This window comes from Pleurodeles waltl, chromosome 6 (assembly GCF_031143425.1).
Source record: "Pleurodeles waltl isolate 20211129_DDA chromosome 6, aPleWal1.hap1.20221129, whole genome shotgun sequence".
NCBI classification, from domain to species: domain Eukaryota; kingdom Metazoa; phylum Chordata; class Amphibia; order Caudata; family Salamandridae; genus Pleurodeles; species Pleurodeles waltl.
This window is the reverse complement of record NC_090445.1, coordinates 883,004,965-883,149,143: the sequence shown is the minus strand read 5'-3', so window position 1 is coordinate 883,149,143 and position 144,179 is coordinate 883,004,965. Positions and strand designations below refer to the sequence as shown.

General features: G+C 44.9%; 1 protein-coding gene across 1 annotated transcript; it reads right to left on the bottom strand.

The window, feature by feature from the left end:
- Window positions 1–53,859: 53,859 nt before the first annotated feature.
- Window positions 53,860–133,670, bottom strand: LOC138300374 (spondin-2-like). The gene is made up of 5 exons (XM_069239668.1): window positions 133,302–133,670; window positions 82,745–82,959; window positions 82,154–82,643; window positions 70,203–70,835; window positions 53,860–54,217 (listed from the first exon to the last, which is right to left on the bottom strand). Exons 1-5 carry the CDS (start codon window positions 133,516–133,518, stop codon window positions 54,165–54,167), a joined length of 1,608 nt encoding a protein of 535 aa, XP_069095769.1. The 5' UTR covers window positions 133,519–133,670; the 3' UTR covers window positions 53,860–54,164.
- Window positions 133,671–144,179: the final 10,509 nt, after the last annotated feature.

Below are 144,179 nucleotides of genomic sequence, written 5' to 3'. Positions count from 1 at the left end.
GGATGGCGGTGGCGATGTCTGGAGCAGAGGAGGCGTTCATCCAGGTCTCTGTGATGAAGGCGACGTCCGGTGCTGTGGAGTCCAGGAGGTCCCAGAGTTCAACGGCGTGTTTGTGGACGGAGCGAGCGTTGACTAGGATGCACTTGAGGTGGTTGCAATCGCGTGGGCTTGTGGTCGTGGTAGTTGCGTGGTGGAAGATGCGTTTGCAGGAGTTGCAGGCGAAGGGTCCATGGGTGCGTTTGGGGTGAGCTTGGAAGCAGGTGTTGGAGCGTCCTGGGTTGAGGGTGTGGAGGGTGGTGGGGTCGTAGCGGATCAGCGGGGCTTGGGAGAGCTGGGGACCAGGGGTCGTGGCGCTGGGCATGGGCCAGGCGCAGACGGGCGCAGACGGGCTTGCCTTTGGCGCCCCCCCGGCGCGGTCGCGCAGCGGCCGCCATATGAGGTGGGGGGGGAGGGGTCAGCTGGGGGCGAATGGGAGCTGGGGGGCGGGGGCGTGCAGGAGGTCGTGGCGGGAAAGCGCGAGGGAGGGGGGGACAGGTAGAGTGAGAAGAGCTGGGGGAGGGGGGTTTAAGGGTGGAGGGGGGTGAGTGTTAGGAGGTTTAGGAGATTAGGGAGAAAGATAGGAGTAGGGTTGTGAAGATAGGGGAGGGGGGGTTGTAGAGGTGGGTGAGGGTGAGAGGTAGAGTGAGAGGATAGGAAGATAGGTAATAGAGGGGGTGGCGGGAGGGGGGGAGAGATAGAGAAATAGATAGAGAAAATAGATAGATAGAGAAATCGATAGATAGAGAAATAGATAGAGAGATAGGAAGATAGGAGGAGGTGGAGAGTGAGGGAGTTAGATAGTGGGATAGAGAGATAGGTAGATAGGAGGAGTGAGGGAGGTAGATAGTGAACGGGTTAGATAGGGGAGATAGAGAGGGGGATGCGAGTGAGGGAGGGGGATGAGGCAGGAGCAGGAGGGCAGGCGCGGGGAGAAGAAGACGGAGGAGGCAGAAGAGCCGAAGGCAGAAGATAGAAGACAGAAGACCAGAAGACCGGAAGAACAGAAGAACAGAAGAACAGAAGAACGGAAGAACAGAAGACCGGAAGAACAGAAGAAAGGAAGACTGGAAGAAAAGAAGAAAGGAAGACCGGAAGAACACAGAAGAACACAGAAGAACACAGAAGAAGATACAGAAAACGAAGAACAGAGGGCAGAAGACCACAGAAGAAGATGAGGAAGAAGAGAGGCGACAGGAGAGGCTGAGAAGCACACAGAAGAAGAGAGAAGACGGGGAGAAGAAGAGTACAGAAGAAGATTACAGACGAGGAGCGAGGAGGAAGAACAGAGAAGAAGAAAAGAAGAAAAGAAGCAGGAGCAGGAGAGAGGGTGAGTAGCGCGGGGCAGAGCGAGGGGCTGGGAGGTGGGGGGTACTTACTGTGAGGTGGGTCTCAGGAATTCAGGAACCTGGAGGAGCTGGAGGAGCTGCAGCGGCAGGGGGAGCGACCTACCCTTGGGTCAAGGGTCGCTCAATGTACATAGACAGTCTTGTACATTCTCTCACTTAATTATTCTGTTTGATGTTATTATATTAGCCTAGATGGACTGAAAGTTCTTCATCCATATTCAATCCTCTCGGCTGAAGGGTCCTGTATTTGATAATTAATTTCGATTCCAGCCTGCACAATTCTTGTTCTCTATTGCCCCCTCTTATATTCACCGGAATACTGTCCTATACACAAAATTTTAACAAACTAGTATTTTTACCATGGTACCTTGCACAATGTCTCGCAACCGGATATTGTCTTTCCTCATTCTTCACAGCTCTAAAATGTTCCATTCACCGTTTTTTTGCCTCGTGAATTGTACTGCCTACTTATCACATGGGCAGAACAATGCGTATACCACAAATTCCGTGTTACAAGTAAGATGTTTCCTTATTACAAAAGGTTTATTTTCCGTAGATAATGTTATTTCTCTGCAACTGGTACTGAACTTACGCGCTTTACACATGCCGCAGGTGAAGAAACCTTGTATAGATCATTGTAAATTTTTAGTTGGAGACTGCATTAAATTTGTACATAACTTGTCTTTCAGTGAGGGGCTTCTGAAAGTAATTTGTGCTTTTTCCTCACCAAAATTCTGATATTCTCATCAGCTGTTCAAATATTCCAATATTTGTTTAAACTCCGTCTCACTTCCCATGATTGGTTATGAAAATTAGTGATGAATCTAACAGATAATTAAGTGTCAGAGTCCTGCCTCCTCTGTGAAATCAATGCTTCATCCCTATTAATGGACAAAACTTTTCTACAAGCATTTCCAATGACCTTTTCAGAATAACCTCTTTCTAGAAACCTCCTTCTCGTTGTCTCCATTTCCTGACAGAAATCCGTCTCATCACTACAGTTCCTTCTTGCCCTGAGTAGCTCACCAAATGGTATGCTCTCGATACGTTTTTTAGGATGGCAACTTCTGGCGTGCAATAGACTATTGCCTGCTTTTTTTTGCGAAACAATACACTGACAAGATTTGCACCTCTTACTTCCAATTTCAGGTCTAGAAATTCTAACTGAGTGGTATGAATATGGGCTGTAAATCTTAGATTCAATTGATTATCATCTAATTCCTTGATAAATGCCTCAGCTTGCACCTCACTTCCATTCCAAATACAGAATATATAATCAATGAACCGTACCCAAAGGACAACATGTTCGTCAAATTGACGGCTATTATACACCACCTGTTCCTCCCACCAGCCTAGATACAAACCCACATAGCTGGGAGCGAAACAGGTACCCATGGCTGTCCCTTGGGTCTGTCTGTAAATCTTTTCATCAAAAATAAAAAATTGTTGGTTAAACAGGTGTCCATCATACTGAGTAGCATTTCAGTATGTTGAAGATAAGATAATGATCTAGCCCTTAAAAAATATCGACTGGCATGAACCCCAACCCTGTGTGGAATTGAGTTATAAATACTCTCAACATCCAAACTGACTAATAGATATTGTTTTCCCCATGTTATACCATCAATCCTATTTAGGAAATCACTCATATCTCTAATATAAGATGGTAAAGATTGTACAAATGGCCGCAAGAAGTGGTCTACATATCTACAAGTATTTTCTAGGGCGCTGTCTCTAGACAAAACAATTGGTCTCCCAGGTGGATTAATAGGGTCCTTATGTGATTTAGGCAGTAAATAAAGAACTGGTAATTTCGGAAAATCACATTTCAGGAAAGAGTATTCCTCATTCGGAATTTAATGTCATCTCCTTCCAAGTGCTCAATTTCTCTAAATAATTCATATGAGCTTGCGCATAATTTTGTCTGCTTGTCACCTCATTTTGGTTACTGTTATTTAACTGTCTTAAACCCTCCTTTAAGTACTTATCTAGGGGCCAGATCACCACATTACCACCTTTATCAGATTGTTTAATAACAATATTCTGCATACACTTTAACTCATTAATAGCTTGGATTTGCCCCTTCTTCAAATTCTTGTGACCAACTACCTTCTTTTTATCAATTCTCTGAAGTTCCTGTATCACACATTTCTCAAAAGTATCTATAGACCCTTGTGCTACCTGGGGAAAAAAATTCGATTTAGGCCTAAAACTAGTAATCATTCCACATCTCAAATCAGTTCTGAGGCCTTCGCTCTCAAGATTTCCTACAGGATCATCTGCCCAACCTGCGTCACCCTCCAACTGACCCATTGTCTGTAAAACATCCAAATCACTTATTGATAAATTAGATGGAACCAAATTAGAATTACCCAATTTTCTAGGTGACTTTGTGGCAACCCAAAATCTCAGTTTCAATTTTCATATAAAATGAAACAAATCAATTCTAGTCTGTGTGTAATCAAAAAAGGCTGTTGGACAAAACGAAAGGCCTAAAGACAATACTTCCTTTTGATTTTTGGTCTAAATAATATCTGATAAATTGACTACTGTCAATTTGTTGCCTGACTGGAAGCATTCTGTCCCCTTGTGTGGATTCCCATATAACTCTTGATCTCTCCTTGCTTTCTTCCATCTCTTTTACTTTTGCTGCCTCCTCTTTCTCCTCTTCCTCGACCTCTGTAACCTTGCGCTCCTCGACGTCTTTGAATATTCATTCTTCCTTGTGCCATAAGGTTGAACTCCTTTAAAATATTGGATTTTACTGATGCCACATCCGATTGATTGGACATATCACTTTCACCTGTGTCACTTCCACTAGCTTTTTGTTGTGTTTCCATTTCACTGGTTGATGCCTGCCCAGCTTGAAGCATTATAGTCTGTTGTCTGATCGTAGATTGATTGACTTCTTGTATCACGCTACTATTCCTCAAATGGTCAAATGGTTACCCAATGGTCAGAATTAGATCCATCTCATAGTCTACTTCATCTCTTTGAAATTTACATTGTTTCTTGGCCATTATTTCCTCTTCCAATTTATTTAAACGTTCATTTAATCTTGTTGTTTCTCTCTCAAATTCTTCCATAGTACATTTCTCCTTTAATATTTCAATGTTTCTATCTATTTGTGCTGCCAATTTCTGTACTTCTTTCCGAGCAAATTAATTAATTAATATCTTTAACATTCCCATTGAGCAATTGTGATTATTTGACATCCATTCCTCAATCATATCAGGATCAGGGTTGACCGTATTGGGTATAATAAAGATCCTTAACCCTCTTGGGATTCGGTTGCACTCAACATACTTTTGCAATGTGGTGGCCTCCCACCATCTAGCTTGTTCCCGTTTTGAGATTTTCCACAGAGTATCCCAGAGTTGTTTTGTTGCGTGTCCTTCCTTGTGCCCATTACCAACCTCAGAAAGTGTTTGTTACTTGAACCCACAAAAAGTTCTCTCTTGAAGCTGCCATTTGGGTATATTTAATTTTGTAATCTTTGACTAATGTCAGTCACACGCTAAAGCTACGACTTCCAAGTACATAAATGAGTAAAGAAGTCTTGTCCCCGCTTGCCGCACCACCTCTTTTCAAACCGGAGAGATCACACTCTATAGAAGTGGTGTGCTAATATGGATTAGAAATGTTTGCATGTTTAGTGGTTAGTACATATTCAGGTTGTTGAATGAGTCCATTCTAAAATGGCCGACATGTGTAGATGAGAAATTTGTGATTGTGTCCTTTTTCTATTGTTATGTTTATGGTTGTGAACGGATGTCCTTATGAAGTGGGGATGGACATCCAAAACACTTTGTTTGATTATACCCATGAACAAGGAGCATGAGCTCGGCTACTGCAGCCTCCCAGAGTGTTTTAAAGACCATCTAAAGCGCTTACAGTCTTACTTATGGCAAAAGTGTGGCACGCCTTATGCCATCTTGATTAAATCAAATGAGTAAAACATACAACATTTAGGGCCAGATGTATGATTCTGGCCCATTGCGATTCGGTAATTGTGATTTTTAAGAAATCGCAATTACCGACTCGCAAAGGGCCATGTATCACATTTGCGATTCGGTAATTGCGATTTCTTAAAAATCGCAAATGCAATTACCGAATCGCAAATTGCGATACTGGCCCCATTCGCAGCTATGGGCCTGTTGGCCCATAGCTGCAAATTTTTTGCATTTCCTAAATTGCGATTTCTGAATCAGAAATCGCAATTTGGGAAATGCAAAAGGGCAGGGTGCTGGGGGCCTAAGGCCCCCTCTCTTGCACCCCAAAACTTTTTTTTTTACAATGTAAAGTACACACATGCCAAAAGGACATGTGTGCTTTACATATTAAATTGAAAAATGCAGTTTTACTGCATTTTTAAATTTTGCACCAGGTTACCACCTGGTTGCAGACAATGGTATTTTGCAAGTGCAAAATACCATTCTGCGAAAAATAGCAATTTGTGATTTTTTGCAGAATAGCCTTGCGACCTGGATTTTGCGAATCGCAATTTGCGATTCGCAAAATCCAGGTCGCAACGCAGAAAATCTCAATTTTTGCGATTTTCATTTTGTGGTCTGCGAATGCCTTTGATGCATTGCAGACCACGATTTTGCACTCGCAAACGGCTGATTTCGCCGTTTGCGAATGCAAAATCATTTGATACATCTGGCCCTTAATTTAGAAAGGAACAAAATGAGGGGTTTAATTTTGTCATAGAAATTATGGTTAGTGCTGCAGAAAGAAAACCTAGGAGATGCTTTAAGTGAGTTCTCAAATATCCACCTCTTCTATTTCATTAAAACATTCTGACATGTAGAGTAAAACATGCACTTTCAACACCAGCATCAAAATTTCAGTTAACTCCCTGGTGATCAGCAGTTTACTACAGTGTCCTAATGAGCAACTAGAGTTCTACAATTCAGATTTATGCCAAAAGTTGGCCATCTTGATGCGATCAAACTGGAAAACTGAAAACATTTTCTACTGAGAATACAGCAGTAAATGAGAAGATTAGGGAGATTAATAACAAATAAATCTCCTAAGAAGGCCACCAGAGAAAAAGGAGCCCAAATGACAGAAGTGTGCACACCACCTAATTTGTTATGGTGTTTTGCAGCTTTATATCGTGCAGAAGGATTTGGAGTGCTTTACATGAGTATCAGTTACATTACACAAGGACATATTCCTTTTGGGCTTTAGGCATGGGCAGATTAAGTGACATGCCCAGAATCACATGATGTCGAGCTTACGCCAAAACTTGAATCTGGTTCTACAGTTGCATAGTTGCAGCTCTGGCCATAACATGTAATCAAGTGATCAACTGGATAAGAACACAATATAGCAAATAATTTAAAAGCGCTTTTTCGCTATTTTAGAACTCAGAAAATATGTCCTCATTTTAGTTTTTTAGAGCACAACCCATAGTTTCTATGGGAACAAGACCCTCTCATTTTTATAATTTCTGAAGGAAATGCTCTGGGTAATACCGTTTTGATTACATCAAGATGACATCAGGTGTGCCACACTTTTGTAATAAATATAGAAAGTTATCAATCTAGTTGATCATTATGATACTGTGGGGAGGCAGATGTCAGGGACACAAACTAGGATAATCAAGGGCAGCAAGGAGTGTGCAGAGGCAACAAGTTGACCATGCTGTGTGGGAGGGGCAGTGGCAGCACAACAGACCATGGAAGGCAGGGGAAAGAGGGGCAGGGGCAATAAACTGACCTTACAGGGCATGCATCAGGGGTTGCCTCAGCACAATACATCAAACAGGGCAAGCAAGATGACAGTGCAGCACAACGGACCATGGAAAGCGATCAGGAGGGGACAGGGCCATGCACATGAACAACAGAGAGCAGAGGGGAAGGGGAAAGGATCAGCATGCGGACCATGCCGGATAGATAGTAGGGGCAGTTACCGCATAACGGACCATGAAGAGCAGGAGGGAGGGGGCAGGGGCAGTGGTATGACAACAGACCAGACAAGTCAGGACGGAGGGGATAGGGGCCTGCAAATGGAAAATGGAGGGCAGAGGGGAAGGAAGCAAGGGCTGGAGCAGCAAGCTGACCATGGTGGGCAGGTGCGATGGGCACTGGAAGCACAGCCCACCATGGGGGTTCAACAGTGAGACTATAATGGCATACACACAGACAACTGTGGGAAGATTGGAAAGGGTCAGAGGCAGCAATCTGACCACATAGGGCAGATGGAAGGGATTGAGGCAGCACAGAAGGCCATGAATGGCAAGTGGGAGGGTTAGTGGCAGAACAGCTGCCATGATGGGCAAGAGGGAGGGGGCAGGGGCATGCACCAAAGACCATGGAGGACAGAAGGGATGGGTAGGGGCTGGACACAGGCAAGAGAGGGCAGGGAAAGGGACTTCACAAAATACCATGTGATGTAGGCAGGAGGAGCAGTTGCAGCACAACAGACCATGGAGGACAGAAAGGAGTTGCAGCAAAATGGACCAAGGAAGACAGGAGGGAGGGGATGGGGTATGGAACTCAGACAGGCAGGGTGGAGGTGGCAGGGAGAGGTAGCAGTCATCTGACCATGTTAGGCAGGGGGAGGGGCAGCTGCAGCTTAACAAAACACTCAGAGTAGATTGGAGGGGCAGTGGTGGGTCCATGGAACACGGTGAGCAAGAAGGAGGGAGTGGGGCTAGCACACAGATGTTGGAGGGGGGGAAGGAGGGTAGGGGCAGCAAGCTAAGCACAGAGGCTAAGCAGGAGAGCAATGATGGGGCACAGAATTGGACAACAAAGGGTAGGAGGAATGGGCAGAGACATCAAGCTAAATGGAGGGTAGTGGAAGCACATTGGACCATGCAGGGCAGGAGGGAGGGGGCCAGTGCATCCACTCGGACAACCGAAGGTAGGGAGGAGGTGGATGAGGCAGAAAGCTACTTGTTCAGGGCAGGAAGGAAGGGCATGGTAGAACAACGGCCACACAGGGCTGTACTGAGGGAGCAGGGACATGGACTTGGACAATGGATGGCAATGAGAAGGGGTCAGGAGCAGCATGCTTAGGTGGGAGTAGCACAATGCCAGGCCAAGCCCTGCGCCCAATTCCCCCACCCCCACACCGTGCATTACGATGGGCATTTTACTTAACATAAAAAAAAACTAGGAATTCATTAACAAAACCAAAGGTTACAGGGACGTTATAGTTAGGTTCAGATTTCACATGCACAGAACCATAGAAATTCAGCTGTATTAGTTAGATTTATTTTATATAACTATAACTCATGCCCTAGGGTAACTATAACTCCCGCCCTCACCATGCACTGCTAGACAATCCCAAATATTAAATTACTCATGACATCTTCTATGACATCATTGATAATATCACTGTGACATTTGTAGTATAATTAATTATTGATGAGATAACTGTGCAAGCTGAGGGCATGAGTTATAGTTACCTTGGGTGACAAGTTATAGTCACTTGAAATAACTCTAACTATGACAGCTGAATTTGCATGGTTTTGTGCATATAAAATCTGAACATAAGTGTAGCATCTCTGTAACCTTTGTTTTTGAATATATATATGTGTGCGTATATATATATATATATATAAATATATATATATATGTGTGTATATACGTAAATATATATACATATCTGTATATATATATATATATATATATATATATATATACATATATATATAAACACAAACACTCAAACATTTATACTTACCTTAAAAAGTCTTACCATACATGTCAATGGTATGTGTGGGAAAAGATCATAAATGTGTAAATGTGTATGCATAGTAAATGTATGCATGGTAAACACTGCGTGGTAAAGGCACTGTGTGTTAATTCCTGCGTTGTAAAGGCTGGTTCCCTCGGTTGTTAGTAATAACTTTACCTGCGAGCATTTTGTGCATCTGTTTAGTTTGTTTGCATATTTTTAGTTTCAGTTGTATTAGGGATGATTCTAGTGTTAGGGCCTCATTACAAGTTTGGCGGTGTGTGGACCGCCATGGCAGCCTTGGCGGTCCGACAGCTGTCTGGCTGGCGGTTGGACCACCATATTATGAGTCATGTGGGCCTATGGAGCAAAGACCGCAGCGGTCCTGTCGGCACTGTCTGGCAGCACAGACCGCCACGGTGACGAGGCAACATAAACAGGGCGGCGGAGCCTGTGTTTCTGCTGGACATATTATGAGGTTGCATACCGCCAATGTGACCATGGCAGTCCAACTACCACCTATCAGCAGGCGGGAATGGGGAGGATAAAGGGAGACACTCTCCTGCGGGCAACCTTACATGTCCGGTGCCATCATGGACCCCATCGCACATGTCCTGCTGCTGCTGCTGGTCATTGAAGGAGCCCAAAATCCATGCTGCTGTGGATGCAACTGACCCTAAGTACACACACCTACCTGTGCCATTAACCTTAACAGCAAATTGTCGCGCTGTCAGCCAGATTATATGGAGGTCACGCTACAGGCACCAAGTACACTTGTCATTGTGTCCTGTGTCAGAATGATACACAAAGAAGGACACATTCACAGCCACTAAATGCCCCCTTTGGGCAGGTCACTCACTGCACGGTAACAACACAAAACACACGTCTGCCCATCTCAGGCACAGGGGCAGAGAAGTGTACACAACAATGTGTCACACAACACCAACACCACAGCAACATCACATCTACAAATACACCTCACACACTCACATTGCACACATGCCATGGACTGTATCACATTCAACACACATATGTATGGATGTGTCATAGAACACAAACACCACTCCCATTCAATAGTCCTATAATGGATACCCACATCACCCACATTGTAACACAATAGACGAACAATGGGATGCACAATAGACAAAGGGGCAAATAAATAAAGTTCACGATGCAAAAAATACCTGCACATTAGGGATGGCGGCATGAGGAGCACTCAGGGACGGAGGCTGCACTGGGATACATATCGCTTTGCACATGCACCTTAAACAACATTTGCACAGGAACTAGGCCTTCAGGCATATCAGGGACAAACAATACTAGACACAACTGACATGCCAATATGCACAATGTGAAAGTGCAAGTCAACAAAGCAAAAACAACTGCAGCTGCTTAGGACATACATCCACACGAAGGAGCTGCAAGGTACACAGAGCTAAATGGACACATGCACAGTCAAATGCAAAAAAAGGTAGCACAACTGAACACACTCTATATCTGCACAAGCAAAACTCAAGCTGAAACACATTAGATTAATCCATAATCCATATCAAGGGGACAAGTTTAACACCATACATGCTCACATTGGACAACACAAGATGAAATACTTACCATACCAAACAAAACACAATGCAATGACACCACAGTTGCATTAAAACCCACATGTCCATTCAGTCCACATATACCTTTGTCTTGGGGGACACCAGCCCACAAAGTCAGATACTGCAAACAACAGCAAATGGGTCAGCAAGCAGGCAGAAACACAAGTTACTCACGAACAACATAATGATAGAAAATGATTTGCAGGGCAAATATGTACCAACAAAAAAAACAGTTTTGTGTTTATTTATAACCAAACTTGAAAGTCCAAGACCATTGGCCCGTCCATATAGAATTGTCCAGGCATATCGTTGTGCTGTCACTTGACTCCTAACTGCCAAGGAACCTCCACAGGAAGGGGCATCAAGTGGGCAGACAGGCACCTCAGGGATCATCCTTGGGGGGGGATCGGATTTGGAGTGTGTGGGTTTGGGTTTGGGAGTGGTGGACTACTTCTTCTTGGGGGGTTTAGGATCTTGCAGGAGGGGCAGGTGTGACAGGGGAAGACTTGGTGGTAGAAGGGATGGGTTGGGAGGTGGCTGGGGCCTCTCAGGTTTAGGATGGGAGTGGAGGGAAGAGGGGGAAGGTCAAGGTCAAACAAAAACACTTTCTTGGAAACATGGAAACTCTCAGAAGAAAGGGTGGAGGGTTGGAGATCAAGGGAGTGGTTGTCTGCTATGTCGTTTTGGATGTCTTATGTGTGTGGTGTGTGAGGTTGGCCTATGTGTGGGTGGTGTCTGTTGCGTGTGTGAATGTGGATGTTTGCTTGTCTTAGGGGGATGGAAGGTGGAGGTGCTGGGTGATGTGGGAGTGGTGGATGTGTGTGTGTCTGTTGGGTTGGTCTCTGTGGGTATGCTTGTAGTGTTGGATATCTATGTGTCTGTTGGGGTGGTATCTGCAGGTATGCTGGATGTGGTGGATGTATGTGTGTCTGTTGGGGTGGTGTTTGCGGGGCTGCTGAATGTGGTGGGTGTCTGTGTGTCTGTTGGGGTGGTGTCTGCGGGTATGGAGGGTGTGGTGGGTGTGTCACTGACTGTTGTGTTGGTGTCTGTGGGTATACTTGATGTGGTATGTGGGAGGGTGGTGGTGTTGGGGGTGCTTAGGGAAGTGGTGGCTGAAGTTATGTGTGTGGGTGTCCGTTGAGTGCTTGTGTGCTGGTGTGTTTTGTGGTGTTTGTGTGTGCTGCTCTTGTATCTTGAGGTGAGTGCGTGCTGATCAGCCTGTGTGCTTGGGATAGGTAGGGGAATGGGAGTTTTGGATTGGGGAGAGGGAGGTGGAGGGAGGTGGAGGGAGGACGGAAGGTGGAGGGTGACTGGCTGCCAACAGTGTGGAAGTCAAAGCCTGAAAAGATCTCTGTAGGCCAGACATTGCACTATGAATGCCTTCCAGCAATGCATTTGTTTGCTGCAGTTAGGTGGACAACCGCGGGATGGCATTCACAATGGCTGTCTTACCCACAGAGAGACTCCTCAGGAGGTCAATAGCCTCCTCACTGAGGGCAGCAGGGGTAACAGGGGTGGGGCACAGGTGCCTGTGACAAAGGAGACGCCCACCCTCTTGGGTGAGCGGGCACGACCAACTAGGTGGGGAGCAATAGGAAGGGTGGTGATAGAACTGGGGGTGGTGGACAAAGATTGCACATGGGTACGTCCCGATGGGTCTGCCACCACTAGGGAGTGGCTACTGGAAGAAGAATCCAATGATGATGAGGAAGAAGATCCAGTCTCCCCATGACACTCCACTCACCCTATTGGCCACTGGGTCCCTCTGTGTAAGTGGTGTTTTGACCTGCAGTCCCGTGGACAGATCTTTCCCACTTGACTGTGCCCAGTCTCATTCACTTCCCTGGGCTGATGCTGCAAAGACAAAGAGAAATAGGTCCATCAGATGTCCATGATCACACTTGAACCACAGTTGCGATTAGCAAACATTACCATGATGTCAAGTAGGTCCCAGCAAAAAACTCCACCTAGGTGTCCCATACATGTACCATACCATATGCATGCATGCAATCTGAACTGTCAACAGTTGCCCACAGGAAAATCAGGATCTCACACAACTACAATTGCATGGCTGAAGTTGTGCAATTACAGTAACCATTTAACAAGTAGGAGAACTCATCACCTTCAATGCTTTGCCTCATGGAGAATACATCACTTACCTGTCATCATAGAACAGTAGGCCAATGCCAACTCCATTCCCACAGATCCCACACAAGGTCATGCACACATCTATTTGTCACTTACACAGTAACACAAAAATAACTGATGCTCTCAGAGCTTTCCATGTTGATGACAACAGTACAACAGCCTGGATGAGGTGACAGAAATACTCATGTCACACTGGAAATAGTTCCACAATGCACACTTCATTTCACCATGTGATATTTGTCCCAATGGAGTCATGGAGGTAGTGCTAATGTTGCTCAGATATGCCACACATTTGGCATGGAAATGTACACTGTAGACAAAATGTGCAAAATGTCAGGGAGGTATGTCTCTAAAATCTACAACACAATGAAACAGTAAGTCCAAGGGAAATCACCACTAATGTCTGGCACCCCTTACAATAACATACTCTGAGTTCATCAGTAAACATCATTAGTCCCTTGGATTTTGGAGAGGCCAAGAGATTTGCAAGTACTTATTGAAGGCCCTCAACATGTTGCCCAATTGGAAGCTACACCATTGTCTCCATTTTGGCCATGCAAACCCAGATGTTTGTGGATGAATGTTTGTACCGAAATACATGTGTTTCCAACATAACTGGAAGTCACTCCATGATGCACGCCAACAGTCAGCTTAGCAAACCTTCCCCATCTGATATATGCAAAGCACTTTGATACATGATTCTACATCAATGGCATGGAAATGCACATTGTGTGTAAAAATCTATGGGCCTTCCCGCCATGTCTCTTATTGCTACTGCAGTTTTACCTGCCAAATGACATGCTATGACGGGTGAGGCTATGTGTCAGCCAAGAAACAATGGTGATACACTGCTGTCCTGTTCCACACAAAGGTTTGCATGAACATATATGTGAGGGAATACAGAAACTATCCCCTCCACTCAGGTAAACCATGCAGGAAACAGCATTTTACAAATGTTTTTCTAAGGAGAGAGGGTGCATGCTGACAAGCACAAAGAATGTTGGCAACAATGATGGCACATAAATCATATCAATGGACAGTCCCCCCTTTACAAGGGAAAGTAGTGATCTATAGCTGCACCCCCCCCCCCCACAATGTATGCATTGTCACATGTACAATGGCCATCTTCACATTACAGACAGTAGTGAGGCACCAGCACCCATCATACGCTTAAGTGACAGAGGGCAATATACTCATTTTACCAGACACATGGCTGAGGACAGTGACCAATCGCTACATTTCTTTTGGCCTGTAACACTGAGGAGTAGTGGTCTGTTGAATAGGTATTACACTCACTACAACAGCAACAAACATTACTTGATTGATCACTGTACACAGCCATATGTTGTCCCTTCAGAGCAAATTGTTTGTGGATTGAACACAGTTGTGTCCTAGGCCCCTGGGCCAATAGGCAAGGCACATCAGTATGCAACAAATTACATGTCTTCAAAAACAATCACTCATCTATTGTGTTACATGTGGTTCATCACTTATCGTCAGGGGGAGCTGTTAGAACCTAACACTTGAAAAAACATAAATTGAAAAGTTCTAGCTTGGTGTTTCTGACATGTATGTGACTCAACCATTTGTGACAAAAATTGAGATGTAATCTCTTGATTTGTCTTTTTCACGCATGCAGGTCAACATCCATCAGAAAAAGGAGCTATGGAGAGCCATCGCAAGAAGGTGCGGACCCTTGGGGTCCACAGCCAGCATACAGAACCTACATGACACTCCATTCCCATCACTTCTATGAATGACAGTACATCAGGTGTCGATCCGCAATTTGGCATTTGGTGTGTGTGTCAACCTGAAGGAGACAGTGAGTCCTTCCACAAAACAGTTCAGCAAGGCCTGATGTGGTTTGAAAGATCTGTGGCACTATGTACATTGATCACATGATTTTCAAATCACTCATTCAAGATGCATACAAACTTCATACTGTCATGCACAAACTTGTTCTCCAACATTTACAACAATCATGAGGAAAGAGATGGCATGGGATGGCAGTAATGTCTCCTTACCTAGTTATGTGAATCCAACACAAGGATGATCTAGGACCCCAAAAACCTCACAAAACACAATGTGACTGAACTTAACACTTGGTACTGGCCACCAATACCTGCACATCCTACATCCCATTGATGCCACACAAACTGCAACGACAGGCACACAAGAAGTTGAAATGTCACACAGGGGCACATTGTGGCCTGTGAAGAGGAAAAGAATGGTGGAGTACATAAACAATTGTGCCCATGAGGTACTTACCTGCTCCTCTGGTGTGCCACAGAGCTGTTTATACAGGGGTAGGACCTCATTAACTAGCCGCTCCAGCTCCTCTGGAGAGAAGGCAGGAGCCCTATCACCTGCTGGATGTGGCATGATTGCTCCCAGAGGCGGTACACAGCAGCTCAGGTTGTGGAGGTACTGCTGGCAGCAGTGTCAGGAGTCAAGTGAATGAATCTGCAGAACATGGCGGTCATGTCCGCCACATACGTGGTCCTTACTGCCGACCGACACTGCCATCGGCCTGTGACAGCCACTGTTACGGTAGCAACCACCTACAGCCACGATGACCTCTGCCAGCGGTCACAGGCGTTTCCTAATGTCCAGTGGAGTAAGCCAGGCATTCACCATTTAGGGGGCCTGAAATGCTGTATTGGGCTTTGTAAAAACATGTTTTTTACCCTACAAACATCCTTATCTTGTCTTGTCATGTAGGTCCTACGGCTCAGCCACTATTGTAGTATGTTGCAGGGCACAGATTGCATTTAACCACGGGTCACAGTCCACCACCACTGATGGCCATTTTGGTGGTCAGTATATACTGTCACATTTTGAGGGGCAATTGTGTTGCACATCTTTGAGTTTGGTCTAAATCCATGTTGTGGACAGGTGTTGAAAACCATGAAGGTCACATTTGACCCTTGTGTAGTTGTGATGTCTACTGTGTGTCATATCTATACAGTCAGAAATGCTTTGTCACATTATATCATTGACATGCATCATGTTGCTGTTGACACACTGACTAATGCTAGAAATCATGCCTTGTTATACATAGGTACCCTAGGAGAGAGAGGATTCAACAACCTCCTGTCTACCATCCACTACCAGACCATAAGACCATGAGGCAAAGGCACATCATCATGGACTACCACCTGGATAGGCAAACACTAGTGGACTTATATTGTCAGTTGGAGCCAGATCCGATTTCAGCTATTAGTTATTCAACCAGCATAACACCTCTTGTAGAAGTCATGTCAGTATTGCACTTACTAGCCACAGGAACCTTCCAACATACAGTGGCCCTATCTGCTGGTATGTCCCAACCTATGTTGGTCTGGTGTTGAAGGATGTCCTCTCAGCAATGCTGAAACACCTTGACAGCTATATCCAGTTTCCCCGATGTGGAATTTAGCCCATGTGAAGGCTGACTTTTATGGTTTTGCCCGCCTCCCATATGTGGTGGGGGCCATTGATGGCACAATTGTTGGCTTGGTGCCACAGCAGGCCAATCAACAAGTTTTTCGTAACAGAAAGAACTTCCATTCCATCAACGTGCAAGTTGTCTGTTTGGCGGATCTCTACATTTTACATGTGTGTGCCCGTTATCCAGGTTCAGTCAATGATTACTTCATAATGCAGGACAGCACCATACCCCAGCTGATGTCACAAGGGTACCCAGAGAGGGCCTGGCTGGTTGGTAAGTCACATCTGTCATGACTGTGTGTGTGTGTAATGTCAGGTGCTACAATCATTAAGTCAGTGACTCATTCACTGTTGGACATACGTCCCATTCCTTAACAGGAGACTCTGCATATCCAAACCAGCCACTAAGGAATCCAACTACGCCAGGGGAAGTCTGCTTCAATAAGGCCCATGGAGGAACACAGCAGGTAGTGGAGCGGGCTTTTGGGCCCCTGAAGGCCAGATTTAGGTGTCTGGACAGGACTGTCCTCCTCTATTCCCCGGAAAAGTGTCACATTACTATGGCATGCTGCATGCTCCACAACATCGCCCTGCTGAGGAATATCCTGTACATCTAACAGGAGTGGGAGCCTGCAGTGCCACCGGTGAGACTCCTAAAATGCCAAGTGAGGATGACATTGGTGAAGAGGAAGCAGCTGACGTACGGGAAGATTTCAACAACAGCTACTTTTTAGGAGTGTAAGTATGCCATGTGGTATCATGACTGTGACTGTACATTGAACTGTAGTTGTGAGAATGTGTGGAGTTGAGCGTTTTAGAAAAAAACTAGGGAGCTTATAAGTTTGTGTCATACCACCAGATGATTGGTCATTGGATAATGATGGGCCTGTAATCAGGGACTGTTGTAGTGCCATCTGTCTGTATCTTTGATTATGTGATGTTGGATTACTTTGGTGTGGTTTGTGATAAGGCTTATGCTGCGGAAATCAACCTCTTCAATGTTTATCTTCAGGACAGTGTCTGACAAGTCCCTTCCTTCCTTGGCCTGTTGGGGCTGGTCTTTGGAATATGTATTTTGACTCAGTATGTGTCACACATTTGTGTTTCAAGAACTCCAGACATAGAGGCAGCCTATGTGCTGTACACTGGAATAAAATGTTTGGTGTGGCCAGACATTAGTACAAATGTGTTTGTGTGTGATGGTTGTAATTCTGAGAAGGGCATTGTGTACCTGTAACATATCCCTGCTTGCACAAGTAGCTTGTGCCTTCATCAAATGGTTGACATGGTCTCACATCTCTACATAGCAAAATGTGGAAATTAAGCAAGCACACAATGAGTTTGTGATGGGTGAATTACAATGCTGATTTAGGAAATAACATTTGGACAGAAAGGAACAAATAAGTAAAGTGAAGGTGTCAGTCATGGTGAATGAAATCATTGGAGTAGATGCTACACCATTGGGAGTCCAAAGTCTAGAGTACTCCTCCCATTGGAACTGGTAGGTGGTTGAGGATCAACCAACAAACTAAATATGTGAAAAACAAGGGAGGTTATTTAGGAAGAGGTCACTTGCTGGCAGTGGTGGGTGTCTGGCCAGCTCTACCTCCTGGATCCTTTGCTGGACATCCCCAATTGCGTGAGTGGGGGGAATCTGCTGCTACAGAGGCAGGGGGCGTCTGGGTTGGGTTCTTCCTCTGGCACAGCCTCCCTTCCAGTGACTGGCACCCATGTTGATGTGCCTGGAGTTGATAAGCCAAAGGAAGGGAAAGATTGGTTTTGAAAAGCCCTACTCAGGACTGTGTGTATGCCCCTCATCACCCATGTTAGGGAGGCCCTGTTGGAATTGTGGGCCTCCATCTGTTCTTGCATGTCTCTTTGCATGTCACTCTGTAGCTGCTTGATTTCCCAGAGTTTGGTGAAGACCTGGCTCATCATACCTTGAGACTCCTGATAGTCCCCCAAGACGTGGCTGATGGTATCCTGACCAGGAGAAGCCCCAGTTGCCTCACCCTGTTGACCCACAGCATCCCTCCCACCAACCATACCCCCACCGCCCTGTGCCCTTGCCACAGGGTGCCCTCTCCCACTGGGTCCTGAAACCTCATTGGCCAAAGTGTTGTGCTACAACCCAGGATCCAGGGCTGGGGGGGGCACAAGATGGTAGATACTGTGCTTGATACAAAGGTTGGGGAGCAAATGGCTGAATGTGATGTTGAGGCAACCAGGCTGTGAGGTGTTGATGTGGCCACAGTGAAACTCACTGTTGGTGTCTGACCAGATTGCCCAGATGGGTCAGAACCGTTGTCCACGTCCAGACATCCAGGAGTCTCTTCTTCACTGAGGGCTTCATCCAGGGGGCTAATGGCAGTCTCTTCTGTGGCCTCTGTCTGCCCAGTGGCAGTTCTACCTGTGGATGTGAAAGATACAATGTGACTAGTTGTATTGTGACATCTACTTCCAAAGGTTTAGTGTTATATTAAGCAGAGACCTTGTACAAAGTTAAGTCACAGTTAGTCCTATTGTGGAAAGTATCATGGCATTAGTTGTACTGACATGACATTTGTGGAGCATTCCTGGACTTTTTGACTCTAGCAGCTGCTGAAATGTGCAGATTATTGGCCCTTGGGAGGATGCCCTGAGAATACCATCTTGCCACCAGCGCAGGAAAACAGTGGCTATGCAAGATATGTCTTTGGCCATTTTGAGGCCTAGTAGATTGTGATGCAGGCAGACCCAGGAGTTTGTTGTATATGTGACTGGAGTCATCATGTGGTCAGTGCAGTGTGAATGTGTCTGCTGCCAATACCATTCTGGTTATGCATCTTGAGGCCTTTGGGATACCTCTTTTGCACACTGGGTAAGCTGTCCTTCCGGTCCTCAATAGTTTCATCTTGGGTTAGCAGGTCAAGATGGAGCTAGGTAGCCAGACACATCTCAGAGTTGAGCATGATCTGTGTCTTGGTCACTCCCAGGCAAGTAAACTTCCATTGAGAGTTAGCATGCAAAGGTATTTGACAAGTGACCACTGGTCTGGTGTTCAGAGTTATACAAACAGTGCCTCCTGCGAGATGCAGTCATGTCACACTCTATACTATACACACTTGACAAATGTTATCCTCCAAGGTGAGTGAACTTCATTTGAGAGTTCACAAATAGATGGATTTAGGCAAATGAACACTGGTTTTGTTGTTGGAGTTACAGAAACAGGGGCTTTTGGGCTTTGCATTCCGGTCACTCCCTCTACTTCCCACCACTATGCGAATGGTACCCTCCCAGATTAGTCAACTTCAATTGAGAGTTAACGGACATGGACATTTGGGAATGTGAACACTGGGCTTGTGTTTGGAGTTAGAGAAACAGAGCCTCCTACCTTTAGCAGTCATGTCACTTACTCTACATCATACACATGATAAATGTCATCCCCCCAGGTGAGTACACTTTATTTGTGACTTAACAAACAAGGGTATTTGGAGAAGAGATCAATAGACTGGTGGTTGGAGTGATAGTAACAGAGACTCCTGGGAGTTGCAGTCATGTCAGTCCCTGTACTCCACACAGCATACACTCCACACCCCCAGGTGAGTATACTTCATGTGGGAGTTACACAACAGGGGTTTTTTGAAAAGAGGAAAATGGACTGGTGAGTGAAGCAACAGTGACGGAGCTTCCTGGCCTTAGAAGTCATGTCACTTCCTCTACTACACATACTGTACAAATGATATCCTCCTAGCTGAGTAAACTAACATTGAGAGTTGCCAAGCAGGGGTTTCTCGATGAATGAACACTGCTCTGCTGTTTGTAGTCAAATAAACTGTGCCTCCTGTGAGATCCAGTCAGGTTATTCCATTTATTTCACCCACTTGACCAATGTCCTCCCCCCAGGTGAGTAAACTTCATTTGGGAGTTGACACTCAGGAGTTTTTGGACAAGGGAACAATGGGCTAGTGTTTGGAGTTATAGGAACAGTGCCTGGTTGGAGTTGAAGTAATGTCAGTCCTTGTACTACACACACTATACAAAGGTCATCTTCCCAGGTGAGTACACTGCAATTGATAATTGTGAAACTGATTTATTGGGGCATGTAACCACTGTGCTGGTGGTTGGAGTTAGAGGAAGTGTGCCCCCTGTGAGTTTCAATAAGGTCCCGCTCTCTACTACACACACTTGGCCAGTGTTCTCCCCCAGTGTCGCCTGAGACACCACATGGTTTGTCGCTTTAAGATCTTTTGTTAACTTAATTTAAAAGAGGGCTTAAAGCCAGTCCATTATCTACCACTGGTTGGCTTCATCAACACTCTCATTTCCTTGCTTCTCATTGGTTAGCGAGTGCCTTTTCTCTTCTGTATTTGTCACTTCAATGGGGCATGGGCCAGCTATTGATTGTTGTCTTTATTAGTGTCTTCCTGCTGCTCGCATTCAGATTGAGGCACTTGGATACTGTAGCCATGACCTATTTAATATTTAAAAGCATGATCTTTCTTTTCAATGTGCAATTTTAGCTTTTTATTAAAATAGTCCGTGCTGCTGCATGTTTTTCTCAGCTTACTCAGATGCGTTGTTTTTGGTGGGTGCTGGTACAAGCTACTGCATTAAGTGCACCTTGCGACAATAACAGCATGCCTATATATCTGTTTAAAAGGGATCTATGAAACAGACCCCCTTGAAACTGACATATGTTACTTTGGGATTTCAACGCTACTTAGAAATTGTACCTTCAACATACTAAAAATGTCACTCAACATTTTTTTGAAATATTGCACTCCTGTGCTCTCCTGTTTGTGATGCACCAGCCAACTTAAAGTTCACACTGTGAACTCAGGATTACTAATGACGATCGGTGGGGCCTTCTTTTGACACTTCACAACCACTTTTTTCTGATTTCTGATCAATATGTATTTTAATTTCCAGAATATATCCCATGAAATCAAAATGATTGGTGCAACATTAACACTCCTCGTCTTAGTCAATAAGCTTGTACTGCTCAAGACAGTTAGATTCCATTACAACCTTCAGCCCTTGGAAAGAGTTGATCTCATGCCTTGGGTGGAAGGACAATCAAGGGTGCTGCTTTTCATTGAGAAATGTATTTCAACTCAAGTTAGGTGGAGTAATTCTCTCTTTTGAAATAGACCTTGTCACAACAAAGATGACATAGACCTATTAATCAAAGACAGAGGGGGTTGTAATTTTTCTCAGAATTCATAGTGGTTGGGTTTTGATTGGCCATTGAATTAGAACTTTTCCTGATGTTGTTTTTCTCATCTAAGTGCAATATCTTGGGGTAGCTGACAGAGCTAGTAGTGAAAAATCTCTTTGTAGGCAGTGGTGTAAGACAGGGCTGTGTCTGAAAGATATCTAATGATTTGTGCTGTAGAGTTTCTTGTAGAGTGAATTGTCCTTATTGAGCCTGAAGATAATAACAGTGATAGCTAATGCATCAACTGAAAATTCTAGGTAATAAAAAGGGACATAAGTCTGAGAAGTCTTAATTGGAAGAAAATATAGATCAATTAGTGTTGTATTTAACAGTTGATGAATTAATAAAATAATGATGTGTTTGTGGGACGACTGTTAGAGTAGGAGTGTTTTGACGTGACAGAAAGAAGCTAATAGAGAGCATTCTGTTATATTTTGATATACTTTTAAACAGGAGATATTCATTAACTCTTAAAGTTTGACAGACAGGAATCAAGGTGGTGAAACTGATATGGTAAACCTGATAAGGCGATGAAGAGGAGGATATTATAAGTAGAGAGTTTAAAGTTGGCCAGGAATTGACAATGAGGGTGAACAGAGAGCTGAGGTTATGGTTAAGAAGAAATAGTTAACTAGGTAATATTGCAACTCCACAGATAACTAGTGCAGGAGGGATGGAAAAGTGCTCAGGTGACCAGTTGAGATATATTAAAAAGAAAATGTGTGACTCAATTAAGGGTTTATCTGTCTCCCTCTACATGGAACAAAGATGGGATTACAGCATTGCTTGTTTTACTGTACTGACTGTGTATGATGAGACTTAAAGTGCAAGCAGAGAGGGCCAGCTATTATTAGCTGTAGTGTGGAAATTTCTCTTGGCAGCCAAAAAAAAGACTTAGGGCCTGATTACGAGTTTGGTGGTCGGAAAATCTGAGCTCCAGACCTGTGGTGAGGAGACCACCATGGACCTGGTAGTCTCCCCACCTGCCTTATCACTAGTTTTCCACTGAGCTGACCTCAGGAAACCAGAGTTTCCACCAGTCAGCCCAGTGGAAAACATGCGGCGGCATTGTGCTTGGCTCCACATGGAGCTGAGTACAATACCGTTGCACGGGGGCAATCAGCACCCTTGGAATGCGCACTGTCTGCTCTTGACAATGTCATGGGCAGTACAGAGGCCTCCCTGTGGCCCCCACCATTTGTTCTTCACCAGCCTTTTCATGGCAGTTGAACCGCCATGAACTGGCTGGCGGGGAACATGGTTGTAATCAGCAGGGGGGCGCTGGCTTCAGAGCCGCCCTGGATGATCACAACCAAGACTGCCATAGCCTGTCGGGATCAGACATCATGGCAGAGAGGGTGGTCCCCTGGCCAGGGTCATAATGTAGCGTCGGACCACCACAGCTGCTGCGGTCCGACCACCGCAAGTCCGGCAGTCTTTAGACTGGCCTCGTAATCAGGCCCTTAGTGTCATGGTTAGTTTGAAAGCCAGACTGGTATGTTTCCAAGTTAACTTGTGATTAAAGAATTACTGTGGCTCCCGGTTAACAGAGTTTGAGTACTATTGACAGAACTAGGCAGTTTGACTTGACTTGACAAATGGAACTGTAACTGCTGGACAGACACTTATTCTGACTTGTTGGAGAGGTGAAAGCATGGCACATTTGGGCAGGTGGGGAACAGTTGAGACTCATTAGTGAAGATCTGGTGATTCTGCTACACATTGGAATAACAATGAAGTATAGCCTTGGGACAGGTATAACTGGCAAGAATGATGGTCTAGGTTTATTCAGATGTGGTGGAGATGGGTCCAGGGATGGACTCAAAGCTTAACTTGGCTGAGACTGGCAGGTGGCACTGGACAAGAGCCCACGATTGTTGGCACCACCTGCTGTTTAAGTAGCTCAGTTCAACCTATAGTAGTGAAATTTGACTTGGAAGGATGATGCTGTTTTTGCTTTGGAAAAGGATGTATCAGACATTAATTTCAACATTTCACATTCTTTTCAACAGCAACGCAGAGTTTGAAACCAGAGATATTTGTAACTCCACACAACAACATTTGGTGTTGCTTAAACAAGGCTGTTGGAGTACTTGATTTACCAACAAAAGAGGTTATTTTTGGTACAGGGAAAAAAATCTCACCAGACTTTGCAAACTTAACTGACTACCTCCCCCAGCATTATGATCCTTATTTAGAGTGACCCATTCATTCTGAGTGGCCCATGACTGAGAGTTACTGGGCCCACAGGAATTACAAGCTTTGGATTTCCCCACCGAGATTTCAACTGTTCCAAGCAAGGATGGTTAGCAACTGAAATGTCTAAGCAAATAACCAAAGGAAAACAGTAGTGGATTAGCATGGAAACGTCGAGTCCTGCACGGTCTTACCCCCAAATTTGTAATCAGTCTCATTCCTTCCACCTGAAATTACTGGAATCTCATGTGATATCATTCCATGCTGGGATAGACATTTTAAGGGGACATGTGTGTTCTAATAGTTGTAGCAATTTTGCTACAAGATTCTATTAGAAAGTAGTTTGCCACCTTTTCCTTTCCAATGGATAAAGAGTGGGCACATATTCTATTTATAGATGAAGGTTAAACTCTGGCAGAACTACTACTTTCATCTCTTCCCCCAACATTTACTATTGAGAGAATAGAACTGGATAGCTGGTGGAGGTGATGTTGAATCACAGAGGACCTATTTCATGAAATATTCTTTAGAAATAAGACCTATTTGTTTCCTTGCACTGATAGGCCATCTGTTCAATTTCCTAGTATACCAAATTAACAATTTCTATGATCAGAGCACAACTACATACACTTCTTAAAGAACAATTTAGGCATTTTCTTTCTTTTTAACATCTTGTCCCCGCAGGCCTTGGTTCTCCCTTTAATTGCTGGGAAGGACGGTCGAAAACAAGTACTGATATTATTGTTATTGACAGTATAACTTTTACTTCTGATACCTGTCTCTTTCAGTTCTACTTTGGCCCTCATTGTGAGTGTGGTGGTCTTAAGACCACCACACTTGCATTGGCGGTCTTACCGCCACAGTCCCAGAAGTAAAGACTGCTGCATTACAAGTTCGGCAGTTGAGCTGAAGCCAAAATGCCACAATGCCATCAGTTCCGCCGGTGCGTACAGACTGGCGCAGTTGGCGGTGAGCTCCTCCTGGCTTGGTGGTTTGCCTGAGGCAGCAAACCACCAAGCTTTTCACGGCAGTCACCCCGGCAAGAAAACCCTGGCAGTAACGCACTCGATGACAGGAATCCCCATTCCCGTCTCCGGCACACGCATCCCCACATGGCCACAAACTTGCAAACACCCCCCAACCTGTCCACACACTTGCAAACCCCCCCACCCATTCACACACTTGCAGACACACACACCCACACTTTCAGACACAACCCCCCAACTGCAAGCATATATCCAGACACCACCTGTCTACACACTTGCAAACTACCCACCCATCCACACACTTGCAGACACACACACCCACACTTTCAGACACCCCCAACCGCACGCAGAAATTCAGACACCCCCACCCAACTGCACGCATACATACTGACACCCGTCACTCGCTCGCACCCAGACACGCACCCCCACCCACCAAACACAGACACACACCCCCACTCATCAATACACCTTCATACACACACCCTCACTCATCAACACACCTTCATACACGCACTCCCACTCATCAACACACTCCCTGACATAGTATTTCACAAGTGGGCGGCTTAAGAGGGAAAATGGCACTCACTGCCATGCAAATGTTGTGCTATATTACACTATGTAATTCGTTGCCCGATGGTGCACTTAACAGAGAACGCACCCAAACCCCTGACATCAACAATCACTGATTGTTGAAAAGCAATAGTACAAATTAAGGCACACATCCTAGAATATCCAGCAATGTATTGTAATCTTCATAGTTTTATTTCCATGTTCATTTTCAGAGCAAACTCCATACAAACAGCCAAACACGCAAGCATCCCAATACACACACCTACTCACTCGCACCTCAACACCTTCCTTCCCCTTTGCTTCCATTCAGACACACACACCCTCCACTCACACATACATACACTCACACACTCATGCACACCCATACCGCTACACACACACACAACACACATGCACACAACATCCCATACCCCTACCCCCCTTTCAGACGGTCCACCTACTGTCTGGGTGAGGTAGTCATCTGGGAGGGGATGGGTGTTGGCGTTTCCACTGCCAGTGCCACACCGCCATGCAGGAACCGAGGTGCCCTATTACATCTTGTAATACAGCAGGCAGAGTCCTTTTGGAATGGTGGTGCTGGTGGTGGAAACGCCTCTCACCCTCCGTCGCTCAGGCCGATGATGTTGGATTTCCACCCTTGAATGGGCAGAAATCCTGTGGTGAGTCCTGATACAGCGGTCTTCAGGCCGCCAACCCTGGTGGTCTTTTTGCACCTGCGATGACGGCGGTCTTTCCAGAAGACCACCAAAGTTGTAATGAGGGCCTTAGTTTGACAAACGCTAATTTATTTAAGGTTGGAATCTTTGTTACCTTTAAGAGATTGCATTTGCTTGCCCACTTGGGTTTCTGGCACATTTTGAATATTGTCTTGTGCCCATCTACACACCATTCCTAGATGATTTCATTTTACAGACCTATTCTTAATGCAGACATTGATTGGTTGTACTCCAATTAAATAAAATGTAAAAAAAAACAAGACATTTTGTGGGTTATTTACTAATGGCTGCAAGCGTGCTCCCGCCCGTAGTAGCCTCAATTGTGGGCTTTTATAATGGGATGTAAATTGACACAATGCTTCCGGTTTGTGTGCACCACAAGACCGCTCCCCACCCTATCCAACACCTTTGTAAACAATCCCCCTATAGGCCACCTTACTTTGCAATAACGGAAGAAAACAACCTAAAAAAATTGAAAAGGTTGCAACCAGATGTGCAACAGCCTTTGGGTTCAAGGGGCTTCAACCATACCCCCTGTCAGGTGCTGTGGACAGGGTTGGGGCTGGCAGCTGCATAACCCAGACATGTCATTGGCCATCCTAAATCTCTAGCATTCACAGTGCAGAAAACAAGCCTCTACTCTGTTGTTTTTTTTCTTTCTTTTAACAGTGTTTCTTGTGAGCCCTTTCATGGCTTAAGCCCACTTCTCTGCATGACAATGGTAATGAGATGGACTCGAAGATAGGTGGAGGGTGTAAAGTTAAGCAGACCTCAGACCATCCAGGGTATCCTGCAAAGTCCACAAAAAAGCACAGAAAGGGAATAGCTCCATCCACAATGGGCACTGCTTACTTTGCACAGACAGAAGGGTTGGGGACAGGTGAATTTAAAGTGGAGAGATGATATCTGTATATAGAGTTGCATAAACAATTTGGACACTGAGCTTGTATTTGAATATGAGTTTGTGGAATAATCTCAGGTATGCTTTTTATTGACCAATTCTGCCTCCGTTGGCTTTCATAATCATTGGAACTAATTTATGTACAATTAATGCTAGTATTAACTGTATTAACTGTTTAAATCTTTTATTTCAAGCAGGAATAAATACAAGTCCTTGTTGAGATTCTGCATTTTCTTTTAACAGTCTTTTCTTAGAAATATCATCCACTTTACTAACAGATTGGTCAGGTGGCACTCCTATGGAACAGTACATCGGGGAGGGAAAAAGTGGATGTCAGAGACAAAGTAAGAAGCTGGGGGAGTGAGAGAAAGGTCATGAGTGTATGCGAAGCAGAAAAGAGGGAACGAAGAAGGAGAGAGATGGGTGTATGTTACAGTTGGGCAAGCCAACAAATTAACAGCGATGGCCGAGCCACAGCTGAGTCAAGAGTCTGGCGCAAATGATAGGGCCAGTAGAAGAGATGAGCCCTTAAAAATATTTGCTGTGTTAATTTTATAGAAAACATCACATAAAATATGATAAAGTCTCTTTAAAATAAAATAAAAATTAAAAAAGTGTATTTCTTTAACATGTGGAAGCCTTGGCATTATGGGGCACATTATAGCACTGCACTGGAAGTACTTGTTAAAAGTGATAGTTTTGTACAACTGGTAGTCTGAACTATTGTATTTGAAAGTGCTTTGAGATGCAAAAAATGAAGAAAAAAGAGTTTAAAGTGAAATAAAATATCTACTAAGATAAAATGATTCAAGCAGGTAAGCTGCAATTTATTCAGGGTTTCTCAAATCAGCCAGTAAAGGGTGTCTATTTTCCCTTCCTTATGTTTAGCGTTTCCTTTTACCTCTTAGTGTATTTTTCTGCTGTTTCTAAAAATAGTGCGAACTCCACCCAAAGGTATTGTAGTCTGTTACATTACACAATGTTGCAGGCATTGTTTATGTTCACGGAGAAATTAAGGGGCTCATTCCTAGATTGGCGGGCGGCGGCGGCGGCCCGCCAAGCGGGAACCGCCAGAAGACCGTACCGCGGTCAAAAGACTGCGGCGGTCATTCTGAATTTCCCGCTGGGCTGGCGGGCGACCGCCAGAAGGCCGCCCGCCCAGCGGGAAACCCCCTTCCACGAGGATGCCGGCTCCGAATGGAGCCAGCGGAGTGGAAGGGGTGCGACAGGTGCAGTTGCACCCGTCGCGATTTTCAGTGTCTGCCACGCAGACACCGAAAATCTATGTGGGGCCCTGTTAGGGGGCCCCTGCAGTGCCCATGCCTGTGGCATGGGCACTGCAGGGGCCCCCAGGGGCCCCACGACACCCGTTCCCGCCAGCCAGGTTCTGGCGGTGAAAACCAGAACCAGGCTGGCGGGAAGGGGGTCGGAATCCCCATGGCGGCGCTGCTTGCAGCGCCGCCGTGGAGGATTCCCTGGGGCAGCGCGAAGCCGGCGGGAAACCGCCGGCTTCCCTTTTCTGACCGCGGCTTTACCGCCGCGGTCAGAATGCCCCCGGAAGCACCGCCAGCCTGTTGCCGGTGCTTCCTCCGTCACCTACCCTGGCGGTCATAGACCGCCAGGGTAGGAATGACCCCCTAAGTGATTTACTCAGAATCACAGGATGTTGAACCAATGCTGAGACTCAAATCTGGTTCCCTAGTTCCACATTCAGAACCAAGGATTGCACACCTTACTACCAGCCAGAAGGTAGTGGTAGCGAGGCCCTGATAGGTACCATGATTCTCCACAGCATAACAGTGCCAGGGAGGAAAACAGCTCTCAAATGCGCCTCGTCCTTCTGACTCCCTCTTTGCCTGTAACAAGTGTTGCTGGCTAACTGTCACTTCGGATTGTTTCATTGAAGCACGCTAGATTACTTCACTGCACTGAGTGGCCTTCATTGAATTTAACAGCACCTCTTTTAAATGGATGATTTTATTAACCCCTCGGGTGCCCTGGACGAGGTGGTTACACCCGCTGCTGTGGCTCTTGGTACCAGGGACAACCTCATCCAGGGATAGGCCCTCGGGGGAAGCTCTAGCGCTCCCCCCAAGGGCCTCGCATCACCCTCCCATGGGCAGGGATGGAAGGGGAAATGCTTCCCCTTCCACCACTGGCCCCCCATACGCCTAAGTGACGTCTGATGACATCAGTGCACAATCGCACGCTGACCTCATCAGAGGCCAATCCCACTGCACTTGAAGCTCAGCTTCCAGCGTGAACTGGAAGAGAAATTCAAAAGTATTTTTCTTCCGATCACAGGCTGGGGGCGGGAGAGGCATCAAAGGAAAGGAAAGGCTTTTCCTTTCCTTTGATGTCTCTCTGGGCATTTCTGGAGCCCGATCGTGAAGTGATCGGGCTGCAAAAATGCCCACTAGACACCAGGGATTTGTGTTTTGGTTTGTTTTATGCCTAAGAGGAGCGGCCCCTTTGGCGAGGTCAGCTCCCCGGGGGGCATTTTTTAAAGGCCTTTTCTGCCCCCTGTGGGGGTAGTTTTGCCTATTGTAACTAGGCCGATCTGCCCCCATGGGGCCTGGGGGGGATCATTTTTTTGTTTTCTTTTATTGTTTACACGTGGGAGCCACCCCTTAGGCAAGGGTCGCTCACCTGGGGGTGCAAGTTGTATTTTGGCCATTTCTGCACTCCTTGGGGGCAGATTGGCCTATTTTCATTGGGCCAATCTGCCCCCAAGGGGGGGGCAGAAACCACTAGACACTAGGGATTTTTTTCTGTCACGTCAATGTCATGCAACGGGATCGATCCCTTAGGCAAGGGTCGCTCCCCTGGGGGGCAAATTTATTTTAGGCCATTAAACCACAAGGCACTAAGGATTTTTTTTTTCACAAAGGTCGCTCCCCTGGGGGCAATTTTATTTTAGGCTATTTCTGCCCCCCATTGGGGGCTGATCAGCCTATTTTTCATAGGCCAATCTGCTCCCTAGGGATGCAGAAACCATTAGACACCAGGGATATTTTTTCTTTGTGCCAAGTTCACGTAAGGGGAGCGACCCCATAGGCAAGGGTTGCTTCCCTGAGAGCAATTTTATTTTAGGCCATTTCTGCCCCCTCCTTGGGGGCTGATCAGCCTATTTTTCATATGCCAATCTGCTCCCAAGGAGGGCAGAAACCATTAGGCACCAGGGATCTTTTTTAAATATTTTTTTACCGATGGGAGCGACCCCTTAGGTAAGGGTCACCCCCTTGGGAGCATATACATTTTAGACCATATCTGCCCCCCTTGGGGGCAGATTGGCCTATTTATATTAGGCTGATCTGCCCTGTGGGGGTGGGGGGTAAAAACCTCTTAGGTACCAGGGATTTGTGTGTGTGTTTTGTTTGGGAAGGCAGCCCCTTGGGCAATGGTCGCTCCCCATGGGGGCACATTACTGTTGCCCATTTCTGCCCCCAAAGTCTATTTTTGTAAGGCCCATCTGCCCCCCAAGGGGGGCAGAAAGCCAAGCAGAGACTAGGGAAGAATTTCTTTCAAAAAATAGGGTGGGGGTATGGCCATACCCCCACCGCAAATACATGGAGACAAGTTGTTCTTTCCACTAGGGGGCAAATGGGACAATTACGCCCAATCCACTTCCCGGGGGACAGAAAGCCTACTAAATGCCAGGGAATAAAAAAAAAATTGTGGGGTGGTGGCTACCAACCAGAATGAGCATGGTTATGCCCCCACCCCAACTGTAGGGGGTTACAGTCTTTCAGCTCTTGACCTACACACTAAAACATCTTATCCCACAGCAAGCAAGAGGACGTTTGATTATTTGGGTTTTGGTTATACATTTAGGCCACAAGAGCTTGTCTAACTCTCAAAATTGTCCCACTTGGAATGGTGAGGGCTGCAGTTTTTGGAATTTGGGACGCTGTGATGTAGAAAAAATCTTCGAGACCTAGACACATCTGAAAATTAAACATCTGGGTGAGTCCAGGGTGGTGTGATTCACATGCACTGCAGACCATTTTCGTACCCACAATGCCCTGCAAACCTCCAAGTTTGCTTGAAATCACACATTTCACCCACATTTTTGTGATGGAACCTTCCGGAATCTGCAGGACTCCACAAAATTCCTACCACCCAGCATTGTTGCATGTATACCGATAAAAATTCTGCCCCACTTGTCAGCCTAAAAACGTTTTTTTCCAAACTGCCCTTTTGGACCCACTTTAGTTCCCACTCAATTTTCACAAGTTTTTGGCTCTTCCCTGTCACAGGCACTTGGTCCACCTACACAAGTGAGGTATCATTTTTATCAGGAGACTGAGGGGAATGTTGGGTGGTAGGAAATTTGTGCCGGTGCAGTGATACCACTCAGAAATGTGGAAAAAATTTGATTGTTTTAGCTAAATTTGAGGTTTGGTGAGGATTCTGGGTAAAAACACTGGGGGAGCTACAAAAGTCACACCTCCCTGGACTCCCTCGGGTGTCTATTTTTCAGAAATGTCTGGGTTTGGTAGGCTTCCCTAGATGGCTGCTGAGCCCAGGTCCAAAAACCCAGGTGCCCCCCTCCCCAAAAACAGATAGTTTTGTATTTGCTAATTTTGGTGTGTCCATGTAGTGTATTGGGGCATTTCCTGTTGTGGGCACCAGGCCTACCCACACAAGTGAGGTACCATTTTTATTGGGAGACCTGGGGGAACGTTAGGTAGAAGGAAGTTTGTATCCCCCCTCAGATTCCAGAACTTTGCAGCACCGAAATGTGAGGAAAAAGTGCTTTTTGCCAAATGTTGAGGTTTGCTAAGGATTCTGGGTGACAGAACCTAGTGAGAGCTCCACAAGTTACCCCATCCTGGATTCCCCTAGGTGTCTATTTTTCAGAAATGCCCAGGTTTGCAAGGTTTTTCTAGGTGTCGGATGAGCTAGAGGCCAAAATCCACAGATAGGCACTTTGCAAAAAACAGGTCAGTTTTCTTTGGGAAAATGTGATGTGTCCATGTTGTGTTTTGGGGCATTTCCTGTCGCGGGCACTAGGCCTACCCACACAACTGAGGTATCATTTGTATTGGGAGCCTTGGGGGAATGCTGGGTGGAAGGAAGTTTGTGGCTCCCCTCAGATTCCAGAACTTTGCAGCACCTAAATGTGAGGAAAAAGTATTTATTTTTTTGCCAAGTTCTGAGGTGTGCTAAGAATTCTGGGTAACAGAACCTGGTGACAGCACCACAAGTTACCCCATCCTGGGTTCCCCTAGGTGTCTAGTTTTCAGAAATGCCCAGGTTTGATAGGTTTTCCTGGTGCTGGATGAGCTAGGGGCCAAAATCCACAGCTAGGCACTTTGCGAAAAAAAGGTCAGTTTTCTTTGGTTAAATGTGATGTGTCCACGTTGTGATTTGGGGCATTCCCTGTTGCGGGCACTAGCCCTACCCACACAAGTGAGGTACCATTTTATTAGGAGACGTTGTGATTTGGGGCATTCCCTGTTGCGGGCACTAGCCCTACCCACACAAGTGAGGTACCATTTTATTAGGAGACTTGGGGGAATGCTGGGTGGAAGGAAATGTGTGGCTCCTCCCAGATTCCAGAACTTTCTATCACTGAAATGTGAGGGAAAAGTGTTGTTTTTGCTGAATTGTGAGGTTTGCAAAGGATTCTGGGTAACAGAATCTTGTGAGAGCCCCACAAGTCACCCCATCCTGGATTCCACTAGGTGTCTAGTTTTCAAAAATGCACAAGTTTGCTAGGTTTCCCTAGGTGCCGGCTCAGCTAGAGGCCAAAAATCCACAGCTAGCACTTTCCAAAAAACATGTCAGATTTCACATAAACATTGATGTGTCTATGTTGCTTTTCCTGTCACGGGCACTAGGTCTACCCACACAAGTGAGGTACCATATTTATCGGGAAACTTGGAGGAATACAGAATAGAACAACAAGTGTTATTGCCCCTTGTCTTTCTCTACATTTTTTTCTTCCAAATGTAAGACAGTTGTAAAAAGGACATCTATTTGAAAAATGCCCTGTAATTCACATGCTTGTATGGGGACCACGCAATTCAGAGATATGCAAATAGCCACTGCTTCTCAACACCTCATCTTGTGCCCACTTTGGAAAAACAAAGGTTTCCTTGATACCCATTTTTCACTCTTTATATTTCACCAAATTTATTGCTGTATACCCAGTATACAATGAAAACCCTTTGCAAGATGCAGCTCTTTTATTTGCTCTGGATTCCTAGGGTTTTTGATGAACCTAAAAGCCCTATATATCCCCGCAACCAGAAGAGTCCAGCAGACGTAGCAGTATATTGCTTTTGAAAATCTGATATGCTGGAAAAAGTTAAAGAGTAAAACGTGGAGAAAAATGGCTGTTTTTTTCACCTCAATTTCAATATTTTTTTATTTTAGCTGTTATTTTCTGTAGGAAAACCTTGTAGGATCTCCACAAAGGCCCCTTGCTCAATTCAGAATTTTGTCTACGTTTCAGAAATGTTTAGCTGTCCAGGATCTAGCATTGTTTTCACATCCATCTCTGTCACTAACTGTATGGAGGATAAAAGCACAAAATAATAGTAAAAATGGGGTATGTCCCAGTAAAATGCCAAAATTGTGTTGAAAATGTGGTTTTCTGATTTAAGTCTGCCTGTTCCTGAAAGCTGGGAAGATGGTGATTTTAGCACCACAAACTCCCTGTTGATGCCATTTTCAGGGAAATTAATCCACAAGCCTTCTTCTGCAGCCCTTTTTTCCCATTTTTATTTTTTAAACAAACCTTTTGCTGTATTTTAGCTAATTTCTTGGTGTCCTCCAGGGGAAACTACAAACTCTGAGTACCTCTAGAATCCGTAGGATGTTGGGAAAAAGGACACAAATTTGGCGTGGGTAGCTTATGTGGACAATAAGTTATGAGGGCCTGTAGTGCTTTCCTCTTAGCTAGTTTCTAAAGCACTAACATAACACAACAGAAATGCACTTCTGAGGTCAAAGAAGACTTTTATTGTTGTTAATTCTTCCCCAACCACAATATTTATGAATGACAAATTAGTAGCTTTCAAGTCCGCGTTAATCAAACAAAATATATCAGTTTGCAATATACACAGCAGGTTATATTTATAAGATATTGAATGCAAAGCAAAACAAATACTTCACCGTGTGGGAAACTATCTACAGCTTCATCTTTCTAAGGTCTGCAAGCTGATGACCCCTGTCAGCCGCGAGAAAGAGATTCATCTACCCACACGGGATTGCTGGCAGCTGGCGCCAAGCTCCAGCACGAGGTCCGGCAGATTCGAATCTGACCCTCTGCAGCCTGTTACATTCGTTACATTGGTGTGCCCCCTCCTCTCAGACCTGGGAAACTGAGCAAGCCTTTTGGAGACTGGCCAGGTCTCCAAGACTACTCCTGTTCCCAAGCTCAAGCGAAGAAAACAACACCCATGTGCTCTCTCTTATCATGTCTAGTCTACTGTGAGAAAAACATCTTGGTTCTCTGGTGCAAAAACACAGCTTGGAAAAATACAGCTTGGATTCTCAACTGCAATGTCTAACTCCACGTTAAAGGCAATGGGCAGCTAACCTAAATATCAAATGCAATGTCATGTTAAAGGCAATAGGCAGCTAACCTAAATATCAAATGCAATGTCTAGTGTCATGTCAAAGCCAATAGGCAGCTGAGCTGAATACAAAATGCAATATATAATATCATGTCAAAGCCCATAGGCAGAATATCTAATAGCATGTCAAAGTCAATAGGCAGCTAAATTGAATACATCATGTCAAAGCCAATAGGAATGCAATGTCAAAGCCAATAGGCGGCTAGACTGGATACAGCATGTCAAAGCCAATAGGCAGAATACAGAATGTAATGGCTAATGCAATGTCAAAGCCCATAGGCGGCTAAACTGAATACAGAAAGTAATGGCTAATGCCATGTCAAAGCCAATAGGCAGAATACAGAATGTAATGACTAATGCAATGTCAAAGCCCATAGGCGGCTAAACTGAATACAGAAAGTAATGGCTAATGCCATGTCAAAGCCCATAGGCGGCTCAACTGAACAAAACATACCATGTGCTACTGGTGAACATTGAGCAACTAATATGCGCAGTGGTGAAACACAAAGTCATTGGTCAAAACAAAATGTAACAAATGGCAGTACAGAGCCTAAGCGCGAACTGTCCCAAAAAGCCAAAAAAAGGCCTGGCAGCGAAGGGGTTTTTTGACTCAAGAGCAAAGTCACCTGTTTTGTGCCTATAAACCGTTGCTGTTATAGATTGAATAACATTATTGTCTACTAAACAATATACAATTGACATAATTGATACAAAACACTCTGAACTGATTTATTTCAAGGTACTCTCAAATGGTATGCTTATGGAAAAGGAGGCACTGAGAAGAAATTAATTGCCTTCGATAAAATAGTTTGGTCAAGCTACGAAGTGGGGATTGAAACCAGTTTTTCTCATTACATATTGTGTAATAATGACACTGCATGACTGTTGGACTTTTTTGCTTATGCAGGGTCATCCCCAATCTTTTTGCCTCCTACCTCCTATTTACTCTGACCTGTTGCTGTTGGCTTTTGAACTCAGGGCACTTTACCAATGCTAACCAATGCTAAAGTGCATATGCTCTCTGTGTAAATGTGTATGTAATTGGAGTATCCATGATTGGCATATTTGGTTTACTAGTAAGTCCTTAGTAAAGTGCACTAGAGGTGCCAGGGCCTGTAAATCAAATGCTATTAGTGGGCCTGCAGCACTGGTTGTGCCATCCACATAAGGAGCTCTGTAATCATGTCTTAGACCTGCCATTGCAGTGTCTGCGTTTGCAGTTTTAACTGTAAATTCAACTTGGCATGTGTACCCACTTGCCAGGCCTAAACCTTCCCTTTTCTTACATGTAAGGCACCCCTAAGGTAGGCCCTAGGTAGCCCCAAGGGCAGGGTGCAGTGTATGGTTAAGGTGGGATACATAGTAATGTGTTTTATATGTCCTGACAGCGAAATATTGCTAAATTCGTTTTTCACTGTTGCAAGGCATGTCCCTCTCATGGGTTAACATGGGGGCTACCTCTAAATCTGATTAAAGTGTAGATTCCCTTTGGGAGCGGATGGGCATGTGGAGTTTGGGGTCTCTGAGCTCACAATTTAAAAATACATCTTTTCGTAAAGTTGATTTTAAGATTGTGTGTTTGAAAATGCCACTTTTAGAAAGTGAGCATTTTCTTGCTTATACCGTTTCTGTGACTCTGCCTGTTTGTGGATTCCCTGTCTGGGCCAGTTTGACAGTTGGGCTGGTTGCACCTCACACTAGACAGTGACACAAAGGGAGCAGGGGTGTATTGTGCATTTCCTGATGAGCCATCTGTGCGAGAAGGGAGTGGAGGAGTGGTCATTTACACCTGAAAGGGCTGTGCCTGTCCTCACACAATGCCATCTCCAACCCCCTTGTGAGTGTCTGGGGCCTGGCCTGGGCAAGGCAGGATTTCACATTCAAAAGAGACTTTACTTTGAAGTAGGCCTACTTCAAAGGAGAAATTGGGTATAAGAAGGGCACCCAAAACCACAGACTTTAGATCACTTCTGGACATCAAGAGGAACCTTGTCCTGGAGAAGAGCTGAAGAGCTGAGGAGAAGTGCTGCCCTGCCTGTGACTGTGCTTTGTGGAGCTATCCTGCAGTTGCTGCTTCTGCCAGAGTAACAGGGCAAAGACTCGACTTTGTGTGCCTTCCATCTTGTGAAGAAATCTCCAAGGGCTTGATTTAGAGCTTGCCTCCTGTTGTTTGAAGTCTCAGGGACAGCAAAGACTTCTCTCTGCCAGCACCTGGAGTCTCTGGAGATACTCCTACTCTGCCCTGTGGTGCCAATCCAGTTCCTGGGACACTGAAAGGAGAAGCTGGCAGCATAAAGACAAGGAAATCCACGCACAGAGCGCTGTGCGGGGAAAAGGTTGTTGCAACTCTGATCTGCAGCTGAAGAAACAACGCGCCGCCGGCTCTGCAGATGAGAAATGACACTTGCAAGAAATGCGACCGAAGAATCGATGCACGGAGCAGGAGAAACGACGCACAGCATCGCTGACGGAGGCTGGGAGATCACAACCCGCGCTATGGCTTTCAGATCATCGTGTGGCTGGATTTCCAACTCAAGTACCGCTGTGTGTGGAAAAACAACGCAAGGCCTGCCCAGACCCGAGAGTGCTGACCGGATCGACGCATCGCTCTCCTGCGGAGAGAAGACACGATTCGCCCGACCCGGCGAAAGGAGAAACGCCGCACGGTCCCGCTCGTGAGTGGAATCAACACCTCGCAAGCCCTTTTTGATGCACACTCGCCCGTGCAGGGTTATTTGTGACGAGCACCAGGTACATTTTCACGCTATCAGCGCTAGTGTGTGTTTAAAACTACTTAAAGACTCTTTTTGCATTTTTATTGATAACTTGACTTGTGTATTGTGGATTTTTGTCGTTTTGGTCTTGTTTTGTTTAGATAAATATTTCCTATTTTTCTAAACTGGTGCTGTGTCGTTTTGTAGTGTTTTCATTAAGTTACTGTGTGTGTTGGTACAAATACTTTACACCTAGCACTCTGAAGTTAAGCCTACTGCTCTGCCAAGTTACCAAGGGGGTAAGCAGAGGTTTGCTGAGGGTGATTCTCTTCTACCCTGACTAGAATGAGGGTCCTTGCTTGAACAGGGGGTTACCGGACTGTCAACCAAAGACCCCATTTCTAACAATGACTATCACATTTTTTCTTTGTTCTTTGATAACAATTTTATTATTGACCTAAGAGGCAAGACAGTTGGCTTGTGCCCCCTTTATAATGTCTTTATTGTTGTTATAGCTGGGGCAATATTTGGGTATAGTAAACCACATAAAGAAAAGGATTTTTTACAGTGTGCGTCAAAGTGCTTTTAAACGTGATGATAATAGAAAAGGAGTAACAGTGAAGAAGAACAGTTTTCAGGGTTACACAGCTTGGTCAAGCTGGGAAACCAGACCCTGTTGGTCAGGGCATCACAACTAGTTTTGCCTTGAGGCCCACAAAAACTTCTGACAATCCTGGATTATTACTTCCACAATTAATGATGCAGAAGTACTGTTTTTTTCTTCCTGGTAGCTGTTTAGCAGTGCAACAACAAAAAACAATGTTTCTGGCAGTTAAGAAATGACTCTCTTAATCACACCTCAAGTACATGTTAACATTCACATCAGACCTGAAAGTCCTGCAAAACAGGAAATCTAATTTCTTCACTGATGCATCAGCAGAGTGGACATGGGCCGAAGCACTGAAAAACTCTGGAAGACCTATGCACTAATCCCATTACAGGCCAAGATTGTGATCGTAATGAAGGACAAAACTGCAGTCACTTGGAGACCATCTTCTATTCTGCACAAGCTGAGAGGGTTCCTGCAGCAGTGGTCGCACTCCGTGAATCCTTGAGCTTGACTGGTCCCAGTAATTCAGGAGACAGCTCATTGGAAATTGGTGCTGACACAGACATGCCAGGAAACCTCTCTGCAGATGAGACTACATGCTGTAGCTGAGTGCTTGTTCTAAACAATATCAAACCATTGCCTGCTCCTTATTACTCTAGCCTGTGGTATGTGTCCCATGAGCGTTCCCACATGGGAACTGACGGAAACAGAACTGCAAGATGCAGTTTTTCGGGGGATTGTGAGTCAAAGTGGACTATTATAGAAAATTTAGGAGAAATCAAGGAGTTTGCCGATAAACTAATATGTGTGAAGCGTTATCATTTGTCACTAATTTTTTATGAAACTAGAATTAGAAACAGAAATGGCACATTATACTAGCTAAACCTGTTTAGTGTGTAATAAAATACAACATTTACCAATTGTTCTGCTAAAATTCCTTGAATGACAGGCATAATCTTCCATTAAAATTTGTTAGAGGCCCACTGTGTGCATTATCTGAGGTGTTGGCCACAAAATTACTGCTATGCATATTACTACTACAATAAATATAACGAGGAGAGGATGTGGCTTTAGGGCCAGAGCTGCAATTTAGGAACTGGGGAATCAGGTTCAAGTCTTGGCATTGGTAAACATCCTGTCATTCTTGGCAAATCACTTAGGGATTGATTTAGATATCAGCGGACGGGTTGTTCCAATGGGATTTCAACTTCAGTGGAGGGAGGTGGACCGATATCTGTCACTGTGACGGATCACACCCCTAATCTCCCCATTCCTCAAAACAAACAAAAAAGAATGTGACCTTGTCTAATGTAACTGGTGATCATATAAAACGCACTTCATTACTTTCAGGTCGAGTTTGCGCTATAAAGAACTGAGCTTTTTGCCCTTCATTATGTACATGTACAACTCAGGGCAGCCGAAGTTTGATCCTTCCCTGCCGCTTATTCTGCTGGCCCTGCCTATGTCTCTTCGCAGCCCATTCTGTGAAATGCGTGAATTTAGGTTGTTGGTGGGTGTTCAAGACAGTGCACGATTCATCGCTCTAGAGATGAGGCTGCAAGTGGTGCGTGTTTTTCGCAATGCTTCTCAGTGGGTCATAAAGGTATTACACTCATCCAATTCTTGGCCTCTCTGCTGAGCGCACAGAGCAATAGTAGTATATTTGTCAATAATAATTACCAGTAATGTATATGTGTGTGTAAGAGAGGGGATGGGGGAGTGGAGGGGACAAAAGAAAGAATGGAGAAGGAGAAAGTGAAAAGGGCAAAAGGTGAAGTGTGAGACATGCAGATAGAGATAGACGTCAGAAGTAGATATGGCAAGAAAATACACCTTTTGTATATGACTGGCACTGTGCCCCACGCGGTTCCCATATGTGTATGTACTCACAGCACCCGCCCCTATCCAGGGGGCGTGTAAATGTAGCAGGGGTCAGTAGCAGACATTGCTGTTCCAAACATGCGCGTTAATTGTTCTGTCGTTTCAAGCATTTTCCCATTTCTAAGGCTGGCTGCTATGCTCCAAAGTGAGATTCATAATTTTCGCCTCTCACCACTATGTAAACGGCCAGCACTTGTTCCTTTATTTTAGTGTGTCCATTAAAAAATAAGCTTTGGATTGGAAATATGTTGTGACTTCACAGAAATAAAAAAACGAAGGCCCATATTTATACTTTTTTAGCGCCGCATTTGGGCGGCAATTGTATTTTGTAAGCTTGCGCCGATTTTTGCGTCAAAAAATGACGCAAATGCGGCGCAAAAAAAGTATAAATATGGGCCGAAAAGTCTAAAGAACAAAAACAGCAGAGGTCGGATGAGGGTTTTCAATCGGGGAAGAAGAGTTGCTAGGTCTGCTGTGTTGCCTCCACCTCCTTATGTTATAGTAGAAAAAATTCGTATGGGCGCAGCTAATTAAAACTAGAACATCAGAATGGACGTACACCTCAGATGAACACTCACCTGGACTCGGGGTCGGATACTGGATGGGGTGGAGGCTGCTGACGGCATGAGCGCGAAGCATACTGGGGCAAAGGCCCAGAAGATCTCCACAGCCTTGCGCGCGCTTCTATCCAATTAGGACACTGAGTTCAGGCACCCAGGCTCGGATTGGGACCAAACACAGGCCCGGGCACACCCAAAAAAGTGCCCCCCATTCACGATTCGCATTCTTTTGCAAACATTTGTTGGTCAGTGTCACAAGGTTAACTGGGAGATATATAGGGTAAATAAATATCCTGCCAATAAACTTTTGATCAGGTAATGAACGTTCATCTATCTAACTGAGCTATCTCCTGGGCCTACTGTCAGATAGTTTTATAGCTGATAAGGGTGCAGCATGATAGACCTCAAAATAGTATTATTTTAAAAAGGCCATTGCCCTTGAGCTACTGATCTTAGAGGGATGAAAAAGATAAATGGGGTCTCTACAATGGTTGTGGCCAAAGAAATGTAGCTATCAAACTTTTGTAAGAGACCTGTTAACGTAAGTGTGGGCTTGGCCATAGAGTGCTCAGATCCTGTGCTTTCAGGGCATGTCACCTATCAGTATTTAAATGTTTCTGCTGTTAGTGAGTCTGAATAAACCATAGGAGGAGCACATAAACCAAATCGGGCTATTTGACTTTACCAGTGCTTGTAACCCATGTTTTTTTCAATATATTATAAGTGGGTATTCTTCTTTTCACATCTCTTTCTGCTGCAGTCTCCATCTGTGTTAGTTGCTCACATTATTTTCTTGTCATATCTCCTTCTGACGTCTATCTCTATCTGCATGCCTCACGCTTCTGCCCTGTTCACTTTCTCCTGTGCACTTTCTTTTGTCCCCTCCACACCACAAACAGTAATAAAGTCTGCCAACCCTGCATTAGGCGAAAGATACTGTTACTCTGCATGAAAGAAGCATCTAATAACCAAAGTGAGATAAGTGCACCATTATTTTATTCAAATTTAAAATATATTTTTAACATACGTCCAAACAATCAACAAAGTTAAAGTACATATACCTTGAAATAAATGTACCCCCATTATATATCCACTGCAGATGTATCTGCTGAAAAACGTTGGAGAGAGCAGGCACAGGTTCCCAGTCTGCCTCGGAATGCCCTGGCTGGCTCTGAGCAGCATCAGCATGGGCTGCAGGGCGGGCTGGGAGTCTTTGCCTGCCTGCTGAGGAGACAGAAGATCGGCGGTGTGGTGCGCAGGTACGTTTAAAAAAAAAAATTATGTCATTGTTATTACCCCCCGGCGCACTGCCTCGCCCCTTGTAACCTCTGCGAGCCGGGACTGCTTATCTGCATTCAAAGTCAAACCTGCATCAATGAGTAAAATTCATACTTGTGGGAGAGCTCTATTGTGCTTCTTCTGTGTAGCTCCGAAAACTAATATGTAATGGCTATAATTGAAGGCATTTACAACAGCCTGTATGATACCTTGAATGACGCCTTGGAAAAGTTCTGCAGCTGATGATACACCAAAAAACCTAAGGGCCTGATTTAGAGTTTGGCAGAGGGGTTACTCTGTCACAAATGTGACAGATGTCCTGTCCGCCACATTACAAGTTCCATAGGATATAATGGAATTGTAATATGGTAGACAGGATATCCGTCACATTTGTGACAGAGTAACTCCCTCTGTCAAACTCTAAATCAGGCCCTAAGAGCCTCATTACGAGGCAGGCAGGCCGACCGTCAGCCCACCAGCCCCCTGGAGAAGAGACAGTCGCAGTGATGGCGGTATCCCCCAGCCCCATTACAAGGCTTCCACTGAGCTGACCGCCGAAAACCTCTGAAATCAAAGATTTTCCCCAGTTAGACCAGTGGAAACCATGTGGCGACATTGGCCTCGGCTTCTGATGGAGCCAAGGCCAATGCCGTTGCACAGAGGGTGCCCACAGCACCCTCTGAATGCGCATTGTCTACCGTAGCAGACAGTATGCATTCTGAGGGTGTTGGGCACGGGGGCACCTGCACTGCCCACAACATGGTCGTGGACAGTGTAGGGCCCCCCCTGTGGCTCCTGCACTGTGTTTTCACCAGCCTTTTCATGCTGAGGTCCCCGTCATGAAAAGCTGGCATAAACTAGACTCCTGATCATCACAGCAGCACTGAGTGCCGTAGTGGCTGACCATGACTCTGACCACTGTCAGCCAGTTGGGATCCATGTTCCTGGTAGGGACGTTGATCTCCTGACTATCCGACTGCCAGGGTCATAATGTGGTGGTCAGACCGCCTGGAGTGCGGCGTTCCGACCACCACAGTGGCATTGGCAGTCCTTCGACCACCAATGTCGTAACTAGGCCCTAAGTCTTTTGTATTGAAATAGACCAACATGTGTAGAAAAGGTTGTAATGTACATGCAATTTTCTTCAGGTTCCAACTGATGATAACCTTTATTTAATTGAAGGCGAGAGAAGACCTTTGGAGCCTTTAATTGCATTATCATGTCAGCAATATGTGGACCTCGATGTTGTTCTCATTCAATTGCCTTGTTTTCCTGACACATGTGAACGCAGATGCCCACAGCTCCTTCACTGTCCTATTTGGGCACTACTAATAAGGGAGCAACCCATGGTGTTGAACCAGTGGAGCGCTCAATAATGTCATGCTTAAGTAACAATTAAGGTTCTTTTTACAACAGCTTCTTGCAAATGAAAAGCACTTTGTCTGGGTCTCTGAGCAACAGGATGGACATCCTCATTAATATGCAGTTTACTTTCAAAGTCTTAAGCTGTATTGAAACTGAGTCGACAGGCACTTGACGCTGTACCTTGAAGCAAATGGATGGGTGCTTGTGCCTTTGTTTTCTTATGTTTCACTGTTGATACAAATTAACCTTGGCTCTTTATGGTCCTAGATGCAGCCCATGTATACACTTTGGTTTTAAATGTAATAAGATGCAGTAACGGAGATAGTTCAATGTATTTCATCGTATTTCTCTTTAGGAATTATGTTTATCAATGGGACACTGTTGATAATGAGAGGTATCAAACAATTATTTTTTTCAATGTAATCTTTGGACAGTGTTTTTATGATTTCAGTGTTCTGACATGTCAACTTTTCTTTGACTGACAATTGTCTTCACAGGCAGCTAGTCCAACATGTGCACATTTCTCGGAAGTAAACATCAACATGGCATAATCATTTTCTTCACTTTCACTTAACATTGAGGTGGAAGAACTGTTTGACAATGATTTAGATGACAATCAACTATATTTTTTTGTCAATATGCCTCAACTGATGTCGCTGCGTGGCATGGCGGACATGTGTCGAGCATTGCTTCTGGAATGTTTTGGCAGCCATTTTGTCTTAAAGTCGCAATGCACTTACTTTTTCCTTCACTTTACACACCATCACAAAATGGTTCGCTTTCCTGCAGCCTTTACATATCTGTTCAATTATGGGACATTTACCTTTGTGTGCAAATGAAAATCCACATCTAAAACAAACTTCTTTTTATGCATAAACGTCACTTTGCGTTCTTTTGCTTTGGCTTGCTTCTCATACTCATGACTGATTCACTCTGGGCAACTCTGGCCTCTATGTCAGCAGCTTTTGTCTCAGGTTTCAGGAAGGCAGGAGCATTGTAACTGTTTACCAGATTAGCTGATGCTGTAACCCGAGCTCTCTCTGGCTCTCCTTGCCGGAAATCAGGACCTGTTCCATTCATGCACCTACCCTGGCCCTGCGATGGGCTGACCTTGAGGGCGTTCTTGATGTGCTCCATCAGCAGAACGGCCTTCTGCTGAACTTCTCGCCCCTGCAGATATGGTCAGCTTCGTAAACACAATCTCAGGCATTTCTCTGTGAGCCACCCTTGGCCATGATATGAGGACTCTGTTTAATAGGTTCAGGTAAGCAGATAATCCTTTTGTGTGTTTGATGGATCTAAATGCTGTGTTGAAATAACTGTTGCTTTCAGAACAGGATTAAAAGGGATCTTCCTTTCAATCGTTTCTTTAAAACATTTTACTTTTTTTTGTTTGCAGCTGCTGAAAAAAGGCCCATGCCCCAGCCCATTTAATCAGCATATTTGCACTGTTTAGACAAATAGTCATTTTATTTAGGCCTGTGAAGCGCTACCACAACCACCGTCATCTCACCAACAAGGTGGCAATTGCCTTTGATTACTGGGGAGTCCAACTTATGATAATAGGATAGTGGGGCGGTGGCAGACATCAGCATAACAATGCAAGCACCACTTTATTTTTATTGTTCACCTGGATGCACTTCAGGGCCACCTGTTATAAATGGCATCTTGTGCAGGCTCCCCAATTTTACGAGCAAGTATGGTACTGGAAACCAAGGGCCTGATTTAGATCTTAGCTGAGGGTATGCACTGTCACAAATGTTACTGATTGTGACGAATATCCCATCCGTCCAATTGCCATCTCCATACGATATCATGGGATTGTAATACGCCAGACAGGATATTTATTGTGCTTGTGACAGAGTATTCCCTTCCACTAAAATCTAACTCAGGCCCTGAGTCACCAGGGCTTCACTAGGGGCTGCATACCAAGACCTATTGGCAGTCCCTGCAACAGCGGATTTTGAGGATTCCCTTGCGACACCATGTGCATGCGTGGAACAAAATAAGTATCCCCATCATCCGTATTGGCAGTATGTGCGCATGCGCATGCACCTCATAAAGGTAATTCTTGGCATTACCAATGTGCATCCATATCAAGTGTTGATGGGAGTTCACCTTACCAACTACGCATGTAAGGCAGCTGGTCAGGGACCCCACAGGGATTTCATGAGCCCAAAACAGGGGCTTATTTAAGGTGGCGGGCCTACAGCCAGACCACCTCAAGGTGGGCTGCTGGCAGTGGTAGAGTCAGGAAAAGGGCGATCTGTTCCCCTGCTACAATTGCCTAGAGACTAACAGTTGGACCTTGGTGGAGGGAGAGTGCGTCAAGTTAGAAATGAGGACTGAATCGCAAATTAACACCCAAAAAGTGACTAATTAACCTATGTATCTACAAACAGATTTACTGTTGTGTTAAACTATGTAAATCATGCACTATATTCTGGTTTAAGTATTGAGGAAGGCAGGTTCATTTTAACACAGAAAACTTCATGGTCACACAATCATGCGATTCCAGTGACCCTGTAGGTAGTTGTTGCTTTGTGGATGTTACCAAGTTCCCAATTCTTAGCAGTGGCCGCTGCCAAACACCCTCATCCCGCTCCCTTCAACCCCCAGCAGCCATTCAACAGTCAAAGTGTTGATTTAGGCAGTTGTGAGTATGCTCGGAGCCTGGAACTGCGTCAGATACTGATTCTGTGAATCAGACCCATTGGTGGCTACGAATAACACGTTCTACACATTTGAATGTCACTAGAGTCCACAGTGACACGGAGCACTCACTATGCAACTATAATTTAAATTAGAAAAATACAAATAGAAAAGCATAAGTGTAATCTAAACTGCCCTTAAAGGGAAGAATATACTCGTACACCAATAAATTAAAAAATACACCAAAAACAGTTGCACTTGCACAGCGAATTTTTTAAATAGTAATAGTTGAACTTGTAACAACCACTATCTGTTCACAGGCAGCTCTAATTCGACTTATTAACAAAGTAGTCAGCAGCCTAATTACTTTCACAAATTCCTTCCTGTTGCCTTTCAGCTCAAGGACGTTTGCACAGCGATGTTTATACTGCAAGGTCTTCACATTTTCAGCCACTCGAGAGTGTGTTAATCCTGATACATTTGTAGCAGATTCTGATATTTCTTTCCGGAATGCTCTTTTTCTTGGAAATTGACGTATTTAACAAAAATATACTTCTTAGAGCTCAACAAGTGTTGAAATTTTACATTTTGGAATTTAGATCAGTGCTTTATCTAACCGCGGCTTGGAGCCCGATTGTCCTATTATGCAAAGTTTTGCATTAAAGAAAATGGCAAATATTATAATATATTATACTGCAGCATTTATGTACCACTTTTTTGCCTCTTGTCCTACCCCCAAAGGACCTTGCAGACCAGAGGGCCATGGTTCTGAGGTGCATGAATTAGAGAAGGGAGTTGAGTTTGTGTGTCCTGTGTAATGCCCAAAGAGGTGAAGAAACCTGACGCTGCTGTGCTTGGGTGGTGGGGGAGGGGTGTGTGTGTGTCTCTCTCTCTTTCTCTCTCTCTATCTTTCTCACTCTCGTTTTCTCTTTCTCCCCCTCTCTCTCTCTCTCCTTTCACACAAACATCATGGATTATGACCCAGTTTTCTCAGTAGAAGTGGGCCGTATCCTTTTTGCTAGACCATAATTCACAAGCATATTAAAGTCTGACATCCTTCACTTTTTTGTCTTTTTATGTTTACTGTGTTTACAAATCTTTTCTAATAAACATCATAAAAGGATCTGAAGCTCCTGTACCGCAAAAATGATTGTACCCCCAAATTGAGGGTAGGTGGTTACAGATTTAATTACACAAAAATCACTTTCCTGCTGGGACATATCTAATGAAATGGTACGTTCCCCACAAAGTGCAACCATGTACACAAATAAAAGGCTTATGCCCCTTCAGGGCCAGTGTGTAACTAATACTATAACTCTGTTTATCATCAAGAGCTCTATCTCCACTCAAAAACATGGAGGAGGTGTTTTCTGGTTCTTAAGAAAAAACACCCGCTCTAGACTAAAACAGCCCAAAGCACCTGAGGGAAATTACATAGTGTATGATTCTTTTCTACAATTGGCCATCAATGATCTATTTCTAAAAGTACATTGGATTGGCTACAACACACCTTTTGTTGTATATAATTCTTTGAGTGAGGTATCAGCAAGCAAACAATGCTTGTGAATATTTAGGACAATCTCTCCTCTACAATGTGAGCCTGCATGTATTTATCTTCGTTATTTCAATTAGATTTCCTCAAGTTGTGTACAGTTGTTGCTCCTGATAGCAAGAAGGGGCGGGGTGGTGCGCACATGGGTGGGTGGGGGGACTTAAATAAAAATTACATTAAAAAAAAGGAAAACACTTAAATCCTCCGCCGCTCACCGCGCCTCTGTCAGTCGTCGCTCCAGGCAGGCAGGCACAGGCTCCCAGGCTGCCCTGCGGCCAATCCTGACACTGCTCAAAGCAGCGTCAGGATTGGTTGGGAGCGCCCAGCCAGGGCAACTGTGTTGCAGGGCTTTAGGGAGCCTACTGCACATGTATGTTTGGTTTGGCCTGCCTGAGCACTCCCCCTCGCTGCTTTCCACCCTTTGGCCCCGCCCCGTTAAAAGAAAAGGATAATAAACAAAGTTTATTATCCTTTTCTTTTAAAGGTTTTGCAGCTGCCTCTGCTGGCGGGGGGCAACGCTGCTGTGCCCTAGTGGAGGAGCCACCCCTGATTGTCTATCTCTTTTAACACCTGCTATAGTGTTGATTCTATTATATTGTATTTACATATATGCCATGCCTCTTAGCCATGATGAAGTGCTGAAGCACGTCAGACGAGTTGCACAGTACATGTGGGGGAGTGTTGTTTGGAAGATTGTTGCATTTTAGTGTGGCCTATATAGGAGTGTTTTGGTGTCCTCTATGATTGGTCAAAGTGGTGTTCTTATCTTCATTGGGATCGCTGCACCTATGAAACTGTAGGTTAGAGCTTGCACTGACACACCACAAATAGATTGTTTCAGTTTGGTTGAAGTTAAAAGGACTGTCCGATGTATAGTTGTTATTGAAAAATATGTTTATCGAGGTTTAAAAAACATTGCATGTTCAAAATCACATGACCACCCATTGTAGGACACCTACATGAAAGACTACATTTAATTCTTGATATTAAATTCAAACGCCTTGCAAAATAATTGATTTTCAGAATGATGGTTTTATCACTGACAGTAAACAATATTGTTATAGCATTTTCTTTTGTGTCAATCATTGACAAGTAAGGTAATTAACAACATGTGTCTCATGTCCAATAGGCAGACACAACCATTTTATAACCACTTGATTCAATCCTTCTCTTGCACAATAGACACAGACTTATGTCAAGTGGAATTCTGATTCTGGCCCTTATTACTTCCAAAACAAAAGTTGTCAGACCGGTACGGAAGCTGCCAAATAATCACCTGTCCTTAGGACAATAATTTTAAGTAAAATACAGGATAGCCAGAGATACAAATTCTGATGCAATTTGCCAATCAATTTTTGTTAAATGAAAATTTAGCATCTGGAGCTTTGAACTAGTGGCATAATGTCCACCTAAGGCTATTTTGTCAATGAAATTTGTGTTAAAATCAACATTTTTGGCATGCCATCCCACTTTCCAGAAGCTAAGTGTTGCAGGTCTTTCAATGCACAAGCAAGTGCCTTCAGTGTATTTGTTTCACATGAACTACCTCCAGCTGTTGTCAGCTGCCATTTTTGAACAGTGTTTTTTTGCCACCAGTTCTGTGTTTTCCAGTCTGTAAGCAGTTTGGTGGGGGAGATGAGAGGTATTCACAGACTCATTGTTCGCATATACACACATTCAAAAAGTTTAGTGATCATTGTGTTCGCGTCTTATCTATACAACTGCCCCAGTGAAGATGTGTTTAGAAATGATTACTATCAGCAAAAATATTAACTGAAATAAGTTGATGTTGTTTACATGGGTCAATCAATCAATCAATCACAGACATTTATAGAGCGCGCTATTTACCCGTTAGGGTTCCAAGGCGCTGGGTGGGGGGGTGGAGACTGCTACTGCTCGAAGAGCCAGGTCTTGAGGAGTCTTCTGAAGGCGAGTAGGTCTTGAGTCTGTCGGAGGTAGGTAGGGAGCGTGTTCCAGGTCTTGGCGGCGAGGTAGGAGAAGGATCTGCCGCCGGAGGTGGTTGGTTGGATGCGGGGGATGGTGGCGAGGGCGAGGCTCGCGGATCGCAGTTGGCGGGTCGGCGTGTAGAAATTGAGTCTCTCGTTGAGGTAGGTGGGGCCGGCGTTGTGGAGTGCTTTGTGTGCGTGGGTGAGGAGTTTGAAGGTGACCCTTTTATCGACGGGAAGCCAGTGGAGCTCTTTGAGGTGGGGGGTGATGTGGCTGTGGCGGGGTGTGTTGGTGATGAGTCGGGCTGAGGCGTTTTGTATGCGTTGGAGCAGTCGGAGGTTTTTTGCTGGGATTCCTGCATAGAGTGCGTTGCCGTAGTCCAATCTGCTGCTGACGAGGGCGTGGGTCACCGTCTTCCTGGTGTCAGTCGGGATCCACTTGTAGATCCTGCGGAGGGTGCGGAGGGTGTTGTAGCAGGAGGAGGTGACGGCGCTGACTTGTCTGTCCATGGAGAGTGCGGAGTCGAGGATGAATCCCAAGTTGCGGGCGTGGTCGGTGGGCGTCGGAGCCGTTCCAAGGGTGGTGGGCCGCTACAATTCATTCCAGGCGGAGGGGGATGTCCCGAGGATGAGGATTTCTGTCTTGTCGGTGTTGAGTTTCAAGCGGCTATTTCTCATCCAGTCGGCGACTGCTTTCATTCCTTCGTGGAGGTTGGCTTTGGCTGTGGCGGGGTCGTTGGTGAGGGAGAGGATGAGCTGGGTGTCGTCGGCGTAGGTGATAATGTTGAGGTCGTGACGGCGGGCCACTTGTGCGAGGGGGGGCCTTGTAAATGTTGAACAGCGTTGGGCTCAGGGAGGAGCCCTGAGGGACGCCGCAGATGATGTTGTTGGCTTCTGAGCGGTAGGGTGGGAGGCGGACGGTCTGTGTTCTGCCGGAGAGGAAGGATGAGGTTCAGGCTAGGGCTTTTTCCTGGATGCCGGCTTCTTGGAGATGTGATAGTAGGGTGTGGTGGCAGACCGTGTCGAAGGCCGCTGAGAGGTCTAGGAGGATGAGGGCGGAGGTCTCGCCGTGGTCGAATTGACGTCTGATGTCATCTGTGGCGGCGATGAGGGCGGTCTCGGTGCTGTGGTTGCGTCTAAATCCGGTTTGTGAGGGGTCGAGGACGTTGTTGTCTTCGATGTGGCGTGTCAGTTGAAGGTTGACAATCTTTTCTGCGACTTTTGCTGGGTAGGGGAGGAGGGAGATGGGGCGGAAGTTCTTGAGGTCGTTGGGGTCGGCTTTGGGGTTCTTGAGGAGGGCGTTGATGTCTGCGTGCTTCCAGCTTTCCGGGAAGGTGCCTGTTTCGAAGGAGGCGTTGATGATCTTGCGGAGTTGGGGCGCGATGATAGAGTCGGCTTTGTTGAAGATGTGGTGGGGACATGGGTCAGTCGGTGATCCGGAGTGGATGGAGTTCATGATTTTGCGTGTTGTGTCGTCGTCGACGTTGGACCAGGCGGTGATGGGGTTGGCGATGCTTGGGTTCGAGGTGGTGACGGAGGTGGATGTGGTCGGGGTGTTGAAGCTGCTGTGGATGTCGGCGATCTTGCTGTGGAAAAAAGCGGCGAGGGAGTCACAAAGTTCCTCAGAGGGCGGGATGTCATTGACGTTGGCGCTGGAGGTGGACAGTTCCTTTACGATGCGGAAGAGCTCTTTGCTGTCGTGTGCGTTGTTGTCTAGGCGGTCTTTGAAGGAGGACCTCTTGGTGGTCCTGATGAGGTGGTGGTGTCGGCGGGTGGCGTCTTTGAGGGCTAGGTGGTTGTCCGGTGTGCGTTCTTGGAGCCATTTCTTTTCCAGTTTCCTGCAGGTGCGTTTGGAGGCCAGGAGTTCGTCATTGAACCAGGAGGCTTTCTTGCTGGCGAGGTTGCTGGGGGGTTTCTTCAGTGGGGCGAGGATGTTGGCGCAGTTGTTGATCCATTGTCTGAAGTTGCAGGCCGTGGTGTCTGGGTCGGTGGGCTCGTTCGGTGGGTTCTGGGAGAGGGTGCTGAGAAGTTGTTCTTCTGTGACTTTGCCCCAGTTGCGGCGGGGGAGTTGGCGGCTGTGGTGGTGTGTGGTGTTTTTGTTGTAGGTGAAGTGGATGCAGTGGTGGTCGGTCCAGTAGGATTCGGTGGTGTCTTTGAAGGTAACGTGGTCGCTGGTGGAGAAGATGGCGTCCAGTGTGTGTCCGGCGGCGTGGGTTGGTGACGTGTCGAGTTGTCTGAGTCCGAGGTTCTTGAGGTTGCTAATCAGCATGGTGGAGTTGTGGTCGTTGCTGTTCTAGAGGTGAAAATTGAGGTCCCCGAGGAGGATGTAGTCCGTGGAGGCGAGTGCGTGGGTGCTTGCGAGGTCGGCGATGGTGTCGCAGAACTGGGCCTGTGGACCGGGGGGTCTGTAGACGAGCGTACCTCTGAGGGTGGTGTTGGGGTCGGTGTGGATCCGGAAGTGTAGAAGCTCTGCGGTGTTAAAATGCTCGTCGGTGTGGGTGGTGATCTTGAGGGAGGATTTGTGGACGATGGCGAGTCCTCCTCCGTAGCCGTTGGTGCGGTCCCTGCGGGAGATCTTGTATCCATCTGGGATGGCGATGGCGATGTCTGGCGTGGATGAGTCGTTCCACCATGTCTCGGTCAGGAAGGCTACGTCCGGGGCGGTGCTGTCGAGTAGGTCCCAGAGTTCTACGCCGTGTTTGCGTGCGGAGCGGGTGTTGAGGAGTATGCAGTGGAGGTGGTTCGGTCTGGTGGTCGTTGGTTTGGAGGTTCGGTCGCAGGAGAAGTGGCAGTTGCGGCAGGCCAAAGGTCCGTGGGTGTGCTTCGGGGCGGCTTGGTAGCAGTGTTGGTCTCGGCCGTTGTTGAGTGCGTGGGGTCCTGGCGCTTGCCTCTGGCGCGCCATCGGCTCGGTCGCGCAGCGACCTGCATTAAGAGGGGGTTGGGGGAGGGAGGAGGAGCTGGGGGTGGGAGGGGGGCGGGGCCGAAGCGGCGGGAAAACGGGCGAGGGAGCGGCGAGTAGGGAGGGGGGGTGAAAAAAACGCTAGGTAGCTAGAGGGGAGGGGGAGGTGGGAGGGCAGGGGGTGTAGGCTGGGAGAAAAGAGTCAGTGAAGCGGGCGGATGGCGCTGGATTGAGGGCGGGGGGGTCAGAGGAGGAGGGAGACGCGCAAGGGGAGAGAGCAAGAAGTGGTACAACACACAAAATAACGAGACTACTAGGTAACAAATACAGATACTAGGACACAGGGCACAGATGGAATAACAGTGAATAACAGTGACAACGTGATTACAATACAATACAGAGAATACACAACAGGGAGAGACGGTGAGGAAACAGAGACAGACACGACAGAGCAAACCTTACTGCCCACCACTGGGCCACCAGGGATGAGGCGCAGGCGGGGGCCTGCGGGTGGAGGAGGGCCTCGAACCCGGGCAGCAGCGGCAGTCAGGGACAGAGCACCTGCAGGGTGCGCTGCACGGCAGGGGGAGCGTCCTGTCCTGACAACAAGGTCAGAGAACGCGCCCTCGCAGCGCAGCGACCTGCATTAAGAGGGGGTGGAGGGAGGAGGAGCTGGGGGTGGGAGGGGGCGGGCCGAAGCGGCGGGAAAACGGGCGAGGGAGCAGCGAGTAGGGAGGGGGGGTGAAAAAAACGCTAGGTAGCTAGAGGGGAGGGGGAGGTGGGAGGGCAGGGGGGGTCAGTTTTAAACATTTATCCCATTATCCCTACACTCTTAAAGTCAATGACCCCTCCTCAATGATGGTTCATTAGTTATCCTTGGCAGATTGTAATGAAAGACTAGATGCAGTGAGTTTCCTTAATTTTGAAGGAATTTAAAGAACTCAGCGATAAAATTGATGCATGTGCAGATGTCTTGTTTGCTTTCTGAAGTAGTTGTGCACTTATGCCAACAAATAATATCACAGTTGTAGATCAAGTAACAGAAGGTAGAACCCCTGAGTATCCGTATCCAATTGAGCACAGAAGGGATCTACACAGGGAAACTGTGAATATTCACCAATCAATCAGAAGATACAGTTAAAGACAAATTTGGTTTGTAGGCCATCAACGTACCAAGTGCTGCCCATCATATTGGAGCAGGCCATTCATAACTCGACTCATTTTGTCGGAAGCTTTGACACTTAGGTCACCCACACCACCAGTACCTGCTTCCTCATCATTATATCAGGACCTTGAGGAAGATTTTTCCCTACATTCCCCTGGAATTGTGCTAATCTGTCATCATTGCTCTGGTCACCTCATGATTGGATTACTACAATTCCTTATATCTCGAATTAAAAAACTCTTCCTTTAATAAGCTTCAAATCGCCCAGAATGCAGCAGCCTGTCTGGTCCTTCAAACCCCCAGACACCTCTTGGTCAGGGATGGGATTTGTTCCCTTCACAGGCTCATCATAAAAAAAGGATTACTTTAAAATGGTTTTCTTAGCCCTGTACCAGAAAGGATGCAGTCAACTTAAATCACTCTTTCACTGTTTTAAAAAAAAATCTGAAAACCTTTTTTTTTTCTTTCCAGACCCACTAGTCATCCTCTGAGCTTCTAAAGACTGCCATGTATTGCCTCCCAGAGTGCTTTGACATCTACTGGTGTTATGCGCTCTACAAAATCTTTTAAATAATATAACTCAGATGGTTTTGTGATGGTGCACATCTATTAAATTCTATTCAATTCTATCAGAGCAGTTACATTTCATACTTGTAAGATTCAACTCTGGAAAGCATTATTTTATAGTGCACTGCTTCAGTACTACCATATTTCTAGATGTAAATTGAAGGCACAAAATTTGCAGTAGCATTGTTATCTGCGCTGCAGACTGTGTGGAACTGGAGTATCTGGTAGACCTCACATTTTAGGAAAGATAAGAAAGCAGAACAATGGCTACATTGTGTACAGTCACTTTAATTTTTAACAACTGATATCAGGATGATAAGTTCACATAGCGTGTGTTATAAGAACCCAAAAACTCATAGCACTTTTACTACTGTTATTCAAATAAATCTAAGCACTACTAACATTAAGATAAACCAGAAACAAAATATGTGAGATTAATTTAAATGAAGCATTACATTTGTACAACTTTGGGAGATGTTTAATGCTTGTCTTCAGTAGCTGACTCCGCTGGTCCCATTCCATAATGCAGAATGCTTCCTGAGAGGAGGTGTTGGTCTCTTTAAGTTGAATGCGTAGGTACTGAATGTAGGTATGCTGTTGTATTCTTGAATCCTATGAAACATAACAAAGGTTAGTGAGAATACTTAGGACTTTGAGCAAACATTTGCGCTTTGCTTAACTATTGCTTAGAGTTTTTTCAGCAATCAGTTTAGAAACATTACAGTATTTTATTTAGATGTTTTACTGAACAATACATCAAGCAACCACTTCTAATTTAATCTATTTCTACACAAAGCTGATGAGACAACCGTGGAAGATAAGGATGAAACACTCAAAAGGTGATGGGAGCAGTGCTTGCAAATAGTCTAAACCAGTGGTTCCCAACCTGTGGTTCGGGGACACCTGGGGGTCCGCGAAGCCTCCTCAGGGGGTCCGTGACTGCTTAGAAAATTAATTAATATTAACAGATTAGATCCCCAGCTTTCAGTAATGACTCAGTGGGGGGTCCCTGGATTCGGATTATGATTCAGTGGGGGTCCCCGGGTTCCAGTCATGATAAAATGGGGGTCCACAGAAGTCAAAAGGTTGGGAACCACTGGTCTAAACCAATCATTCTGGGTAGCATGCCAACACATTGTTTTTCTTTCATTGTGCCACTCTAGACAGAGGCCCACTTTATGCAGATCTGTACTGACCCTGCTCTTCATGGGATCAGTCGATCCTGAACTTTCAGACAAGGTCTCTTTTAGAAGGGAAGACAAGCAAAGCCAGGATTAAAAACAAAAGTCTGTGGTGCATATATTGACACATGTTATCTGTGCATTCTGTGAGTTCTGTGAGAGATAAGGCTTAAAATGAATACATGACAGTAAAAGATACCAATAGACTTTGAGGGCTATTAGGCCTTTCAGTTCAAATTGTTAAATATCATGCTTCCTTATAAACATTAAGCAGGACCTGCAATTCTGTCTCTATTGATTTGGTTGGTTTTAACATATGTTTAATGTTTTGGTCACAAAACCCTATGCAGGATAATACCTGACAACAGCCTCTTAAATACTGCCTAATCATTATGGCCTCCTTCTGATCTGTTAACACCACCATCCATTAGTAGCCCAAATACTTGGTAAACATTTGAATAACCACAGCATTGAAATCTAGTCAACAACTCAGCGGAAAATGCCTATCCTAAAACAAATATGGCATGATGTACAAGCTGATTGCTCTTTAGCAATACATGTGATTCTCAAAATAGCAGGCTTCACCACTGTAAAATCAGGAGTTGCTAAAGGTACCTTTTGAGCTGATAGCGTTTATCCAACTTAGGAAGTGTCTTCTGTGACACATTCTGAATCAATGTTAAACAACTGTCCACTGGAGGGGAATGCGACCCCCTGATGGATGTCTGCTGTCACGTGCAGGTATCCCTATCTGCATTCAGAGGCATTCACAGATCACAAAATGCCATCTGATTCATAAATATTAATGAGGCAAGAAGTTGTGGCTGTGAATATGGATGTGTGATGCAACCCAATACTACTTCAATTGCATTGTAAAATGAAGCTAAGATCACAAACCAGTCACGGTACTACAACGCGGTTGGACCGCAACCTGAGCTTAGCTTATTGGGCTCATTTGTGTTGTACCTTAATGAAAATGAAAAGGGCAGAGCACTACAATCACTACTATCCTGGTATAGGAAAAACATCTACAGCCATAAACTCAAGGTCAGAGCCATACAGGTAAAATGCATCACTGTGGTAAATAAATATAAATTCTAAATCCCTTCTTGATGCTTCCCAGATGTCGGAAAAGCATTTGCCTCTTCCATCTGCGAGGACGCCCAGAATGGAATGACTTAAAAAGCCACTAGGCCAAGTGCTAACAATGCCCTGAATCAAATCTCAGTGGGCCATAAAAGACAAATGCAGTGACTTGGGATTTTGGCAACTATCATTTTCATACATAATTCAGAGGTCAAACAGTTACCCCTTAGCTCAAGGCAACAATTCCATTGACGTTTAGCCAATTAAGCAACAGTTGTATTGATGTTTAGCTAATCTCCTTTGAGCAGGTTTCTCTCATTCTTTCATGGTTCCAAGGCTCACTCTCTTCACTGTAACGTGCATTGTGGCACATGATGGGAGAATCTTTCCTAAAACAAAAGTGACTTTAACTCACAAATATTGCCTCAGGTACTATAATGGCAGCCTGGCCTCTACGTTTGAAGCAGCCTAACCTTGACCCAGTCAGACCTACTACTGGAAGGCCTAGACAATAGATTTCTGCACCAGTTTAATATTTAGAAGAGCATGTTCAGGCACCTCTAACCTCATACAGAACAGTCTTCATTTCTGAATGGCCCTCAAAGAGATCGAGACTTTTAGTCTGGTACGAAAACAACAACTTTGTATGATAACCTTCCTGCTGTAAGGTGCAGAGAGGGATACCTTTGAAACTGTTTGTGGTGATGTTGCTAGGTGATGTTGCTGGGTGCTGCATGGAACATGGCGACATCATGGGTTTATGATGTCATGATGTTCCATCTCTCCTGAGCATCAGTTATGCTCTGTGCCCCTTTTCTGTGGAAGCTGTTATCTCTGCTCTTCAATAAACCGCTATCACAAGATCATCGATGTGAGAACTTCTTTAAAAAAAGTGACAATGAGGATTATAAGGAACAAGGAGAAAAGGACGTTTGGTGGACTTTTCTGACACCAAGGACAGCGAACACTGATGATAAGAACAGCGAAAGTTCCCGGTCATGAGTTGTTGGCTATCTATGTGGATGGGCTGTGTGTGGCTTCTGCAGCTCACTTATCTGTCACCACTTTAGGGGCACAGAGTTCTTGTACGGACGCCCTCTTCATACTTAGTGACAGTGTTTCGCTTTGTGGAAACAGTTCTTAGGTATGCTAGGCCTAGTGGCCCCTGTGATACACAATGACAATCTCTGCACAGGCCTATCATTAAGGAAAGAGGCCTACAAATGTAATTCGCTACTGCTAGGAACTCATTATGTTGCAAGGCTTGCTCTCTGAACAGCCACCATGAAATATCATCGTCATTGCATGCTAGCTGAAGCAATATCCCTTCTGGAAAGTACCAGTCTGAGTACGTGATGTTCTCAAGTTCTCAAGTTCTGTCACAAGATGGACCATGTGATATTAGGCACGTAGGCCACCTTGTGTAAAATCCTTGTCTATGCTTTTTATTACTATATATGGTGTGATAGGAAGAACCACCTTCAGCCATAATGGAGAAATAATCATACGTCAATCATACGTCAATGTCAAGAACCAATAGAACGTTGAATTATGTTTGTGGTTTAATACTATAAAAGATCGTGTATTACTTCATTTATTCAGGCTGTTCGTGTACAACTAGTACCGAGCATCCTCCATGTACATGTCTTTCTATCTCTAATAAATTCTTTATGTTTACCTAGAAAAGCTGGCTAACGGTTGTTTGTATCCTGGATGGGTGCTGAATAATTTGGCTTCTACATTTGGTGGAAAGAATGCGGTCTCGTTCAGCGGATGACTCCCTTCAGCCCAGCTCCTGCTTCGGTCGGGCCTTCTACTGAACAATTGGACAAGGCCCCTCCTGTGAGGCAGGCTTGGGCTGTCGTGAGTATCTATTGCTGCCTCGTGATCCTGCTCTCGCTGTTTGCTTTCTTGTATTTTAAGTGTAAATATCACGAGATGGGAAGGTAACTGAGTTGTTTCGTTAATGTGTTTCCTGCATAGTGTTGGTGATGGATTTATGGTTAATATATATATATATATATATTCCGTACCCCTTTAGCCTGCTCTTCTTTATCATTGCATTTTTTCTCTGTCTCCAGTGGCATGCCAAGGGCATTTCTTCCTCTGTTGCGGGCTTCTCTAATACACGTCGTAAAAACATTCAGATGGTTAACTATAGCCGTTCGCCGGCTGCTGGCATTCTGTGTTAATTCAGTCCTTCCATTGTATTAAACCATTTCCTTCCTCCCTGCGCTGCAGCTGTATAATTAGATTAGCTTCCTGTATTTTATGTAGCTTGTTACTGTTAAAAACGAAGTCCGAGGAATAGAGGCAACTAGCGGTGTTGCTTCAGAACACAGCGCAAGTCGCTGTTTGCAGTCCCCAGCCGGAGGGGCTGGGATGGATAACTCTGGTCAGAGAAGGTGTTGTAGGCGCCAACCCCAGGTTAAAAGGGTGTTGCCCAGATGTGGAATGGTAGTGGTCCATTCCAGAACAACTGGCAGGTGGTGCCAGGGTCTATGTGTCTATGTGTATGAGAATGGTAGTGGTCCATTTAAGAGGAGCTGGCAGGTGGTGCCAGGGTTCGTGTGTATCGGAATGATAGTGGTTCATTCCAGTATCAGAATGATAGTGGTTCATTCCAGTGGAGCAGGCAGGCGGTGCCAAGCTCTGTTTGTAGTGTTAGCCAATTGTTATGTTATCTGTTTCCTGTGATATTGCAGCTCTTTGAACAATGCCTATGACATATTGAACTATCGGCTACTCATGTAAAATAGTGTGAACTATAGATGCTGATTTCATTATGTGTGTGTGTGAAAGTGGTTTTTGATCTATGAATGCGTGTGTGTGTGTGAAAGTGGTTTTTGATATATGAATATGTGTGTGTGCGAAAGTGGTTTTTGATTCGTGAAGGAAGGGTTCACAACAAGGTGGTGTACTGTGATTTATTTTGACTGCGTGCATTTGCGCTTTTGGATAGGAATTTTTAGAAAATTTAAGACTAGGGGGGTGGACTCCTGGGCGACATAATACCGATTTTTATGACAATTGACTGATTTAATCTGCCAACATCCCACAGTAAAAACACCACCCTGCACTCACTACATATTGATACAAGGGGTGGGAGTAGGATCACCCCACAGGGCAAGTTGTACTGTGACCCTTGTCTATGGTTCTTCCGTCACATGTGGTTGCCTGACTTGTTCACCGCTATTGCATTATCTGTGTGTCACTGGCCACGGATCTGGTCCAGTTTCCAACATCATACAGCCGCACCCTGCCCCAGGGCAGGAAAGCAAGGGTGTGATATTCTTATCTTTCCCTCTTGACTATTCTGTCATCTCTTGATTCGCCCCAAAGGACACCAGTATGGACGCCGTCACTAGCACCTTGGGTACTGTCTGTTTTCAAACTTTGTGTGCGCTAAGGTGGACATGGCTGGCTGATTTGTGGCATGAATGCAGACCGGCTTCCTGCTTTTACTAATAAATTATTGTTGTTGGCAGAGAGAAGCTCCATGCGTGAATGCACCCATTGTTATCCCTTCTGTGTCACGGGGTATGAGCGGTGTAAAGAACACACCGACATCCTACTGTTTTCTGGGGCGATTGTAATTGTCTTCGTGTTATGTAACAAAAGGCTAGGGTAAGACAGTCATGGGGAACCCTCTCAGTAAAGACAAACTGGACACACAGCAACCTAGCCCCCCTAAGGACAGTCCAGCATATCAAGTAGCTACTAAGGAAGGCTTACATGCACTATTGTTCTTAGAAAAATGGCATAAATTGACAGCTAAAAGACCAGACTTGCAGTTTCCTATTACTGGCACCTATGACATGAATAAAATAACATACCTGAGACAGATGTTGACTCTCAAGGGACGCAAGAAAAGGGATTTAGAATGGGACGCTTTCTTCGCATGGACTTCCAGTTTAAAAGAATTACGGATGACCAGCGATGTGAAAAATAAAGTACATAAAACATTGCTGGAATGGAAGAATGAGGGCTATGAGAAGAATAAGAGGAGTGAAAAAAGGGAAGAGTGGAGAGAGAAAAGAATGGAGGTGTTGGGTACATTCCCGTGTGTTCCTGTGGTAAGTGCACAACCACAGGAAGAAAGGGAAAAGGGAATGATAGAGGAGGAGGTTGAAGACCCACTCATTGAAGACCTCCTAACAGGGAGACTTAGTAGAACAGAAGCGCGGGCTGAGGAGCCAGCGCAGACAGCAACAAAAACAACAGTAACACAACCCCAGGAGCTATCACTGGCACAGAAAAAGGCACAGACAAATGAAGCACGCCAAGTGGCTCTGAGGTTGATAAGAGAGGAAATGACAAAAGTAGAGTTAGATGGGTTAAATGAGCATGAAATATTGGAGGAAGTGAAAAATGAAGTGGTACATATGGCATTGAAATTGGATAAAGAAAATGAAAAACTAAAGGAAAAAGTAGAAAAGAGAAATAAAAAGATTAACTTACTGAAGACACAGTGGAAACAGCAGTTTCAGGATACAACGCTAGATGAGGTTAGAAGCGTAACAGACCTGCAGGAAATAATATGGGATATATGTGTTTTCACTCACAAAACCAAACACAACTCCAAAATGTTAGAAGCAGCGCAAAATGAGGATACAAATGGAGGAAGGAGAAGAAATAGCTTATCAGGAAACATGTCACAAGGAGGGACGCCTAGTAGCTCCCCCAGCATGTCAAGAAAAACACCCAGTAGCTCCCCTGGTATGCAAAGATTATTATTTTTTTTTAAATCAGATGGGAAATTGTGTAAGTCTTTAATGAAAGACCTGGTAGATGGGAGGCAAAAGTTGGTGGACTTAAAGGACGAACTGACTAGGGCATACAGGGAAGAACTGGTGACCTTAGGACGCACAGAATTAATGACCAGGGGCCACAAGTACACCAGAAATATACACAGCAAATGGCAAAAGATCTGCCCGCAGAACACCATTGGGACACCTCGCGAATGAGCTTTACTAATGAGGAACTTCAAGGGTGGGAGGATGAAAAATTGTACGAAACATTACAAAATGCTATACTAAAGTTACAAAATTGGGACACACTGCTACAAGGGCTAAATACAGCGCAGATACTACAAGAATTAGAGGAACAGAAAAAGATAGTGCACCAGATGCCTCTGAGAGAGGTGCCCATAGCTACAATAGGGGAGGAAGGCCACGTACGTCTATGTACCATGGCTTCGCAGTGACCTGTATGCCTTCACAAAGGACTACCCGAAACTACGTGAAGAGCCACAGAAATGGTACACAGAGTTGAACAGGATAGTGGCAATGGGGGAATTTCTGTGGAAGGATTTAAACATGCTGTTCAGCATAATAATACCACAGGATCTCTGGGAGGATTGTAAGAAAGTGGTACAATGGCCAACAGAGGAACCAGAAAGGGGTAAAGGAGGGGCACCAGGAAAAGCAGTGGAGAAAGCAAGTGAGAGGGTAATTAAATATATAAAAGAAAAGGTACCAGAGGAAAAGACAGATTGGTCAAAAATAATACATACAACATAAGAAAAGAATGAAAGTGTAACAAGTTACTATGACCGGTTACTCCAGGTGTACCAACAGAGCAGCGGGATGAAGAACCCACTAGGAGAGGCGATGCCAGCATTTGTAACTAACTTTGTATATAGATTACATCAACCCATACAAAGTCACTTACAAACTTCACTTATGTGCTGGCAACAAGAACCAATTGACAAAGTGTTAGCAGCAGCTAGGTACTGCGCTGATTACCAGGAAAACATAAAAAAACAGAGGAAGAAAAGGTAAAAAAGGATAAGGTGAAACTTATGGTGGCACAGGAAAGGTTTTACAACAACAGCCAGGGAAGGGGTAGAGGAAGGGGCAGGGGACGAGGGGAAAGGGTTCCTTTCACGCCCCCCCCAGGCACTACCTGTTGCCACTGCAACCAACAAGGACACTGGAAAGCAGATTGCCCACGGCTAGCTGGAGGACAAGGGGGCAGAGGGCAACAGAGGCAGCAGCAGGAAATAGCACTACCACCCCCACCCTACACCAACAACGCATATGATGCCTACCCCTATGAACAGGCATGCGCTGGGTGGGGCACGCATCAAGACACACCACAAGCACCACAAAGAGGACACGGGTTTCCTCCTCCTCCCCCAGAGGCAAACTTCATGGGACCGGTATTATCAGTAGATCAAGCCGGCCCCTACGTGGAGGGGACGGTGATGAGCAAAACAGTGCCATTCCTAGTAGATACTGGGGCCACTAGATCAATGCTGAGAGCCTCCGATATACCAAATGCACCACTATCAGAAATACAAATCACAGCAGTGGGGATGACAGGGCAACCCATGGACAAATTCCTTATACAGCCACTGACACTCAAGGTAGGTCCTATCACCGTTAACCACCAATTCTTCTTCACCAGATACTGCCCTGTAAATTTGCTAGGAAGGGACCTCCTATGCAAGCTACAGTGTACCATTAGATGCTCACCAGAAGGCATCTTCCTGGAAAGTAAGGAGAATGGGATAACATTACAGGCATTCACCCATTGCATCACAGTCAAGCAGGAACAGTCACACACTCTTCCCCCTCAACTACAAGAAGTGGTCCCCAATGAGGTATGGGCGAAGGGACCGAATGATGTAGGAAGAATTCTGGACTACCCACCAGTGAAAGTGTTGCTGCGCCCTGGTGCAAAGTTACGGCAGGTACCACAATACAAATTGGCAAAGGAAGGAGAGGAGGGTATAGCTCCAGTAATAGAAGATCTCTTGAGACAAGGAATATTGCGGGAAACTAGAAGTAGCCCATGCAACACTCCGATACTCCCTGTGAAAAAAGGCAGCAACAGGGCCCAATGGAGCCCCGATATACAGGTTTACTCAGGACCTTAGAGAACTTAACAAGGCAGTAGTACCATCATTCCCAGTAGTTCCAAACCCAGCGACCATATTGTCAAATATTCCAAGTACAGCGACCCACTTCACCGTCCTAGATCTCAGCAATGCGTTCTTCTAAGTGCCTCTACACGAGGATTCCCAAGATCTTTTTGCGTTCTCATTCAGATCGAGAAGACTCAAGTGGACACGTTTTCACAGTGCTGGTTCAACCAAAAATTCAGACAATGTGCAGAACAGTTGTGTAAAAGGTGTACTGTGTGTGCACAATATAACACAGGAAAGGGCACCCCAACAGCAACAGGCCACTTTCCACCACCATACGGACCTTTCGAAAGTCTCCAAATTGATTTCATTGAAATGCCTCCGGTGAATAAGATACGTTCTGGTAATAGTGTGCATGTTCAGCAAATGGGTCGAGGCATACCCAACAAAAATTTGTGATGCACAAACTGTCGCAAAGTGTTTATTAAAAGAGCTGGTACCGCGTTTTGGGGTGCCGACTCTTTTAAGTTCTGACATGGACCAGGATTAATTTCCCAGGTTATTCAGGGCCTTTGCAAAGGCCTGGGAATAACACAGAAGTTACATTGTGCATATCATCCACCAGCAGCGGGAGCTGTGGAAAGAAAGAACGAACGGGGTACTGAAAAATAAGATAGGAAAAATATGTGCAGTGACAGAGTTATCATGGATAGACGCACTCCCATTGGCACTCCTTGCCATGAGGAGCACACCTGACCGCGTCACAAACTGAGCCCCCATGAAATTGTTTTTGGTCGCCCCATGAATATACCAGGACACATGTCAGTTGCCCCATTGGCTATAACTGATGATCTCTTGTTACAATACTGTAAAAAATAACTGAGACACTCCGTTATCTTCACCGCCAGGTGTTGCAGGCCTTACCAGAAGAAGGAACACCACCGGAACACGAACTGCATCCTGAAGACTGGGTGTGGGTAAAGGCCCACACCAGACGTCACTGCCTTCAACCACTGTTGACAACAGCCACAGCAGTCAAGTGTGAGGGCATCACATCCTGGGTCCATACCTCACACACCAAGAAGGCCGCTGGACCAAAGGACAACCAGCCGCCAACAGAGTTGCCGATGAGAGTGATGCCACCTTCACCACAGCGGTACAACCTTTGTTCAACAAGCGCCACCAGCCAACAGTGACGGAACTGCTCGTGCTACACTCTCACAGGAGTCGGAGAGTGTAAGCGGGTTCCCCAGTACACCAGAACATTGTTTTTGGACTGCTCACGCTGCAACCCCACAGGAGTCGGAGGGTGCAAGCGGGACACCATGATACTCTTTCAGAATTGCTCGTGCTACTCTCCACAGGAGTCGGAGAGTCAAGTGAGCCCACTTAAGTATTAAAGACATCAGGATATAAACAAACAGAATACTAAAAGTCTGCAAGAATAATTTGCATCAAGAGGTACAAATCCCAGTCCTACGGAAGCAGCCGGTCACTAGGATCGGTGCGGCTTGTAGCCCCATTGGGAGGTGCCTCTTCCAATTAGGAATACAGCAAAAATAGGACAAAAGGGACATCCCTCGGGTCAGTGGACTATCGCACCCAACTCCCTTAGAACTGGACATTGGGATTTATCCCTTTATACTCTGCATAACTACAAGTGTCAAATAGCATTCAACGTCGCCCCAAAAAAATATACCAAAAGAATAGACTACTCGTGTGGCACTCCTACAGGAATAAGGAGGTATCAAAGGGTACATACCAATAGAACTGGTTTTAAGTGCTAGCCACATCTGACCACACCCTATAAGGCGACATGGATTTCAGATTACAACGTAAGAAAAAGGAGAAGAAGTGGCCCGTGGTGGTCACAGCATTACTCACCCCGGTAGCAGCTATAATAATAACAACGATCCTGATAGTATATAAAGACGACACACATATTCCATGGCTCGACCAGGAACACTACATCCCCAAAAGTGGCCAAGGTGAAGGAGCAACCGGTGGTGAGAACAACAATAACTCAAAACAACATGAGAGGGTGGAGGATAAAACAAAATGGGTGAAATATACAAAATGGAAAGAAGATGGAGGAGATTATAAGGACAATACATTTGTGCAAATGGTATCAATGTACAAAGAACTAGCAAATGTGTCTGATTGTTATATCTGTACCCACCTACCGACCACTAGCCAGGAGAAAAGAAATTACACTCAGATGCCCCTCACAGAATTCGTGGCATGTAACATATTAGATAATATGTTAGGGGGAAATTTAAAAGAAATGAGAACAAGGAAAAGGGAAAAGGAGAGAATAAGAGAAAAAATAAACATAGGAGAAACAAAAACATGGGTGATGAGGAGAAAAAGGGATGACTATGGTTTGGACGACGAACCTTATGTAGGAGATATGCAAGAAGAATTGGTAGAAAGAGTGTCAAATAAATTGAAGGAAGAAGATAGAAGGAGAAGAAAGAAGTGTAGGAGATTAGATCCGAAGAAAGGAGAAGAGAATTTATTGATTGCATTTACAACAGAAAGAGGGAAGGGTTACACTGAAAGGGATCATGGCTCAGAACAACGAATACCATGCCTGGCCATAGATACAGAAATAAAGGCACCATGGTGTTTCAAATACTCAAGAGGTAACGCAGACACTAGCAAAAACTGAATTGATGTGGGACATAGTATTTGCAATACAACATTGAGGCTGGACTGCAAAAGAAATGACACAACAGGCTTGTCCATAGGCCTGACACCTCCCAAAGGAATATATATTATATGTGGGACATCGGCATTTTTTAAATTGCCAGCAGGATGGCAAGGTACCTGCTACCTAGCATTCGTGCTACCAAAAATGGCGCCTAGAACAGAATTACAGAAGGGGGAAAAGAGAACACTTGACGGGGTGCGCAGGAAGAGGACACCAACGTGGGTGGATGAGGTAATAGCAATAGAGAGGATCATAGTGATGCCATTAGGGATAGCACACTCACAATATGAAATTCACAGATTGGCCAAATTAGTGGAAGGGCTAGCCAGCAACACCGCAGCAGCCTTAGGGAACATCACTGAGGAACTCACGGACATGAGGGCAGTTGTAATCCAGAATAGGCTTGCGCTAGACACCATCCTGGCAAAAGAGGGAGGGGTCTGTGCAGTGATCCATCAGGAATGCTGCGTGTATATACCAGATAACAGTGGGAATATAAGAAAGGAAATAGAGGACATAAAGAAGGTAGAAGAAGGAGCTGGGAAAGTGGCAGATGGGACAGACGTTGGAGGAATGCTGAATGGAATAGCAGCATGGTTCAGGGGTTGGGGTACCTGGTTGGTAGAGGTACTAGTGATAGGGATCATGGCACTGATAATGCTATGTGTGCTCATACCAGTTTGTCCATCCTTCCTGGCCCTACTCTTGAAAAAAACCTGTCACCAGAAACACACACATTATCGAAGAAAAAGATATAAGGATGACAACAGGGACGAGCAAGAGGTAGAAATGAGAGCAATACACCATGACCCTTAGATTTGTCATTGAGTATCAGAGGGCGGAATGTGGAATCGCATTTTACAGTTCTTAGGTATGCTAGGCCTAGTGGCCCCAGTGATACACAATGACAATCTCTGCACAGGCCTATCATTAAAGAAAGAGGCCTACATATGTAATTCGCTACTGCTAGGAACGCATTATGTTGCAAGGCTTTCTCTCTGAACAGCCACCATGAAATATCATCGTCATTGCATGCTAGCTGAAGCAATCTCCCTTCTGGAAAGTACCAGTCTGAGTATGTGATGTTCTCAAGTTCTCAAGTTCTGTCACAAGATGGACCATGTGATATTAGGCACGTAGGCCACTTTGTGTAAAATTCTTGTCTATGCTTTTTATTACTATATATGGTGTGATAGGAAGAACCACCTTCAGCCATAATGGAGAAATAATCATACGTCAATCATACGTCAATGTCAAGAACCAATAGAACGTCGAATTATGTTTGTGGTTTAATACTATAAAAGATCGTGTATTACTTTCTTTATTCAGGCTGTTCGTGTACAACTAGTACTGAGCATCCTCCATGTACATGTCTTTCTATCTCTAATAAATTCTTTATGTTTACCCAGAAGAGCTGGCTAACGGTCGTTTGTATCCTGGATGGGTGCTGAATAATTTGGCTTCTACAGCTTTGTGTATTTCGGGCGAGTACCATCTACAAAGCCACTTCCCAGTACCGTTTCCGTTGTGCACTGTGTGAGCGTTGAGTCTCCCGTATGCAGGGCATACTCCTGTGTTTGGATTGCACCAGAAAAATGTGTGAAAGCGTAACATCAAGTTACAGAGTGTAACAGAATGTTTGAACAAATTAAATGAGAAATTGTCAAGTCTCCAGCTTTATAACCTTTTTCAGAGGAGAAGAGCACCAGTGTGACAGTGGGTACGTGTGAGTATGGTTTATGGGCTGTGTTATCACAGTGGTCGGGTGAAGAAGGTGAGAGTACTATAGGGTTTGTATCAAGAACGTTACGGCAGGTTGAACGTAAATATTCAGTAATTGAGAAAGAACTTTTAGCATGAGTGAGGAGTATAGAAAAGTTCAAACAGTATCAGTGGGGTAGACCTTTTGTTTTGACAACTGATCATCGGCCTCTTGCCGAGATTTTATCGGGCAAGAAAATAAAACGTTCAACTGCTCGTATTGCAAGGTTGTCGGCTAAGCTTTTAGAGTTCACTTTTTCGGTTGAGTATATTCCAGGAGGGACAAATTGTAGAGCAGATTGTTTATCTAAGTTGCCCATTGAGGGTAATGAAGAACAAGATTGGGAGACAGAGATTGAAGAATGTTTTGTGGCTTGTATTAAAGAATGTGACATGTTTTTGGAAGAAAAGGAATGGGTTGATTCTGTAAAAAAAAACAATTTTATGTGAAGTGATGCATCTGGTTAAGTCTGGTTGGCCCAAAGAGAAGAACTTGTCATTGGAACTACAATTGTTTTGGAAATTTGCTGATGAGTTATCCATTGAAGGAGATAAGTTAGTTGGAGGTAACAAACGTGTTCCACCAGAGAGTTTCAGGAGAAATGTAATTGCTATGGCTCACTCTGGTCATTTGGGTGCCACTATTACTAAAATAAGGCTGAGATCTGATTTCTTGTGGCTTAGGATGGGCAGAGAAATTTATGATTATGTCAAGAGTTGTACAAGATGCAGTAGGAGTGATAAAGTGTTAATTACTGAAGGTACCACTGAGTCATTTGTTCCACCACCAGCCAGAGCCTGGCAAAAACATGGTCTTGATTTTCTTGGCCCGTAGCATATTTTACAACCCAACATGAGGTATTTTGTAGTGGTCATTGCTAATTTACCAAGATGGGTTGAGGTAGGACCTGTTAGGCTTCCAACCGCCCAAAGTCTGATTGATGGTTTGAAAAGGAGTTTTATCCGTTGAGGGTTTCCAGAACCGATATTAACTGATAATGGAGTACAATTTGTTTAGACAGAAATGCTTCAGTTTTTGGGCAAATGTGGTAGTAAGCATATTAGAACACCTTTGTATCATCCACAAAGTAATGGGAAAGTGGAACGATTTAATTGAGTGTTAGTAGATTGTATTCAGGCTACATACAGGAACAATATGTCTGTATATCAAGCTATCAAATAATTAATCTAGTCTTATGGCCATGGGTAAAAGTCCTTTTGAACTCATGAGAGGAAGAATAGCGTCCACTGAATTGTATCCTTTTTGGATGGTTACATTATTCCATGAAGGAAGTGATTTAAAAGAAATTTGTCAAGTAGCTGAATACAATTCCAATAATGTGGGCAGGAGGAAGTTAAGTGGAGCGTGTAACAAAAGTGACAAGTTGCAGGTGGGTGATTGGGTGATAGTGAAGAATCCAGTGTTGGTTAGAAAAGGGTTGTCAAAATTCAAGGTTTCTCAACAAATTTATGAATTATGTAAGAATGTTGTGAAACTATTGTTGGTGGAGCACTTCTCGCCTAGTATTGGATCCAAGTGTACAGCTTCAAGCGGGTAACACTCAACATGTCAAGAAAACCAGAAAGTGCAGTGTTGATGTTTTTGATGAAAATGGTAGGCGGTCATTCTGAACGCGGTGGGCGGCGGTTGCCGCCCGCCATGCGGTTACCTCCGAATGACCGCCCCGCGGTCAAAAGACCGCGGCGGTCATTCCAACTTTCCCGCTGGGCCGGCCGGCGACCGCCAAAAGGCCGCCCGCCGGCCCAGCGGGAAAGCCCCTGCAACGAGGAAGCCGGCTCCGAATGGAGCCGGCGGAGTTGCAGGGGTGCGACGGGTGCAGTGGCACCCGTCACGATTTTCACTGTCTGCAAAGCAGACAGTGAAAATCTGTATGGGGCCCTGTGAGGGGGCCCCTGCACTGCCCATGGCAGGGGCCCCACGACACCCATTCCCGCCATCCTGGTTCTGGCGGTGAAAACCGCCAGAAACAGGCTGGCGGGAAGGGGGTCGGAATCCCCATGGCGGCGCTGCTTGCAGCGCCGCCATGGAGGATTCCCTGGGCTAGTGGAAAACCGGCGGGAAACCGCCGGTTCCCCTTTTGAAGCACCGCCAGCCTGTTGGCGGTGCTTCCGTGGTCCCCGGCCCTGGCGGTCATGGACCGCCAGGGTCGGAATGACCCCCTATGTCATGTCATAAATATGTACTCAGCTTGTGTTCAAGTTGATTCTTTAATTTGTGACTATGCGCATTTCATATGAGGGGTTTGGGTTTGTTTTATATAGGTTTTCATTTAGTACAGGAATTGTATATTTTATTGTTTTTATTGTATATTGTGTAGTGTAATTGTTTACATGTTCAAATTGCTTTCTTGTTTTAAGGAGGGGAGAATTGTGGTGATGGTGCTAGGTGATGTTGCTGGGTGCTGCATGGAACATGGTGACATCATGGGTTTATGATGTCATGATGTTCCATGTCTCCTGCGCATCAGTTATGCTCTGTGCCCCTTTTCTATAGAAGCTGTTATCTCTGCTCTTCAATAAACCATTATCACAAGATCATCGATATGAGAACGTCTTTTCACTGTTGCCCCCTAGATCTTTATTCTGTGCCTTGTAAGAGCATGAGCACCTAAATCTCCTTTTGGATAATCTGCCTATAAATGGTAAAAGAGAGACAATGCATTTTCAATTAAATGTCATGATATGAATAACTGAAACAAAAAACTGGTAGCCTTCAAATAAAAACAATTTACAGCAAATAAAGATGGAGTTAGAAACTGAGACTTGTCATGGTTTAACACTGTCATCAATTGATTTTGACATACGTCGTACATATCTGATAGGATTGTACTCATCTCGTATCAATCTCTCCATGAAATCCATGAAAAGTCTGTCAATGTTTATACTTTGATACTTTTATTTTGTTAATTAGATACATTTCTCTGTACTGCACATTTACTCTCCTTTAAGTGGTTAAGTAGGTACCTTTAGTGCGACTCAGCAGCCTGTGATAGATTCTTCTCCACAGAGCACCATGACTTTCCTGGCTGGGAACCCACTTCAAGTTGAATATCTTCTTGTTTGGTGCCGGTGTTGTACTTGGCTTGTCACTGGTGGCGGGTGAGTCAGTCGAGTCTGCCAGTGTCATACTCAGCCTGTTGCTGGTGGCGGATGAGTCAGTCGAATGCACCGGTGTCGTACTCGGCATGTTGCTAGTGGCAGGTGAGTCAGTTGAGCGTGCTGGTGTCATACTCGGCCTGTCGCTGGTGGCAGGTGAGTCAGTTGAGCGCGCTGGAGTCATACTCGGCCTGTCGCTGGTGGCAGGTGAGTCAGTCGAGGGCGCTGGTGTAATACTCGGCCTCTTGCTGGTGGCGGGTGAGTCAGTCAAGATCACCGTTGTTGTACTCAGCCTCTCACTGGTGGCAGGTGAGTCAGTTGAGCAGGGGGTTTCCTCACAGGACTCCTTTTCCATGAGTGTGGGACACGGGTCTCCGCCGTTAGCAGGTTGAAGGGTGATATATCTTGTTCTTTGTCTGATGCCATTTCCACAGAAGTGGCTGCAGAGTCCCCATGACACCCATTGGGACACTTCACAGTCTAGAGGGGTGGATGTTTGGCCTTAAAAAAAAACATAAAATTCTGATTATATCTCTGTGAAACAGCACCATGTAGAATAACAAATGGTCACTTTGTACATATGGTGGCAGACACAACAAGGGATATATCTGATGGTCAAATAAAGGAAAAGATGGATGGTGAGATGGCTAGAAGGACAGGTGGAGGGGTGCACAATCTATGCACATGTAATAAATAGATAGATAGACATCTATATAGAAGATGTATGTTTTTGAGATGAAGAGAATGAGTAACATTTATTATGTCCCCTATTGCCAATGCAGGCCTGTAATATGCTATTAATATTAATATGTGAAGTAAAATATTGCAATGTGTTATGCACTTGTGCCACAAGAAAAATATGATTTCAATACTTATATTAAAACAATATATTTGCATCACTCAAAATGTTCACAAAGCTATCTCACTGTTCTCTCTCTCTCTTGCTTTCTCTTCCCCTCCTATACTGCAAAACAAAGCTAACCAGTATCCCTTTGAAATCAGCTGAAGAGAGGGAGATAGTATGCAGAGGATGCAATATGTATATGAAGCACTCATGGTTGAATAGCTTGGCTCTACAAACGTATTGGAAGGATGTATGACTCAGCAGGTTGAACAAATTCACTGTAGGGAAGGCCTGCATGGTGCTGCAATGTGTGTGCATGCACAATTATGCTGCATAGAAAGTGTGCATGGTGTGCATAACTGTAATTGTTCTACTTTATATGACACTTGTGATGCTCATAAGTGTGTGCACAACTGCCTTGTAAAGGAAGGTTGCAAGGTCTATGAGTGTGTGTTTGCGCTCAAACTGCTGTGCTTTATACGGAGCACGCATGGTTCAGGAGTGTCTGGACAACTGTGATGTATACAAAGCATGCATGGCTTGACAGTGTATAAAACAGCAGTTGGTAGGAAGCATGCTTGGTCTAGCAGCGTGCACAACCTACTCCCAATAGTGGGTAATTGAGTCGAGTGTTTGGTGAGAATAAGCATGGTCAGTAACTGATAGTGTTTTCTTAGGTGTGCAGAGCATATGCATAGGTTATAAGCTGACATTTCAACTCTGATTGAGTCAGAAACCCATGGAGTAGAAGAAGCTGATCTCTTGGTTGTTTGTCTGGCCGGTCCAAAAGGCTCTGTGTCCCTCAACAGGAAGACTTCGGAAGCCCATCAGGGACCTCCCAGGAAAACCCTATGCCACTGCCTAAGACCCAGGTTTCTTAACTACACATCATCACCAAATCATGCTCCCCATTAACCCTTGCCCATCCCATATTATGCAACTAACTGTCTGTGAAATGTCTCCAGTCTGGCCAACATTTGCATTTCTTATTTCTTATTGAAAACTGCCATCATCCCTATCAAACGGAAAAAGTCCACAGTCACTTCGCTTCTGAAAAAACTGTTGGTTAACCCCTTTATTCTTACCAACTACTATACCATATTACTACTTCCTCTGCCAGAAAATTCTCAGAAAGAGTTATTAACTCACAAAAGGCATAAAATAAAGCTGCAAAAGAAGAGCTGCAAGCCCAGAACCTGAAGGTGCAAAACATGGTTCCATCTCATACAACAAACGTGTAATCCATCTTTAAGGACAGGAAGAGTGATAAAAAGGATCTGAGCTATATGAACTTTTCTGTTCCATCTGCTCTTCAACCTTCATCAACGCTTAACAATATGGAACCAGCTTTGACCAGGGTCCTTAATATGGCCACCGCTCCTTCAAAGTCTACCTTAAGTCAGGTCCTGGATGCAACCAATCCTGCATAAGCAAGCAACTTGCCTCTTGCCTGGTGAATATCTCGCCACAGCTCAGGACTGGATGCAACAAAATCAGTGCAACTTACCAATACTAACTACGATTGCTGAAGAGCAAATAACCTCACAACCTACACTCCCTAAGTTCTCAAGCTCTCAGGTGAATTTCAATATGCCAGAGCCTCCCACTACGCAAGCTCTATTACTCATGACCCCCAATAAAAACAGCCCAATGCGTTCAAATGACGAGCAATCCAGTGTTATGCAACCAATTGTTGAGCAGTCCAGCGAATACGTTGATTATTCAACACTGTCAAACTTGTACTCACGCCACAATTTCAAACTGAAGGCAGCCACTATATCTTGAACTGTTTTAACTTGTTGTAACTCTTTATGGTGCTTCCTAAGCTAGCTATAATAAAATCAGAGGATATTTTGATGTCACAATCAGAATTCTTCCAGGGGATAGAAGTGGAAGAGAATATACAATACTGTCTAGTTGAACCCCTTAATTGGCTAAGCAAATAATGGCAAACAAGCCGACTTTGGAAGAATGGAGCATAGGGATTTGAAAAAAAGGGCCCTCGAAGTATCTGTTTCCACTGAAGAAACAAAACGCCCCTTTAGCTATGCAAACTCAAAAATACAGCATTTTAAAAGGAGTAGAGAATTGTAAACCTAATCTGCCAATCCATAATATCTGCATACCACGATCCTGCAAAACACTCCTGGGCTCCTCTAGGCGAATTTCCCTGGAATCCTCTAAGGAGTTCAATGCGCCAGATTGGAAATGGCTACCATCTGTCTTAACCTGTGGCTTTCATCACTGCTCCTAGCATTCCTAAACGAGTGTCAGAAACAAGGCGTTATCTACAAATTATCTCATGGAATGTAGCTGGCCTGTCTAGGCTCCTTATGGTCATTCCAACCAACCGGCTTCTTACGACTGCTGACACATTTTGTGTTCAAGAACCATGGCTCATGAATCCTCTGGTAATCCCTGGATCTATAGAAATTCATTAGTCAGCGATAAAGAAAAACATTTTTGGAAGGCCATCTGGTGGCCTTTTGACCCATCTTAACATTGGCCTTGACTTAAAAACTAAATTGGTAGACAACAGTGAAATGTTTCAGTCAATTAAACTTGAAGGCAAAAGAAACAAAGATTATGTAATAGGAATTCCATTAATCAACCTATACTTTAATTTCTTTGGATCAGGTAGGCAGGAGAATCGTAGCCTTAGAGGGGGTATTGTGTGATCATCCTGGGTGCATTATAATTCTCTGTGGCGATTTTAATATCAAGAATCTCGGAATGACTGCAGATGACGGTCACTTAGTATATCCAACAACTAAGCTACTGCAAAGCTCCCCTCTCAGACACGGCTCAGAAATAGTCAACTACCTGTTGCATAACTTATGCTCTAGTCTTCCCATCCCAAAGGGAGAAGACCACGTGTCTTTCAATCACCTCTGATAAAGGACAGCAAGCAGCATAGTCGCAGGCTACAAAGACTATGCCTTCAAGAAAAAATCTGCAGTTTAATTCTGAATGCCTGGCACAACTTTAAGCCCTTAAGTAACAACATAAGAAGTTGGTTTGGTCTTTTAAACGCACACAGGTGAAAAAAGAGTGGCTATGAGGTTTATTAAAAAAAAGATGAATCAGGAGGGACCGCAATCTAACATGATCAATTAGGAAAATTGGATATGCCATGTAACCAAGTTGTACTTAACTAACATCTTTTCTCCTGGTAGTTCAGGGAACCAGGGCAGTCAACTACCTCTTGTTACTGCTCCTATGGTCAAGGATGTCTCGACGTGCCTGAAAACAAAGTAAGGGCTTTGGGCACACCAGGGCCCAACGTCATCCCAGCCAAATTGTTCAAAGAAGACATCAACACGTGGCTAGCCACCCTTTTCACTCTGTACAGTGCCTGTCTGCTATCCAAAATGATCCTAAATAGTTGGAGGGGCTCTTTCTTACATCCGATCTACAAGAAAGGGGATAGACAAGATCCAGCAATTTACCGTCTCATAGCTCTCCTTGAACGCTAATCCCTGGTCGAATTTTCTAGGCACTGCATTGCAATCCTTACAAATTAATAAGTCACCTTTAGACTCACTGCTTCCTATGCCATCCACCCTCAAAGCAACTCTGAAGAAGCAGATCAGATTTATTTCCATGACAACAGATTTGGCTAAATTAAATACTTTTCCGGTGGTAGCGGCCCTGATACCATCCTACAAGCCTTGCCCACATCCGCTGACAGAGCAGCCATACTTAAAGTGTGTGGTTGTTAAAGCCTTCTTGTCGTGAATCATGGCTGCAAGGCTGATGGCCTTGATGATTAAAGAGATGAACACAAAATGGCACTCCCTTTCCATGATTACCAATTGCAGGCTTTGCGGGGATAAATTTGAACCGTTTAGCCATCTACACTGCTCCTGCCCGGTTTTGAGAACTGCAAGCTGCACTTTGCTCAAACCTCTCTTTTTAAGCCAAGGCATAAGAATTTGTGCTAAAGCAAGGAACTTGGTTTTTACTATGAAAGAACCTACTGATCTAGCTAAATTTGGAAAATATATTTATCAACTACAAAAACAGCTGGATGCAAGAAGTAAAGTTGGCTAGTCTTTGCTGCATTATGTTTATGTTGCACTTATGCCACTTCAACGTTTGATACCTTGACCACCTAATTAGTTTGTTGCACATAAGTAAAATGCAGCTGCTAAATGATCTGTAAAATGCTCCATATGAGCTATAAAACTTAGACACTGCCCACTTTTACAGGCTGTTGCTCAAGATCTGTTCATTTGATAAGTTTACTTGTATCCGTCCTCTTAATATGATCAGTTTCTTATTTGGTGATTGCCTATGGATGAAGTGTTCTGTATTCTGTTTTTATATGTAAATGTTGTTCTATTTGATCTGATATTTATTGACTTGCTGCAAATTGCTATTATTTGAAGGTTCTGTTTCTCTTGTAAGATTTTAAATATCAATATTATTGATAGTAATAGATAATCCTTGGTACATTTTAAATCATAATGAGTTTTCTCTGCTGCACTCTTTCTTCAGATCTCCCAGTAGCCTTCAATACCATTTCTTATTCTGTGCTTGTCTTAAGTCTGTTTGATTTTGGAATCTGCAGACAGGCTCAGGAATGACTGGTTTTGCTACTCCTTAACTGACAGAACGCAAACTATTAAATGCCCTTCATATCAGTTAGATCTCTTTCCTCCCCAGTGTGGGGTCCCAGTGGCTCTTCTTTAAGCCCAACACGTTTTCATGTTTATACATCTCCCTCTCATTTAGATTATTTAGCTGTAACATCATTTCATAGACGGATGACACACAGATCATCGTGTCTGTCTCCAAGAATTTGGGTACCAAAGAATCTAAATTCTGTCAGTGTATGTAGTAGTGGCAGTTTGAATGAACCAAAACAATTTAAAACCGGCTGGAGATGAAACTAGGATCATTATCTTAGACAAAAATACTTCTGTAGTAACCCACAACCGTGATGGAGAATCATGGCACCCCTTCACAACCCAAAAACGCTAACAAGAATCTTGGTTTTTATTCTGATAATCAACTATCTGTCTCCACATACACCTCTTGTGCTTCAGCTACCTGTTTCCACACACTTTGGGTACTTCACAAAACGTTTCCTCTTTTACTCCTTTCATCCAAGAAAACCATGGCCCAAGCTTTTATTTCATCTCGACTGGAATAAGATAACTCCTTATACTTTGGTATTTCCAATCATCTCTGGCAGCACCTAAAGATTGCTCAGAATGTTGCTGCCGAGACCACACTGAACATCCCTAAAAGAAGTTGAATTAAAGCAAATCTCAAAGCTTTGCATTAGCTTCTGAAGTGTAAATTTATAATCTTTAAAGCCATTTTCTTTACCTGCTTAGCAGTACATAGATTGGGCTGCTTTCCAGCAAGAAAAAATGTGCTTCCAACTCTGCATCTGAGGTAACCTGCCTTTCAGAAATTGACACTCCCCATCATCAGTCTAGAGAAGCAGGCAGACCCTTTTCATTTTCATCATCCAAATTTTGGAACTCCTCCTTCTGCCTAGGCACAATGCCTCCAATTACAATGTTTTCAAGAAAAAGATTAAAACCTGTTTCTTTCAAATGTCTTAGCAATTGGGTTGCTCCATCACTTCTATCATAGATTGAGGTCTTTAGCACAAGGAAACTCTATGGGAGCAGTAGTGCATTTTACCCCATTCTCTCATTATAAATTTATGATTCTCCTAGAATCTATGACCTTACCAATATACCACTGCATCCAAAGAATGTCATCGTCTGCATACTCTAATATATGTGAATAATGTAATTAAGCTCATTATCTTTCATCTGACCCCCAAAGGCTGCAGTGTGCACTGCGTGTGTGTTTTGATGATGCTAATCACAATTGTTTTTCAAAGATTAATAAAAAGTAAAATCATGGGTCCAGTGGTGATCTTATTGCTTTTAGATGAACTGCTTCATGGCAGTTCCTCTGAAGGCACTACAAGGCTGGTGGATGTCCACTGTCCACTAGGCAGCCATTCGCTACATTTGTGTTTGTGCGAGTATGTTTCTGAAAAATACAAAAATAATGAGTTTGCTCTCAGGGTATGTGGGGTCTTTATTTTTTATGTGCCTGTAACCTCCAGGTTTTTTCTGGTGTTGATAGACAGAAAAAAAAAGATATCAGGCAATCTGCTCTAAATAGGAAGGGTGATCTGATGTCCTTACTCTGAAAGCCCCTACTCTGCCAGGTCTTCAGAGCATGCTTTTGGATGGTGGAGTCAGTGGTGGCCGTGCCATCAGAAAACTGACAGTCCTTTCAATTCAGAAAGGACCGATGGTTTGGCTGGCAGGGCACTCAGTCATGTTTGTGGTTAGGTACTCAGGCCACCAAACTTTAAATCAGGCCTTTCATTTTTAATGGCAGCCACAAATCTATTTCCTATAGCTGGCATTTGGGAAGGAAAGACTGTAGAAGACACAATGCATGTCTACTTCGGAATGATTCTCAAACATAATTTAAATGACAGTCCACAAATAGGCCATCTAACATCCAAAGTCATGGCCCACAGAGGTGCTAGGTATTCCCTTCTTATACTGAATGTCTCTAAGGCAAACGTTCCTCTCCACCTCTTAACGTAGTTGAACATCTACTGTATAGGTCTCTATCCTTTTATGATAAGTTGGAGGGGAACATTCTTCACAGGTATTGCACAATGAGGCACACTATCTCAATGCAGGCACTCCGATTAGAATTTGGACTCTTGGCTTTTTATTTAATGGGGATTGCAGACGTTCTAAAATGGGAAACCGGGTTATCTGCACTGACAGTGGCGCTCTGAAAGAACTTGTCAAAATAAAAATTAGTTCATTTTCTGAACAGAAAGACCAACTGCACACTAGTCTAAATGCAGCACTAACAAAGGCTAGATTAAGCCTGGGGTAAGCCTCAGTATACCTCGTTTCCTAAAACCATCACTGCAATGGATGTGGAAATTGGATTGACACATAGGGGGTGATTCTAAGTGTGGCGGGCGGTGGAGGCCGCCCGCCAGACTTCCCCCTCCAAAATACCGCTCCGCGGTCGGAAGACCGCTGAGGGTATTCTGGGTTTTGCACTGGGCTGGCGGGCGACCGCCAAAAGGCCGCCCGCCAGCCCAGTGCAAAACTACCTTCCCACGAGGACGCCGGCTCCGAATGGAGCCGGCGGAGTGCGAAGGTGCGACGGGTGTAGTGGCACCCGTCGCGAATTTCACTGTCTGCAATGCAGACAGTGAAATTCTTTGTGGGGCCCTCTTACGGGGGCCCCTGCAGTGCCCATGCCATTGGCATGGGCACTGCAGGGGCCCCCAGGGGCCCCACGACAACCCATACCGCCATCCTGTTCCTGGCGGGCGAACCGCCAGGAACAGGATGGCGGTATGGGCTGTCAGAATCCCCATGGCGGCGCAGCGAGCTGCGCCGCCATGGAGGATTCAAATGGGCAGTGGAAAACCGGCGGGAGACCGCCGGTTTTCCACTTCTGACCGCGGTCAGAATGCCCAGCGGGGCACCGCCAGCCTGTTGGCGGTGCCCCCGTCATTTTAGCCCTGGCGGTCTTGGACCGCCAGGGTTAGAATGACCCCCATAGTTTCCATTGGTTCCCTTGATCAGGGGGTGCCCTTGATGTCACTCTGGCTATCCAGGGTGTGTGGAAATGCAAAGAATATTTCACAAAACTTTCAGTACTGACAATGACTAAATCAGTAGACCCGCCATTTGTTTAGGGTATAAAGCGAATAGCTTGCTCACATGGCTCTGTGGCTTACACAACAAGACATGCACTAGTTTATTTTCTCAGAATATAGACCCTCTCAGACTGCTGCTATATTGCTGGAAGATGTCTGAGAAGTGGCAGACAATTTTCAGCTGCATTGGAGCTGCATTGGAGCCCCATCATCTTCATGTGTCCCTCTGGAAGGCCACTGACCAGCCTACCTCCACATGCAGGACCTGTCCTCCCAGTACAAGAATCATTGAGCTTGACAACCGTGTTTGCTCAGACAAATAGTAAACGTATTCAGTTCTAGATGAAAAACACCGTGGACTGCAAAGTTTGTAAGCTGAAGAAACTTGCCTGGAGGGTTGACCACGATGAGTACCAGACAGGTCTACAGTATAACGTTTTGCATTGTTTTAAATGTTACTACGGGCTCTCTTCGATGAGATTTCAGTCTGCGAAGATCATTCTTTTAAGTCAAATGACAGCTGAGGTTGATATTTATTTATTCAGTGATTTTGTCAAGGGATACTCTATTTTTGCTGCCTGGATGGGTCCTGTTTTAGCAATTTAAGCCAAACTTTTTCCAGAGACTATGTTGCTACATTTTCAGCTATGCTCAGCCTTGCACAGCCTGCGCCTCGCCTTCTCTCCTGGATTTAGGTCCATTACTCAAATTGTTTCCTCTAACAGTGCAATCATGCTATTGCTAACTGCACACTTGTGCGCATGGCAACTGCCATCATCTATAAACAGCCGCTATTTGCCGAACTGCCCATGCAGACTACATAAGAGCAAAATGTATGCTAATGTCCTATTGAACACTGCTGCAAGAAAAGATTGCAGGTACCATTTGCGACTCTTTTAGCATCTGCGTTCTGGTTTAAATGACCAGACAAATGGTTATCAAAAAAGACACTTCTATTCATAGCTGGTTTAACAAGCATTTTGAATGCAACGGGTCTCGCATTTGCTCGAGTTAGAGCTATTAGCATTGTAAACTCCTAACCGGACTTTTCTCGCCACACAAATTACAAGAAAAAAAACAGTGCAAACGTGCTATGTAAAATGCAGAGTGATCGCTCTGAAATTGAAAACCGAAAAACCGAGTGCAATTGTGCTATGTAAACACCAGCGTGATCGCGCTGCGTGGAAAATAAAAAGCTAAAGTAGTCCGTAAACCATGCTGAAAACATCAAGCCTCGACTGGTTTCAGTAGTTTACCGGTGCTGTGTAGGTTGGCTAAACACCGGAAAAGGCATGCCTTTCACAAATAAAAGCAAGTGGATTTTAAAAGGCAAGTCCATGAACCAATGAAAGTGACCGACGTGACTTGGGCATGGTTAGAAGCCCAAGAGATATTACAGCATAGGATGGAGCGCTTTGCCCACAGATTGTAACTGATCTTCCGCTGTGATAGTTCTGAAGGTTACAGTGGTTTGCACGTGGTGGACCCTCAACCACAATCAGCCGTGCCACTAGGGAAGCGTTATAGAATCTCCATTGGCACAGATATTATGTTAAATGTTTGTTACTCTACTTAAACACTCATTTAACTCACAAATAGCCTCCTGCCGGTCAGCTACCATCCTACTTTCAGAAACGAGTAACTCTCTCTTGGCTGTTAATATTGCCAATTTCTCTGTCCCCCACACTTCAAAATGTATTTTAAACTTTTTGTAAAGCAGCACAGCACTTCTAAGACAAGACACCACACAGAATCGAAAGTTGGGTGCAAATGGTGTTTACACTAATTTCGGGAGAAACCTGTTCTGAGTACACCTGTTTGCTAGGAACCATCAGTACTATTCTATTAAAATTATATGCAATGATTAATTTGTTTTTACTTTACACTTCTTATTTTAAGTATATGGTCACAACATATAGACAGCATGATCTTTTCTTTTTCGCTTCCATTTATTTTGTATCACATACCTTCAATACGTTTTTTTTTAAAAATAGACATCTTACCTTATTGCCAGGGCTAGACCTAGTGGCCTTCCCACTGCATGCGAGATTTATTACAGCTAATGTGCCTTTTACACTTTGGAATGCAGGAATAGAGGTCTGCTGTACATTTGCTGACCTTGTGGGGTTCACAAACTGAATAAATAGATCCTTACTGTTACTGGAGCAAGATTCTGTGAATTCTGCTGAACCAAACTTTTTGAGATGTGATGGATTTGTACATCTGTCTCAGCTCAAAATTATCCTCAGGTCCCAACATGGTTACTGTTTCTGCACAATGACTGATTTTTAGCCTGAGAATAATCCACCAACCCTTTTGTTTTCCAATGGTTCTGATATCAGTGATATTCACCTCCTCCAATAATGAGTCACCTGCACGCCACCACTCAACTCATGAAAGGCCAAAAAAATGTAGCCAAGAGTTTTGACGTCAGTTATAGTCACCTCCAATAATACATGTGCTACATGTCACCACTCGACTCATGAAAGGCCAAAAAAAATGTATCCGCCAGACACTATGCTCAAAGGAATTTCACTATCTATCACCAATAGCTTCCATAATCTTCATAACCTGTGCTTTTCAACCCATACCCTGGCTGTCTTATAAACTCACCATCAGGAGGTCAGTACAACCCTTAAAAGCCATAACATGGCAGTGCTGTGAAATGGCCAGGAAACAATCCTTTTCAAGGTGTGTACTGAGGCTCTGAGTAAAGTTCTACCACATATTTGACACACGTCTTGACTTCTGCATATCTGCAGAGATCAATTTGCCACTGATTATAAACAATGTCAAACCTGTATCAGCCTCTGAGCCCAACGACAACTGAACCTCCTCTCCACTTCAACATAAACCAGAATATTTCTTTACCAGCTACAATGTATGGTGCTCCATTGGTATTCAGCTCTTCTGGCACTTTATAGGTACTCACCCATGCAAATTGTTCCTTTCTGAAAAAAATGTAAGCTGAACAACCTTACGTATTTCTTGTGTTGTAACATACTATTGGTGAAGTGCCCTATCCCTGTTCTGGGAAAATTCATATTATAAATACATTTAAAACTGGTAACTAAATTGACATGACTCGAGAAACCACATTGGATTTCAAGGCAACACAAACCTGGCTCTCTGCTACCTCACAAGATTTCAGGTCTGACACCATTTGAATGAAACAAAAAGAGTTAATAAACACCACCTACCATTTGCACAGCGAAATCTTACCAGAACAATATTAAAATATAATTTATGTAAGATGACTGTATAATGTTGCACCTCAATAAATTAAGTGAATAGTACTTTTTCCACAGTGTTCCTTGAGCGTGAAACTCTCTGAACTGTCAAACTCCTCTTCGGTGTTTAATCCTTTTTGTTTTCTTGTTTCTGTGTCATTTTTACGATTTGTGGCGTCTCCATCCAGAATGCATTCTTCAAGTATTTGTTCATTATTTATTGGTGGACTCTCTATTGCATTCAGTGTTGCATGATTTGCTTCTACAGCTAAAAGATTGAATTCCAAGAAGCCTAATCGAGGCAACTTTTTAATCCTTGGATAATAGAAGGAGTTGGCAGGGTGTGAAGGGGTCGTGGCTGTGATCTGGGAAACTGCCTCTTGAGGTTCAGTTTCAAAATTTGGGGATGAAAATGTGAACCCACTGTCTGTCCCAGCATCCCATGGATAGAGATCAAGCAGCTTTCTGGTCCTCCACGTGCTGTTTTCACATAAATTAAGAGAACTCACACCAACAAACCAATCAGGACTTGGAACAATCCTCACAATGATTGAAACCTAGGCATAAAATCAAAACATGATAAAGTGTTACTTTTTACAAAAGTGCAAACTGAAAATATAAATGAAAACACCAATTATGTGTGCTGGTCTGTACTCACAAAAGGGTGTGATGGTTCCATGGTTACAATGGTGGTGGTATTTCCTTCTCCAGATGGGATTTGGTCAGCCTGGAATGGGATCCGTACTTTGCCTTCGGCTGCCTCCAGTTCTTCGATCAGCTGTTGTGGCTTTCCATTTTCAACAAACATCCTGACCCCCGGTGAGACCAAAGAGCCATTAGCCCAAAGGACAAAATCGAATTTGTGGGTACAACCTATGAAACAAAAACAGATGACAATCTTGATTGAAATGATCCTGATGATAAGCAGAACAGGCACTCTAGACAGTGAAATATGAACATGTAATGAAGAAAGTGTAATACATGTCTCAAGAAAGCTTATGTCCTACATAACAATATTGTAGTTCTTAATTCCTATATAGACATCAATTGATGTCTGTTAGTGCAGCCATCTAAGCTGACTATGGGGGTCATTCTGACCGCGGCGGACGGCGGTCGCCGCCCGCCACGCGGTTCCCGCCGAAAGACCGCTCCGCGGCGGTCATTCTGGCTTTCCCACTGGGCTGGCGGGTGACCGCCGAAAGTCCGCCCACCAGAACAGCGGGAAACACCCTTCCCACGAGGACGCCGGCTCAGAATTGAGCCGGCGGTGTGGGAAGGTGCGACGGGTGCAGTTGCACCCGTCGCGAATTTCAGTGTCTGCTAGGCAGACACTGAAATTCTTTTTGGGGCCCTCTTACGGGGGCCCCTGCAGTGCCCATGCCATTGGCATGGGCACTGCAGGGGCCCCCAGGGGCCCCGCAGCACCCCCTACCGCCATCCTGTTCCCGGCGGGAGAACCGCCAGGAACTGGATGGCGATAGGGGGTGTCAGAATCCCCATGGCGGCGGAGCGCGCTCCGCCGCCATGGAGGATTCTCAAGGGCAGCGGAAAGTCGGCGGGACACCGCCGACTTTCCGTTTCTGGCCGCGGCTGAACCGCCGCGGTCAGAATGCCCAGCGGTGCACCGCCAGCCTGTTGGCGGTGCTACCGCCGACCTCCGCCATGGCGGTAATTACCGCCAGGGTCAGAATGACCCCCTATATCCTGTTGCACCTAAGGGGCTCCTCCGAGTGTGATGTCTACAAACTGAAGAGCTTTCTCTTCATGTCTGAGAACTAGATGGTATTACCCAGTCTCAAACATAACCTTTGACGTCCTCTTGTTTGCCTCGGAAGGGGTGGCTCGTGATGCTCCTAGTACTCCTGTCTCTGGGATGATGGCATTACCTCACCCATTACCTCACCTTGGGTGAGTCAGCATACTCCCTTGGTCTCAAAAACTGTCCCTGTGACTCCAAGCAAATAGAAATACACCAATAGAAGTCTGATGTCTTCAGAAAGTACTTTCTTCTTCATAAATCATTCAACCCCCCTAAACACCTTCGTCACACATAGAGAACAGACAGGCCATACATGCAATGATCCTCAAAGACCGAACTATATTCAGAACCGAACAAATTATAGCAATGGTGTAGGCAGAGCCAACCCCTTATTCGGATAGCACCCTGGGCTGAAAGAAATGTGGTGCCGTCGCTTCTGCTGGTGAATAAAATGAGGCAGCAGGCCAGTGAGTGGCCTTCAGTGAGTGGCCTCCAGTGACTGGCTTTCAATGAGTGGCCTCTGAACACAAACGTCCTGACACCTTTACCCAATTGTTTGATTGGCTCACAGCCTAGCTCCATCATGCCGGTGCCAAGTTGTTGGTGGGGTGGATCGGGCTGTTGGTGCGTGGCCGTAATTCATGAAAGGGAGACAGGAAGGGAAGGAAAGGGGGATTTAAAGGGAAAATCAAAACTGTATCTGCAAAAGTAAAAATAAAAAAACTGATTAAAAGCAGTTTAGTCTGAATCATTAGAGCCAAGTGAATGGGGCACTGCTGTTTGGAGGGCCTTAATGAAGAGAGCTCCGTGCATGCTCTGAAGGTTGGAGCCCTGGGCCATTCCAAAAGTCAACTCTGGCTATAGTACGGACTGCAACTGGAGGCTTGGATTAAATGCACACTAAACTGGCGGACCTATGGAACCATTATACTCCAGTGGCTTCCTTGCCTTGCTATGGAACTGAGTACTCCCGAAAGCTCTCATGACCAGTTTGCAAATGCAGCAAATATCTGGCTTCAATTGATATCACAAGAGTCTAGAAACCCCAGACCTTGATTCACCTGAAGTTCCGAAGTTCCGAACCCCCAATCTGCATCTCAAGCCCCCATTGATGTTCTTACCAGAGGTCTTGAAAATGCTCAAATGTTCATTGATCATCACATTTAGTGCTGCCCCTTGACCAGCTTATGGATACCAACTGCTGCCAAACACGTCCTTACACCTGACTGTAGGTAACCAATGGGATGGGTATAAATTGTTGTGTACTGTATGTCTACCCCAGTGCAAACCTCTGTACTCTCACATCTGTAAATGTATAAAATAAATGAATAAACTAACGACCTAGTACATAACCTTGCTTATTACTTATGTAAAATATCCATACAAATATATTGCTCTGACCTACCATACCCATGGGTGATGTGCTTATCAAGCTAGTATTTATATTTATTCAATAAGTCGTGGTCCTATTTAGAGTGAATAAGGCCCAAAGGTATCAGAGCACTTTTCATGAACATTGACAGATATTGTAACAAGCAAATAAAATTTGTCAATGAACAAAAATTGACAATAATCAATGTTTAAACATAGAAACTTAAACAAATAGTAATTGAAGGAGGATTAATTTAGTATGTATTTTTTCAGCTGGGAGATGTTTTTAGCTTTTCTTGAATGTTTTGAAGAAGGGATCAGGGTGTATTTCAGCAGGTATCGAGTTCCAGACTTTGGGAGCATTTTTCCAAGAAGGCACAGGAGATAGTTCTTTGTTTTTTGAATCTTGGTGGTTCCAAGAGAAGACATTCAGCGCTTATGAGGCAGCATCTGCCCCCAAACAGGATGCATTTTGTGACACAGTGCTGGTCTTTTTATATAATGCAGGCAAATTTGAAGAAGCTTTTGGCATAGTTGTGGATAATCAGAACCGGCATGATAAGAAAACACCTTTTCCGTGCCACCAATTGAGCTACTGCATACAGTGTGGCTTTCATAGGCACTAGATGTTTTTTGGTGACACTCCTGAAACATGTTGCATAGTCCAATCTAGAGACGGCTACTAACTGTACTGTGTTTTTTTAAGTTTGGTTGCAGAATGAAAGCTTTGATGGTTTTGAGACATTTGAGATGGTATTGAACATTTTTATTTCAGGTGTTTATGTGGTATTGTAGATTCAGATTCTTATGAAGGGTGATTTCGATTGATTTCTTGCAATCAATGATTTCTGGGTTACAGTAGAGAATATTGAGATCGTTAACAAGCCAGTCTGTACAGAGACAAGTTGTGTGGGGAGAAGGGAGGAAGATGATGATGAATTTTGTCTTCAGTGTGTTAAGCTTCAAATGGTTGAAGTATAACCAGGTTTGGATACAGTTGTAGTACATTACATAGAGATCAAGCTTTTCGGTACAGTTTGTAGTGAAATATGTGTTTGACCACTGACTTTGTGTTGCACCTCTTTGCACCTTGATTAGCTGTCCAGTGTTCAACAGTTGCAGACTACATTTTGTATTCAGTTTAGCTGCCTATTGACTTTATCTTAGCATTAGACCCTGCCATGTTAAACCTGTTCGTACTTTTCCACATTGTAGACTGTGCTTGTTTTCGTGTTTTTTCTCGCCAAGGGCTTTGGTTGATTAGGATGTATTCAGACGGCAGGGAACGGCCTTGTTTTGATTTGACATCTTGGGATTGTGGCCAAACCCCAACGTGTTATTTTCAAAGCAGACCTAAACTACCCAGCATGTTTGAATTCTTAAATGAGAGTTTTTTTTCCAGAAAGTTCCTTTTGGTTCTTTAAGATATAAAAAGACCCAGTGCGACAGCTAGAGTGAGAGTGGCTTCAATCAGGATTCTTGACGTCGGATGCCTGATATCTGTCCTGTGAGGGTGGTAATCTCTTTCTCACAGTCGAAGGGGGTCATAGTCTTGCTGGCATGAGAAAGATGAAGAGCTTGGTGGGCCCTACGGTGATGAATTTTTACTTCATTATTTGCTTTACATAATATAATATATATTCATATCTTTGCTGTGTATATTGCAGTGGAAAATCATTTTGGTATATTTTCCTTTCATTGCTGTGACTATTTTTAAACATTTGATTTAAACATGCTAATCTCCTTTTTAGGAACCTCATGATGAAATAATAATAAATGTCTTCTTTGAACTGAGAAGTGCATTCCAGAGATTTTTGTCAGCTTGGTCATTAGTGAAAGCAAAACACAGTTATATATCATCAGCTTGAAGATAGTAGAAGAGATTGGATTTTTTTAGAATCATTGTCAGTTGTTCAATGTACAAGTTGAAGAGAGTTGGAGATAGGGCGGATCCTTGAGGGACATTGTGGATTACAGGGATAGGATTAGATAAAGAACAGGCCAAATTAATTTAGTGAGAGTGGTAATCAAGATAGGAGTAGAACCAGTTTGAGGTTGTTCTCCTTATTGCCATTCTTTCTTCAAGTACGTGAAGCAGGACATTGTGACTGATCACGCCAAGTGGCACCAATAGGACCAGGACTAGTAGTAGACAGAAGCCTCCTCTGTCAAGGAGACAGACAGTGTCATCTACAATCTGTACCATGGCTTTTTCTGTTGTACTTGCGGAGTCTAAAACCGGATTCATAGTTGTAAAGTTGGCTATGGTCTTCTATGAAGTGCTCCAGTTAGGTAGAGACACCACTTTCAACAGTGTTTGCCACAAAAGGTAAGTTGGTGATTGGGCATACATTGTTCAGGGCTTCTGGATCATGGCCAGGGTTTTTCAAACATGAGGGAACATGTCCTGTTTTTAGACACTCTAGAACGTCACCATGGATGTGTTGATTAAGTCGGTTCAGTATGGAGCGATGTGGGTGCTGACCATTCTTTTTAGAGTTGATGGGTTCAGATCTGTTAAGACAGAAGCTGTGTTTTTGTTGGCTATTATTTATATTGATTTCAGAGTCACTGATTATCTTGAAATCACTTCAGGTTGCATCGTTTTTTGAGGTATAGTAAGAGTATGGTCATTCATAGCATTGGAGGGGAGTGCCTGCATCTGTAAGATTCACACTACATCAAATACCCAAAACAAATAATAAGGAACGAAATCCAGAACACATGAATAAGAGTTGGCTTGGGCGAAATTTAAATTACACCAATGTAATTTGTGTAATTTCTGAAATTTTGAGTTACACTTGTCATGCAAGATTTCCCAATTATGCCATTGCACCACTTTGCATAATGAGCTATTCATAGTGAAAATTTACAGAACAGCAGAACATGCACGACTATTGTTTGCGGTGCTATTGTTTTTTCCACTTTTTGTAGGGCAAAATGCATAAAAATTGATGGGGACACACTTTGAGTTAAAATTTAGCACAAAATATTGGATTTGTAAATTTACACTTAATGATATATAATTATGCTGAAATGTCACGTAGTTACATAAAAGTAATTTGTGCAAATTTTGTGCAGCCCTAAATAAGAGTATCAATAAAGCAGACTGAATGCCAGGGTCAGACCGTTAAAATCAAGACTTTTCATTATCATAATATTGGAGATATACATGTGAGTCAGTTTATTTTGATTAGGCTGATCTGCCCCCAAGGGGGGCAGAAACCACTAGGCACCGGGGATTTTTTTTTTTGGCTCTAGGGGGAGCGACCCCGTAGGCAAGGGTCGCTCCCGGGGGGGTTGAGGGCCAAATTTATTGTAGGCCATTTCTGCCCCCCTGGGGGCAGATCGGCCTATTGTTATTAGGCCGATCTGCCCCCGGGGGGACAGAAACCTCTAGGCGCCAGGGCAAATTTTTTTTTTGTGTGTTTTTTTTTTGTTTCTTTGTTTTTTTAGAGATGGGGAGCGACCCATTAGGCAAGGGTCGCTCCCATGGAGGCAAATTGTATTTAGACCATTTCTGCCCCCCTTGGTGGCAGATTGGCCGATTTTTTATTTGGCGCCAATGTCACGCAGGGGGAGCGACCCCGTAGGCAAGGGTCGCTCCGGGGGGGGGGGGTGGGGGGGCAAATTTATTTTAGACCATTTCGGCCTTTTGTTATTAGGCCAATCTTCCCCCAGGGGGGGCAGAAACCTCTAGGCGCCAGGGCAAATTTTGTTTGTGTTTTTTTTTTGTTTGTTTGGTTTTTTAGAGATGGGGAGTGACCTCTTAGGCAAGGGTCGCTCCCCTGGGGGGCAAATTGGCCGATTTTAGGTCAATCTGCCCCCAAGTGGGCAGAAACCACTAGGCACTGGGGATTTTTTTTTTGGCGCCAATGTTACGCAGGGGGAGCGACCCCGTAGGCAAGGGTCGCTCCCGGGGGGGGGGGTGGGAATTTATTTTAGGCCATTTCTGCCCCCCTCGGGGCAGATCAGCCTATTGTCATTAGGCCGATCTGCCCCCGGGGGGCAGAAACCTCTAGGCGCCAGGGCAAATTTTTTTGTTTGTGTTTTTTTTTTTTTTGAGATGGGGAGTGACCCATTAGGCAAGGGTCGCTCCTCTGGGGGGCAAATTGTATTTAGACCATATCTGCTTTAGGTCAATCTGCCCCTAAGGGGGCAGAAATCACTAGGCACCGGGGATTTTTTGTTTTTTTTTGTTTTACAGATGGGGAGCGACCCCTTGGACAAGGGTCGCTCCCCTGGAGGGGAAAATTGTATTTAGGCCATTTCAGATCGGCCGTTTTTGCTACGCCAATCTGCCCCCAAGGGGGGCAGAAACCACTAGGCAACGGGGATTTTTTTTTGGGCTCCAAAGTCACGTAGGGGGAGCAACCCCGTAGGCAAGGGTCGCTCCCAGGGGGGTTGAGGGAGCAAATTTATTTTAGGCCATTTCTGCCCCCCTGGGGGCAGATCGGCCTATTGTTATTAGGCCGATCTGCCCCTGGGGGGGCAGAAACCTCTAGGTGCCAGGGCAAATTGTTTTGTTTGTGTTTTTTTTTTGTTTGTTTGTTTTTTTAGAGATGGGGAGTTACCCACTAGGCAAGGGTAGCTCCCCTGGGGGGCAAATTGTATTTAGACCATTTCTGCCCCCCTTGGGGGCAGATTGGCTGATTTTAGGTCAATCTGCCCCCAAGGGGGCAGAAACCACTAGGCACCGGGGATTTTTTTTTGTGTCGCCAATGTCACGCAGGGGGAGCGACCCCGTAGGCAAGGGTCGCTCCCGGGGGGAGGCGGGGGGCAAAATTTATTTTAGGCCATTTCTGCCCCCCTGGGGGCAGATCGGCCTATTGTTATTAGGCCGATCTGCACCCGGGGGGGCAGAAACCTCTAGGTGCCAGGGCAAATTTATTATTATTGTTTTTTTGTTTGTTTGTTTTTTTAGAGATGGGGAGCGACCCATTAGGCAAGGGTCGCTCCCCTGGGGGGCAAATTGTATTTAGACCATTTCTGCCCCCCTTGGGGGCAGATTGGCCGATTTTAGGTCAATCTGCCCCCAAGGGGGCAGAAACCACTAGGCACCGGGGATTTGTTTTTGTGTCGCCAATGTCACGCAGGGGGAGCGACCCCGTAGGCAAGGGTCGCTCCCGGGGGGGGGTGGGGGGCCAACTTTATTTTAGGCCATTTCTGCCCCCCCTGGGAGCAGATCGGCCTATTATTAGGCCGATCTGCCCCCAGGGGGGGCAGAAACCTCTAGGCGCCAGGGCAAACATTTTTTTGTGTTTTCTTGTTTTTTTAGAGATGGGGAGTGACCCATTAGCCAATTGTATTTAGACCATTTCTGCCCCCCTTGGGGGCAGATTGGCCGATTTTAGGTCAATCTTCCCCCAAGTGGGCAGAAACCACTAGGCACCGGGGATTTTTTCTTTGGCGCCAATGTCACGCGGGGGAGCGATCCCGTAGGCAAGGGTCGCTCCCTGGGGGGGGGTTTGGTGGGGCAAATTTATTTTAGGCCATTTCTGCCCCCCCTGGGGCCGGCTGAGCTAGAGGCCAAAATCCACAGGTAGGCACTTTGCAAAAAACACCTCTGTTTTCTGTGAAAAAATGTGATGTGTCCACGTTGTGTTTTGGGCCATTTCCTTTCGTGGGCGCTAGGCCTACCCACACAAGTGAGGTACCATTTTTATCGAGAGACTTAGGGGAACGCTGGGTGGAAGGAAATTTGTGACTCCTCTCAGATTCCAGAACTTTCTGTCACCGAAATGAGAGGAAAAAATGTTTTTTTGGCCACATTTTGAGGTTTACAAAGGATTCTGGGTAACAGAACCAGGTCAGAGCCCCACAAGTCACCCCATCTTGGATTCCCCTGGGTTTCTAGTTTTCAAAAATGCGCTGGTTTGCTAGGTTTCCCCAGGTGCCGGCTGAGCTAGAGGCCAAAATCCACAGGTAGGCACTGTTTTCCATGAAAAAATGTGATGTGTCCACGTTGTGTTTTGGGCCATTTCCTTTCGTGGGCGCTAGGCCTACCCACACAAGTGAGGTACCATTTTTATCGGGAGACTTGGGGGAACGCTGGGTTGAAGGAAATTTATGGCTCCTCTCAGATTCCACAACTTTCTGTCACCAAAATGTGAGGAAAATGTGTTTTTTTAGCCAAATTTTGAGGTTTGCAAAGGATTCTGGGTACCAGAACCTGGTCAGAGCCCCACAAGTCACCCCATCTTGGATTCCCCTAGGTCTCTAGTTTTCAAAAATGCACAGGTTTGGTAGGTTTCCCTAGTTGCCGGCTGAGCTAGAGGCCAAAATCTACAGGTAGGCACTTTGCAAAAAACACCTCTGTTTTCTTTCAAACAATGTGATGTGTCCACGTTGCGTTTTGGGGCATTTCCTGTCGTGGGCGCAAGGCCTACCCACACAAGTGAGGTATAATTTTCATCGGGAGACATGGGGGAACGCTGGGTGGAATGAAATTTGTGGCTCCTCTCTGATTCCAGAACTTTCTGTCACCAAAATGTGAGGAAAATGTGTTTTTTTAGCCAAAAATTGAGGTTTGCAAAGGATTCTGGGTAACAGAACCTGGTCAGAGCCCCACAAGTCACCCCATCTTGGATTCCCCTAGGTCTCTAGTTTTCAAAAATGCACAGATTTGGTAGGTTTCCCTAGGTGCCGGCTGAGCTAGAGGCCAAAATCTACAGGTAGGCACTTTGCAAAAAACACCGCTGTTTTCTTTAAAAAAAATTGATGTGTCCACGTTGCGTTTTGGGGCATTTCCTGTCGCGGGCGCTAGGCCTACCCACACAAGTGAGGTATCATTTTTATCGGGAGACTTGGGGGAACGCTGGGTGGAAGGAAATTTGTGGCTCCTCTCTGATTCCAGAACTTTCCGTCACCAAAATGTGAGGAAAATGTGTTTTTTTAGCCAAATTTTGAGGTTTGCAAAGGATTCTGGGTAACAGAACCTGGTCAGAGCCCCACAAGTCACCCCATCTTTGATTCCCCTAGGTCTCTAGTTTTCAAAAATGCACAGGTTTGGTAGGTTTCCCTAGGTGCCGGCTGAGCTAGAGGCCAAAATCTACAGGTAGGCACTTTGCAAAAAACACCTCTGTTTTCTTTAAAAAAATGTGATGTGTCCACGTTGCGTTTTGGGGCATTTCCTGCTGCGGGCGCTAGGCCTACCCACACAAGTGAGGTGTAATTTTTATCGGGAGACTTGGGGGAACATAGATTAGCAAAACAAGTGTTATTGCCTCTTGTCATTCTCTACATTTTTTCCTTCCAAATATAAGAGAGTGTGTAAAAAAGACGTCTATTTGAGAAATGCCCTGTAATTCACATGCTAGTATGGTCACCCCGGAATTCAGAGATGTGCAAATAACCACTGCTCCTCAACACCTTATCTTGTGCCCATTTTGGAAATACAAAGGTTTTCTTGATAGCTATTTTTCACTCTTTATATTTCAGCAAATGAATTGCTGTATACCCGGTATAGAATGGAAACGCACTGCAGGGTGCAGCTCATTTATTGGAGCTAGGTACCTAGGGTTCTTGATGAACCTAGAAACCCTATATATCCCCGCAACCAGAGGAGTCCAGCAGACGTAATGGTATATTGCTTTTGAAAATCTGACATTGCAGGAAAAGGTTACAGAGTAAAACGGAGAGAAAAAATGCTGTTTTTTTCACCTCCATTTCAATATTTTTCTTTTTCAGTTGTTATTTTCTGTAGGAAACCCTTGTAGGATCTACACAAATGACCCCTTGCTGAATTCAGAATTTTATCTACTTTTCAGAAATGTTTAGGTTTCTGGGATCCAGCATTGGTTTCATGCCCATTTCTGTCACTGACTGGAAGGAGGCTGAAAGCACAAAAAATTGTAAAAATGGGGTATGTCCCAGTAAAATGCCAAATTTGTGTTGAAAAATTGGGTTTTCTGATTCAAGTCTGCCTGTTCCTGAAAGCTGGGAAGCAGGTGATTTTAGCACTGCAAACCCTTTGTTGATGCCATTTTCAGGGAAAAAAACCACAAGCCTTCTTCTGCAGCCAGTTTTTCCCATTTGTTTTTAAAAAACGACATTTTCACTGTATTTTGGCTAATTTCTTGGCCTCCTTCAGGGGAACCCACAAAGTCTGGGTACCTCTAGAATCCCTAGGATGTTGGAAAAAAAGGACGCAAATTTGGCTTGGCTAGCTTATGTGGACAAAACGTTATGAGGGCCTAAGCGCAAACTGCCCCAAATAGCCAAAAAAAGGCCTGGCACAGGAGGGGGAAAAGGCCTGGCAGAGAAGGGGTTAAAAAGAGGTTCATTGCACTCTGTTAAGGCAGTTTAAAAAGGTGTAAGTTTTACCCCACAAGGAAAAGTAGAATCAACAGGCTGTCATTTGTGTAATAAAATCAATAAAATATATCTATGGTTGTTAGCACTATTATTGGTAATTAGCACTTGATTTGCATGCAATCTGCCATTTGTAAGGAATCCCAGCACCTTTTTATCACCCAGGATGTGACGTTCCCAACCTTTACTGCAAGGAGCAAAGATAGGAGAATAATTTGTACGTTGGTTGGTGACTATACAGGAAATTAATTTTACTATGCTCTTAACCAGAATTGATCCACTAAAATCAATCAAATTGAATAGCTGCTGATTTACAAGGTACAGTTATTTTTGCGTGAATAAATGTTAGGTCTGCAGCGCTAACTTGTGTGCATGCCAAAGGAGACTCTCCTTGCGCATGCCGATTCCTGTCTTCAGCCACAACAAGGCAGCTGTGCAACCAGTACTTAAATAACCTCCATATTCACTATGGAGGGCACTCATGTCAGGTGAACATCATGGCAATCCAAAAGATCTATCATTTTATAATTATTTGGGGCTGTATGATCCCTATTTTGTGGGGTCGGTGTTATGATACTCCATTTTCCTAACTTTAGTATGGCTGCACCTTGGTTTACAGCAGAAATGACAGGCTGGCAAAAAGTACAGCAAGTCAGAACAGGTCATAGAAGAAGGTAAGCAGGAAATCCAAATCCATCTGTGCCGGGATCCTTGGTTATTTAACTGCAAGTTTTATTTCCCAGTTTGTTTTGTTGATCGAACTAAAATCTATGTTTTATTTCATCTTCTCCTCATCAAAACCTGCTGTTCGGTTTTATTTAGTTGTACCACATGATGATAATGTCACACGTGGTTTCTAGGGGATTCAATTTATACAAATTGAAGAGTTAATCTGTCCATTCTTTTTCAATTGCTGGATTACCTGTACATTCTTAGTCTTTTCCCTTAAAGGATCCAAAATTCTTTTGGGCTTTTTTCAGTGCAACATACATAATTGAGGACAGAACTGCTCAGTTTCCAGAGATTTCCTCTTTCCTATGGAAGATCTAAAATATTCTTGTATTTTGAGCATTACTTTGTGTTTGGCTAGATCTTGCTTATGTGGCCAGCTAATTATTTTTATCGAGTCATATTTCAGTAAGGTTTTTAACTATATATATATATCTTGTTCTTAGTCCTTTTTATTTCTTTGTTGTTCCAATTTTTACGTTAATTTATCGAGTCTAATTTCAGTAAAGTTTTTAACTATATATATATCTTGTTCTTAGTCCTTTATATTTCTTTGTTGTTCCAATTTTCACGTTAAATATAATAATTAGGCAATATGAATTTTTATTCCTTTTTATACTGTGACTCTAATTTGTTATCACATGATTTAGCTTTGTTGGAAAGCAGGGCTACATGGTGTGCTTTTGTTTTTATTCGTTTGGTTGTATTTTGCTTTGGAGTGATTTTATTTCCCCATGTTTTTGTTTTAGATGTCTACAACACTTTGTTCGAGGTTTTAGGTGAATCTTCATTCGTCAAATCCCCAACTGTTAAGTGTGCTACTAGATCATATTGTTCAACAGATTGTAAAGAGTTGTGCATCTATTTAAATTATAATACATGATGCACAATCTACCTGGAATGGGTGGGATGGAATTGATGGTAATCTTCTGAACTTGCACAGTTTTATAGTTAGAAATGGGGTCTTTGGTTGGCAGTCAGGTTACCCCCTGTCCAAGCAAGGACCATCACTCTAGTCAGAGTAAAGGAGAATCACCCTTAGCTAACCCCCGCTCACCCCCTTGGTAGCTTGGCACAAGCAGGCAGGCTGAACTTCAGAGTCTAGGTGTAAAGAATTTGTACAAACACACACAGTAACCCAGTGAAGACACTACAAACTGACACAACAGAGGTTTAGAAACACGGGTAATATTTATCTAAACTAAACAAGACCAAAACGACAAAAATCCACCATACATAAGTCAAGTTATGAATTAAAAAGCAAAAAGTCTTAAATCCTTTAGAAAACAGTGCTTACAATGTTAGTGTGCACAAGTACCTGTGTAGCGTCAAAATAACACCGCACGGGCAAGTGTGCGTTGGAAAAGTCCAGTGATGTGTCGATTTCTCACTCGCAAGCGAGACCGTGTGCATTCCTCCTCTGGTCGGGTCGGCGTCCGTCATTTTTCCTCTCCTCAACAGAGCGATGTGTGGATCAGGACAGGCACCTCGGGTCCGGGCAGGCTTTGCGTTGGTTTTCCGCGCCCAGTGAGGTTGCATCTAAAATTCAGTCCCACGGTATCAGAAAAACGCGCTATGTTGGGTTGTGACATTAACAGTCTCCGTTAGCGGGTGTTGCGCGTCGTTTCTCCAGGTGTGTTGTGTCGATCTTCCAGCCATGATGCAGGTGGAGCGTAGATTTCAGCTGTGAAGCCGACGGTGCGTTGTTTCTCAGCCGTGTCTTGGAAAGTGTGTCAAAAATGTCCCTGCACAGCGGTCTGTGCGTGGATTTTCAGTCTTTGCCTGCCAACTTCACCTTTCAAGGTAACTGTGTAGGGCACCACTTGGCAGGGTAGGAGTGTCAGCAGAGAGTCCAGGTGCTGGCAGGGTAAGTCTGTGAATGCTCTGAGACGTCAACAACAGGAGGCAAGCTCAGGTCAAGACCTTGGAGATTTCTTCACAAGCAGGAATGCACAACAAAGTCCAGTCTTGTCTCCTTCCACAGGCAGAAACAGCAACTGGATAGCTCCACAAAGCACAGTCAGAGGCAGGGCAGCACTTCTCCTCAGCTCTTCAGCACTTCTCCTTGGCAGAGGTTCCTCTTGGTTCCAGAAGTGATCTAATTTTTCAGGGCTTTGGGTGCCCTTCTTATACCCTTTTCTGCCTTTGAAGTAGGCCTACTTCAAAGGAAAGTCTCTCTTGTTTGTGAGATCCTGCTGTGCCCAGGCCAGGCCCCAGACACACACCAGGGGGTTGGAGACTGCTTTGTGTGAGGTCATGCACAGCCCTTTCAGGTGCGAGTGGCCATTCCTCCCCTCCCTCTTAGCACAGATGGCTCATCAGAATATGCAGGCTACACTCTAGCCCCCTTTGTGTCACTGTCTGGAGAGAGGTGCAAACCGCCAAACTGTCAAACTAACCCAGACAGGGAATCCACAAACAGGCAGAGTCATAAAAATGGTTCAAGCAAGAAAATTCCCACTTTCTAAAAGAGGCATTTTCAAACACACAATCTTAAAACCAACTTTACTAAAAGATGTATTTTTAAATCGTGTGTTCAGAGGTCCAAAACTCCACATGTCTATCTGCTCCCAAAGGGAAGCTACGCTTTAATCATGTTTAAAGGCAGTCCCCATGTAAACCTATGAGAGAGATAGGCCTTGCAACAGTGAAAACCTAATTTGGCAGGATTTCACTGTCAGGACATATAAAACACCTTAGTTTATGTCCTACCTTAACCATACACTGCACCCTGCCCATTGAGCTACCTAGGACCTACCTTAGGGGTGTCTTACATGTAGGAAAAGGGAAGAATTAGGCCTGGCAAGTGGGTACACTTGCCAAGTCGAATTTACAGTTTAAAACTGCATACACAGACACTGCAGTGGTAGGTCTGGGACATGATTACAGGGCTACTCATGTGGGTGGCACAACCAGTGCTGTAGGGCCCACTAGTAGCCTTTGATTTACAGGCCCTGGGCACCTCTAGTGCACTTTACTAGGGTCTTACTGGTAAATCATATATGCCAATCATGGAAAACCAATAAACAGTACAATTTACAGAGAGAGCATATGCACTTTCGCACTGGTTTGCAGTGGTAAAGTGCTCAGAGTTCAAAAGCCAACAAAAATAGATCAGGAAAAATAGGAGGAAGGAGGTAAAAAGTTTGGGGATGACCCTGCAAAAAGGGCCCTATCCAACATGACCGCCCACCAGCCTAAAGCCAGTGGAGAACAATCACTTTCCTGATGTACTTTCCTGATTGAGGCGATAGAACAAGGACCCAGACCCACAACAGCAGGGGCATGTTCCAGTTTTACACCTTCCTGACTCCAGTTGGATCCCTCTGTCCATACTCTCAGGGCCCACTAAGCTAACCCATGGGGAACCTTTCTCCTCTCCTGCAGATATCATCTGTGCAGCACCTAACCTTACTTTGCTCACAGATGTATCCCAGGGGCCGGAGAGTACCACCAGGGCCAACACTGTGGTGTTGCCCACTCCACCCCCGCGGTGTGACTCTTGTCTCCCCACCCAGGGGTAACTCTGTCCACCAGGACAGCAAGCCACAGTGGCCACTGACAGCTGTCAGGGATGACAGCTAGGCCCCAGGTCTCTCAAAGCTCTCAACCACTGTGACTGTGGAGAGTGGGGATGGTAGCCATAGGTGCCTGGCACCCTTTGACCACTCTCCCTTCCACCAGGTCAGGGATGACAGCCTGACCGCGGTCCTCCCCTCTGGGGCTCTGTACCTTCCCTCCTGGAGTGGCACGCCCAGAGTCCAAAATTGTCAGGGTGCTTATAGAAGCAGTCCTGAAAAATTCTACCACCAGTGCAGGGGTGTTAACCTGCAACTGGTCTTCCAACCTGGGGTCTGTACCTTCAGGTTGGACTAGGGCCAGGGGTGAGGCTTCCCACCCCCGGCCCTCCCTTCTGGAGTCTTGCACCCCTCACCTAGGAGTGGCCCCCCCAGAAGACAACATGGTAGGGGCACTGTTAGCAGCAGCCCCTTCCTCCAGGTCAGGGGGAACACCCTGAACCTGGCCTTCTAACCCAGGGTTCTGCACCCCCCCTCAGGGGGAGCACCCCTAGAAATCACGGGGGCGAGTGGACAAACTGCCCCCCATTCGGCTCAGGGTTTACCCCCTGCATCTGATCCTCCAGTCCAGGGTCTGTACCCTCAGACTGGACCACTGCCTGGCAAACCAGGACTTTGTGGGGGGCACACCTACTCCCCACCAGGTCAGAGTTTACCCTCTGGACCTGGTCCTTCAACCAAGAGTCACCACCCTGAGGTTGAACCACTGCCTGGCACACCAGGATTTCCTGGGGGGCACACCTACCCCCCACCATGTCAGAGTTTAAAACCCTGAACCGGGTCATCCAACCCAGAGTCACCACCCTGAGGTTGAACCACTGCCTGGCACGCCAGGACTTCCTGGGGGGCACACTCACCCCCCACAAGGGACACACCGTCCCCAAGGGCCACACAAGAGTCTGGCTGGTGCAGGTCTCCTGACCCCTGCCTGTCTGGCAGAGTCTGGATCCCCCCCAAACCAGAAATGGTCTCACCTAGGTCATTCCTGGGAGGCTCTGCTCTCAGGGCTGACCCCTGACCCTCCAGGTCCTCCACTGGGGTCCATAGCCCCCTCTCAACCCTCTGTCTGGACTTCTGCACCCCCTCACTGGGAGTGGTACTGCCAGACACCAGAACTGGTGGGATGCTGGCTACAGCCACCCCCCCCACCCCCCAAGTTCTCCTGACACTGTGGTATCTCCCACAACAGATGGCCCTACGGTACAGGCTAGGCTCCCTTCCTGGCGTCCCCTCATGGAACCCTCCAGGACCTGGGACTGGATCTCGGGCACCCAAGGTCTCAGCCCATACCCATTCCCTCCCCTCTGAGACTGGACATGGGGTCCCTCACCCATCCCACTACACTGGGACCTACCTGGGACACTGTAATCCTTTCCCACCTCACCTGGTTGGGAAACACCTAGACCACTCCCTTCAGGAGCACCCCCAAATGCATCTTCAGACTCTCTGGTACTCACCCAGAGGTCTGCATCAATTGTAAGCTCCCTGGGGTCAGAGAACTCACACTCCACCTGGTGTTGGCGAAGCTCTGGAAAATAAGGACTAGACATATGCTCTTCACATGTATTAAACAAAGTACCCTTCACCCAACCATCCAGTGATTCAGCCTTGAAAAAGCACTCATATCACCCTCCTGAGACTGGTGAGACAGTACCTGACTGTCCCTGACACTCAACCCACACTCTTCTGGGATGTCTCCACACTCCATAACCAGGACTTCTACCTGAGGGGAACCCTTCTCCCTGTCACTCTCTCCTAGAGCTAGTAAAGTGTCCCTCCCCTCAGTAGGAATATGACTCCCTGTGCCAGTTCCCCAATCCACCTCAGGGACCCTGTGCATTACGGGAACTACCTCATACTCCTGAACCTCCTGGTGTGTGTCAACTCCCTCCTTCAAGTAGGGCACCACATCTCTGGGCATGTGCACTTCTTTAGCAGTACTGGATACAAGAGTTTTGCTGCCATCATCTGAACTGGACTCAGCCCTTATGGCTTCCAGTTTCAGCTCTTCACCGCTCAGCTCCTGAGCTGCAATCCTTTCTTTTTCCTGTGCTAAGGCTCTCTCTGCCTCAGCCCTTTCGATCTCTTCATCTAGCTCTTCCATCCACCACTCCTGAGCTATAAGCCATTCATCTCTCACTGGTTCCCTTTCCTCATCCGAGTAATCCTCCTCCTCCTCAGACTCATCTGTTGGTGTTGCCTGCCAGCGTTTCAACTCATACTGAAACAGGGCTGACTCAAGATCCTTCCTTCTGGATTTCCTCTTTACAGACAGTCCCATTTCCTTGCAGAATACTCTTAGCTCCTTCTCTTTATAGATGAATAGGTTCCAAAAGTTGACTTCCATTCTGCCAAGGCCTCACAGGTGCAACCCAAAACCAGAGTCCAAAAATATCAACAATATATCCAGGGGAACATCAGAGAACCAAAAGCAAAAAGATGAAAAAGATGAAAAATCAAGTTGACCTTTAACTGTGGGTAGGTAGTGAATACTTAGCTACTGTATGTCACTTCACAATTACAAGTCCTATCCTCACCGCTGATCACCAATGTTAGAAATGGGGTATTTGGCTGGAAGCCAGGTTACCCCCTGACCAAGCAAGGACCCTCACTCTAGTCAGGGTAAGTCACACACAATCCAAATTATCCTGTGCCTACCCTCTGATAGCTTGGCACTGAGCAGTCAGGCTTAACTTATAAGGCAACGTGTAAAGTATCTGTGCAATAAATCATACAATAACACCATATAGCACCACAAAAATACACCACACAGTATTTAGAAAAATATGTAATATTTATCTGGATAAATGCAGGTCCAAAACGATTAAAGATGCAATAAGTAAATGTTGAGATATCACTGAAAAGGGGGGTCATTACAACATTGGCGGTAAAAGCCGCTTACCGCCGTGCAGAAGACCACCAACACACCGCCGCGGCCACGAAATTCCGCCACAGCTATTATGACCCACATCTCGAAATCCGACAAAATTCAGACACCCACACAAGTCCGCCACACCAAAGGTCAGTGATAAACTGGCGAAAAAAAAACCTCCACCGTCACGCCAACAGAAATAAGCCCACACTATCACGACACACGAATCCACGCGGCGGTCTTTCAACCGCGGTATTCCATTGGCGGTACACACCGCCGCGCTCAAAATACAAACACTTCTACAAAACACCGCCACATTGGACAATTCGAAATACACACACCTGATACACATACACACACCACTCCCACACACCCATTGCAATATAAAACACACACCCACATCACCCACAAACCCCTACGACCACTATTACAGAGAGAAGGCCAGAGAAAGACACCACCATCCCCAAACTAGCAGCCACAGGCACACAACACCATCACCCACACAAATTCCACGCACAAAACACCACACACCACTACATATCACCACACTTATCACCACACACACCACACACACCACCCCGCACATCACCTACACCACCCCATGGCACGGCAAAGACACCCCAGGTTCTCTGAGGAGGAGCTCAGGGTCATGGTGAAGGAAATCGCCTGGGTAGAGCCACAGCTATTTGGAGCACAGGTGCAGCACACCTCAATTGCAAGGAAGATGGAGCTATTGCGAAGAATAGTCGACAGGGTCAACGCAGTGGGGCAACACCCAAGAAATCGGGACGACATCAGGAAGAGGTGGAACGACCTACGGGGGAAGGTGCGTTCCGTGGTCTCAAGACACCACCAGGTGGTTCAGCGGACTGGCGGCGGTCCCCCACCTCCTCACCCACAACTAACAACATGGGAGGAGCAGGTCTTGGCGATTCTGCATCCTGAGGGACTCGCAGGAGTCGGGGGAGGAATGGACTCCGGTAAGTCAAACCTTTAACTACCATATCTCCCACCCTACCTGCATGCTATCACATACCCCCACCCTCGCCCCCACCCCTATCACTCCAACTCCTCACAAATGTACCAATATCACAAACCGCACATCCCAACACCAAGCCCTGCATGCAACAACAACGCATGGACACCCATCACTAAAGCATGCCCACTGCACATACCCATACACCCCCCTAAACCATTATCACACAAGCCCCCACACAGGAATGCCAGCACTGGGGTACACGGTCACCCACCCATTGCACACCATGACACACACAGATGCAATAATCATGCTTTTCCACCCCTGCAGGACCACTACCCAACGTCACCAGACAGGAGGGTCCAGACATCTCCACCCCACCCACAGAAGAGGCCCACAGTGATGACAGCAGCTCTGTCCAACTGGATCTAGATGACCAGCCCGGACCATCATGGGCCTCGGGACAGTCGGTTCCCCTCACACAGGCACAGGCCACCACAGACCTTCCCCCCTCTGGTAACACCAGCATAGCACCCACCCAGCGGGCCCATACCTCCGTCCCCAGGACACGTCAATCAGGATAACCCACCACCCCAACAACAACAGGGACCTGGGTGCAGTGGTAGTGGGCACACGGTCCAGGGGACAGAGGCCCAGGAACACAGGGGAACTGGGAGGGCTGCTGTGCGACAGGGGGCGGACAGGCCAAGGGAACCCACTCTCCACGAGGCCCTCTCCTCCATCATGGGAGCAAACCACCACTCCCAGGAGACGATGGTAACGGTCCTGGACAAGTTTCAGGAGACCCAGCGCATGCAGGAGGAACAGTATTTGGGGTTCAGGGAGGAACTCAGAACCATCAGCTCCGCCCTGGGCACCATCGTAGGGGTGCTGAAGGAAATACTCAACACCAGGAGGGACACTGTGGCACTACAAGGGGCCTCTGACACTAGCATGGATGATGAACTGCCCACCACCTCCGCCGGCGCTAGTGGACAGGAGGCACCGCCACAGGACCACCACACCAGCACCCCACCCCCTGCAGACGGAGAACCACCCCGCAAACGGTCCCTGCGATCCAGGAACAAGACAGAGCACGATGCCAAGACCCCCGCCAAGAAATGAGACCACCCTGATTGTCAACCCACTGTCCCACTTTGTCACCCTGTCCATATTGAAACTGCCCCAGCTCCACTTCCTATGCCCATATGGGCAATGCACCTATGAGACAAATAGACTGGACTCTGCCATGGACACTCCTCCGCCATCACCCCTCACCTTTTAACTTCCCCCTCCAATATTTTGTATGTAAATAAACACACCTAAAGCACCAAAAGATCTGGAGTCTGTCTGTGATTTTGAAATAGTGTATTTGTAATTACAGTGACAACATTTTCAGGAAATAGTAATGTCAACATACCTATGTCACACAGCTCTAGTCCCTGAGGATTCTAAGCAGATGACACACGTTGGGACCCACACCTGTGAAACCGTAAGGGAAAGTGACAACTCAGTGACCATACACTGTGTGAAATCGACAGACAGGATAGAGATAGAAGTGTAAAAGTACTTGTAGTAGACAGGAATGTATTCTCACCTGTGTTTCACTGGAAATATTGCTGGATGACTGAGTCCCTGTTGTCAATGTCTTCTTCCTCTGCTTCCTCCTCATCACTGTCCACAGGCTCCACAGCTGCCACAACACCGCCATCTGGACCATCCTCCTGCAGAAAAGGCACCTGTCGTCGCAAAGCCAAGTTATGAAGCATACAGCAGGCCACGATGATCTGGCACACCTTCTTTGGTGAGTAGAATAGGGATCCACCTGTCATATGGAGGTACCGGAACCTGGCCTTCAGGTGCCGAAGGTCCGCTCGATCACCCTCCTAGTACGCCCATGGGTCTCATTGTAGCGTTCCTCTGCCCTGGTCCTGGGATTCCTCACTGGGGTCAGTGGCCATGACAGGTTGGGGTAACCAGAGTCACATAATAGCCACACACGGTGCCTCTGGAGTTGACCCATCACATAAGGGATGCTGCTATTCCGCATGATGTAGGCGTCATGCACTGAGCCAGGGAACATGGCATTCACATGGGAGATGTACTGGTCGGCCAAACATACCATCTGTACATTCATAGAATGATAACTCTTCCGGTTCCTGTACACCTGTTCACTCCTGTGGAGGGGACCAAAGCCACAGGGGTCCCATCAATGGCACCTATGATGTTGGGGATATGTCCAAGGGCATAGAAGTCACCTTTCACTGTAGGCAAGTCCTCCACCTGAGGGAAAACGATGTAGCTCCGCATGTGTTTCAGCAGGGCAGACAACACTCTGGACAATACGTTGGAAAACATAGGCTGGGACATCCCTGATGGCATGGCCACAGTTGTTTGAAATGACCCACTTGCAAGGAAATGTAGCACTGACAGCACCTGCACTTGAGGGGGGATTCCTGTGGGATGGCGGATTGCTGACATCAGGTTTGGCTCCAACTGGGTACACAGTTCCTGGATTGTGGCACGGTCAAACCTGTAGGTGATTATCAGATTTCTTTCCTCCATTGTCGACAGGTCCACCAGCGGTCGGTACACCGGAGGATTCCGCCATCTCCTCACATGTCCCAGCGGACGGTGCCCATGAAGGACAACAGTGACCAGAGAGTCAAACAAGTCAGAGGTATGTACCCACAGTCTACACAGAACACGATTCATACACAAAATCTGGCCTGTATGTGTGTTGAGAGTAGGCCTAGGCATGTGTGACGCAGTTGGTAATTAGGCCATGTGGGCCCCTGAAATGGCGGCTGCCTGACCTCTAAAGTGGGACATTGGGATGTGAGGTAACTGCGCTGGCATTGTACACCGTCGCGGTAGGCGGTCGAAGACCGCAGCGCAATGCTGCATTGGTTAACATTGAACCCAATGGGTCCCAGGAGCCAATGACGATGTACGCCGGCGGTGATGGTACGCACCGCCGCGGACGTGACCGCCGCAGATGTGACCGCCATTTTCTATCTGTTTAATCACTCGATACCTTATCTTCGACAGGAGAGGACCTACACTGCAAGTGCTGCTGTGACCTCGGTTTGGAAGAGACAATGACTCGGGCGTCTGGGGAAAGGGCCCCTGCCTTCACATCGGAGGAGTTGGAGAAGCTTGTCGACGGGGTCCTCCCCCAGTACACGCTACTCTACGGTCCTCCAGACCAACAGGTAAGTACACAGGGGGCATGTTGTATGGGTTATGCCTGTGTGGAGAGGGCTGGTTGTAAGAAGGAAGGGGGCAGAGTTCTGAGTGCATGAAAGTGGTAGGGATGGGGGCCACTCACTTTGACGGCGCAGTTGGTAATGACTTCTCTTCTTCACCTGTACATTTCATGTAGGTCAGCGCCCACCAGAAGAAGGATATTTGGCGTACCATCGCCAAGGACGTCCGGACCCTGGGGGTCCACCACAGACGGAGCACCCACTGCCGGAAGAGATGGGAGGACATTCGCCGCTGGAGCAAGAAGACGGTGGAGGCTCAGCTGGGGATGGCCTCCCAACGTGGGAGGGGTGCCCGTCGAACCATGACCCCCCTGATGTTCCGGATCCTGGCGGTGGCCTACCCGGAGTTGGATGGGCACTTGAGGGCATCACAGCAGACACAAGGGGGTGAGTACACTCTCATTCAGCTGACTATGCGCGCAGTGGAGGGGTCTGGGTGGGGAGGAGGGCTGTGGGTTTCCCTAGGCCAGGGCGAGTTCCGTAGGCTAGGCCCCTTCGCAAGTCATGGCCCTGTGGCCCCCCACCCCACCTCTGTGTAGAGTGGCAAGTACAGGTATTCATGCACCTGTGTCATCTATGTGTGCAGATGTTGTCCATAGTCTTGTAGGCCATTTCCCAGGAATTGCACTGTAGAGCCCAACAGCGCGACGTAGTGCAGGGGGCTGCTGTGTCTGTCTTGTCCGCCAACGGTAGCGGTATTGCATGCACTCAACCTGTCTTTCTTCTGTTCCCCCGCCCCCTTTTTTGCGGTCTCCCTTTTCTTGTGTGCATTAGCATCATCAGGCGGAGGAGCAGTGGCACCGGAGCACAAGGGAGCTGCGTCCCACATGGCCATGAAGGGCCACACTACGGACTCTGAATACACCAGTGGGACGGAGGGCGAGGGGAGCACCACGGCGGTGACAGGTGCTGAAACCAGCGACAAGGACTCGTCCTCCGATGGGAGCTCCCTTGTGGTGGCGGCAACATCTGTGCCCCCCACTACTACAGGTACAGCCGCCACCCCCCCTACCAGCACCGCTCTCCCAGCAGCCCCTCAGCGTGTGCCCCGTGCCCGCTCACCCAGGAGGGTGGGCATCACCTTCGCCCCAGGCACCTCAGCCACTGCCACCTCTGCTGCCCTCAGTGAGGAGGCCACTGACCTCCTCAGGTCCCTCACTGTTGGGCAGTCTACCATTTTGAATGCCATCCAGGGTGTAGAAAGGGAGTTGCAACAAACCAATGCATTCCTGGAGGGCATTCATTCTGGTCAGGCTGCCCTTCATCGAAACTTTCAAACTCTGGCCTCAGCACTGATGGCAGCCATTGTCACTGTGTCTAGCCTCCCCCCTCCAACTTCCTCCACCCAGACCCAATCCCCTGTACCTCTGCCTATCCCAAGCACACCATCAGACCAGCCTGCACACACCTCACCACACAAGGGAAGCTCAGGAAAACATAAGCACCACACATCCCACAGGCACTCACGCAAGCATCACACACATACAGACACACCAACATCCACTGCCTCCAAAGTGTCCCCCTCCTCCTCGTCTCCCTCCTCCCTCCCAGTCTTGTCTACACTCACACCTGCATGCACTACCACTACAGCCACTATGTCCCGCACCAGCACACCCACCACCACACCCCGCTCACGTGCAATCACCACCCCCACTACCATTCACATGTCCCCTGTGTCCTCTCCCAGTGTGTCTGTGACGCCCCTTCCCAAGATACACAAACGCAGGCACACACCCACCCAACATACATCCACCTCACAACAGCCTCCAGCGCATGCACCTGCACCCAAAGCCACAAAAGTTACACCTCCTACAACCACCACCTCTTCCTCCACTCCCAACCCCCCTCCAGCTACCCATCTCAGTGTCTCCAAACAACTTTTGCTGTCCACCCTTAACCTATTTCCCACCACCCCCCGTCCAACTCATAGGTCTCGTACTAGCACCTCAGCCACAAAATCTCCGGAACCAGTGGTGCCTGTTGTCACAGGTATGTGGAGTGCACCGGCCACCAGGCCAGCCAGTGTATCACGGATCCAGAGCACAGCCAGTCCCCCCCCTGTGAAGCACCAGAAGTTGGCCAGTGCCCGGTGGGAGAGGGGGAGCCACCCAAGCCGCTCACAGGGGTCCCGGGGGGAGTGTGGACTCAGCTGTGACTCCTCCCAAGGTGGGAAGGGGCAGAAAAAACCCGCAAAGTCTGGGAGGAGCAGCACAGCGGAGAAGACCGCCATCATCCCCGCTGGCCAGGAGGCCACCGCCAGCCCCTTCGTCGCTGCCCAGGACGCCACCGCCAGCCCCATCGTCGCAGTCCAGGAGGACCCCGCCAGCCACAGCCCAGCTACCCAGGAGGGCCCCGCCAGCCACAGCCCAGCTGCCCAGGAGGGCCCCGCCAGCCACAGCCCAGCTGCCCAGGAGGACCCCGCCAGCCACAGCCCAGCTGCCCAGGACAGCCCCGCCAGCCACAGCCCATCTGACCAATGAAGGACCGCCAAGTCAAGCACCGCTGAACAGGGCAAGGACCGCCAAGTCAAGCACCGCTGAACAGGGCAAGGACCGCCAAGTCAAGCACCGCTGAACATGGCAAGGACCGCCAAGTCAAGCACCGCTGAACCGGGCAAGCACCGCTGAACAGGGCAAGGACCGCCAAGTCAAGCACCGCTGAACAGGGCAAGGACCGCCAAGTCAAGCACCGCTGAACAGGGCAAGCACAGCCAAGTCAAGCACCGCTCAACAGGGCAAGCACTGCTGAACAGGGCAAGGACCGCCGAGTCAAGCACCGCTGAACAGGGCAAGGACCGCCAAGTCAAGTACCGCTGAACAGGGCAAGGACCGCCAAGTCAAGCACCGCTGAACAGGGCAAGGACCGCTGAACAGGGCAAGGACCGCCAAGTCAAGCACCGCTGAACAGGGCAAGCACCGCTGAACAGGGCAAGGACCGCCAAGTCAAGCACCGCTGAACAGGTCAAGCACCGCCGAACAGGGCAAGGACCGCCAAGTCAAGCACCGCTGAACATGGCAAGGACCGCCAAGTCAAGCACCGCTGAACCGGGCAAGCACCGCTGAACAGGGCAAGGACCGCCAAGTCAAGCACCGCTGAACAGGGCAAGGACCGCCAAGTCAAGCACCGCCGAACAGGGCAAGCACCGCCAAGTCAAGCACCGCTGAACAGGGCAAGCACCGATGAACAGGGCAAGGACCGCCAAGTCAAGCACCGCCGAACAGGGCAAGCACCGCTGAACAGGGCAAGGACGGCCAAGTCAAGCACCGTTGAACAGGGCAAGCACCGCTGAACAGGGCAAGGACCAGCAAGTCAAGCACCGCTGAACAGGGCAAGCACCGCTGAACAGGGAAAGCACCGCCAAGTCAAGCACCGCTAAACAGGGCAAGCAACACTGAACAGGGCAAGGACCGGCAAGTCAAGCACCGCTGAACAGGGCAAGCACCGCTGAACAGGGCAAGGACTGCCAAGTCAAACACCGCCAAACAGGGCAAGGACCACCAAGTCAAGCACTGCCGAACAGGGCAAGGACCGCCAACTCAAGCACCGCTAGCCCATGAGCGGCAGGGGCACTGACGCAACTGGGACCGTCACGGGGGGAGTGATGCACTCTGGGCACCAGTCCCCCTCCAGAACCAGTGGAGACATGCATCCACTCCGTCTGTCCTGCACCGGATGAAGCACTCTGGGCACCAGTCCCCCTCCAGATCCAGTGGAGACATGCATCCACTCCGTCTGTCCTGCACAGGATGAAGCACTCTGGGCACCAGTCCCCCTCCAGAACCAGTGGAGACATGCATCCATTCCGTCTGTCCTGCACAGAATGAAGCACTCTGGGCACCAGTCCCCCTCCAGAAACAGTGGAGACATGCATCCACTATGTCTGTCCTGCACAGGATGAAGCACTCTGGGCACCAGTCCCCCTCCAGAACCAGTGGAGACTGTTATCCACTTGAGAGACTGTGGCTTTGCACTCCCCAGGATGGTACAGTGGGCAAACCACCCACTGGAGAGACTTGAGAGACTGTGGCTTTGCACTCCCCAGGATGGTACAGTGGGCAAACCACCCACTGGAAAGACTTGAGAGACTGTGGCTTTGCACTCCCCAGGATTGAACAGTGGGCAAACCACCCACTGTAGAGACTTGAGAGACTGTGGCTTTGCACTCCCAGGATACATCAATGGGCATGGAGCCCCCTCGTGGATCTGGCGTTGTGCACTCATCCGGCTGAGGTGCCCCCCCTTCCCTTCCCCCTGAGGTGCCTGTTGTATTTCTATCTGATGCCCCAGCAGTGTTCTCTCCGTCATGTTCGGGTATCTTGTGTGGGCCTCGCCCATGCATTTTGGGCCCAGTGGTCCACGGACTATGAATGGTGCAATACCTGGACTACTAATCGTGGTGTATATTCTGTTAATAGTGTATATATGTATATATTTGCTTACTGACTTTTGATATGGTTACACACATTTCCTTTTGTCTTTGCATTCTTCCAGGGGGGTTGGGGAGTGTTACTGTAATGTTTGGATATGCATTGGTGTGTGTGTTGTAGTGGGTGAGGGTGGGGGTGGGGATTGGGGTGTTGCGTGTGTGTGTCCCTGTTTTTTGCCTCCCCCCTCCCCTATGTCGTAGGTGCAGTACTCACCGTGGTCTTCGCCGCCGGCGTTGGTGCTCCTGGTACAGGAGCAGGAAGACTAGCGCAGGAAGAATATGGAGTTCCGTCTCCATGTTGTCGTTGTTCCTCGTGGAGTGTGTAGGGGTGAGCGTTTTTCCTTTGAAATGCCTGTTTCCACTGTGTTTTTATCCGCGGTGAATCTGCCCCGGAAAAGGTGGCGGATTGGCCTGTCATAATAGTGTGGGCGGTACATTGTCTCCCGCCTGTCTGTTGGCGGTGACCACCGCGCTGTTTGTTTGTACCGCTGTGGCGGTCAGAGTGTTAATGTGGCTGTCTTTGTTGGCGGTTTCCGCCACGGTCGTAATTCCCAAAAAAATTCTGCCGGCCTGTTGGCGGTCTTACCGCCGCTTTAACACCGTCCGTTAGGGTTGTAATGACCACCAAAGTGTCTTAAGTCTTTGCAAAACAAATGCCTCTTTAAAACAATAAAGGTCTCTTTCAAGCACAAAGTACCTGATTCAAGTTCAAAGTTTCCGCAAGGGACCGCAGAGGAGGCGATGCGTTGAAAATGGGGAGGTGTGCGTCGGTTTCACCCCTTCGCACACCGACTTGCGTTGTTATTTTCCAAGCAGGGGAAGGCTTTGCATCTATTTCTGGCGCACAGACTTGGTTCCTCTTCGGGCTGCGGGGTATTCTGGTGCCCCAGGGACTGTGCATGGAATACTGGGCTTGCAGAGCAAAGTCACAAGCGCTTCGTCGATCCAGTGGGCGTTGTGTGGAAATTTCTCCCGCATGGCAGGTGCTGCATGAATCTCTCTCTGGAAGTCGGGCTGCGTCATACCGGGTCGGCTGTGTGTCAATCCGGTGGGCCACGCGTCGAAGTTCCGGTCGCAACGCAGGCACTGCGTTGATCTTCTACTTGCGAAGTCGGGCTTTGTCGTTCCGGCGTGCGGTGAATTTCTCACCCCGGGGCAGGCTGTGCGATGTTTTTAGCAGACTGTGCGTCGAATTTTCACCGCACAAGGAGACCAGTTGCAGGAGTGAAGTCTTTTTGGTTCTGAGACTTCAGGGAACAGGAGGCAAGCTCTATCCATGCCCTTGGAGAGCACTTCTCAGCACAGCCAGGGAGCAGCAAGGCAGCAGGACAACAGCAAGGCAGCAGTCCTTTTCAGAAAAGCAGTCCCAGTGAGTCCTTTGGGCAGCCAGGCAGTTCCTCTTGACAGGTCTGGTTCAGGGATTCTTCACCAGCAGGTTTCTTGTCCAGAAGTGTCTGTGATGTAGAGTGTCTACCCCAAGAAGTGTCTAAAGTCTGTGGTTTTGGGAACTCTTCTTGTATCCATTTTGGCCTTTGAAGTAGGCCTCCTTTGAAAGAAAGTCTCACTTGTTTGTGAAATCCTGCCTTGCCCAGGCCAGGCCTCAGGCACACTCCAGGGGGTTGGAGTCTGCATTGTGTGAGGGTATGCACAGCCCTTTCAGGTGCGAGTGACAACGTCTTCCCTCCCTCCTAGCACATCTGGCTCATCAGAATATGCAGGCTACACCCCAGCCCCCTTTGTGTCACTGTCTGGAAAGAGGTGCAAACAGCCCAACTGTCAAACTAACCCAGACAGGGAATCCACAGACAGGCAGAGTCACAAAAATGGTTCAAGCAAGAAAATGCCCACTTTCTAAAAGTGGCATTTTCAAACACACAATCTTAAAACCAACTTTACTAAAAGATGTATTTTTAAATTGTGAGTTCAGAGGTCCCAAACTCCACATGTCTTTCTGCTCCCAAAGGGAAGCTACGCTTTAATCATGTTTAAAGGCAGGCCCCAGGTAAACCTATGAGAAAGATAGACCTTGCAGCAGTGAAAACCTAATTTGGCAGTATTTCACTGTCAGGACATATAAAACACCTTAGTACATGTCCTACTTTAACCATACACTGCACCCAGCCCATGGGGCTACCTAGAACCTACCTTAGGGGTGTCTTTCATGTGAGAAAAGGGAAGTGTTAGGCCTGGCAAGTGGGTACACTTGCCAAGTCGAATTTACAGTTTAAAACTGCATACACAGACACTGCAGTGGCAGGTCTGAGACATGATTACAGGGCAACTCATGTGGGTGGCACAACCAGTGCTGCAGGCCCACTAGTAGCCTTTGATTTACAGGCCCTGGGCATCTCTTGTGCACTTTACTAGGGACTTACTAGTAAATAAAATCTGCCAATCATGGATAAACCAATCAACAGTACAATTTACACAGAGAGCATATGCACGTTCGCACTGGTTTTGCAGTGGTAAAGTGCTCAGAGTTCAAAAGCCAACAAAAACAGGTCAGGAAAAATAGGATGAAGGAGGCAAAACATTTGGGAAAGACCCTGCAAAAAGGGCCAGGTCCAACACACACCTTCAGAGATGTACTTGTAAACCAAATAATTTTAAAACAAAAATGGATACTATCATGTTGACAAAAGCAAGAAGCCACTAAACCCCTTGACTACAGTAGCAGGGATGGAATAAGACTGATGAGATTCCATTTATGAAGAAGACTATACTTCGTTAAGCGACCCATGGTGCCTGCGTACCACATCCCTATTTGCAGTGGCTGATTAAAGCTGCTGGGTGCTGGTGTGCCCCACCAGCACTGATACATGGGACCAGGACTCTTTCTGACAGCTCATTGCTGTTCTGTAAACAATGTGAGAATGGTGCTGCCCTATTTACATGAAAGAGGCCCCTACTCAGCCCTATGCTTAACTTTACAAGCAAACATATTGCTTTGTTTCTTGACAATGTGTGGGAGTATATCTTAAACTAATCCTAGACAGTGACAAATTTGGCATGTGTTAACTTCATATTGCATGCTATATGTGCCTCTATTTCATAAACGTGTACTGTTTTCTCAGCTATGTGTTTCTACAGGTCTGTTTTTCCTGTAATGTGGATCTTTTCTAGCGCATAAACAGTGGCGACTGGTAAATTTAGGAGGGAGGTAAACACAGGCACACATGCACACTCACGCTCATTCTTTCACACATACATCCATTCACAACACTCAATATCAAATATTCAAACATTCATTAATAAAAAACACACACATTTACCATCTCAGCCTCAGATGTACCAGGAGGGTTGAGACTGCTACCTTCTCTCACTGGCTAACCTAAGGTCAGCCAGTGAGGGAAGGCGGCAGTCCCTACTCGTCACAGAGTGAGATGGGGTCAGTGAGACTGCTGACCCCACACCACTCTGTAACGAGGTGTCACTGATTGACACTTTGCCCTGGGCGCTTCAGGGCTTAAAACTGAAGTGCCCAGGTCCCAAGCAATCAGTGACGTTACTCATCGGCATGAGGGGGGGCAACCTCAAGGCATCTTTGCTAGGCTGAAGAGGTCACGCCCACAGGGCTGTGACTTCTTCTTCCCAGCAAAGTTCAGCTCAGGCAGCCATGAGTCTGCGCAAATAGCACGTGTCTAGCTCCTGGCGGCCTGACCTGAAAATGAAGAGTGTCTGCCAGGCTGACCTTTGCTCAGCCGGACAGACACTCTTCTTATAGGGCAAAAGGTGGGGGCCGGGGCTCCTCAGGCCCAAAGGACGTGCCGTGGCAGTGCATAAAACAAATTGAGTTACCTTTAGGTGTCAGGTGAGTTCAGGAAATAAATAGATATTCATGACTTCACAAATGAGATCTCTGGAGTTGAGGCTGAAGGCTATGCATGTTTCTGACAGTGCAAATCAGTGAATCATAAAGATGTTCTTAATGCATGCTCATCTAATTTCTGGCCTCTTTGCAGAGTACACAGAGTGATGGTCACATTTGTACCAATTATAACTACGATTAAATAGGAAAATGTATGAAGCAATTGAACAAATTTTGAAATATGCAAAGCAGAAAGGATTTTTTTTTCTTGGAGGTTGACCAATTACAACAGCTCCTCCAATGCTTGTGGGAAACTGATGCTGACTTCTCTTGCTCGCAGCAATCTAGGTTTGGCATTCTCTATGCAGAAAGTAGGGGGTGCCAGTGATGGAACTTTGCACGTGCCAGTGGGGGTTGAGGGTAGAAGTGGGAAGTGGCTTCATAAGAAAAATTGTAGTACATGCACCTATTTAAATTGGGAGTTATCTTGGAGTGCATAGAGGACAAACCTTCAGAAAACCATCCTACACAAAGGTACAAAAAAAAAAAAATTGCAGCACCACTTTACAACATGAATATGCTAAATCTGTTGCAAACAAAAGTAATATATACATAATTATTTCTTCCCTCAAATCTCTACAGTGGCAAACAGGCTGGCCCACAATATTGCAGTACATTTTAAGACTACTGGTCCCCAGACACCAGAGATCAATCAAACGTTTGAGATAACATTTCTATCGTTGATGTAAGCACTTGAGAATACATTTTTATAGCTGATTCTTTCTTTCTCTACGCAATCTGACAGGTTTGATGTCCTAAATGTTCTTGTGACCCATTCCCTATTTTCCTTACTTAATAGGAGATGATTTTGTTTAAATAATCGGAGTGGCAATGTAAAGCATCTTTCCTTACAAGCAATGCGTGTGATTAAAGTGACTGCTTTTTGCAAAGATATCTTTAATACTTTGTTTCCGATCTGTGCATGCTTATTTATCCAGCTGAGCTTTGAAGAATCAAAACTGATACTCTCAGTTATAAAAGGAAGACCTAATACTGTTTAAAAGTTAATGTAGTGAGTGCAAAACAAAATAACCTGGAGATAGACAGATTTTCACCTTGCTGCAAGAAGAACTAATTACATAAGGCCACAATCCACTAGCATTGCCTTTAATAGGAATAGCATTTTCCCCGCCGTATTCTATCCTATCCCTTAACAGGACTTTATCCCTCTCTATTCAGTATTCCTGTCATATTCTGTCCTAATCTATTCGGATATGAAACTCACCCCAATAGTCTTTATGTTCACCTGCCAACCTCCAGCCTAAGCTTGCTCTTCACATGATTGTCTGCCAGTTGTGTCAAAAATACTGGGCTGGCTTTCTTCTGTGACAATGAGGGACTCACATAACTTTAGTTATGGAATGGTAAGAGGAATGTTAGGAGTGGGGTATCAGCTGCAAACAGCAACACTGGACAGACCGGATTGCTCTGTATCATGTCGATCCCTAACATGCCTGTATTCCAAACCCAAGACATCACTCCTTATTTCTCAAACATGACAAACTGACACCATGATCCTCAAATCATGCCTATGCAGCCAGCTGTGTCCAATTTCCTGATCTAATATAACTGTTTCTAGTGGGTGTGGGTGTTCAGTGTGTTTGTTTGATGACAAGTGTCTCCATACAAGACACCATTCAGATTTGTAACAACACATCCCTTAATCTTGTTGATTGTGTCTACAGCTCTCCGACCATTGACTCTTTCAAATTAAAACAATCTCCCATTGACCTACAACAGTAGTTACCAACCTTTTAACTTCTGTGGACCCCCCAATGAATCATTTTTGGAATCCGGGACCCCATTCCCCACTGAGCCATTACTGAAAGTTGGAGACCTAATCTGTTAATATTATTTAATTTTCTAGGCAGTCGTGGACTCCCTAAAGAGGCTTCAAGGACCCTTAGGGATCCCTGGACCACAGGTTGGGAACCACTGACCTCCCACATAAACACAAACTTCTTGTCATGACACATCAAGTGAAGGCAATTCCCAAACAAAGGAGAGTGACCGTTGACAGAAGAAAATCAGTTTTGTGGGATCTAGAAACTTCTGCAAACTGTATGTTGTGCCCAAATTCAACACATCAAGTAGTGGAACTTACTATACAGCAGCAGGATTTTTGACTGGTTAAAAAGTCATTAATTGTTTATTATGAGCCCTTTCATTGAAGGTGGTGTTGTGGATCGTTGCGTGGAAAGAGGGAAATCTTAGACTTGCCAATTCAAAGTTATAATGGGCACAGAGCCATTAATAACTGTGTTTGTGAAAACATGTCTAGATTTCAAAGGATTATTGGAGTGGTAGAGGAATACTGGAATGAGACAAGAAAGAGCAAAATATTAATAATGCAAGTTTAAATAAATCGTGTTTGGCTAGATTACAAATTAGGCATGTTAAAAAATAGTCACTAAATCATACCAATATATCATTATTACAAAAAATGTAAGTGGGGATATGATGCAATATTGACCACCAATACGGAGGTATTGACTCAAACGGATGGAGCCTATTTCACTAAGATTAATGAAGCAATGCCCACACTAACAGAGACACCCAAGCTCGATGAATCATCGATAATCCTGACACTGAGAGCAAGGAGCTCCAAGGATGATCCTGAGCGGACTGAGTGTGATGATTTAGGCTTAAATTGCATTGGCAAATGTCGAAGAGCCTTGAAGGTCTATAATGCAGAGGAAAAATGCAGAAAATCTGAGGGAACAAATGGAGAAAGAACATGATTGATGCAGTTTACTTGCTGAAACAACTGTTTAAAGAGCAGGAGGAAGGGAATGATACAGTAACAGATTCCTTGGTCACGCATGCAGATATCCTCCTACTACCTCAGGTTCTGCCTTATCTTACTCTACAGCAGTAGATATGTATCCTATATTGTCTTGTAGGAAAAACTCCATTGCAAGTGGGCTAACTAACAGGAACATCATCAAAAGGAAGAAGCAAAAGCTGAGATGAAGTTCCAAGAAGGGGAACCAAGCGCAAAGAGAGGTTTGACTGTATGCAGGAAGAACTGGATGTAAGAGTGACTGGTTTATGGCCATCAGCAGGTGATGATCAGCTACAACCCTTTTGAAGAATAACAGATTACTTTCCCCTTCATCTTCCTCCTCTTCTACCTTCATTATCCCCTTGATCCCTATCCCAGTGGCTGCACTTTCATCTGCTAAATTAAATCCATCGGCAGAGCCATTTCAATCATCTGCACAAAATGAATTAACGGCCGGCTTTGAAGACCTGGAAAGGGCCTTTCCAGGTAGTGACAGTACAGATGAAGGATTGTCCTATGATACTCCTTTCCTGAATTTAATCTAGATATTTTCAGATGTATCTACAAGTTTATCTATGAACAGATCACATCTACTGGATATTTTCTATTTGATTCCACCTCTACAATTGCTCACCTTCGGTGATTTCATTTTTGTCAATCCTATAATCCAGGATCGAAAATGTGATACTTTCTTTGCCCATGTGGGGTTTAGATCCACATACATGGTAAAAATGTGATAAGGGACAACTTCAGTGTTTCCTGTTCAACAGCCCAGCATACCCCACCAAGAACTATTAAATGATGCAAAACGGCTAGTTGTTACGATGAAAGAGGACCATGATTGACCGAAAAGGAGAGAAAATGATAAACAAAACATATACATTTCATCTGTGTTGGACTTGGAGGTTCACCTCAAAACCTTTTGCCTTCACCCCTCCAGTTTTCTGGATTACTTTTTGATGGTTTTAGGACTCTGCACATTTACCACTGCTATCCAGTGCTGTGCTCTCTCCTTTTTACATGGTAAAATTGCTTACATCCAACTGGCACATTTGTTTTACTTTTAAGTCCCTAATAAAGTGGTACTACATGTACCCAGGGCCTGTAAATTACATGCCATTAGTGAGTCTGCAGTAAAGGAAAAATGCCAGCAAGGGACCTAGTTATAGCCAATAAATGTAAATTGAATCGACAATTTTTATAAGATATTCAAAATATAGTAACAACTACATTTTAAACATATTATAATTATTGTTGATTCAATTTACATTTATTTACTGGCTATAAATAAGTCCCTTGCTGGAATTTGTTACTTACATTAATCATACCCAAACCCACAAAGGCATATTAGGTTGTCGCTGTCTATTATCATTAGCGGGCCTGCAGCACCGATTGTGCCACCCTTCTAAGTAGCCTTTTGAGACACTTCTCATGCCTGCCATAGAATCTTGTGTGCACAGTTTTAAACTGCCATTCCGACCTGGCAAAATAAACCTTTTCCAGGCATAAACCATCCTTTTGAAAAACTCTCACATTTGTTTTTCACTATTGCTAAACCTATCTCTCCAACAGGATAACGTTTGATTAACTTATTACTTCTAATAAGTGCTAATGTATGGTTTGGAGCAAATAGGAATGTTCGGTTTAGTGTCTGAGGAATTGTAATTTAAAATCGTCTCTATTGGCAAAGTCAGATTTTAAGTCACTTCTGAAAGTGACCCTTTTAGGATGTTGGAATTTGTTTGCCCTAACCATTTGGTGCCGGCAGCCTGTTCCTGGGTCAAATGCTAGGTGTAGTTGGCAGTTGGTCTTTGTGTATTCCTCCCAGACAGCCAGACATTTGAGGGTCTGGGTGTCATCAGGATTGGCCATCCATGGACTTGCTGAGGGGGTGGAACTCTCACCTGTCACACTTGCACTTCAAAGCACTGCTTCAGCTCCCACACAAAGGACTTCAAGCTAGTGTACTATGACACCAGACAACCTGGGACTGAGCAGGAACACAGGGAATTCCTGGAACTTCTGTGTGTGTGTGTGTTTGTGTGTGTGTGTGTGTGTGTGTGTGTGTGTGTGGAGGGGTAAACTCCAGAAGTTTCTTTCACTTCAAACTAGGTACCAGGCGTTAAAAAAAGAAGACCCTCAGAGGCACTCTTTAGTACACTACTGGACCTGTGTACACTACAGAAGAAAGAATGCCCTGCTGACAGAGGGCTACCCTGAGCCATGGGGCCTGACCTGCTGTCTGAGAAGGAAGACTGGACCTGCACCCTTCATCTTAGGCTCAAGTGACTCCAAGGGCCCGTTGATTGACCTCCTGTTCAGAGCTACATGGACACAACAAGCTCCAGAGGCCTCTCTGCAGATGCAGCTGACCTGCCTGGACCTGCAAATGGACCTTTCTGAGCCCTGCTGGCCTCTGCTGGAGTGAGTTCCTGATACCCAAAAGGTGCCCCTCAGATCCTGAACCCGTGGTGTGGCATCACTTGATCTCCGCCTAAAAGAAAAGGAGAAATCCTGGGGTTTGGACTCTTTGCAACTATGAAAGGGCTTGTTCACTCCAAGATCTTGCTGCCCAGGCCAACCACCAATGGGAAGTTCCGATGAACCTGACTCTTCACGCTACAGTGCCTGCAAATGACACTACCAACAAGAGATTTGCACTTTGAGCTACAGCATTGCCAGACCGCCTTGATCGACAGCGCAAAACTCCAGCAACTACCATCTGCCATGTGTCACATGATCTTAACTCTACAACAACAACCACCGGCAACGCATGGCCTCTTTGATCAACAGTTAAGACCGAACGTGATACTCTCCCTGAATCTTGCGGCCTCCTCCACTGCTAATGGAACTCTTCATCCGTGACTTTAGAAGGTAACTTTTTTAGCTGTACTAACTTGGTCCTTGAACTTGGCCCACACTTCATCATGGTCAACATGAACTTGTAACTTTCATCTGGTCTCACGCAACCAGTTAACCGTGAGTGACACTCTGAGCTTTTAGGCACTATACCTACCTTAAACCTTAGAAATTACATTCCTCCAGTTCTACTGATTGGATTTTTGTCATTTTAGTATCAAATAATTCAATATTTTCACTCTATTTTTCCAAATTGGTGTGCAATTTTTCTTATGTGGTGTGTTTTCACTTTAGTACTGTTTGAGTGCTACATAAATATTTACACATTGTCTCTATGTTTAGAATGACTTATTTTGTGCCAAGCTACCAGAGAGTTAAGCACAGGTTAACAACAAACAATCAACAATCCCATGCAAGCAATAAATATGAGTACACATGGTCTTAGAGTAGCCTATGGACCACCATGTTTCCCACACCAATCTGCGATCCCACCAACCCATAGTAGTTCCACCATTTGCCCCAGATCTTATTAAGCACAGGTTAATTTAGGGACTTGCGTTATTTACCCTAACAAGGACTGTGGCTGTTGCTTCAGATGGGCTTACACCCCCCTCAACCAACTGCCCAATTTCTTGTAGTCTGAAAACAATACTTGGGCGTAGGTTACTGGTGGTTCAAACAAATGCACTCAGGGTGACTACTACTCCAGAAAGCAGAGGGAGTGTTTAGCAATGATTCTTGTCAATCTGTTTGAGAACAGGGTAGACAGATGAGAGAGGCTAGTGGGGGAAGGCGGATAAACACCTCGTAAAATTGTTAGGGGCAGATTAAAGAGTTCCTGGCACCTCCTCGCGCCACATTGGCATCATTTTTTTAAGCTAATGTGGCCCAACGAGGTCAAAATCGATATGTCAAATTTACAAAGTGGTGCAATGCATGCATTGCGCCACTTTGTAACCCTTTGCACTGCATTAGGCCTGCACCAGGCATAATGTATGCAAAGGGGACATTCCCCCATTAGGGGGGTCCAAAAAATGGTGCAAACAAATCTACGAGATATTTTTGCGTCATTTTCTTCGGCACTTTTAATGCCTGCCCTGCGCAGACGTTAAAAGGAGGCACACCATTGTTTACAATGGGCCTCAGTGGGCTTTGCAGTATTAGCGTCAACATTTTTTATGCTAATCCTGCAAAGCTCTGAACTATCATCAACAATTTTGAAGCTAATTCCCTAACTACCACAATGGTGAACCGTATTTTAGATATGGCGCACACATGGTGGTGTTAGTGGGGCGCTAAGGGGCACAAGAAAAGTGGGGCTGCACTGGGTGCAGCACCACTTTTCTTAAATCTGGCCCTTAGTTGGAATGTTTTTGTTTTATCTGCCAAAATACAGGATTTAGAGTTGCAAGCATTTATCATGGAGAATATTTGCTGTTTTCGTGAGACATGGGCCACATCAGAAATTAACATGAAGGGCTATACACCTCAAAATATCTCAGCATCCATGCTGGAAATGAGTCAGTCATTGGGTAAACTAGGGATTTTGTTGCCCTCAAAATTGCAAACTGTGGGAGCCCTATGGTTACATCAAGTATGCCAACTAATATTTTTCATATTAGATTGGTGGAATTGTCCTTTGGAGAGGGTCATAGGCATATTGAATGTTTATGTTCCTCTGGGAGGAAGGAAAGAGATAAGTCTATATTGGATGCCCTTGAGGAACTAATCCTAATAATCAGAACTAAAGTTAGTAAAATACTACAACACAGTTTTGAAGACTGTTGAGATTTTATTGCCTCCTTTGAGTGTGATATAAAACGGCGCACACTCCCAAAGGAATACTTCACATTGGATGTATCTGAAGTTGTTATTAGATGTAATTGGTGAAGTAAGTCCCTAAGGGAAGGTTTTAGGATTGTGGTGCTGACTTGTGGATTAAAACATCTTAACAACAGTACTCTATCTGATGTCCTGGCAAATACGACTTATTGAGAAAATAAGGGTTCATCCCTCATTGATTTATATTTTAGTAAACAGTGAAGGCTGGGTAATGATGTGGGGTATGTGGGTAGTACTTCCCCCAGATAGTTATCATACCGTCTTGTTGCACTTTTCAAGCTAGGAAAAATTTGAAGGCTTTTATACATGATGAAGATGTTATGGGAAGCATTCCTCAGTATTCCAGCAAGGCATTAAAAGGGCTGTGAGGTGGAATTTTGAAAAAATAATTATTTTGCTCTGTAAATGAGGAATATAATAAAGCATAGTATAAAAAAGTATTGATGGCACCACATACATTATAGTTTGTGGCCTAGCAACTCAAGAACATACTGAAAAATATAGATTATTGCTACTTGAGCTGATTGAAGAATCAGAACTAGATTTTTTAACGCATTTTCTCTTTTATCTTTTTTGTGCATTCAGAGAAGAATCAATAGACCCAACTCCTGCTCTTAGGGCTTGTTGTAATTCCCTTTTTAACGCAGACCACTCATAGGACTCCAAAACTTCTGCATAGTTTGCTTCTCATCCTTTTGCTTTTATCTCCATCTTGTCAGTTGATTTAAACTGTCAAAGATCTCCATCGTACAACCCTCTCCTCAACCTATCATCCTGCCCTCTGTCCCTGTTAATTTTATAACTTCTTAAAAAATCACCTAGTCTTTCTTTCCGTATTCCAAGCTGGCATATTCCTTTTTTTTTTTGAGGGGGAGGGCTATACAAAGAATAAACAAGAAAAGAAGACATAATATATCTGTGAAGAAAAAAGAAACAAAGAAGGAGAAGGAGGTCCTGGAAAAAAAAACAGTTGTATACATCGCATATCAGAACGGTTAATGTTTTTTTTTACAATGTATCTTGATGTTACAACCATCTAGTCAATGGTGCCCAAATTTGTTCCCCCCTGCATCTCTTCTTATGACCCTTTAGCTTATAAAGACTTAATTCAATATTATAAATGGCAAGTAATCTAGAGCACCAACCCTCAAACATGGGGGGTTCTTTTTTGAGCCAGTCTGTAGCAATACAAAGACGATATATTGCCATTGACAAAAATAAAAATCGCCTTATTTAATACAGTGCAGGTTCCATACTTTCTGGTGAGTCCACAACCCCTAGTACTACCAGCATAACAGTTACCTGAACATTGCAATGTGTAATTTTCTTAAGAAATACCTCTATCTCATTTAATATTCCCTGTAGCCGTGGGCATGCAAAAAACATATGCGTTATCTCAGCTGCAGCTTCCCCACATCGAGTGCACGTTCCAGAGGATTTCCCCCACTTTTTCAGTTTTGCAGGAGTTTAATATAAGTCCATCAATGTCTTATAATGCTGGGTTTTCAGATTAGCTGAGAGAAATGTTGTATCAGCCATGGCTAAAGATTGGTCCACCAATTCCCCAGCCACCCGAAACCGTACAATCCATCGCTCACTCTGATGTACCATGTCATCTGATTGTAACTCTGTTAGTAAAGTATATAGCTTGCCAATCTTTGCGCCATTTTTAACAGCCTCAACTACAGGGATCTCCAACATCCCTGACCTGTCGTACTTCTGAGAATGTAAAAAATTTCGTATTTGCAAAAACTTAAAAAAATGGGTCTTAGGTAAACCGAATTGGGACTGCAATTCCATAAAAGATTTACTTGCGGATTTGCAATACAAGTCTCCAACTTTGTTTATTCCCCTAGAACGCCAAAAAGCTAATATGGGATCCCTAAAGATATGATTAGGAATAGATGAGAATTTCATTGGTGTGTAAGCCGTAATCTTTCCCAGTCCCATTCTCCGTTTTATCTGAGCCCAAACTTTAAAGGCGGCTAAGAAAGGCTTGAATCTTACTTTTTTGAAATAGCTTGGTTCCTCAAATTTCGATAGCCATCCGCTTGCCTCCCCGCCCGCCATCATAGCATAGATAGGGGTTTGTTTTACTTCTACATTTCCACTAGAACTTCCCCTTATGAGTTCATCCATATGTTGGAGACTGCAAGCATAATAATACAGTGTGAAATTAGGGACTGACCACCCACCTCGGTCCTTGGGAAGTGTCATGTACTTCAACGCCCTTCTTGTTTTGGCATATCCCCATAAAACGTTATTCCCCATCTTTTCCAATTTTTTAAGCCATTTTTTGTTAACCTCAAGGGGAATGGCCCTAAATAAATATAGGATTTTCGGAAGAACCATCATTTTCAGTACATTGCAACGACCCTCTAATGATAGATGCAAATTATGCATTCTGTCTAAATCCTTCTTTATTCTATTTAACAGTGGAACGAAGTTAATTTCCACCAACCGATTAACCACTGGTGTAATTTTAACCCCCAGATACACCGCTTCAGATACCAGCCGTTTGTCTGCTAGTGAAACATGCTCAGAGCATACTATCTGTGTTTTATCAGAGTTCAACTTATATCCAGAGTATCTTCCAAACTCTCTTGCCTCTATTTCTACTGCCTTAATAGCTTCCTCCGTATTGCTTGTCACTATAGCTATGTCATCAGCATTTGCAAACACCTTATATGTTTCTCCATGATATAATAGAGGTTTAATATTTTTGCATTCTTCTAATCTCAGCAAGAAAGAATCAATGTATAGAGCAAAGAGCAAGGAGGAGCAGGGACATCCCTGTCTAGTCCCCCTTGAGATTGAAATAATATCTGATTCCAGACCTGCGATGCATATTCTAGCTTTTGGGGCTGCATATAAGGCTTTTATAGCTGTAATATACCCACTCCCTATGCCTTTCCAGCGCATAACTTCCCATAAAAACTTCCACGATACACGATCAAATGCCTTCTCGGCATCCAAAAGTAATAACCCCAAAGTTGTTCGATGCAATTCTGCAAGATCAAACATGGATATTATTCTTCTTATATGGTCAATTGTGTCTCTGCCAGGAATAAACCCATGTTGTTGTTTTCTTACCAATCTATCTATTACATTTGCCAATCTACTGGCCAGAACCTTTGCATAAATCTTTCCATCTACATTTAACAAGGAGATAGGTCTATACGAACTGGGGAACTCTGCTGGTTTGTCCTTTTTTTTAACACTATAATGCTTGCACATTCCCACGATGGAGGCGCCTGACCTGTCTGCGCTATACAAAAAATACTATGCATGTCCCTTTTAATGTCTACTAAAAAAGTCTTGTAAAATTCAAGTGGTATAGCATCCGGCCCAGCGGCTTTCCCTGTTGCCAGGGAGCTCACTGCCGCAATTATCTCATCAATCCGAATTGGTGCATCTAATATAATTTGTTCCTCAGAAGAGAGCCTTGTACTTTTTAATTCCCCCAGAGATCCGCTAACCTCTTTTTGCAGCTGTTCAGAGTACATTATATCTTCTCTATACAAATCCTGATAGTAACCCTTAAAAACCTCTAAAATTCCTTCTAGCTCTGCCTGTTTCTGCCCGTTACCATCAATTATATTCAGAATATTCTGCTTAACCGCCTTTTGTCTAACCCGCCTAGCTAGGACTTTTCCTGTGGTTTCACCGTATTCATAACATTCAGATGGATGGCTTTGATAGGCGGCTGCAACTGTTTTGTTCAGGTAAATGTTTATTTTAGCCTTAAGGATCGTCGTCTGGGTCTGGGTGAGAGTGACATCTTCTTTTCTAGCAATTTTACAGGCTAATTCCCTCTCTTTTATTATTAATCTATCTTGAAGCTCTGCAATTTCCTTCCCCCTAGCTGTCTGTATTCCCAAACTATAGCTAAGAGTTTCGCCCCTCACCGCAGCTTTGAATGAATCCCATACCATCCCCAGATCTGCCGTATTCCTATTAGTAACAAAAAAATGATGAATCCACACTTTCATATAGGATATGTATACTGGGTCAACCAACAGTTTCCTGTCAAATGTCCACACGCGCCGCGGATTGGACGGCCCCTTTACTATTATAGACAATATTAACGGAGTATGATCTGATAAAAATCTAGGTTTGCATTCTATTTCAGCCCCTCGGATTAAGTTTTGTGATATAAAAAAGTAATCCAACCTTACTAATTTAGCATGTGGAAATGAATAATAGGTATGCCCAGGGTCTAAAGTTTTGATATTTTCCCAAACATCCATCAACCCATGTTCCATTACTAACCTCCTTAAAGCTTTCCATACTTTGGGCTTTCATCCCTGATATAAGCTCTGAGCGCCCATACTACTACTACCTACCTCTAAGTGAATATTTAAATCACCACAAATAATTATTGGTAAGGGCCATCCGACTAGTTCCATATTCAACGTATCCAGGGGCTCAACCTCGTCAAAAACTGAACCATATATAGTGCATAGAGTAAATTTAAATGTGTTCACAGATAGTTCTATGAGAGCCCATCGCCCATCATTACTTGCTCGAGATCGAAAAACGTGCACATTATTATTTCTAGCGAGTATCGTCACTCCACGTGTCGATACCTCCTGCCGGGTACAAACCAGAGGTATTAACCCAAGCTCACGTATGAGCTCTTGCTTGCTCCATGCTATGTGTGTTTCTTGTAAGCAGTATAAATCTGATTTAAATAATTTAAGCCCAGCTGCCACTTTTTTCCTTTTTTGAGGGCTATTAAGGCCACAAATGTTCAACGTACAAATCCTTAATCTATTTGCCATATCGTTCAATTTGATATGCCAATTTCACATCCCTACTTTCTCCTTTAAATAAACCTACTTGTTGACATTGAACCATATAAATCCTCTTCCTCTGACATGTCCTCATTAACTTATTCTGAGCATTCCTGCCTATATTAGTACCCCCCCACTCCCCACCACTCCTCTCCCACCCTCCCACCCCTTGCAACCCAACCCTACTACCAACCACACCTCCCCACCCACCTACACCCCCCCATTCCCCTACCCTTACACCCAGTTTCTGGAAAGTATGGGATCTCACTATCCCTGATGATGGTAAAGCTTCCGCTCCGACCGTCCCCACCCAGTGCCTGTTTTTTTTTTTCTCTTTCTTTTTTTTTTTTTTGCCCTTTCTCTCTTTTTCTCACTTACTTTATCTCTATCTCTCTCTATCTTGATGCTATTTTATCTGAGTTTTTTTATCTAAGTTTTATAAAGGGGGAATTAATCCTAAAAGGGGAGCCCTAAGGGATTATTTACCACCACCTCATCTTCTCAATTCTCAACTCCTAACCCTTTCTGCTTTCCCCCACCCTGTACCTTAATCAAAGAACTCTACCTTAAGAAAGCGGACCACTAAGTCCACCCAAAAAAGCACTTGCTTTCACCTCTGACGTAAAGTAGTGGGTCCTGTTGTCCATTACTACTTTCAGTTTAGCTGGGTTTAATAAGAAAACTTGTGCCCCCTTATTTTGAAGTGGTTGAATTAGCTGACGGAGCCTCCACCTTTTTTCAACGGTACTGTGGCAAAAGTCTGGTCTCACAAAAAACTCACACCCCTTAGCCTTACTTCTAGAATTGGGTCGCGCTCGATCATATATGGCCTGTCTTGCCTGAAAATTACGCAAAGAGATTAATATTACTCTAGGTCTACCACTTCCTCCTTCTGAGTTTGACCCTACTTTGCTAAAGAGAAATCGGTGGGCTCTTTGAATCTCTTTATCCCAATCCCAATGTTGTAAGTCCGGAAAAGCCTCCTTAAAAAGTGCGACCATAAAGCTATGTGTATCTGATCCCTCAAGTCCTTCTGGTACACCCAATACACGCAAATTATTCCTCCTTAATCTATCCTCTAAGTCTGTCAATTTCCACTGAGTGTCCTCAAGTTGTTTCTCCATAGCTTCTCGAGACGACTGGTGAGTTCCAGCCTCATCCTCCAGATGCGAAATACGGGTCTCCGCTTCTTCCATCCGTGTAGTGAACTCCGAACATGTCTTCGCCACCCGACGAATCTGGATTTGCATCTTACGGCAAGCCGCTTGAGTCCTACGGCTTTCTGATTTGGATTCCTCTCGATGTTCCATAATGCTTTGATATATGGTTTCCAGTGACACAGGATTGGGCTGTTTTTCACTATTGTCATATAGAGTTAAATCGTCTTTAGAGTACTCCCACTGAAGACCCTGAGGACCCTTAGTATCCAGTGAGTTAATAGAGTGCTTGATAGGTCCTACTTGCTCACTTCTCTTCCTCTGTTTTTTCCTCACCGTAGCACTCTTGCTACTCTCATGTGATTCCCTCCCCAGTGCCAGGGCCAAGGAGGATACCTCGGAATCAAGTTCAGAAGAAGTTTTATCCACCTCTAAGTCCAGCAGCTCATTGCTTGACCAACTTGAATGATCCGATAATGAAAAAAACTTGTCCCCTTGTGTTGTCTCATTATCACGTACCATTGCGGGCCCCTGCTTTAACAAACCGGCAGGGTGTAGTGAATCTCCAGTACCGCTGATAAATTCTTGTTGTGATTGTTGTTGATTTCCCTTGTCTATCTGTGTCAATATCATAACACTTTCCAAGCTCTTCCTCTGTTGCACCTGGCTCCCAGCAACTTGTTTTTCTAGAGCTGCCACGTTTACGACATCACTCTGCCTCCCCCATCTTCCGGGGGGGGGGGGCCCGTCTGCAGCCGCCATCTCACCGGTTACTAAGGGATCAACCTCCTCCACGACGGTAGGGGGAGTATCTATACCACCCACCAGTATATCCTTCCCTCTCTCAAGAAACCTGTCCAATGAGGCATTCTTAATTTTAGAGACAGCCTTCTCACCTGAGCCGTGTTTTATATCCATAGCTCCCCCCTGCCGAGTTGACAAACTAGTCCTTGCCGGCTTGCCTCGTCCAGACAAAGTCAAATTTTTCGTTCCCTTTGGCGGCATTTTTACTTTTTTTTTTACTTTCTGAAGCAAAGATACGTTATTATAGTATATGCCAAATGGCAAAGATTTATAATAAAGGAAAGAAACTCTGACCGTTTTTTTTTGAGTCCACGTCAGAAGTTGTCCCCAATTGACGTCCGGGAGCACAGACCAGGCGTTGCCTTCAGGCAAAAGCAGAAGTGAACCAGGCCACATTCCAGGGGAGGCAATATGCTATCCTTTGTCCCCGTCAGCAATACCCACGGAATTTTACTTTCCAAAAAAAAACCAGGAACCGAGCAAGCTAAAGCACTTCTCATGAGAGTAACATGTGATTCTTTTGTATTAGGCAACAGTATCCTCAGTTATTCTAAAGGTAGCAGTCCTGCCGGCTTTAAAGTATCAAGTTGAAAAACGGAAGAAAAAAAACAAAGCCGCTACATTGTATCCGCCGCTGAGAAAGCCTCCGACTCGCAGGAAGGCTGCCGCGGCACTGGGGAGTTTCCAGCCGGAGCAGACGCTTCGCGGCCGAATTACGCGGCCGCCACCTTGCTCTCCTTAAAATATATCATATGGCATATTCCACTTGACCTTCAGGTGATTATGTCTTGATCTTCTTTGGACTAAGTAGGGCAGTATCTTTCTACCAATATTATGACATAACTGTATTAACAGATGCTCTACTTGCTTCTCGTATCCCACCTGCCAAACTTTTTCCCCAATATTTAGCAGTTGCCTTTCATCTATCCCTTTGCACTGGGACTGAATCTTCCCTAATTCATTTAACCAAGCCACATCTTACCTAAATATTCATTTGATCCTTTTATCTCAGAAAATGTCTAATTGATCCCTCATCTTCCATTACTCTCAAGTTGTTTGGAAATTTGATATAACACCTCTTGTTTTCATATTTTTTCCTTACCATTTCACTGTCAAATTGTTGGTGATAATTTCAAAATGTGTTTTTCTCCCTAATCAGCTGCATAAACTATTTTAGTTGCAACTCTACCTTCTGAAAATGTTAGCGATTGAAATGTTCCCAAGGGATAGTTCCAGAAAAATTGTGTAAAATGTTTTAAATAGTCAAAAGTGCATGTTTGGGTATTTCAACTGATTTTTATCACATTTGTATGATTAAAGAATGGAGTAAATGTGTTAATGGTTGTGACTGTGATCAATTTTCAGAAACCCAATATTTAGCAAAGGTTGTTGTTCTAGTTGAAGATCTATTTTCCCTATTGTATTGCATTGTAATAGTATTTATATAACGCTTACGACCCCTGACGAGGTGAAGAAGCGCGTTTTGGCGAGTAGCACACTACTACGGAACCCAAAAGGAATTAGTGGTGGATTAGTATAGGGAAATATGAGTACAGTTTTAGTATTATTATGAGTTAATTTGAGCCGCAGATATGAGAGTGTGTTACTTAGATTGACTGGAGTAATGGAGAGGTGGAGGAGGGAAAATTCAGAAGTGTTAATTGGGATGAGTAAAGGGGGGATGGAGGTGGGAAGAGTCTGTGGAAAGGGTTAGGGAGATCATAGTAGCAGGGTGAGATAAATGAGGGAGAATATAGTAGGGATGTTCTGGAGATCATGGTAGTAAAGTGAGGTTTGGGTGAGTTAGATGTGGAAGCGGAGGGAAGAGCTTAGGCAGAGTTATTTAGGAGATGAAAGTAGTAGAATGGATTTGGGATGAGTCAGAGTGGGAATGGAGGATAGATTGACAGAGACATGACTTATGGTGATGGGTAGATAAGATTGATATAAGATGAGAGCAGGGATTCATATATATGTTTTATTCCCCCCCCCCACAAGGTGATACTATTTGGGAACAATGGCCAGAGAATGGAAGTATGTGGAATACTGTCCACTTGATAATATACCATACGTTTTAAATGTTAGCCTTGAAAAAGCCCTAGGCTTGCATCCTTAAAAGGGCGAAACACATGTTGTCTATAAAAGTACTAGCTCTGAAAAGCAACAAAAGAAAAATAGAAATAAAAATAAATAAATCACAGAACGGAAAATACACTGCTGGTCTCGCTTTCAATCATTAAACCTACTCTAAAAACTGCATGACCAGGACTATTGGAGGAAGTACAGAGGGATTATTGTGAGGTAAAACTCATCATCCCCTGAAATCATTTAGGAAAATCTTAAAGAAAAGACTTCTACAGCAAAAGCCTTTCATGAAACCCAGAACAGCTAGAAAATAACCTAAATGTACTTCATGTGATCTATCTTCAGACGCCAGCACATCCTGAAACATGTAAACCATCACTGCTGTGATAAACAGAACAATGAAAATAATAAACAAATAAATAAATAAATGATTGGCCTACTAAGACACCTACAAGTGGTGTTGCTGCTTAACCAAAAACATGCCACTCAGACATCAGACCTTCAAACATTCCACTGCTTAAATTACAAAAATGTTATGTCGTGCTGTTAATGTTTGGACCCTTGGTTTAAATCACTGATGGTGGCGTGTGGCCACTGTTTGGGCCTTAAGTTAGCATTGACAGCAACAAGACACTAGGAACAGAGCTATTACTCCACAAACAACAGCACATGTACACAAACAGGAACTTGCAACTGCAAAGCAGATACACACATTAGATTTGACACCCAATAAACCATGATGTCATCATTAAAGCTAAACCAGACTAAAAATGTCAATTATCGCCAGGTTGGTAGCTACTCTCACTGGTAAGAAGGTGCTGATTTCCAAGTCTATACTCAACACCGTGTTCAGATATGCATTGTGTAGAGACCTGCAACTTGACCATGGCCCACCAATAATATCACATGACAAAAGCAATCATGATTAGTAATGACAACAAGACACAAAATAGTATCATATTGCCACCACCCTCCAAGGTAGACATATTGAAAGAAAACGCCAGGAGCCTGCAGAGCGGTCCTGGCAAGAATATTCTTAACTCTCCACAGAGCCATGTGTCTGGAAAGAAAGCTGCATAAGCACCCACTCTGTACCATCAACCAGATGCAGTCTAATAAAGGCAGTGAGTCAGTCACACAGATATGGTAATAAAGTAAACAAGCAACAAATAGTGCAAGTGAAGCCATGAAGGGTGAATGAGGAATCACTGTGAAGGATGCAGGAGAAGTAACGGACTGGTAAAGGGGGATCTTCACAGGGTGCCAGTGGCGGTAGTAGAAACTAGGGCCCATATTTATACTTTTTTAGCGCCGCATTTGCGCTACTTTTTGACGCAAAAGCGGCGCAAACTTACAAAATACAATTGTATTTTGTAAGTTTGCGCTTTTTTGCGTCAAAAAGCGGCGCAAAATCGGCGCTAAAAAAGTATAAAGATGGGCCTAGGTGCCAGTGTATGTAGTATGCCAGGATAGATCTGCACAGTGCGGTGAAACTAGCACAAAGAGCGAGTTTAGTGCCCTGGGACTAGTGTCAGACAGATAAGAGCCCCATTGTTAGAGTTTAGCTGTGTCACTTCAGCTACTGTAGCCTGGCTATCCCCAGAGGACTGCGGAGTGCATCACCAGGGCATGTGTTGTCCGGCTGCCCATGTTGGCCCACAGAGGCACTGCCGAGGGTAGATGAGGGAATCTCATGCCTACTGATCTAGAACAAGCGCTTGCACTACCCTGCAAGACGCCAAACTTTGCTAGCACAAACAGAATATGTTTCCATTTGCTTGTGAGCACAAGGTTGTGAGCACCTGGGGTCATCACTATCTAACACTGCTGGTCATAATTATAAACAAAAGCTGTTTGTAAAGAAAGATTTTGTATGCCAGTTAGTGACCCAGTATTTTACAAGACTGTTTAAAAGTTTACTAATCACAATCCAGCTAAGTACGAAAATGCCTAAAAAGAATTATGCAAAGCAGCATCTTAAGCATCAGTGTTTCAGGTAATGATGTTAACTGGATTGGAACAATGGGAATCGCCTCGCACTCTGCTTGAATGAATGTTCCACTTTCCTTGTATGCAAAGGGTTAAAGAAAGTGGATAATTATTGATGCCTACAGGCAAAGTGGAATATCTACTCTTTGACTGTAGGCAGCACTGAAGTTGAACCAGTATCTGCAAGTGGAGCCCTCCATCACTTATTTTCAGGGACCAGGATTTGTTTTTTATTTTCATACTTTGAACCAGAGCAAAAGACATAAAAGAATAAATGGTAGAAAAATGGGTGAAGGGGAAAAGGAGAACTGTAACAAAGGGAGAAAGAAAGGATGAGAAAGAACCTGCAGCAGAGAAATAAAAAGGCAGTGAGTGTATGGTGGTGGATGAAAGAGGCATGAGGTAGAATCATGACAACACAGCAGTGGCATTCACAACAATGGCAGTCCGCGGCACTGGCAGCCGGCTTCTAAGATTAAACTTTGGGCTCTGACACTTAATATTTTACAAATTAAGCACTGAAGAGACAAAATGAATCCAATACAGGAATTACTACAACCTTACTCCATATGCTAGCATCTGTACATTTCATCATAAGGTGCTACTGTACTGAAACATTAAAAAAATCTGAAGCAGCCAGCGTTTACCAGGAATTGTAAATGTCCACCAGAGAAACTACACTATGCAAAATGTGGAAAACCCTCACTATGAATTTTATTTGCTATTCGGTTGCATACAAATATAAATAAATGTTGTTCTGCTTATAGATTGTAGGAACTTTAAATGTGTGCTTTAAAAAATTGTGCATTAAAAAATATAGTCCCTTATTTAGTTCAAAGATGGCCTACTCTGTCGCAAATGTGATGTCTATCCTGTCTGCCGCATCACAATTCTATATGATACAATGCACTTGTAATGGAAGCAAAAAGAGACTGCAATTAGGCTATCGGTCAGAAATTCAAGACTGAAAACGATATCCATGGTAACTTAAAAAGAGGTGGAGTGCTTATTTTGAGCCATTGTTTGCAGGCAGGACCTCCTGGCACTACTTTTTGAGGACCATCACTTATTTTCCGCAAATTTTTATCCAGAGCAAGAGAGAGAAAAACACACAAGTAGGAAAGAAGAAGAAAAAGACAGAGAGATAGTGACACAGAAATGAAAACTATGCATCTTTGGTATTTGGCACTGTGACATTTAATAGCACCAGACACAGCATTTTGAGCAAAGCTTTCAGCCCTGGCAACTATTCTTTTACAAATAAAACATTGGGGAGGTGGTCATTCTATGCACAAGCATGAGCAAGGAGGTGTTTTTTTTTCTGGTGCTCCAGAATCCCATCACACTGTATACCTAAACATATTTCAGATTGTATATAACTGCAGACATTTACATGCTGTGGATTCGGTTTATTGAGGGGGGATATTAATGTCACACAATAACATAATCAGAATATTGAGGACCCAAATATAAGTGTGTATATAAATTCTATACCTAACTCCACATCTATATACATTGACGATATATATACCTTCAAGGTTCTTAGATAAGCAGTTCGGAATAGTAGATCTATACCTCCCTCTGGACACTTACCTTCTCGATATTGTAGTCCTCGATATGTTTGTAACAGTATTGTGTGACTTAAATATTCCTTCCACGAAATTCCATACATTTAATTCACATGCAAAGAATAATTTGAATAATTGCCTCAATGCTCGCTCTGGAAGAGGGACTCACCAAAAAGAGTGGACCATTGTGCAGGCGGCCTGTAGGTGGGATAGTGCTTGGGGAAGGAGCTGGGGCTCCATTCTGCTGAGAATGACACTGAGAAGTTGGCCTGTCCACTCGCACCACAAGAGATACTGTCACTTTGAACAACGGGAATGAAGAAGCCCAGGATCAGGGTTATGGGTAACCTTTTGGAAGCCATCGGGACGATTCGGTGAGCTGCCATCCAGTGCAAGTTGATCAAATGTTTCCTGCTTCTAATCTTACTTCATCTCGCCATGTTTCAACATTTCATTCCTCTGGTTTCTTCAATTGTTTAAATCCCTTTTTCAGTCTCGATTCTGTCTTCAGGCTTCTTTTCCAACTCTCTTTGGTTGCAGTTCGTTCTCTTTCTGAAAGGCCAGTCAGTGGAAGGCTCAACTAGCTGTCCTCCGAGTTAACAATTGACAAAAATCAATTTCCTTCATAGGGCAGTGAGCCATGCACTTCTTGGAAAAGCATGATGTTTGTCAGGCTTCAAACGGTAAAGCCAGACTCGCACAAAATGTCTCTGGGTCTGAAAGTTCCCAGGTCAGACTATTTTTCACTTCCAGCGATACCTCTCATTTGTATGAAAAACCTTAAAATAAACTGCCCTGCTCCCTTCTAGGGGCCGCTGAAAGAAGCCCACAATTCTTATTCAAAACTTCTAATTTCAGATTTTCTATTCAGATTTTGGTAGCATTTTCCTTTTAACACTTTGGTATGCCCCCCGGGCTCCTTTTTTTTAAACAAAAACGGATCATTGGTTTAACATGATATTTGTGACCTCCTGCGCAGGGCTCTGCTCTGCTTCTGCTAGGCCCAATCGGCGGCTCATGGCCGTGGGTTCCAACGGAAAACCTGCTTGCTTGCTTGGTTGCCGAGGTAAGCAGGGGTGAATCTATTTTTTAAAAACGTGGATTTATATCTCCGTTTCAAGCAGAAATACCTATGCTGTAAAACATGTGGGTTTTAATTTGAAGAATATTTACATGTTTTTTTCACTCGTTTTTCAGTCCGTTTCAGTTGTAAGGAGCTTATCAGGGCTAAATGTTATTTTTCATTATTAACAGAGTAGTTCTTATTAACTAACAATCTAACAAGAGCAAATGGCACTCGAGAAACATCTTAAAAACGTAGAGGTGGATACTATTCGGAACATATTTGACATACATTTTGCGTTCACCTTTGTTTCCATTTGGTTACAGAACACAAAGGCTCACATTGAAATTCGCAGCTCAAGGTTGTTTCTGTCCAGACGGGGACAGCATACACGCTCTTTACACAATTGTTTCAACTGCGGAGGAGACGCCAAATAGCCTTGTGTGGAGAAAAGCAACCTTTTTAAACGTTGTCCATTTCAGTTCGCCAGAGTTCTTAGATGCATTTTTATGACTTGTGTGGCGCGGGGCAGCGCAGTCCTGCGTCACAGGGAAAGGGCAGGAAAACGCCGAATTTATCCAGTTTATCCACATTCCTGTCCTTGTCCCTTGCGCCATTTTGGCAATTTAGCGCAAATGCAGACCCCTGTGTTGTAGGCTGAATTGTTTTATGTGCAGGAAGGGGCATTGTCCTGCACAAACACAATCCGGAGAGGCTTTTTCCTCTTTCTGGGTGTGCTCCAGAATGCACACATACATGGACGCCAATTCACCAAAATGGCATGGGTAGTGGAAGTAACATCACACGCCCTTTTGACCTCCACTCTCACTCACTCACAATCACATACCTACATATACACACAAATTCATACTTATACACACTCTCTCAATTAAACACATTCTCACTCGCAAGCATGCACACAACACACATTTAAAAGTATTTTTACTTACCCTAACTGCCATGGAAGGGAATATTCCAGCTAATTGTAACCCATTTGTATTATGCTAATAATGAATAACATGTTATTATTTACTATCAGTGTAGTAAAAAATTGACAGAAAACAAAGAGAGTGGAGTCACAACTGACCATCCACAAGGACCAGCTGCCACTGTGTTCCTGGCACTGATTGTGCCACATAAGAGGCCTGGGGTCACAAAGGAAGTGCCAGGGGTCACAGGTGTGACCCCTGCGATCCCTAAATTACATCTATGGGAAACTACACAGCAAAATAAAGACATTTCTCCTCTCCTGGGGAGGCGTGTCTTTTTGGCGCATTGGCAGGTGTACCATATTTGGTAAATCTGGAAATGCATCAAAAACAATCGGAGTTGCTTGGGAACACCCATGTAACACCCATGCAATGTCTGTGATTAACGCTGGATTGCATTACTCCAGATTTTTGAACCATTCAAAGCAATGCAAAGTGGCTATGTGTGGGTTCAAAAATTTGACTTAAGGTTTACATTGCTCTTGTACCACATTCTGTGGTCCATGAGTGAAGCAAATTGGGTTATAAACATTGCCCTTAGCTTCTATTTCGTTGCTACCAGTTCTCCTGCATTGTCATCTTTCTTATCTTGCCTTTCTTTGCTTCCAACCCACTTCTGGCTTATTTCTGACCTCTGCTACCTTCAGTTTCCAAACCCCTGTGCTGCCCTTCCTCATTTTCTGGTCTCTAAGATGACGCCCATTGTGCTCTCTTTGTGACTTCCTGTCCCCTGTGTGTGCCTTCTTGTCTCTTTCACTGCTGCGCCTTTTTCTGCCTCATGTCTGTATCTATCTATTCCTGTGCTCCTATTTCTTCCTCTCATATGCCTTTGTACCTTTGATTCTCTTGCTTCTCCCTTCACCAGCCATTTATCTGCCCCTGAACAGTTTCTGTTTATTCCAGTGATTTTGACACACCGTCCTTTGTCTCCCGCTCCTTTCCACACATCTGACTTGTTTCTATGAGGCATCCTCTGATATATGTATATATTTTTAGCTAATATATTTTTATAACACACCGGAGCAACTCAGACCTCTAGGATGGCCCATGCAAATATGTTTGCCTGAGCAAATAATACATTTAGTAGGACACTGTTTTTGACTTGGGTGTGAGTAAAGTCACATCGCAGAGAGCAATGCAAACATTTATTTAACATCACTATCAGGAGGACACACCCCGCAGGCTTTGCAGCATTCCCTTCCCCCTAAACATAATATACCGTCTAGAATGATTAGTATGTGGGAGGCCCAGGACTGCTGGAAGTGTCAGCAGTCCTAGATCTGTCACCTAACAGACAGATTTTATTGTCAGAGTCACTTGAAAGGCATAATGGTTTCTCTATTATACCCTCCTCAAGCCAAAACCTAATCCTAACTGGCTTTTAAAATATAGGCAGATGATCCCCGATTTGTTTACACTGTTGAATGACATGGATGAACTGGGTTTCTCGTAAATCAACATCCTCGTTCGCTATAGACATAACATCCTCAATAAGTTCTTCTCTTAGACCTATAACATTTTCCTCAATGTGTACCTAATTCTCTGTTGGTAAGACCATGTTCTCATTCACTTTTTCATGTCAGCGATTTCAGCTGTACAAAGACATGTAAACAGCTCATTGCCTCACACTCATATAACTAATGTCAATAGCATGCTGCCTGAAACCCGCAGGCATGGCTTCGCATCTGTGACCATGCCTGCACCTGGCATTTGGTCACACGTCTTAGCTTGCATGACCAAACAACTACCATTGCCTTCAAGGTGGATGTGTTTATAAAGAAAATCAAAGCAACTTGATATAAAGCCAACAACCGAAGATGTCTGCCTCTTGAAACAAAGACATAGGGTCCCCAGTGGTGTCAGAAGTCGTGTCTGCCCTGAGCAGCCTGGCTACCATCCTTAGGCCTCCAGCTGAAAATGTGCCATGGTAGGGGCATGCCAGTTTAAGTTACAGTTACACATATCAAGTTACCGAATAACAGGCAGATGCAAAGAAGTCCTGGCCTTTGCTGCCTGACTCATCCCCTGTCTTTGATTATCGGATCAGATCATGCCTGCACTGATGTCTCTCAAGGACGGTCACGCATGGAGTTGAATTGAAAACTTTCTTGTACACAGTGGTCTGTGCAATAGCATACTGGAGTACCTTTCCTAACTCAGCTCTTTTGCGACCCAACAAAATAGCTCCTGGAGACCTCTGTCGCTATACTTGAAATGTTGTAAACTGGCCAGTGGGAGAGGTCCCTCTACTCCCAAGGTTAAATCCTTTGGAATTCCATATCTTCACTGTTTTTCTTCATTAGTCGACAATTGCGTGACCAGACTCACAACTCCACGACCTCTGTGAATGACTGCCCTACTGTGGGAGCAGCATACATAGACAATTAATACAAGTATGAAATAAAGTACATTTGAACATATTGTGCTTTTGACAATAGTTATTCTTTGCAGGTGACTGGTGGTGGCGGGCACAAGCAGTTATGTTTGGGGGCCAGAATTATTTTTAATCATCAGACGTTATCTCAGATCAATAAAAAGAAAGGCTGAAAATGGGGAGAGGGAAAGGAGAAAAAGGAAAGAAAGCAGCAATAAAGGGAGAACACAAGGGTGGAAAAGAGCCTGCAAGAGTGAGATAAAGAGACATGAAGTAGATGGGGGAGAAAGAGGACAAGATTTGGCGGCAACCTTGACATTGCAAAGTCTGCTGCAATACCACAGTGAGCTCCTAAGAAAAAGGGCGGGCACATGCACTTTTTTTTTTTTTTTTTTACAAATTAATCAGTGAGTATTAATACCACCGTAGAAGGGCACTTCCTCTAAGTTAGTTCTCTGTCTAGTCAGTAAAATATGTAAAACAAAATTTTATCAGAGTGAACCAATCTAATTCTGTTCTGAAATGTCCTAAGTTATGTAAGAGTGTGATGGTATGTGGTACGTTGGGACATGGGAGGTCCCATCATGTTGTAAGGAGAGGGGTGTTTATATGGAAACCACTCAGCACGGATAGGGTCATGGTTTACGACCGTCACGTGTTGGGGCTGTTAATAGACGAGAGTTCACACCTCGTGGTCTCATACCACTCTACCAACTCGTGTACAGTGTGTTTATTGCTGAGAATATCCCCCATGACTTGCGTAGCGGCTCAATTCCTACGATCCGGTCACAGTACACTTTTTGCCAGGTCACCACGGTATGGAGAGTTCAGAATACCTATAGAAAAGATTATACAAAGTGAATTTAGTGCGGCCTTGCAAACATGAACATTGTCATCTCTCCACTTAAGATGTTGTGTGTGGGCTCTCCTGAACTAAACTGTTCAGGAGCACTGTTTTAGTGAACTGGGAAGGACTCCCACATGACAAGAATAATCTTTTTAAATTGATGAAAGGTTAACATTGTTTTTCAACCAGTGCCTCTTTCAAATTAAACTTATCTACCCATTGTCAGCAAATACCTTTGAACCCCGCATAGGTTCCCTCTAGAACCAAATTCGTTCCTATTCCTGCTGCTATCTCTCGACTGAGCTGACATTGGAGTTGGATGATGAGTTCCCTGCCTAAATGAAAGACGTCCCAGATATGCCAACCATTTTAGGTGGTCGGATGAAGGAAGTCCTAGATGCACATTTCACGCATCTACTTATAAATAGACGAAGAATCCTTCCGGCTTCTATTTTTAGCATCTCAGGTGCCAGTAACGGCACCACCTCCTCAGAGAAGGAAACTATCTGATTTAAGATTCTTTCACCTTGGTACACATACTTTATACTGTATAGATATACAAGTAAAACGTGCTGACTTGGGAATATGATATGTTACCATTGGAATTCTTGTTACATTGCATAATATGTTTTTCTTTTTATGTTGTCACAGGATGTCAATGCCATGCTTTGACCAAAGTGTAGGCCGTAGTAATGAAGTAGTTTTTCCTGGAGTTCTGCACAGATGAAAGGCTATTCCATGATTCCACAATGCTTTTTGGTGGGTAAAACCGTTTTGCCCCCAAACAGAACAAGCATTTGATATGCCACGAGTCTCGCATTTGCTCGAGTTAGAGCTATTAGCGTTGTAAACTCCTAACCGGACTTTTCTTGCCACGCAAATTGAAAAACAAAAATGAGCGCGAGCGGCATGAAATTGAAAACCAAAAAACCAAACCGAGCGCGATCGCGCTATGGATAAAGTAGTCCGGAAACCATGCTGAAAACATGGAGCCTTGTATGTTTTCAGTAGTTGACCGGTGCACTCGAGGAGGGCTAAACACTGGAAAAGGCATGACGTATGCATGCCTTTCACTAATGAAATCAAGCGGATTTTAAAAGGCAAGTCCACGAACCAATGAAAGTGACAGGGATGACATGGGCGTGGTTAAAAGCCCAAAGAGAGATTACAACAGGGACGGAGCGCTCAACCCTAAAAATGGCCGAATTGGAATGCTCTGGCAGTCCATGATTTCTTAACCTGGTGTCAAAAGTGACTGCTTAAAGTAGCACGAGACGTGGTGTTGAAATCTCTGTAAGAATCCTCACATTTTGCTCAGGGATGACTCAGAACGACTGCATATTGGTATTTTCTGTGATGCACGTAAACAAGGAGAGCTGGAAAGGAGTGGCCTCGCGGACACTTTTAAGAGCTGTGCCTAGCAGTAACTTTAAAGCTTATTAAGTAGAATTATTAAGCTTTTTTATTTTAACCATCACATATGTACACATTCCATAGACCTGCAGAATGGGGTATACATGAGGTTTAAGCCCACTAGGCTTAAGTTTGTGAGCTTTATCAATCTGATCATGACCGGAGGTGAAATGATTCATGCTACAATCGAATAAGCTATTAAGAAAACTCTTTTTGCTGCTAATGGGACATATAGAGTGTTCGACCTCAGTAGTGTAGGTGTAATGTTTGTAATAGCCACAGCGAGACATTAAAACAAGGATGATGAGTTTATTGTATCATAATATTGATTTAAGGGTTTCCTTATGGATCTAGACAACCTCCCTTCTATTTATTTCTGTAACACTCAGGTGGAGGATTTGTGTCCTAGTGGGAAGGTAATGGTACCAAGGGTGATCAGAAGCAGGTTTCTGTGCTTGTATTAATATCAATGCCAGAGTCTTAGACGTGGGCAGATTTGAAAGTTGTATAAGAGAACACACAGCTTCAGTTCAGGTGGGCAGCTTTCTTGTGATGTGTAGGAGATGGGTCACTGTGCTGCCAGGAGATGATTCTTTTGAGGTTGCGTGGGCAAATTGACCCATGTGTTTTGGGTGTTTTGCTCTAAAGGTTGTGGTAAAAGAATGCGATGTAGGATCTGTAATCATACAGTATTTAAATGTGCAAGATGCATTAGAAGTAGTGCTGTAGAACAATCATCTGATGCTTTGGGGCTGGTGTCAACGTTGTGCTCTTCAGGAGTAGATGACGTGTCACAAGAGTTAGTCCAGTTTCTGAGAATTTCTGCCTCCTAGGTTGCTCCATCCTGCTCCCATTAATGAAGACGAGGGGATTGTTCAGATAGATAACTTCATCTCAGTTTTTAAGGTCAATGGAATAGGAGATGTTTTCCTGCCCAAAAAAACAACTATATGTTTGGGGAAGCGAGGGCCATAGATGCTTTCTTAAGACAAAAGGGGATACAGTTGGGAAACCTTACTATTTAACATTTGTCCCCAGCCCTTCAGGTATCATGAAATAACAAAGTGATAGCCGGAGCTATTTTATATTAGTGCTGTCCCTGGGTACTGTCAGTTTTATGATGATTGTGTTATTCTATAATGGTGATTTGTTGTTTTAGCATTGGGTGTTTGCTTGACACCTTCGTACTGCATTTGATTAAGGTCTGTACAACAGTCTTGTATGTCTATTGTTAGGATCTAAAGATGGGTATGGGTGGGCTAATGGGCAACAATACTCATGGTTTCGACAAACAGGTCTGCTTCCTCTTGGATAAAAACGGTTAGAGTTTGGGATGTATCCTATCTAATATTTTGCACCTAGCCCATCAGGCATGGAGAAGTAATAATGTTGTGTACAGGACGTCCTTTACAATTACTGCCTCCGGGTATCGGGCTTTTTTTACCATGATGTGTTTTTATCATGAATGTGTTTTATTCATTTTAGTATATGGGTGTTTGCTTGATACTTTTGCATTGCACTTTAGCTAGGCAATAGTTTGTATGTTAATTGGGAGGTTTTAAGGATGGTTATGGGAGGGGAATCAGGCAAGAATACTCATGGTATTGTGAAACAGGTCTGCCTTTTATCGGAGGGGAAACAGGCAATAATACTCATGGTATTGTGAAACAGGTCTGCCTGTTATCGGAATGATGTACTTTGATCAGAGTTTTATGGTTTTGATTAACTAATAAAATATTTCTTAACTAACTGTAGTATTTCTCACAGATGAAGGTTTCTGGGTTGGCACCCTGTGGTAGGCCAGGGGGAATAGCATCTTTCAGGTTGTGTTAGATGCATTCTGGACACTGACCAGCTACAAGGCTCTGATTCTTTTGGTTGGCATTATAAGAATGAACAAATATTTAGTATAGGACAGCATCACTATGCAGTCATGGGTCATCACTCCATACAGTAAACAATCTGGTACTAGATGTCAAATTACATGTAAACAATGTGCATTAGCATGTTCTCATGTTGGCTTGAACTGATCCATGCCAATGGCTCTTGGTGAAACGCTATAACATGGCCTCTTTACTTTTCCAAGAGTTTCAGGCAGAGTTATTTAATGCTTGTGCCCATTAATTTGAAACTTGACCACACTGCACAACATGTTATTCCTCCACGTTTGCCTAGTTGCTACAGTTACATAATGCACCACAACAAATAATACAAATTTTTATACTGCAGATCAAATATTAGGAACAGAAGCAAAGGAGTCTAATATTGCTTTCTGAGCGAGTTTCTCCTTTATTCTTTATCAAAGTTTAACCATGTTGGAACTTTTGAATCAAGAGTAAAGCTTTTGATCTTGTAATGAGAAATATTTGTCACTTTGAAATAAACTTAAATGGCATTTGCTATACCCCTTGTTGGGAAAAATGCTCATCTTTCAGTTAAGTACCAGCTGTTGAATCTTAGCACCCTTCAAATTGAGGGCCTCATTTAGGTCCTTGCAGCCTGCCTGCAGTCCATCAGGTCAGTGGAAGCCATGGCCTCCACCCCCTTGGGGAGGACAGTCCGCCAAATTTAGATTTGTGCAAGAGGCAGAGTTCTCCCTATATCCAGCAGAGATGGTGTGTTAAGGCACCACACTTTGCTGAATGGGTACCATGTTTGATGCTCCCACTTGGCAAAGTACTTTGTTATGCTACAACAAACTCCAAGAACAGGAGTTTGCTTTTTTATGTTATGTTATGTGTGTTTGTCTGAGTGCTTAGGAAATCGGTTATTATGAACATTTTAAGTAACAGACAATAAACATGGGCATATGAGTACTGCCGTTTCACTTGAAGCTCCTTCTGCAAATGTACAGTAGATGACACATGTAGACCTACAGCAACATTTGAGATTAGTGCAACGAGGAAAACAAATATTAAAGTACATATAATTATGTAGCTCTCCTGCGGGCCTTTTATTCACCCTTATATCAATTAAAAAATGTATTCGAAAATTTATATCCCCAAATCAACGAAAATAAATGATACATCTGTGCATATATGTGCAGATGTCGATATTAAAATATATACACATTCAAAACTGATCCTTTTGATTTAAAGCATCTTGGTTCCAATGCTTCAGTTTTTCCCCAGACATTAAGAAACCTTTCATTGCAAAATCTACTAGTGGGAAAACCTAGAGTATCAGTTACATAAAGGCTGTTTTACTGCACGTAAAACACACTTACCATAATAACCGTTTTACATATTTAATTCTGAGCTTCTAATGACATGAGCAACAAAGGAAAACGTGCACAGACGTACAAAGGGATACCTTATCACACGAGCACACGTGGAAAGGGCTGCATTGAAATTTCACTCAACAATATTCCATATTCTGAATAATGTCTTTTGACATCTAGCATAATCTATTTGTACTACCAGCAAATATAACTCCCTGACGTCCTTTATTTTTATCTGGTATACTTGACTTAAGATGTTTGTAGGCTAGTTGATCACCAGATTTTTAATTTTTTTTAAACTTAAAGCTCATCACAATTTCTTATAGCGGGCAGATTATTTCTTTTTTTTGTTACATTTTTTTCCTTTGGTTAATTCATTTAAAAAAAAATCAAATCACAACAGTTACATAACTTAATCATGGTATAAACAGTGTCATCAGGTTTATACCTGCATTTACAAAGCTTTTAGATTGACCCAATAATAAGTGTCTAGCTTGCAGGATAACACCCCGGGCCAAAGATTTTCAGCATCTACACCTAATTAGGAGAAAGATGATTTTTGCACCATATAAGATCTTCATTTGCTCATTTTATGATAAAGATACCGGCCCGTATTTATACTTTTTCAGCGCTGCATTTGCGCCGCTTTTTTATGCAAAAGCAGCGCAAAGTTACAAAATACAATTGTATTTTGTTAATTTGCGCCACTTTGCGTAAAAAAGCGGCGCAAATGCGGGGCTAAAAAAGTATAAATATGGGCCACTGTTTTTTTAATTTGTTGATGGAAAAATAGAGTGCATACAACCCACATATGTATATAGCAACTTTTGGAGGCGAATGAGCATTCTCGATATGTGCACAGCATTAGAAACAATTACTCCACTAGTTAGAGGGGGACTATGAGTGGTTTAGGGTTTTCCCTACCCAAAGACTGGTGAAAGGTCACCTAGCCTTGCTCAGAACACTGCTGAACTTGTGAAAGCACACCAGGCAGACTGAACTTGCTGCTTTTGGCATCTATGATCCATGGTAAGGACCAGAAGAGGTTCAACCCCCTTCACTTGAAGTCCAAGAACAGAAAAATCTGCAAGGATAATAAGGCTGATCTGATGGGTGGCTCCAGGAACATAAACACGCTCTA

Excerpts from the sequence above, each read along its gene's own strand:
- LOC138300374 (XM_069239668.1), bottom strand. The coding sequence starts at position 133,518 with ATGGCAGCTCACCGAATCGTCCCGATGGCTTCCAAAAGGTTACCCATA. Across the intron at positions 82,644-82,744 it reads TGGAACCATCACACCCTTTT|GTTTCAATCATTGTGAGGAT; the intron begins GTGAGTACAGAC and ends TTTTATGCCTAG. Across the intron at positions 70,836-82,153 it reads CAAGGAACACTGTGGAAAAA|GCCAAACATCCACCCCTCTA; the intron begins GTACTATTCACT and ends TTTTTTTTTAAG.